Source organism: Melopsittacus undulatus, chromosome 2, assembly GCF_012275295.1.
Source record: "Melopsittacus undulatus isolate bMelUnd1 chromosome 2, bMelUnd1.mat.Z, whole genome shotgun sequence".
Lineage (NCBI taxonomy): Eukaryota > Metazoa > Chordata > Aves > Psittaciformes > Psittaculidae > Melopsittacus > Melopsittacus undulatus.
The window spans coordinates 118,663,222-118,803,783 of record NC_047528.1 but is presented as its reverse complement, the minus strand read 5'-3'; the positions used below and the strand labels follow the sequence as shown (position 1 = coordinate 118,803,783).

General features: G+C 43.6%; 2 protein-coding genes across 2 annotated transcripts; both read left to right on the top strand.

Annotated features, from left to right (window-relative positions):
* The first annotated feature begins 37,909 nt into the window (after positions 1-37,909).
* Positions 37,910-63,483, top strand: CD96 (CD96 molecule). The gene is made up of 15 exons (XM_034059930.1): positions 37,910-38,093; positions 40,589-41,014; positions 42,998-43,107; positions 44,543-44,765; positions 48,286-48,341; positions 50,331-50,421; positions 50,762-50,938; positions 52,111-52,164; positions 53,848-53,892; positions 54,748-54,822; positions 56,681-56,755; positions 58,992-59,072; positions 60,749-60,838; positions 61,659-61,782; positions 63,335-63,483. The coding sequence occupies exons 1-15, from the start codon at positions 37,910-37,912 to the stop codon at positions 63,441-63,443; spliced, it is 1,920 nt and encodes a 639-aa protein (XP_033915821.1). The 3' UTR covers positions 63,444-63,483.
* Positions 63,484-70,809: 7,326 nt separating this feature from the next.
* Positions 70,810-88,706, top strand: PLCXD2 (phosphatidylinositol specific phospholipase C X domain containing 2). The gene is made up of 4 exons (XM_034071305.1): positions 70,810-70,981; positions 82,899-83,359; positions 85,113-85,354; positions 88,013-88,706. The coding sequence occupies exons 1-4, from the start codon at positions 70,843-70,845 to the stop codon at positions 88,173-88,175; spliced, it is 1,005 nt and encodes a 334-aa protein (XP_033927196.1). The 5' UTR covers positions 70,810-70,842; the 3' UTR covers positions 88,176-88,706.
* Positions 88,707-140,562: the final 51,856 nt, after the last annotated feature.

Here is a 140,562-nt window from a genome sequence, read left to right as displayed (position 1 = left end):
CTTTCTCTAACTTACTGCCCCATTTGGCTGCTCTAGCAGTCGAAGCACGCTGCAGAACAGAGATGGGCCACTAGAGACAAACGTGCATTTCAATCTTAGAGGGAACTTTTGAGGTCAGGTTTGGGGTACAGAGGATAACAGCAGACCTGTGGGAGCTGTACTGTGCTTAAATCAAAACAAGGGAGGAGGGGGGGGAGATGTGATGCAACCATGATAAGGAAAACTCCGACAAAGTGGGAGCTGTCTGGTAGGAAGGAGACAAAGGCTCTGCTGCTGTGTTTCTTGGGGTGTGTAATTGCTAAATGATAGCTGTTAAAACTTGATGCTTTTAAATCTGTCCTGGTGATCATTAATAAGGTACTTCACCATTAAACAGCATTTTGAGCTGCATCTGCTTCCTGTTTTCTGATGTAGACTCACAGAAGAGGCCAGTGGTATGGAAATCACGGGTGTACCTTCCTCTGACCCGGAGATCCATGGTACCTGCCCTGGTGGCTGGTGACCTCTGGGGATGTGCTGTTGGTTGGGAAACAACACCCCATGTACATATTGTTTCCTCTGTTTGAACCTTCCTAAAAACTAGCACACAATATAACATGTGTAGAGAGGAAAAACCCAATTCCTCATTATTGCTCATATAATTAAGGGGAGAACTTTTCTCTGAGTGGAAGCTTTTTAATCCTCTTATTTGATTCCTGTGTTTGGCCTATTGCCTGGGCCATGCAAAGGGAAAGACACGCGGCCATCCTACCTCCCTTTGGCTCGTTTGCTCTCAGAAGCATGTGAACATCGGGTGGGTGCTCAGCCTGATCTCAACACCTACAGGTAAGCAGGGAATTCTTCCTGTGGGCAATTTGTTTCTCTCATTCCTCACTGTGTAATATATGTCATTTATTTTGTCAGGGAAATATCTGTACAATTTATATGATTAACACAAATTAGGATCAAATTGGTTTTATTTACAGTTTTGGAAAATGAAAAGTAATTATAGACCAATCAGTGCAATACATGATCAATATAAGCAATATAAACCACAATACTAGGCATTAAGAAAACATTAACAAACATCTATGACTTTCTGAATTTCAAACTGGGTTTCAACTACGACTCTGTTACCACTCTCCTATTCCAGCTCCTCTCTTCACAGTCACAATTTTTGTACCTTTTTATTTCTTTTCAAGGTGACTCCTGCTCCCCAAGTCTCTTGGTAGTCCCTTGCTTGCTGTGCAATCCAGCTCACGGTCAGCCTAAGGAAGCATCATCATTGGTTATTTCCTCCCAGTGTTACCATGTTTTGGATGGATGCCCTCTCAGACAGCTGCAGGTTTTACACTGACCCCTGGGTTACAGCAAGGTTGATCTCCTGCTGGCTGCTGTTGTCCAAGCAGCATCACTGGGGGCTGTGTTGCTCCCATACTGCCCTCAGAATGGTGCCTGCCCTGTTTTCATCACCATAATGGAAGTACAGTGCCCGCTGCCTGCAGCCCTGGCACCCACATTTATTACATTTCTGGGTCTTTATACAGCACTGAGCCTAAACATTTTGAAGTAAGGATTTAAAACATTCGAGCCTGCCCTTCTTCTCATTTGAGCCTCACTGATGAAAACAACAGCAGTAACTAAAGCATCCTGCGCTTGGCATGTTGTGATACCTGCTTTCCCAGTCTGCACAAGTATGACAGCAGCGTGAGTACCTGCCTTTGGGAACTGCCTCTTCACCTCTGCTGTGTTCCTAAGCTCTTCTCCAGAGAGCTTTCAATGGTATGAATATGGCAGTAATACAAATAATTAATGTTAAGTGGCTGTCAATAACTTCTAGGTCTAAAACCATAACACATCTAAACCCATATTAATTAATTGCATCCCACTCTGAAATTTGAAAAGCAAGCAAATTAGAAGGGATGGTATTGTGGTAATGAACAGTGTTTATTTGTTCCAGGGAATCATTGAGAAGTAGAACAGCTTTGGCACAAGTGAGTCCTTACTGGAGCTGTTCTCCCACCTCCTTCTGAAAATTGGCTTTTAAAATGTTGTCTAGTTAAGTGTATGACACTTTACAGATAATAGAGGTGTGCAGTTATGATATTAAAAAATCTTTTAGTGCATTCAATTTAAATATAACAAGAGGAATTATACAGAAAAGCTCTAAATGAGAAATTATCACCTCTTATGCCAACACACAAACAAGTTTTTCTTGTGACCTGATCCACATTCTTGCTGTTTATTCTTACTTAGTCCAATCCCATCTTCTGCCCTCTGAAGCATTTCAGCATCTTCTAACTGAGGTGAAGGGGCAGGGACCTCATCCTGGCACACACAGACCTTGAAGGGGGTTATAGTAAACAAGGGGAGTCAGACCAAGTGTCCAGCACCACAGTGTCAGAAAGAGCCCATGTGAAAGATCTCTTTCATGTAGATATATTGGCCAGGCTGGATATGGGTCTGGGCAACCCAATCTAGTGGAAGGTGTCCCTGTTCATTGTAGGGGGTTGGTCAAGGTGAGCTTTGATGGTCCCTTCCAACCCATATCCTGTAATTCTTCGATTTGTGGGGTGGGAGTTGTTGGGGATATTAGTAAGGCAAGTATCTGATAGTGTCAGTTTGGTTTCTTTATTTGGTTTATATTTTTGCAAACAGAAAGGTGCAGGAAAGAGCTAGAGGAAAAAAACCCAAAGCTTTAGAAACCAAAAGGTTGATTCTACATATGTAAAACCATCTCAGGTGCATGAACTGAAGCTCTCCCTTTATCTAACAGCAAATAACTCTTCTTCAGAGTGGGGAGAGCTGGTTTTTCACCACCAGGACTTTTCACAAGTGCCTCCCCAGCCAGAAGCTGTCTGGGTTCAGCTGTTAAGGAGAGAGGATTCAAAGAGGGGTTGGATCATGCCCAGCCATGAACGTGACAGGATGCATGAAACATCACGCTCAAGCACACGGGTCCCAGTATAAGGCTATGGGGCTTTGTGAGAGGAGTGGCTGGGATTCACCTCAGATTTTCCCATGCATCTTCCTCCTGTGCTTCTTTTGTACTCCCTGGTATCTACAGAACAGGGGGGACATGGAAGATATCCAGGAACCTTTTCTTGGCTGGTGTCAGTGTGAGAAGCTGATAGCTGAACACTTCTTATCTGAGAGAGGAAAAACGCAAAGGAAGAGCAGGAAGAGGAAATGAAACAACATATCTGTAAGTGCTTAAGGAGCCTGTTAGGTGCCACTGAACTGAAATTAGCTCTGTTGCTATGAAAATAGTCAAGTTCTTCAAAGCAAGCTTCTTCATTTGGTCCTGCTCTATATTCTTCCATCCACACAGCCCAATTTGTTTGGCATAACAGTTTCTCATAGGGTACTCTGAGGAGTCCTTTAGGATGCTGAGAAACTGAGCAGTTCTTCATTCTCTGGTGCAGTATCCAGTGTTATCACACCGTGGTGGGCTGCAGTGATTCCTGCAATTACTCAGGACTGATTTATCACTTGATTGTATGAATTCAGCTCAAACAGATTTGTTCCCCCCCATCTCCCTTGGTCCCTAATTGATTTTTCTTTTTAATGCTGAATCCTTGACTTCCTCTCATAAAATAGATTAGAGTCATTATAGCTGCATGCTTTTTAATCATTCTGCTGCATAATTACTGTTGCTGCTGTTGTCTTCTGGTGTACACTGTTTCTTTATTAGCAGCTCTTATTGCCAGAAGCTTTAAACATTTAATAATCTGCCAAGGTGGTAATTTGTTGTTTTTCACTTGAAGGCCTTTTAAATGATATCTTGGAGCACCTGGCTTGGTCAGATGCTTAAATATTCACTTATCTCTGTCTGTTTGGTGTCATGTTATTTTTAATTACCTTTCTTCTGGATAACCAAAGTTACCCATTTATCATAGAGAAAAATGTAAGCAGGTCACATGCAACTGCATCAGGCAGGAGCCAAACAGGCTTCCCAAAGATGGTTATGAGGTTAATGGCCAAAGATAATACACAGGCAAAGTTTCGTATGTTGGCACTAGCAAAAGAGCCCTACTGCAGCCTGATCCAGCGTTTGCAGTAGATACAGGCTGTAGTGGTTTCTATAACACAGAGGGGTTATACCACCATTTCTTTTTAATGCTTTTAGGGGTTTCCATTCAGGCTCCCTGCAGAAATACAGCCATCCTTCTCCATGAGCTTCTGTAGGTGTTTACGATGCAGCATGCCAGCTCTGGAGCAGCTTGCCTTCCTCCAGTGCCAGAAAAAGCCAGGCAGCTCATGAGAGGTATTTTATCTCTATAAAAGGCTTTTAGATCTCAAGTCTCACTGAACTGAGGGTAAGTCACAGGGCTGTGTCTCCTCAAGCAGTCCTGTGAGGCTGTTTGCATCAGTCTTTGGTCATCACTGATGGGCAGGACTGGATAATGTCATTCTAGAGCAGTGACAAACAGCAGCGTTCTCTGGGGTCAGAGCTGTGAGCTAGCATGGACTGCACAGCCAGGGCACCCTGTCTGCCATCAGGACAAGGTGTTAGTGGTCCTGCCTCAGTGGCTGCTGCTCACCCTAAGTGCTTGCTGGAACCAGCAGCCTGTCTTCTGCATGTGCGAAAACACAGAGTACAGGTTGGGTCGTGGTTTTGAGGTACACAGAAAAGAGTAAAATGCAAAGGAAGGCACAATCATTTATGGCTGAAAAGAATAAGAAGTCAAGAATTACTCATGGAAAAGAAGATACTTAGCTGTATTTCAAATAACACCTTACAGATTTATATCTTCTTTATAGCTGTTAGAGAATGAGTTATTTTTTTTTAGCATTCCTTCAGCCGTTTTGGGGTAAACTTGTCCACTGATGGAAATGACCGTCTTCATTTCTTCTAGCACCTCTTTTGTGCTTTATTTTGTCTTACCGGAGGAAACTGGTAGGTATTAATTCCTGGGCTTTTTCTTGTCTATATGATAATCCAGACAGCATTTTGACAATTTCAATACAATAGCCTCCTCTCAGGAAAGCTTTGATTGCACTAAAGCATACTCTGAAGTGCTAACCTCTTAACCTTCTGAAGTTCATTAGTTGGGCAGATAAAAATTGGGTTTTAAGTGACCCATAAGGTCTTCTTGCCAAGATATAATCTAGTTAAAATTTCCTCAAATTGAATTATGCAGACTTCATACCATGTATTGATTAAAAAAGTTCTTCTTAATGGAGTCACATAATAAGACTCCTGATACAATTTTGGCTTTTCTCCTTTGATGGAGTTGGCTTTTAACAGGAGCTTCAGCAGTATGCGTCATAAAGATGTCACCAGCTTGATGGCTTCTCAGTCAGATAATGCTTTGACCTCTGGGCCCCATCCTCATCTGAGTAAAGCATAACTGCCAAATTAACCAGTCCTGTGCCATTTATGAATGGATTTCTCATCTAGCATCAATATGAAGAAGCTGAAGACTGCTTTGAATTATCTCACGAATAATTGGTGCTGTGTCCTTGATTCAAGATGCATTCTTTGCCTTTCAGAATAGGAACTTTGGTAAGTGCTGCTTTCAGATGCTCTTTTTGCCAGGATTTCTAATTCTTAATTCATTTCATTTTCAGACAGGAACAAAACCAAACAAAGGAATGGTTAAATACATTGAAGAGACACCTTCAGCTAGGATTCATGTTTGCTGTAAGGTAGGCAAGGAGTCAGGAGAGTTGAAGTCAAGAGCGTCTCTGTAGTGCTGGATAAGGAGGAGAGTGACAGCTTTATCTCTGCCTTATCTGGTTCCATCTATGGCTTTACTCTGCAAAATGTTTGGTTAGTGGATTTGGGATCCCTACAGCTATAGCATCCCATAGGCATCTGTGTCCCTGGGATATTCAGTGACCACTATGGGAAGAGCAGGAAGAAGTCAGATGCTTCAGCATTGATTAATTGCCTAAATACGTGGCAAAAGAGAGGCAAAGGGGAAATAGAGTCTGGAGGTTTCTGCAGGGATGGTGTCTTAGGTCTTCCTGTGGACTTTATAGGGAAATCTGAATGTGTCCAGGAGTGATGATGAGTCTTTGAACTCTGTTTGACCTCCTCCGGTTGCTTTGCTTTTAGAGAAGGTTGTTTCAATAGTGATACCAGTTTTACAATGTTGTATGGGTCATGTGCATAAAGTGCTTAACTGAGTTGATTGAGGAGGAAGGGAATAGGTTGCTCTGTGTCAAAATAAAAGGAATAAATATATAAAAAAAAGAATGTTGGTTTTCCTTAAATCTATTTGGTTTTATTTGTTAAATGCTGAAAAAAACATCAAAAAAACTTCTCTTTTTCTGGTCATTTAATTGAGACCATAATTTGTCAGTAAAAATAAAGAATTAGAAATTCAGTTTTCCTTTTGTTGAGATATTTTGTGCCAGACCTGAAGCTGACAGGATTTGTTCGATTCATTGTAATTACTAGAAATGCTTCATCCATTCAGAAGCTTTCATGATACCCCTGGGGACTGTTAAGCTTTAATGTAAGCTGTTATTCTCTTTATCGTTGATTTTTCCCCTCAAATGATTTCCCCTTTTCTCTAGGTGTCTAGTTTTTTGTTCCTATAGCGTTATTTTTTCACTTGAAAAGGAAACAACAAAACTAAGGTGTTTTGAGTCTTTTTTCCTGCATTCTAGGGTGCAATTCTTACACAGAACTAAGCTATTTCTTGCTCAAATTATGCGGCAGGTTTGCTACTGAACAAGCTTAATCAATCAATAGTTCCTGTTTGATAGAGTAAATAAATGATGTTGTGGTATGTGATAATCTCTGAGCTTTCCCACCACCTAATAGAAGGCTCATAGCGAGGTGGGAGTGTGAAAGCGGAGGAATTGACAGGCCCGGACAAATGAACTATTAAGGTGGTGTACTGGGGTCTGTGGCAAGGCAATAGAATAAGGCAGAATGCGTGCTTGGCATATAAAACCCTTGCATGCTAGTTTTAAGTGTCCCAGGAGAGCTGTTGGACAGATACTGCATGGAAAGCAAGAGACTCTCATAACAGCAGATTAGCTTGCTTATCAGTGGCTTAGAACTTGGAAATATGGGCAAATGAGCTCAAGAACTGTTAGGGAACAGAAACATTGGTGTATATGTATTTCTAAAGCAAATTTCTGTTTGTTTCAGGAAATACATTTTGAAGCAACCCTGGTCAAAGAGGAAGAGGTCGGATATGTTGCAAGGTGCAAAGTGTGGGAGTTTTCAGCAGGATGCCCTTTGATCCCCAGTGGCAGCATGGGTGGTAGTGCCATAAGTCATACAGGTTGTACAAGTTCCAGATGTCAGATTTCACCATTATCCAGTCACATCTGCAGTGTTCTGAGCAGCAAAATGGCAATGAGAAGTGGATATGCTGACAGTATCTCTTGCTTATGTTTTACAGCCATACTGTAAAAGAGCCATGAGCAAACTGGTCTAGAGGAAGGTGTCCCTGCACATTGCAGAGGGGCTGGAACTAGATGATCTTAAGGTCTTTTCCAACCCAAGCTAGAATGTGATTCTAAGTAATTTCTCACCTCAGAAGAAGCAAACACATGTTGCCAGTGTAATAACACTGCCCTGTACCTCCAGTTTGGACAGAACTGTTGCAACAGCAGATGTTTGAGCAGATATAAAAGCATTGCTAAAGAAATGGACTGAGGATACGATTCCAATTTTGGGGTAAGTTAACATGGTTGATCTGGGATTACTTCTTTTGTTTCTTTTATGTTTGTTTCTTCCCTTAACACCAATAAGCTGCAAACAGGATGATAGGAAAGAAACTCAGTTGTGAATCGTAAATAGGGTTATTGACTAAATACCAGTTGTAGGATCTACACCACTGACATGTGAGCCGGAAAACACATCTCAACTCTATGGTTTTATTTCTATTTTCAAAGGAAAGCAGTTTAAAAAACCATTATCAGTTGCATCTGAGTTGATCGTGTTTGATTTGGAAGGCACTGGGATGCAATAAACAGGAAACCCCAGGATGCCATTTTACTAAGACAACTTTCAGAGACAAGCAGGGTTTCTGTGACAAAGCACTGTTGATTTACATGGATTTTCTTGTCACATGTTTTGGCAAAATGTATCAGCTTGTGCTTCTGAACACCAACAAATAATACTTGACTTGCAAACGAGCTACTTGGCAAGTACCCAGCCATAGGAGGCTTGGAGACTTGATTGAATAGAGACTTCCATTTTCAGTTCACTGGTTTATGACTGGCACTATCCCTGCTATGGTCATCTGCAGCCGCTCTCTGATCTTTGCTCTTGATTCTTTGACATTGAAGCTGTTCACCCCGTTAGCTTTCACCACATTCTGAGCGATGGAAATGAAACCTTCCTTTTTTCAATGTTCATGTAAATGCCTTAAAAGGTTCTCAAGCTCATTTGTGCTCTCGTATTTGAAATTCATCTTTTCTACCTTGTGACATTGGGATCGTTTCCCTCACTACGCAGGCTTTCAAAATGTTCACCTTTTAAAGGGAATAAAATAGGAGCTTACTTTGTGTTTTTTTTCTGTGCAGCCTTCTTGTTCATAATGAGCTTAAATAGAAGGAACATAAACCCCTCTGGAAATCAAATTATGCGCTAGGTTCACTAAAAAAAGTAATTACGTTATAATCAAACTGTCACTTTATGAGCTAGTGGGAGATGAAATACACCATAAGCTGACAAAAGGAGAGGATGGCTTGCTTGTTTAAATATCATTCATGGCACAAAGCAGTCAAGGAACTCTGAATTACATACGGCATAAGCAGGAAAGCTCTTGGAGCTGGGGACCACAGCGCTGGAGCTAGTGAGATAGATAAGCTTTCTCCTTTCTAACCTTCAGTTATATGCAGCTCAACGCGTGTTCAGGCTACTGATGTCAGCAGACTGACAGCCCGAGCATGTTTAGACACAGGGTGGGAAACACTTGTCTCATGGTTAGCAAATAAACTGAACACATGCCTCATGTTCTGCATGGATTTCCAGTCTCTGCAGCTGTGGCAGTCCTTGAGTTATTGTCCTTGTTTGTTTCGTTTGTGTCACCAAGTTGTCAGCCCCTTTCAGCTGAGGCTGACTCACATCTCAGGTTAAACATGCAAGTGAATTGGGCAAATCTGAATGTGTGAGGGGTTGGATTGGTTCATGTCTTGCCAATTCTTGTGGCCCTTTCCACCTGCATTGACTTAGTGGGAATGGAAATGCTTTAGTTTGAGGGGAAATGCACATTCCTGCTTAGGCACTGAGTAGATCAGCAGCATTTGGGCAGGAGGGGTTTTTATAGTCCTTCAGGCCCTTGTTGTATGAGCTTTTGTTGTGTAAAGTCCTTTCTTTTTTCACCCTGATCTGATTTCTTTGAGATTTGGGTCTGTTCCCTGCGTTCTGTTCTTTGCCAGCAATGGATCCTTTACACAGGCACTCCAGCAGTGAATTCTGATGCTTGAGAGCAGGCTGGTGGCAAGTGGTGGGCATGGGGAGAAGGAAGGGAGCTGGTGATGTGCTTTTGGATGCCAGCCTTGCCTTTCTAGCAGGGCCTACAGACAAGGCAAGCAGGCGGCTGTGAGTTTATTCTCATGGATGGACTAAAGCTGGTGGAAGTCTGGCACCAGAACAGCTCCTGCTGCCTGTAATGCATCAAATATGAGAGAAATTGGTTTTCTTTTGGGGCTTTTTCTTCTGGTCACTTAAAAAAGATGCAGGAATATGAATGGGTTGAACTTGGTGTCTCTGTACTCTGATTTTGTTTCTATTCTAGAGATACAAAGGGTGACATGCCAGGAGGTCCATCCTGTGCAAGTAGCACAGCTGATCCCTTTATTCAGTGTCTTGCTTTTCTCTTTTCATGCTATGAATACAGCGACAGAGCAGCACAGCATGCTGTGCTGGCCGTGCACGTGTTACTTTCTATAGACAGTGGATAAGACCCATTTTGTGTATTCGTGCCACATATCTATCTGACAGGGTACTGTGAGCCTCAGGAAAAGAGAAGCCAGGGGAGCCCACTGGAGGCTTCCCAATACTCCAGCTTGGTTTTGCAAGTTTAAACCTCTAATTTGGTCAAGTACAGTTAACTTTATTTACCCAAAGACAACTGGAAACGTTCCCATTACAGGAACATGAACACAAAATGAAGCTTTGTCAAAAGGAAGCAATAATAAAACCTTGTCCAAACGCCTGTGTAAGTGTAGTCTGTTTTGACAGAAGTATCTTTTGTCAGAAGCAGCTTTTGACAGCAGCTCTCTCCCCAGATAAAAGTAGCAGCTTGGAAGCCACTGTTTTTAACTTCTCATTGAATCTCATCACAAGCAACCCCGCCCATGGACTGGTGGACTACTGCTGAGCTCTACGTTGTGCATTGAAAGCCTCGTGAGCTTAAATTTAGCATCATCCCCATTGCGTGTTATGCTTCTGTTGCTGGCAACAGACTTGGTTAAAATGCTACAGTTTTCCTCTCATTAAAGCCATGTTTCTAAAACCACCTTTATAATGCAAGATGTGTAAAATGCCTTCAATTACAAAAGGAAAAAAACCCAAACAAACCCACAAACAAACCTCAGACTGAAACAGACAAACAAAAGGATTTTCACAACAGAAGACGTAAGTAAGGTTTTCTTGGCTTTGGTTGTGCAAACACTTTCATGAGGCCACTGTGCCCTGTTAGGCATAACAAGGCTATTTCATGGAATCATAGAATAGTCAGGGTTGGAAAGGACCTTCAGGTCATCTAGTTCCAGCCCCTCTGCCACTGCACCTATCCCAATGTCTTGGATAGTCTTACTGTCCACATTGCTGTTCTGCTGTAGGGATGAGGACAAGGATGCTGGCTCACCCCCATACCCATCTTGCTGCACACAGGAAGACTCACTGCTGAAGTCTCCAAGGTGCAGCAGAGCCGTGGGTGGAATTTGTGCTCCCTGGTGGATTTGAATCCTGAAGGAATGTGAAGGGATCAGCATGTGCAACTTGTATTCACTCTCTTGGGGACCAACTGCTTTTCTCACTGTCCTCAAACTGACCTCGAGTTGCAACAGGTGATGCCAAAAGGCTTCTGAAGAGAGCAGATGGTGGTCTCTTGGTAAAAGATATCTGTTTAAACAGCTGGGGCTTGAGCTGTGGGTCTGTGTGTGGTGTAGGTAAACTTCACTGGTTCCCTAGGGAAAGCTGAGATGGAGGAGGGGTATCATACCCTTCTTTCAGAAAAGAAACAAACCCCTTGCATCTAGTATTGCTTAACCTTAGCAGAGGAAGTCGTAAGGCTTTTATTTCTGCTCCTAACCAAAGTGTACCTAACACAGCTCTTTTTACAAAGCTAGCAAGCAGCTTTGGAGATAGTGTCAAGAACTGGCAATACACTGGCTTTTGACTTCCCCTAAACTAATCATTGGTAGGGTCCCATAAGCAACTAAATCTTTCTGCTATTGAATCCTCTTTGCCCTATGAAGATCATAGCAATGCCATAATTTAGCTCAGATAGATGTGACACTATCAGTCTAAACACTATATTTTACCTTCCTGCAGCAGCTGCTGCCTACTGACCTAAACACTGTGCATGACAAAGAGGAAAACACAAGTTGCACCTTAGAAGTGATGGGTTTGGGGTCTTCTTGTAAGTGGAGTCATGGAGGTGGGTAAAGACAAAATGACCCAGCTGGGTCTGGAGCAGTGTTCTTAGGATGTATCTCAGTTACGGATGACAGTAGGTGACAGAACTGACTCAGCCTGCAAATAAGGGTGGCATAAATGACCCTGGTTGGTTCATGACATTGTGTGTACCTAGGGAGTCTCCATACAACTTGCAAAATCTGACCTCTTTTAGTTTCTTTGTATTTGTCCATGTTCCCCTCTTCCCCCCCTGCCATGTTCCTTCTTTCAGCTACTGCACTGAGTGGGAAAGCAGATACTTATTTATGAGCTTATCTGTTAAAGTCTATTCCAGGCATGACAAGTTATTTCTGATCCTGAAAGGAAAAGGGATATTAAAGGTTTGTGTTGCTTCTCTGCAGGGGCCAGTGCACAAAGTCCCTGGCACGGCTTGACACTGAGGTATAAGGGCTGGACTTGCCCAAAATGTACTAACAGAGCAGGATCATTTTCTATTTGCTGGATGCATCTGCTCCATACTTTTGGAGGTGCTACAGGGCCCTCAGTTGTCACCAAAGTCCTCCTTTCTGAAATGGCTCAGCATCTGTTTCTTTGGATCGTGCTGCTCTCCCTTTCTCTCTCCACCCCAATGCCAAGATGCATCGTATGGGCAATATGACCCTGAAACTGTTCTACTGTCTATTCTCCTTACAAGAACCCATATGAAGAGTGGTGAAGCTGATAACTTATGTAGCTTCTTTCCTTTTATCTTCTTCAAGCATGCTGAGCCTGAGGAAAATTAATATCACACTTCCTATAAACCTGTCCTCGTTGCTGATGCAAACCCTCTTAAAAGCATGTCAAAACAGCATGCTTAAGTGTGGCAATTTACTAACAAATAATGGTGTCAGAAAACAGGACCAACTCACATGAAAACTTGCAGGAAAAGAGCCTTTGCTAGTTGCAGTCTTGAGATTTTAAATAGAATATCAGTTATGAGGTAAGTGATGAGTTTTTACTGTGGAGAAATCAGAGATGGAGGTGTTAGGAATCGATCTCTGATATATTAAGAAGAAAAACCCCAATCTGTGCCTGCAAGAAGCAAGCTTTCCATGTGATCCCTGCTCTTCAAGCTCAGGCAGCAAGGCTTGTTGTCCTGGATGAAGTAAATCACTGGTCTTAATACAGCTTTCATATGTGTAAGTGAGAAGCTGCTGATCTGCTTGCTTATTTTTCTGCTCTAATTATTCTTGTCTTTGTTAAAATGTATTATTCCATTTTTAACTACGCAGATTAAAGCTGGAATTGCTGATAATCAGGAGTTTTGCTGTCTCAAAATCTGAGCAATTACATTACAAGCAATGTGAGCTCCTTTTTACACTCCTGATCTGACTTAAATGGATGGGTAATACAAAACAAGCATAATGAGAAGGGACCTTCCCATTCTCGCTTCATGTGTTTGATGCAGAAGGAAAACTCCAACCCCCTCTATAATAATACTTAATTACAAGCTCAGCTAAATAATAGAGGCTTAAAGTGTTTTCTTCATGGCTCCAAACGTTCTTGGTTCTAATGGCTAGCATTGGCATTGAGCTCTCTGTAATGTAAATTCCACCACACAGCACTTGAGTTGTGGCCTTTGTGGAGATCAGACCACAACATTTAATCTATTTACTTATTTTGTTAGAACTAAATCTATTTTCCCCGTGGAGTCTTTGCAACCCATACAGGCACATCAATGCTGGACCCAAATTTCCTAGTAGAGACTGGCACTCCCTACAGCTGAGCATGTGTCTTCACCTCTATTCAGAAGCCTGTGCTTACCCTGTTGTTCCTGTTGTTCTGATGCAACCTTCAGTTGTCTCCACAGTCATATATGACCAAGCTGTGGGCATTTACCTTTAGCTATCTGTATCAATACAAAGGCAAGAAAGAATTCCAAACTGACTGTTTATCTCAGTGCATGGTACCTGCTTGTTGCAAGCATGATTTGCCCTTGCATACCCCAGCAGATCATTACAAGCACAACCATTCCAAAAGGGGAGATGTGATAAATAGAAAGCTAGAGAAAATTGAGGAATCGGAAATAAAACAGGGTTTACTCAGAGGCAGCTTGTTATTTGTTATTTGTTGTTATTTGAGCTTGTTATTTGTTAGTTACCTTATTTAACAGTTTCTAGAGGTACTGTCGTAATGTCTACAGCGAGGACTTATGCATTAGAGTCTATCTGACTTATGCAAATTAGGAGTGGGAAAACGGGCTTAGGTAATAGGGATGTCATCAATATCTCTGAGTTATGAAGTGGTGTGTTATCAGAAAGGTCAGGAGCAGAACGCAGCTATTGCTCACAACCTTGTGTTCATCATGAGTCCCTTTAATACCTTTGCATCGGTCTTTTTGTACCTTTGAAAAATACACTGATAAGCAGATAGCTGGAAATGCAATCTAGAGAGGATCATCTCATGAATTAAATTAATTCTACTAGAGATGGATAACTCTAGTGGTAATTCTTCCCTGAGTATTGGTGCTGAAGAGTCAGATATGGTGTATTCAGATGCATGTCTCCAAGGAGAAATGAGGCCAATGAGTGATTGTTGCATCATATAATCAAATAATTGCTTTTCAGCCTGCTGTAGATTGCTATTGATGGCAAGAATAGCCAAGGGGCATTCATACAGGGAAAGGTTCAGTGTGTGTGCATGAGAGCCACTGCAGAAAAGCAGAGATCTTACCTCAGAGAGGGTTATAAATAGAGCCAAGGCAAGGCTGTGTGAGCAGGCCAGCAATAACTCCAAGATGTCTTAATGTTGTAGCTTTCTTTGCTGGACTTATGGCTTAGTTTTCATGAGCTGCTGATCTGAGATCATGCTCTGCCCCTCATAAGAAAGCCTGCGGTGATGGTTGTGTTCCCTCCATTTACAGGCTGCGTGTTCAGATTTGCTATCATGAACTTGGTAAAGGTGATGGCTGTAAAGGACCATTTATTAAAGGAACAGCTCTTACTTAAGGTGTCCCCGTAAGAAAGGAGTTCAGATGAGGGAGGTAAAGGGCAATGAGTCTGGCTGCAATTCATAGAAAGAAGTCTGGATCAGTAGAGTGCATCAGTGCTGTGCATTTGTGTCTTGGGAATGCATCCCGTATGTAAGACTTGGATGCCCATTATGCCTAATACAGATATCCAGTGCTGAACGGTTATCGTACAAGTATCTTAGGATAAGTATGCATTCCTAATGTTTATTCCACAGGATAAGGTGCAAGACTGAGGGAAAAATACAATGATCACACACATTTAGGAATAGAAAAGGCATATGGTGATTGATGAGCAGTTGCATTGTATCTTTTGCTGCAGTGTGTGAATTGGTAAAATCTTTATGAGCCTCTGGAAGTCCTTAGATGTACCAATACCTGTTCATTTCATCTGAAGTTCTATTCTTTGGCTTTTCCCAATTATTTAACAGTGGGGAGTAGCCAGAATATCAAGTAAATCAAACAAGTTAAACCAGCATGTGGATGGGCATGCACACCAATAGTTCTTACTTGAGAAATAATCTTTCAGATGAAAGTGTGAACTAATTAACCATGATTGCTGAATAACTTTGTTGCATTTCTGTTGTACAGTTCATCTCACTCAGTTAAGCTTCATCATAATTGGTAAGTTGTCTCTCAGGTCTCGGTGAGGGGTATACCATTGGTAATTACTAACTTTGTCTCCATGGGAACAAAATCACTTCAGGAGCCTTGACGTGTATTTTAGGGTTAAGAAAGGTAACAGCATTCAGCTCTACAGGGATCTGCTCATTCTGTGCCAGTTATTAAACAATTAGGAAACTGTGGACTGTCTTTAAAAGGAACTCTTCAGTGGGCTTCTGGACAAGGAGCTGATTATGAAGATCTGTGCCTAACATTTAGCAGCCTATTCAGTGTCAGAGTGATTGATTTAGGCTATGGAGGTGTTATTTATAAGTTTAAAATAACAGGAAAGGATGACATTCCAGGAAAGCTTCTAGTTGTGCTTTTTGTCATTACCTTGTTGATGGTGGCTTGCTATTGAGTATGATTTATCATATGTAGATGTTGATGATATGGAGGATAAGAAATAGAGCACTCTTAGTGAAGTTCTGGTTCAACAAACCTGTCACTTCACATTTTTCAGCTCTGTTTTGTTACAAAACTGTAATGCTGTGTTCATGATCAGTCCAACCTGTCTGACTAACAGAATACTCTATTTAGCATAAGACTGGTAAAATATGCACAGTCTTTATTTGAACCACTGGAAGAACCATCCAGATGAGTGTAGTATGTAGGATCCTGTTGGATTCAGTTGTTTCAGACACAGGAAGAGTGCTTAAAAAAACTAAATCAAACCAAAAATAAGATGAAAATCCTCTTCTGGTATTGGAATTTTTGTGTAAGGGTAATGGTTGTGTTGGGACTCTATCTGCTTGAATAGGATGGTTGTTTGCAGACTGGAGGGCAACAGGACTCTCCATTGCAAGGGCCTTTGTATCAGCGTTGTGTATTGATTATCTTAAGCTATCAAAGCACCTAACTGTTCAAGAGGTGGTGACAATTATGCACTGGCAGGAGCCTTCTTACTATTTCCAAGTGTCCCACTTATGCAGAGCTTGGTCAGTTCTTCAGCAGGAACCGGATAGGGAGTCCCTGGGGCAGCCAGACCCCCATCTAGGATGCTAATCAGCACACTGAATCATAGACATTGTTCTACCCATAGCAGGGATCTACATGGGGGAATCTAATTGTCTTCTGCATAGCTCCTGAAGAAGTTATCCACATGTTTTGCTGTGACAGTGACTAAAAGTTTAGTCAACACTATGTCTCAAATCCATCTTTTGTCTTATCAGTCTGCTGATTCTTCTGTGCAGTGACTAACCAGGGATCTGCTAAAATCCTCAAACCTGAGGGATTAAGGACATAAATGCACTGGATGTACAAGAAGTCACAGGCTTGGTTACACTATAATTATAATTATAGGACAAACCTGAGCTGCTTCTTCATATCTCACAAACAAATCAAGTGCAATAGCTCTTGGACACAATAAGCATAACGGTAACTTACAAGGTGTGTTCCTGGTGCCCCAGGAAATAGCAGATGCTTGCTTCTGAGCTCACACACTAGGAACTCCCTCTTTTCTGTCATCTCTAGCTAAAATAAGTAATTTACATCACCAAACTGAATCTCTGTATATCGTCATACAACATATTGTTGCCTGCTCAAAGCACTGCTCCATATCCTCTGTAAACTGAAAAGACAGCTCCCTCTTCAGCTGTGGACTGATTTTCTATATGAACTAAATAAAAGCAGCAACATTTTTCAGGATATAAGCTTATAAACACAACACTAGCTACTTCACCTTTCATTTCTTGTTACCTGTGACACTTATGCTTCTGTAACATTAGCAGTGGTTTACACTGGTTAGGTTGGTGAATAAAACCAGAACTAATAGAGCTTTTTCTGATAAGGAAATATCCAAAGAAATGATTGGAAATGTCTCAACAGTTAAAACATTCAACTTAAGATCATTCATAAGATATTAGTAATCGTTCAGTGTTTCGATCTGTAACTTTGTGTGGCAAAGGAGTAAAAAGCCAAGCTATGTTAAGCAGCCTTTGGCAAACATAAATGAATATATAGAAGCCACACAATTCAAATTGACATTTTCTCCAAACAAAGGCAACTCTACACTGTTCAATAATTGAAGAATCCCTGTGGCATGAACATACATAATGATGGGCAGCAAAAATACTTCATCTTCCTTGCAGTGCTGTTGTGGGTTTCATGACTGGAGCTTGAATTATTCATTGGAAACAGCTCTTACTGTAGATGTGTCTCCTTTTTGCATTTGGAAGTCAAGAGATGCTGTGGTTCAGTCAGAAGCGGCTGTGATATGATACTTGCTGGTTCATCTCCAGTGCCCAGATATATAGATTTGGGATGAGAGACTCAAAATGTCCCTTTGTAGAACGAAAACTGTCACTTTTAGAAGTCAGTGTTCTCCCTAATTGTATTAAGCCAGTAGTTTATCATGCAATTAGATGACATACAACCTTCTTTTCATCCTATTTGCTTTTCAGCTTGCTACATCAGCTTGTTGCTCCCTAGTCATACACCACATCTGGACACATCTGAATCTCTGTTCATGGATCTCCATGCACATTTAGTTGTGTACAAAAAGGGAGTTTGTTGCTCCCTAGTCATACACCACATCTGGACACATCTGAACCTCTGTTCATGGATCATAACCGTAACCCTAACCCATTCACATTTAGTTGTGTACAAGAAGGACTGCATGCAAGCTGTGAAGCTTTGCATCATACTGTTTTCCCAGCTAGGCTCCTGACCAGCTCAAGGATAACCTGAAAGACAGGCAGATATTTCTGGCAAGGGTATGTGAAACTTGGCTTCAAGTAACCAGTCACTGCCATACCCATTCAAACTGGTCATTGAGAGGTTTTGGTTTAGCAGTTTTCCTAGGTCGCCAGCTTTGGAACACATGTTCTTTGTGGCAAGGAAAAGGTTGCAGAAACTTCTTTATATTGGCAATGTTTTACTGGGCATCAAGCAAGATGTCCCAGTTAGTTACTGCACAGCAAGTCTCCAAAGTGATGAATCATCCAGAACTTCAGTTCTTTGTGACTGTCATCATCTTTGATGAAGTACAGCTATATTGCAATCATCTCATATATGGATAGCATGTTTAGTCAGTCAGCATTGTTGCAGGGAATGGAAGTCTCTTACTATTGGGCATGATGCCAGTGAAGGGCTTAAGTGCGTTCATCTCTTCCATTTTAAGTTGTAAATAAATGGGCTGCAAATGCCAGATTCTTGCTTTGGGTGGAGTATTGTAAATCATAAGGAAACCACTGACTTGAGAGAGTGAAGACTACCCACTGGGTTTTAATAACGCTTGTGTGTAGTTATTTTATTTCCCCTAGAAAAACATTTCTAAAACAGTGTAAAAAAAAACCTTTAAAACATTAAAAAATCATGAAACTTCACCAATCATTTTCCTGCAGCATCTCTTTTTTAAGTTAAAAATGCTTATTTATTTTGGCACTTTGTTGAAAGCAGGATTTACTTACTCCTTTTCTTTAGTACATGCTAGCGTGTCTCTAGAGCCCTATGCTACATTGCATCCATTTGCAATGTACTTGAATTTCCAGATGAGTTTTTGTGTTACTCTCATGCAAGAGTCAATGAATGGTGGTGGTGGTGGGGGGGGTGTTAATTCTTTGGAGGGAGGGACCTCCATTTCTCCCAGTACTTCTTGTATAATCTGAAGAGCCTTTTGAGGATCGTTTTGTATTATAAGCAGCAAAGTTTGGGCTGCCCCAGCCTCAGTTACACACCTCATAGACCAAATCCAGCTGGAGCACGACTCCAGTGACAGTAGAACAACTAGCTCCTCATTTGTGCTGATGATACCTTGCCACTGTGAGATGAGCCACCAGGACACAGCTATATCCCTGAAAAACTGCTCTCTGATGTATGTTTGGTTTCCTCATTGTACCATCCCTGCATATCCTGCTGCAGGAGCGCTGTGACTATGGGATGTGGGGCAGCCCCTCACCAGGGCTGCTTTCAGGCCAGCTTATTCTTGATGTTTTCTTGTCTTGGGACTTTCTGCCCTTTGCATCCAGCTCTTGGGTGCCTGGGGGCTTTCCCTGTCCTCAGAGCATCACTGCTGGCATGGAGGGGAGGCTCTGGGGTCAGCTTCCTGAAGTCAAATACACCAAAAATATCCAAAGTGAAACCCCACAAGAGGGACCTGGTACCTGAAAGCAGTGGTGTGGTACTCTGCTGCATCTATCAGTCCCCCATATGCCTCCTAAATCTCATGTTCAACGGCAAGAATTTAAAGGTAAATGAGGAAGTAGCATAGTGCATGTACACTTGTGAGCGTAGCAGCTGAAACTGCCTCATAGGGAGCCATAAATCCAATAGCCAGCTACATTTAAAAGAGGAAAAACAGTAAGGTCCATTTGAAATAGCACTGTGTGCTCCCAAGGATTCCATATGTATCAGGAATGGCTCTTGAACACTATAAATCAATCCTGTAGATTGCTAGAAGGAGAGGAGGCTTGGTCAGAAGATGTCAAGAGACACCAAGCTGTAATAACTCATAAAGGCACCTGCCTCACATTCACAGGTGGAACATGTTGAGAGATAAACATCAGGATAACAGTCATTATCTTGCCTTTTTGTGTTGAAGAGGAAATCTTAAAGAACTGAGGGCTTTTCCCTTCTTTTTCATCCCCAACAAGCAGTAAAAGAGAGATGCTGCCTCTATTGCTGCAGCCTAATGTAAAGGCATGCGCCTTTGTTCAAGGCTTCAAACAATGCTTTTGAAAAGTGAGTTTAGTTGCTATGGAGAGGGAAGTCTCTCCCCTCACCACTGAATCTTTCCCCCAAGAAATGTGGATAGGCAGTGAACAACATGACTTTCTCCACCTTACTCTTGCAGCATGTTTCTGTACAGTTTCTAGGCACCAAAGGTGTATAGAAACACCCATTTTTGTCATTTATCAAGAAGCAGAATACATTGGAAGCTGTGGTTGCAGATTCCAAAGTGAGGACACAGCAGAGGAGATTGCCAAGTCTAAATACTGGCCTCAGACATCCCCAAAAAGAGCTACATTTGAAGCAATGGAACAACATGCATTAAACCAATTGGCTTTTCCACCATGGAGTGAAACCTACTGAAACCTTCATGTGATAAATGCAGGTTCTGGTGCAGTAAAATGCTATCTCTTTGAAAAGAGGATTTGAAACGCACTCTGTACAATCCAGGAATAAATTAAAGCAATGACCTTTCAGTGACTTAGATCTGGCCAGTGTAAAATAAGGGTTTTGGAGACAGGCGCATCCCTTATGGAATGGGACACGTTATTGAGTTCTCATTGTACAGGAAATGCTATTGATCCTTGTAAGGACTCCCAGAGAGGTGTCATGAACTGGAGCAGGCCCTCGAGACTGTATTTACTCTGCCCAGTCTTCAGGAGCAGCTCATTCAGGGTGGGGATGAAGGAATGTTACTGGTTTTCTCCTGCTTTCTGGCAGGTGAATGGAAGTTTCTTTACTCCGAAGCTGTCAATGTAATGACCCTCACCAGAATTAATGCAGCTTTTATGGAAAATATGACTTTGTTTAATAGGACCACGAAGAAAAGAGGAAAATAAAGGAGAAAACAGGACTGAAAAATCATGATTTCAGAGGTATAAATAGAGCACATAGCATTTCTTAAAAAGAGGGGAAACAAAAGCAAGGCTGTATGCAGTTTGTCCTGGCAGTGGGATTAAGACACCAGATTAAATTTGGACAAGATGCAGTTATGAATATTTTGAGGCTCTGTTTTCTTTAACCAAATGTTATTAAAAAAAAGAGAAATCTTCACAGGAGATGCCTCAGAAAATGACATTTTGATTTGTTTTCCCCTGATTAGGAGAAAATTGGACTTCAGCAAAGTGGTTGGAGCTGCAGCTTTCCTGCTGCGGGAGAACACAGGGTACCTGAGATGCGTTCGGGTCAGCTGCTGAGTCTGCTCATTACTCATGTTTTTACATATAGATGAGCGTTGCTTCAAGTCTTAAAACCCTGACTTTTTGCCACAGCCTGGTTTTTAACCAGTTGTGCTTTATGAGGAGCTATCAGTGTACTTTAAGGCTTTGAAGCAGAAGGTGGTAGGAATAAACAGGTTTTACATAGCTCTACAATTTAAATACATATAAAGCATACATGGAATAAGAAAATGAAGGTAACACTCTATTTTTTTCCAGCACTATTGCAAATAAAATGATTGTTTATCAATAAATACTTAATGCACTTCACAACCGTATTACAGACACTGGGAGTTGAATGAACTTCAATTATGCAGACCAACGATATTGTGCCATCCATTATATAAATCAAACCCAGGCATAGGCCTGTAAGCTTTTGCTGCTTCACTGACTTTTATTGCCATACCAAATGATAACTGGAAGCCATATAGAACAAGGCAAATTAAGAATCTATTGTGGGGAAAATGCAATTGGAAATGAACATTCTCCTGGAAGCTACATTCACAAGCCAAATGCCTTGTAAGATTTCATCTTCTGTGCACAATGTGATGATATTCCTGTGCATATATGGTTAAATTAATTTTCCCTTATCAGCATAAAAATGTAGCTGGCTAAAATAGATTAGAACTGCATAATATGTTGGATCTCATTTTATTTAGGTGGAGAAGAGGAAAATACTTCATTTCAGCCTGGAATGGTATTGAGCAGAATAAATGATTGAGTTCAAACAAAGAGATCACGCATCCTGGGGTTTTCTCTTTTGTTGTGCGAATGAAATGATCTGTAAATTCATGACAAGATGATGATTTTCTCAGTTGCAGAACAGTGAAAAGAAAACAAAATGATTTCTTTGTGCTCAAACAGAAACTTCTGATCCCACTGGAGCCCAGTCTCACTCTTTGAAGGATTATGCAGTTTCTCAGGGTTCAGTCAGTCAGTTTGTGCCGTTTGAGGCTAAGGAGGGATGAGGCAAGCTGTGTCCTGCAGGATTGTCCTGTAAATGAACTTATCTTCTAAGCAACTGAAAAAGGCTCATGCCTGTTAATAAAACCCAGCTTGGTCCATAGAGGATAAGCAGCTGACTTTGAACCAGCCCCATCAAGTTGTGCTATTAACCTGCCATTTACTTGTAAGATTAGATTTGCCTTTTTTTACCAGTGGCTTCAGTTCACCTGTAGCATAGGTGAGCAAGTGGTATCAGGGCCACTTGCTCTAAGGTACCAGGCTTGTCCCTCTGCTAAACACATGCAGCAGCTCCTGGGACACTGAGGATGCTGTCCTCTGTACACAGCCCCAGTGAAACTCATGAAATGGAAGATCATTTTATTGTGAGTTAGGAAAAGCAGTAGAAGGGCTGTCTCCTTGTTTGTTCACTTTCCAGTTCTGTGGGTTTCATTCCCCTTGTCATGTGTTTCTGGAGGTTGGTTGGTTTTTACTTTCTTTTCTTCTTTCAGCCACAATGCTATGGAGAATTATTCAGCCTTCAGCTGGCTTTTTAGGAATACTTTTGAAGAAGACATCCAGCCTGTGTCTTAGGTTCAGTGACAAAAAGAAACAACACAGGCAAATAGCTGCAGTAGAAGGAGATCTTATTTTGATGGCTATTTCTAGTTTCAGCCATGTAGGTAGCCAGAATCACAATGTGACTGAATTGAAATGGTGATCATTTTGCTTTAAGATAAGATGTAATTGCTTGTTTTCTTTAATTCCTCCTTTTGAATGTTAGGTATTTCACTCTACTTCATTTATTTCATACCTGTTTCTACTTGATCTTTAAGTAGACAGTATTTTGTGTGCTGAACTAAGCCTTTTGGCTAATGTGGCATTCCAGCGGCCAGGACTCACTTCTCTATATACCCTCTGTGGTGTAAACCTCCCAGTGTCTGGCTGCATTGCATAATTCCTTAAGAGGCTGATGGCACTGCTCTCTATGTCTGAGCTTCCCACGGACCTGGATGGATATCTCAGCTGTCTGGGAGCTTGGGAGCTAATTTCTGTATACAGCACCCCATTAGGACAGAAAATAGCTGCTTCAAACTGCATTTAATAAGGCAGATTTATCCTGAACATGCCTTGAATAGCTCCTATGTTACTATTCATTACACAGCAGTTCAAGGACTACTATGGGCTAGTGGAGCCTCCAGAAGAAATACACATCCCGCTATATGCATTTTCTCTAGATGTTGCAATGCCATCTTCATGCAAGACCATCAAAACAGTGGTAAGATGTCTTTGCTGACATGAAAGGGCTGCCCTTGTTGATATTTGGGGGGATGAGTATTAAATGGCTTATTGAAGGGAAGTGATTCTGTCAGAATGTGGGGTTTTGTTGAAACCATAGGGGGACTGAATACTACTGCCTTAGAAATGTGACTAGATGATGTTTATTAAACAGCAGAAGAATTTGTTTTAATAAAATCTATGAAATAAGGATTTTTAAGAAGTTTTACATATCCTAATTAAAACTGTTCATAGCTTTTTTACTCCATACCTGATGTCTCGTGTGCCCAACAATGCATCTTGCTCTTGGCTCCTTACAACTGGTTTTGTGAAACACATTCCCTTTCCTTGCAGGTCTCATGTAGATCTATAGACCATCATGTGTCTAAGAAATGATTGTTCCTTCCTAATTGCGGCACATCCTATTTGGGAACCAGACAAAATGAGAGATATTGAAATACACAGTAAATAACAACAATTTACTAGGTATCTATCACCTGATTTTACCAGTAATAGCAATGTCATTGGGTCCATTTAGTAAGCTAAATATGGTTGAAATAATTGTTATAGTAAATTATTCTGTTTGAGTTCTTTGTGATACAAATAGAATGTTTTAAACTGCCTACACTTATGTTAGCAGAATTTTAAATGTCAGTTTCAATGCTAAATCCCTTTATTATAGGAAGGAGAAATAGGGAAGACTCTTGAAGGCGCCAGAGATTTAGTACATAAAAGTAGAGTTAATTTTAAAAACTAATTCATGGAAAAAATAGGAAAAAATCCCCACTTTTATCCCTCCACCCTCCAGCCTACCCCCAAGTGGAGAGTGGAAGTGGCAGCTATTGTGGTAAAACATTCCTTGGTCTGTGTTGGAGGAAATGAAAAACCATTAAATGGGTAATCGAATGAAAGTGCAATGAGATGTTCAGAGTCCATCAATAAAAGGATGGCAAGCAATTGCTAAAGGCAGCCCTTTCTAAATGTAGGTTTATTGCCAGAGGATGGAAAATTGAGAGAGAATTTGCAAACAATTGAATTTATGGTAATAGCATATAAGTGTATTTTACCACCAGAGGAAAGCACAGAGCAAATATAAAAGACAAAATACACCAATGTCCCATGGAAACCCTTGTGTTTTGCCTATTATCTTTTGGTACTGGAAACTGTAATATTCTGATATTAAAATCAAGTACATTGCAGACTGCATCAGGAGGCAGTGACTGGGTGATATTCCTCTCTGTGTCAGCTTTAAGGTGAACTGTTGGACTAAAACCAATTCATGAGCAACAAGGAGCTTGAGCACAAGGAGCTTGCTCCTGCGTACTCAAGGTAGCTTTGTTTCTCTTAGCTCCAGTGATACCTGGAGAGTTTGATGCCCTTACCTTGGCAGTTTATGTGTAAATTGCCTAGGGATAAATGGAGTCAATCTGAATTTTAAACCTGTTTGTAAATGCATTGTCACTAGGTCTATTGAACCAGCAGAGGTAACTGTTTAAGGACAGGCAGGAAGAAAGCAATTACCTGATGGGCTTGGAGATGGAGCCTCCCAATAACCAAATAAACTGGGAAGGGGGGGAGAAAACTTCTGCCAGAGGTCAAAGATTCCTCTTCTGGACAAAGCCCCAAAGTCTGGCAGTGCTAAAACCCTGTGGCTGAAACACCACAGGCACCAGGGAGCCTAAGCTTTGAGACAGCCTGTGCCTGGTGGTCAAGCTAGCATTGAGGGGGGCATGGAAAAGGCTTTCCTGTAAGGAGTGCCTTGAGTTTTGCATGCAGAGACATTGCTGGCATGGTTTAAAGAGGTTATTTCTGTGTGGTTTGGGGTTTTGTCTGGTTTATTCCATGTCCCCACTTCATGATGCCAGCACCCTGCTTCTACAGCCATGCTTCCCCTGGTGACTATGGGGGCTCAAAGTGCCCCTGCTCCTACCTCATCACTGCTGCCCCATCCATATAACCAACCCCATTGCAGTACTGCTGGCTGGGCTGGGGAAATGCCCTGTCTTTAAAGGCAACCTGGGATTTTGTATTGCTTTGGATTCTAGTGTGTAGTCCTTCCTACTGCCAAGCAGAGTCAGTGAGAGGGTGCTGATGGGATTTAGTAGGATGGGAGCAAGTCTTTGGTTTAAGCTTTCTTTATTCCCTTTGACACACCTTACTGGCTAGGACAGTGGGCATTGATGGGGTTACCTGCTCTGCTGCTACCAGTGACTGCTGAGTTGTGTGTCTGGGGATAATTCTCTGCAAAGCACTGTGGGGGTGGAGGGTTTGTTAGATTCATCTTCTGTAGATTTTGAGTGGGGAATAATGATTGAAAACATAAAAAATGGGAATAAAGTAATCCATGTGAATTCATTTCATTCAGGAGCATCTGCTCTCCCTGAGACGGGCATAGAGCTGAGTCTAAGTTTAGCTAAGCTGATTCTTCTGTAAGTGTTCTGCAAAGGCTGAACCTGCAAACAAGCTTCCCATACTAAAAAGGTCTTAGCTTGGAGGAACAGAAGAGCAAAACCACCTTTGTAAAGAACATAATACAATTAAAAATCCAGTTTCTAGGAATTACTCCACAGAACTTAATAGCAAGCACCAAGGATGAAAGGTGGAGAGCTTTAAAAACAGTAGAAGGTTGCTCTAAGGTAACCAGCAATGAGATACTTTCTGGCTTTCAAATCAGTATGGGACAAGGAGAGCCCCAAGCAATTAACTGGAGAAATGAAACTAAGCCCATCTCAGCCTGCCCCTGCTGAGAGTGAGCTCAGAGGATGTCACTGAGTATGAACAAAGACGTGAGAATGGCCAGCTGATGGCCCTGCAAGGTGCTGGCACAAGCTACTGTCAGGTGAAATATCTCTAAGCTAAGCCTATGTTTTAAAGGTAAAGCCTTGAAGGTTCATGGCTTGGGCTGCGGCATGAAAGCCTTTCCTAACGTTCTAATGATTGTGTATTGCAGTGTTGCTGTTATTAATGACTGTACCTTTCCTGAAGTAAAACACGTCTGATTTATGGGAGGTTTTTTGTTTTACATCATTTCACCCAGCACATATCAATTGCTATGTCTCTGGAAAGCCTGTAAATGACAGAAGCACAGATATGTGAGTTCTATTGAAAGCTTTAAGCCCGTTGTTCCAAGAAGTGTAGTTGTCTTGGCAGCAAACAAGGATTTAAGCACCTTTGAGACATTTGCCTTTAATTGTGGAGGAATGGCATCACCCGCTGCAAAACTGTTTAACCCTCAGAAATGCTTGTCTTGCTCATTAGCATCTCATTGAGGCCCTGATTACAAAGAGGAGGAATGGAGGGATACCTGTAGCATAACAATGGTCCCTTGTCTGCCATTTTTGGAACACAGCAGTAGAATTCACCATGGATAAAATCATGACTACTCTGTCTCTCTAATGATGAATACTTCAAACCCTGTTTGTCAGAAAGCTGTGTCAGGCTTTCTAAGCACTGATATGCAGCCATGGCTTTCTCTCCATGAGCTGCCTCTCCCACCAGTCACTACCAGCATGGTGGTGGGAAGCTGCTTGAAATCACCAGCTAGCCCTAACTAGTGCTCAGCAGGCTGTCCTCGTCCCTTCTGCCTCCTCCTATGCCCCAGCTAGGAGTCCTAATTTACTCAGCTCTTAAGTATGAGTCTGATTTGACATCTCCACCTTTCCTGATTCAATAGAATGGCTGAAAAGTAGCAAGCACAACACTGCACCTGGTGAGGTCCAACACCATAAAAATGCTTGTCCAAAGGCTGGATTTGGGCTCTTCTTTTATACAAATTAAATAAGCTCTTTACAGAGGGAACTGTGCATTTCATTGTCAATCACTTCCTTCTGCCAAGTGCTCAGCTTTCATTCTGGGTCTGCTCACCATCAGCTCTGTCTTCAATTTATTCCATACAAATTGAGACGCTGTAATTGGACTTCTCCAAGTCTGCACAGCCTTGTCTTAAAGTACCCCAAGTGTCTTATCCAGGCTTTGATTTCTCCTCTGATGGACTACAGGCATCCTGCTTGTTTGTTTATTAGGCAGCTTCTTATCTCAGTTGTAGTCTTTAAGAAACTCCATCATTTTAGTTGCACAGCTCCAGTAATTAGGCTTCCTGCTTTCCGGTCTGGCTGGTGCTTCCTTAGCCTGTAAGAAGAGAACAGAACTAAACAGTGTAAGAAGAATAATGTTACCACTGTTAGCAGCCAACAGTGTAAAGAGCCCTGGTCATACCCATCAAATGCTGACTCCTGTAAAGCTGGGGTGTTGAGCAGATCACAAGGGTGCTAACACAAAACCAGGGTGTAAAAGGTTAATGACATGGGATAGATTACCTTTTCACAAAAGATGTTATTGCCTTTTTCCACTGTGAACCTGTACCAGTTACTTATTCACTGGGAAGGTGAGCTTGACTGGAGGTTGCAGGTATACATCTGAATCTCCTTCGAATGGCAACAGGCACCTAAGAGGCTGCTGAAGTACAAATACCCTGATTTATACCTGTAGTCATACCTGAAGTTTGAGAAAGGCCAAGGCTTTATAAATGTCATTTATCCCCTGGAGAAGGGAGCCTGACTAGAATGCATTTGAAGCCGTTGCAAATTAGAGCTGTTTTTACCCTGTATTCCCCCTGGTGAGCACACATAACAGCAACAAATATTTACCCAGATGGATGAACACAAGAATCAGTTTTGGCCTGAAGCTGTCACCACTCCTACCCAGTCACATATGTCATGGGTGGGTCTTGCTGAGAGCATCTTCCTTGCTGAGAGCATTGGGGTGTCTCCAGCTGCTTGCCAGCCCTTCAGTGGGTTGCTCCCATCAGGCAGTGCCAAGTGGATCAGCAGTGGAGCCAGTCCATCCCTATTTGGGGCTTTTTCTGGAGGTCAGCAGCACTGTGACATGAGGCACTGCAGAAGCACAACCAAAGGTTAAATCAGACGCTTGCCTGGCACCATTGTAATTACTCAGTCGGATAGTGCAGGGTACTGCCTGCCAGTGCTGTTGCTCATTTAGCCACCTTTCCATGTTGTTCAGGCAGGAAGGAGCCTTAATGAATTATTGCCGTCTGAGGAGCATGGGTACAGTGCTGTGTCATAGAACAGGACATTTTTAAACTGATTTCAGTTTTTCTGGGTCACAGTTTAACTTCTTTCCTTTGAACTGCTGAAGGGGAATTCAATCTGTGCTCAGTGTTAAGGGTTTTTCTTCCCTCCCTGCCTTTGGCAGAGACGTGAATGCCTTCATTTTTCAAGTAGAGAGGCTGATCCCATAACTCAGATGAAGAAGCTGCCTCACAGGCATGACACTGATCAGCAGGGAAAACTGATCCTTATGTGCAGGGTCTGAGACCTGAAAAGTGTGACTTGCATACTGAGATTCTGTCCTTTTGACAAGTAACTGGTTTCTGCAGTAAGATTAACTTTAGCTGATACCATTTTAAGGCTAAAACATGAAAAAGTCTGGAAAAAGGCAGATGAACCTCAGCTGTAAAAAGTGCAATGGCATATTACAGAAGGGTTTTCTGGGGATGATGGTAATACTGGCAGCAAAATCAGGGCTATTGCAGCACAACTTTTTGGTGCCTGCTTTCCACCTGTAATTAAGCATGTGGGCTAGGAAGCTTTTCCAGGCCCAGGAAACTGGCCGCTTAAAATTGAGGGTTACATAGCTATGTATTAAAGTATACACATATAAGATGTTTCCTTCAATGGATCCTTCATGCAAAGAGTAGGGACCATGGGTGGCTATTGAGCTTTCTCACTTGAGAATCACAGGAGACTTTGTGACAGGCAATACTGGGGTGCCCGACCCAGCCTGTTTCCCTGCTCCAAAGCAAGAGCACTAACCTGGGTGTCCAAACTAATAGCTTAAAAACACCCCAACAAAACACATCATCAGATGCATAATTCAGAGCCCTCTCCATTACTGACATCTCTGTGTGTCTCAGGAAGGACTGGCAGGGTCTTAAATGCCTAAAAGCCAAGGGTGCTGGGAACAGCCCTAGCAGGAGGTGATGCACATGGCAGCATCCAATCCTGCTCCATGCACCTTGTCCCCAGTAGCCTGGTAGGCAGGGCAGCAGCTTTGCTCCTTAGCCTTACTCTGGGTTTACTGCTTTGCACATGAAATTAATACGATTTGTCATAAAAAATATGCACATTGACCATCTGTGTTAATAATTGACTTAACAAGGATCTATCTGCCTCTGGCTCATCCTAGAGAAGTTAATTGAGGGGATTGTGTTTATAATCTGCCTTGAGAGTCCTAATCTTCTGTTCTGGTGCTGCCAAGCCACAGATTGATTGATTGATTCTGGTCTCTTGGAGGAAAATAGCAACCTCCTGAGACAGACTTTGGCAGGTTCCCAAAGAGAAAGCACGCAGCATGGGGGACCAGGGGAAAAAATAACACAGGCTTCTGCATGGTGTTTAAATGTTAGTTGTTAAATCCTGCTTCCTAGGAAATGGGAACCAGTAAATGTCAAGCTTTTAGGGATGCTCCAGGCCCTATGAAGAAGCTGCTGTTGTTAACATGGGAACTTGTGTCATTCTGTATAGGGGATGGATGATGTTTGTTCTTTGAGGATGGGTGGGAGGGGTTTAAATAACAAAACAAACCAGGAAGCTTTTCAGGCTCTGTCTTTGGGAGGTGGCAGGTGAGGTCTTACTGAGGTAACTCTCTCCTCAGCCTTGGGACCTCCTGTCCAGAGGAACTTCCCACCTACTTGAGCTACTGCACGATGGGCAAGTCCAGGGTAGCACTACATGGTTCTGGTGGGAGAAGAAAAGGTCACCCATAGGGAAAGGCTGCTAAAAAATGCAGGAAAAGGTGTTGGAGAGCTCGTCAGGAGATCTAGTTCTTCATTCTATGCTAAAGCCAGGCTGGCTGCACCTGACTTCCTTCTTGGTTAGTGTTTTTTATAGGTAATTCTAAGCATAAGATAGGTAATACACTTGCTCTGTTCAATATCTTGTCCATTTCGAAACAGTAGATTACTTCCCTGAGAAAATCCTGGTTCTAGTGTATGGGCAGCTAGTGTATGATGTAGGTGTTTATCCCTTAAAGCTGAGCACATCCAGGAAAAGTAGTCAATCCTCCCAGTATTCCAAGGAATACGTTTACTGCACCCAATGTTTTCAGGTGGGCAAAATCCATGTTAGTAGAATAAAGCATTTCTTCTGTATGAATGAGCCACATCCATAGGCTGTTTCTTTCCCTTTTTGTTTCATATAAGGGTTGTTACACATTTCTACTGTTCAAACCATTGCACTATGTATGAATTCTCTTTAAACTTACATTTCTTTCATTATCCACCTTGTGCTCTTCAGCTTCCTGGGAAACAGAGCCAGTGCAAAGCAGGAAGCCTGCCAGGGAAGTCCAATATCTGAGGGTGATATGAGATTACAGCCCAAATCTAATAAGGATAGATTAGTTTTATTTCCCATTTAGCCACGAGCATTGCTGGTAGAACAAGATATTAAATCAGGCTTCTAAAATTGTACCTGCACTCCGAGCAGCTGGTCAGCTACACTCATCGCCAGGCCCAATACTTGCACTTGCATCCTGAAAGACCACGGCCAAGCCTTTGCACAAGCACCGCAAGCCAAATACATCTCTGGTGTATCCAGGTAAATCACTGCAATGAGCCTGAAATGATTCTGATCCAGCTTCTTGCAAACAGATCTATGGCACTTCTAAATTAGGGTTTTTTCATGCAACTCTGCTGGGTTTTCTTTTCCTTCTTGACAAGCTCTTTGCAGGGCTGTAGCATCTGTTAGAGGAACACACCACATGAGCCAGTGCAATTCAAAAGGGAGAAGGAAGGGTTGGTAATGGCTGTGGCTGCCTTAGTTTGCATGATGTTTGCTGCTTCGGCTGCTGAGCAGGGGGTAGGGGAGGGAAGTGTCCTCTGGAGAGTCTGATTCACAGCAAGCCAACATGGTTCAGTTCTGTAATGAGGATTTTTTCCTCGTTTGCAATTAAAATGTCAAATACCATTAGAAGTGTTTGATTTGTGCTCAGTCACGGTGCAATTCTCCAGTTTACTGACTTTAAGGGAAGTCTTGCAAGATGCTCCTTCATTTTTCTCCTTCAAATCCAATTATGGCAACAGACTGAAATGAATTTCCTGAATCATTGATTTTCCAAGGGGCAGAAGGTGGCTCCATCCTTTTGGGAAACAAGACCTGGGGAACACAGGTGGTTTTCCTTGTCTACACAGCAGTGCTCTTTTGGGGACACACAGTCTGGAAGAGCCCAGGTGCCACCCATTGACTTGGCCAGTGCTCTGGTTAGGCACTTAAACCCACTGAACCGCTGCATATTCATTTCAAAAATAGAGGCAATCATGTAAAATAGAAGTTAACTGCTCTAATAGAGGTTTCAAATGATTTCATTGCCATTAGCAGCATTGCTGAGCTTAATCAGCTGTGGAGGAGTTAAAGCAGAACCTCATTTCAGGCAGGAGGAGGAGCAGTGTTAAGCTAAGTGATGCCCATGTGTCAGTAGGTCACAAGTGGGCTCCTGAGAGTGGGTATGTCACACATCAGTGACCAGATGGAAGGAGTATTGAAGACAAGGGATCAAACTGGGAGGAGGGCTCAAGGAGGTGACTACCAGCTTACTCTTGGTTTGCAAACAGAGCTCCAGCCCAAGTGACACTGAAGGGTGATTTTCATGAGGTGATTGTCCATCCTTTGCTTTGGAAAATGAATGTGTGATCAGTGACTCTTTTAAATCCCCACTAGTACAGATACGATGCTTCACTGAAGCAAGAAGCAGTGCATGCCTTTCCTTGTATTGCTTCAACAGGCAACAGTCTCAGCTAGAAACAACGTTATTTTACATGGATGGTGACCCTTACAAACCAGCTAAAAGATAGAAATCTTAATTTTAGTGGCTGTTAAAAGTTTAGGAGCCCATATTGAATGCTGAAAGAGGTGTTATCTGTTGAAAACTATCTTAATTCCCCATCCTTTTCTTCAGCTGCTTGGCTAAGAGGGCTCTGGAAGGAGATGGATAGGTATTCAGCGCATATTGCTGCAGGAGCAAGGCCTTGCAGGCTCCTTAGGGCAGGTTCACATTATGCCTTTGAGCAGAAAGTGAACCAGAAGGAACCACATCTGAAGTAGTTAATATTACTCTCCTTATGGCCTGAAAAACCTTCATTATGCAAAAATACCCCAGAAGTTTCCTATTCTCTATTTTATATTCCAGCTACTCCTGTTCAATACTTATCCTATCTAACTGCAGGCTGTTAAAGTCTATTGAGATACCCAGGTTTAGGAAAGCACTCACCTAACGCAGCACTCACATAAAGTGCACTTAGCTCTGGGTTGCCTTCTGGAGGTGCACCTCACCTTTCCAAGACCTGGATGAGGTGTCCTGCTCTGAAAGACTCCAACCTAAACCACTTTGGGAGTCCAAACGTGAGCTCCAGTTTCTTCTCTGCAGAGCTGGGCTTAACATGAAAAACAATCTCTGCTTAGCTTTTCTTATTTGTACTTTATCACTTTTCTAAAGAGACATAGAATTAGGGCATAGATGATATAGTAATATATATATTATATAAAAATATATATAGAATATATACAATAATATAGATAGATAATAATGATAGATGATGGATGGATGAGATGGTGATGGGAGAAATGTCTCGCTTTCCTGTGGCTGCTTCTGACATGCTGATAGCATGAAAGGTATTTATAGGGCTACAAAGATACTGCTTACAAACAAACTCATTAACATCTGATGCTTTCAAAGCATCGTCCAAGAAAACAAAATCCAAGTTATGGCTCTCAAGTGTCACTGTAACTTGGCCTTTTATTGCTGTAAATTGTCTTATTATTTTATAATGAAAAGAGCTGCTGCTCTCAAATTGTCACTGCTACTGTATCTGAGGTTAACTTTCACACCCTTAATCTTTCCTATCTGATGTATTTCTTCAGTGGTGGATTCTAACCAGTCTGCTATGCTGAGCTCTCGCCAGGCGGCTGGGTGTCTGCAGGAAGGTATTTGCATACAGTAACAGGGAAGAATTTAAACTCATCAGGCAAAGATATCCATTAGAGCAAGTCTGCACAGTAAAACCCATCTAGGTTTACAGCACTCTGGAAGTGCACCTAAGCTTTCTGCTCCTGACAGAGTGGTCTGTTGCTTGTCTTGCATGCAGACCTCAAGATAAAGCTCCCCAAGCTGTGTTTATGACAAGCTCTTTCTCAAGCAGGCTGCTGTTCTCTCTTGCTGCCATGATTCATGGAAGCTGCTCCAAGCACTGTCTCTGAAGCTCCTGCTGAAGTGACCAGGGTATGACATGGCCCTTCTGGGAGGCTTCAGTGGAAACCTCAACCTGGTAGCCTAACATCAGCAGCCGATTCCCAGTGCTGGCAGTGGGTTACCCTTTCCTAACAAATGCCTCTTTTAAAACTATGGTGCCATTACATTCTGTTGCACAGATATTAACCTGCTCACAAACATCTTCTTAGCAGCAGAAGATGAGATGTACAAGTGAAAAACCTTTAGGTGATGCTGTGCAAAACAGCGCAGTGTGTGTGTTATAGCTGGAAAAGAGAAGGCAACCAAGAAAAGCGGTGCTGGTCTCACATGTGCCTTCCATTTCATCTTGAAAGCAGTAACTCTATGGAGTCTTTACTTATTTGTTTTATTTGTTTGGCTTTCATGCAGTGTTTTTTCACTGGTGCTGGTTGTTGGGTCAACATTCCTTGTATTTGTTTTGTTCATTGGTTGCTGTTTGTGTACTCTGCTTTTTTCAGTGACTTTGAGCTTTGCACAATGTGATGCTCAACAGCTTACCCTGATGGACCATCACCCATCAGAAATGGCCCTAAATGGGAGCTGAAGACCACAGGGGTGTGTGGCTGGAATGATAGAGAAGGTGAGGGAACTGATTCTCTTCCATTTATCCCCAAATGTACACTCTCTTTCTCTGATACATAAACTGGAAGTTAGGCCTTTTAATTAGAAAAAAACACTACCAGCTTTCTCAGCCCCTTTCTTGTATCACAGAAATGGGAAGACAGAGATGTGCACACATAGGAACTCAGCATTAGATCACTCCCTGTGATCCTCCTGCTTCCTGCTGCCTTATCTGAAAAGGTTTTTAAACATGAGGCAGACACAAAGAGACTTTTCCCACAGACAGCATGAAGAGAGGATTTAGAGCTGTAGTCCTTGCCTATCCATTCATTCTGACTTGCTGTCTTGGAGGGCTGTAAAGTCACTCAAAAGCAAGTTTCCTACTTACAAAGTGAAGAAAGCAATTATTTACCAGTGGGATGAGCTAAAGGCATAATTAAAGAGCCATTATCCAGTTGGATTTGCCCCCAGAATGTCTGTAGGATGTAATGGCAAATCAAACATGTGTGGAAAGGGTCATCTTGGAATTTTGCTAGTGTTGGCACTGGCAGCAGTGGCAGCAGAGGTGGGCAGGTGATGGAGCAGCCCAAGGGCCAGTGCAGGGAGGGCTGGAGCAGGAAAGCAACTGGGAGTGAGCTGTTCTGGGTTTTCTCCCTTACTCCAAGCTTACTCCAAGGAGGCATAAAAAGTCTGTTCAGATCTTTAAACATCTTTTAGGTTCAAAAAGTCCTGTTGAGAGGGAAGTATATACACTTTGCCATGCTGCTTAAATACCATGGCAGAAGACAGCGCTGCATTATGTCAGATGCAGGCTGTGGATGTGTGTGTACAACCACGAGGGAGGAGAATGAAGAAGCACACATAGAAGAGGCAATGCTGTGAGCAGGAGAGAGGCACAAGAGCTAAGGGAGGGAAGGGGTGACAGAGGAAGGAGGAGGTTACTGAAAAAGCCTAGTGGGGATCCCACTGCCCCTTGCCATGCTGACCCCCAGCCCCTGTCACCCCATCATCCACCATGGGTAAATTTGCCTGCCAGCTACTGTGTTATTAGGATGCTTTTCAAAGAAGGTCAAAACCAAACCACAGTGCCAAAGTGGGAGTTTCTGTGCCAAGCACTGAGCGAACCTGAAAGGTTAGCTTGCTCTTTAATGAAATTCCTGCTTCAAAGTCCCCATCTTTCTTTCACTGGGGAGCAGTGTTTTCTTTGAGCAGTGTTTAGAGGACAGCAGTCTGCAAGGGTAATCATCCTCGCCTCTGGCAGGAAGAGCTCACACACTAGCATTTCTGAACAGGCACTCTTTGTGAATAATTGAATTTCTCTCTGGAGATGAGGACTTCTCTCTCTGTGGGACTGAGTGCAGCTCTGCTTCTGAGGTGCAGCTCGCTGTGATTGAGGCAGAAGGATTGTATTGCAGTTGCAGTCGAGGGGTTTGTGAGCATGACATATAATAGGAGTGATTGCCACGGAAGGAGTCATTTGTAGAGTTCAAAAACCATCTCATGAGGCAGCACAGGCATCCTTGAGCAGTGGGCAGAGCTCACTCTGCACTGCAAGGGCCCCAACCTGTGTGATGCTCATAGCACATCAGGTCTGCCTGGGATGCAGGGCAGGACCAGTCAGGCCAACTGCTTGCCCAGCCTGAAAGAAAGCATTGTGGGTCTCGTATGCCCTGACACCATGTTGTTTGTCTGGAGGTAGCCTCATTTCCTTTAAAACCTCCTAGCTTTGCAATAGTTTCTGGGTGTCTCTGGACCATGATGGGAAAATCCCTGCATCCCACCTCTGAGACAAACATCCCTGCAGCTGCCCCGTCAAGGTGTCCTCCCTCCAGCTACCAGTGAGGTCCACTGTGCTTGGGCATGTGTCAGCACCATTTCTAATCCCTTCTGTGTTTAACATCCCACCTTGGCACCTACCAAGCTGCCTGTGAGTGACTTCTCAGGAGAGGGGGTGGTGAGGAGGAACCTCTTGTAATAGTTGGCACTGCTGTGAGCGGGACCTCATGTCTGCAGAGGAGAGACTGGTCCCTGCCCGTGCACTTAAGCGATGTGTCTCAAAAGTGTTTCTTGATGTGCTCAGAGGCAGGGCTTAGCTGTTCATTCACATTAATGTCAGCAGAGGGGTGAATGACTATTTCAGACTCTGGGATTAAGGTAGGAATTGAGGCAAAACACGTTTCTGAAGTGAATAAAAACCCATTGAGCTGGGAGGTTTCTCTCTTGTCTTTCATCTCTAAGCACAGCGACAGCACTGGATGGCTGCATTCAGCCATCACAAAGCAACACAGCAACAGTGTGTTTTTAGGGTGTTATTTGTGGGGGGGACACACAAATTCTAAGGGCACAACACAGCTATCTTCTAACTCAAACAAGCTGCTCGGGAATTTCTGTGGCTATTGAATATACCACATGGCACTTGGGCTGTCTTGTTGAGTGGTGATACATGTTTCTGTGGCTGTCAATTACAATGGCTTCAATATTTTGTTAGTCCTCAACTTCAGGACTTCTTGATCCTCTGAGGCAGATCTTTCTCTGTCAGGTTTCTGAGTGACAAGCAGAGATTTCATCCTTGGAGACAATTCCCTTAGCAGTAACCCCTGCATCCAGTACTACAACTGCTTTTAGCACCTTTCCTCAGGTAGGGGAGCAATGCAAACAGAAAAAGCACTGTGCAGCAGCATTTATCCCCTAAAGCCATGTCTGGAGGCCTGACCACAGCCTGACCAGCACTATAAGCTGTTCCAAGACCTTAGCCTGCTTAAACACACTAACAAGAGGTTGCATATGGACAGATTAGGGAAGTGGTACAGATGTTGTGGTAGTGCATAAAATAAAGAGATGACTTGTGAGGTTTTGCTTGTTTACCTTGAACTCTGTGCCTTGCTTGCTGGAGTTATAGAGAGCTCCATGGTCAGTGAAAGTAGACAAAGGGGAAGGAAACGGAAGATGGTTGGAAAGAAGTTTGCAGGTGGCAGCTGGCACTTTCCATAGGCCTTGTCTGAGGTGCAAGGAGGATTATCATTGAAGAAAGTGGCCAACAAAAGCACCAAGGTCTGCTGTAAGTTGTTTCAGAAACAACATGTCAATACCCAGATCATACAGCCATGGACCAGCCACTCAAGGGAGGGCACTGGTAATGGATACAGGTGCCTGTTTGAGGGACTGTGATGTTGCTTGGGGCTTTCAGCAGTCTGGTTTTGTGGAGGGTGTCCCTGCCCATGACAGGGGGTTGGAACTGGATGAGCTTTGAAGTCCTTTGTAAGCCAAACCATTCTATGATTCCATGATCCAGGACACACACTTTCTATGCCCTGATGGATGGGCTACAATTGGCTTTCTCCTGAAGTCCAAGGCGTGAGGTTTCCTCAGGCCTCTGGAGATGGAATTACTGAGGGTAACCATCCTCCTGCCCAGCTGTGCTTCCAAACACCCCTCCCACTGTGTGAAGAGCCAGCAGATAGTGTAGTGTGGACACCTTTTTTGCACACTACATACCCTATATTCAACCTTAGCCACCAGACGAGTGTTTGAGAGAGTGCAAACCAGTAAACTGCTCACTCTTCTATTTGAAAAGACAAAGGAAAGTACAAAAAATACAGGTCTTAGCATGGGCTTATAGAGTACAGGTAGTGCTTTCAACATAAGGTTTCACAAGATGTGCTAATTCTATCGCTCTAACAGGAAACTGAGGCTTTCACATCTAATGAAGCGTTTCTTTGAAGTCACACTAAAACGATGAGCGTGGCCATGTTGCACATCTGCCTGTCTGCACAGGGCAGATCATTTCAACTTCCTTTTCAGAGACGCTGCAAGCAGCAGGCCAAGAGAGCTATGTATTTACCAGAGCATCATCGGGTGAGGATGGGAAAAAGGGGCCTCTTCTCCCTCCTTGGTTTGCTGTTGGTGGTCAGCATTGCAGGTAAGCATGTCAATGGGCCCCCTTGACTCAGTTTATGACAGAGGGTGGCAAGGGGCAGGGTGGCACACACAGACTGGGTTCAGCATGTCTCAGTAGGGCAAGCTGTAGCTGCTGGCAATGATTTTCTGTGTCTAGTAACCCCAGTTATAACGTGCAGCCAGTAAGAACTAAATGGCTTGCACTGACTCACAGATTAGTTAATTCAGAATACCATGTTTTCACCAGAATTACCACTGAGATGAGCTCAGTTGTGTTTAGGGCAATTTGTACTCATAGAAAATAAAAGTTCTCAAATGCAAAAGGAAAGCACAAGAAGAAAGAACCAGGCTCCTCAAGACATGCACATGCAGGAAAGCAATCCTGTTTAGGGATGAATAGGACTGTTGGGTTTTTCCTCTGAGGATGAAATCCTCACTGAAACCACTCAAAGGTGAAAATGGACACCATTGTGCCCTTTATGGAGATCAGACGTATAAATGTATGGGAGTTACTCTATTAAACCTCAAATGGAGCACAAGTATGGGCAACTGCATCTGGAAAAATCCAGTTGGCATAAAATGAGACTCATTATATTGAGATGCTAACAAAAAGCAAAGAACACTTTAACATTAATGGGTTTCAGTTAAAATAATCTGAAGTGCAAGGCTACTAAAGACCAACACAAATGTTGTTTCTACATGTGTAATGTTTTCATCTTCATATAAATGACTTGAGTAACTCTTGGTAGGCATTCTTCACATCCTCCTTTAACTTGTTACAGCATCAGTATGAATATGAGAACCAATTTACTAGTGTCCCTTGCTGGTTAGTCTGGCTGCAAGATTGCTAATGGCTTTTTCCTTAACTTTTCCTGATGCAAAACTTGCAGTGAAATCCATGAGCATTTGCTATAATAACCTCTTTGGACTGACACAAATAGTTTTCAGTCATTTTTCTCACAGCACTTGTCACTCAGGCTTATTTTTATTTACCCTTTCACGTCATCCCATCTCTTGGGAGTCAATTAAAAGATGAACAGAGGATGCACAGCAGTAAAGAAAATGAGATTAAGGTTGGGCATGGCCATCCAGTATCTTTGCTCTCCATGAACCTAGTCTCTGTGTATTCATGTCACCCTTCAGTGCTTAGGTACCAAATCTCAGCCAGCTCTGCAGGGATGGTTGGATGAAGCCTTGGGTGACATGGTTTAGTGTGAAGTGTCCCTGACCATAGCAGGGGGGTTGGAACTGGATGATCTTAAGGTCCTTTCCAACCCTAACTGTTCTATGATTCTATGATGTGGGACTGTGCCCTTGTTCTTCTTTCCTGTCAAACCAGAGCTGTGGGAGCACCAGGTCCCTGTCTCACTTGTGGCTGTGCTGGCCAAGTATGGGGCACACCAGACCCCCTGCAGGCATCATCAAGGCTTCCTGGTCCATGGGAGGGCATCCCCTGGCTCAGGTGCCCCAGAGCCCTGTACCATGGTGTAAAGCAGATGTCAAAGCAATGGGTACCCACTTTTTGCAAGTAAGGAAGATGGGCAGCGTGTGCCTGCTGCCATGGGGAGTCAGCAGCATGGCTGGTGGGGCTGTGGGGCATGTTCCCAAAGCAAGTTTGCAGTGGTGTTTTGATACACAGGGAGGATAAAATCCAGTGGATACAGGGGGCAACAAGCCTGTACCTAAGAACATCTGCAGAAGCACATTTTTAATGGGGACTCAGATGCTCTTTTGTAAAAGGCTCTGTGGCTATGATTGATTCCTTGTCTGATTACCACAACACCCCATCCACAAGTTCTTCATCTCCTTGAGTTTGTCAGTGCCCTCCATACAGGGATTCGGGGACCATGAGCTTCTTGTTCATAGGAGGGGGAAACAGCAAGAAATCAATTTTACTACAGCAGCAGCAAAACTGAGTAGTATAGGCTCCTGTTGAAAACCCCTTCATTTCACCCATCCATTACTCCTTTATATGGCACACTAAGGACTGCCAACATGTTTTATGAAACTAAATGAGGAAGAAACCATACAGCTCTCTCTGACACTGAAACAGACACTTGTTCAGGTCATGCAGGAGCTGTTTAATAACACTGAGGTAGAAGGACAGGTTTCTCTGTCAAAGCACTGAAGACAATGGCAATGGGCAGGAGGAACAGCGTGGGGCAGAACCAGCCAGCAGGGATAACTGATTTGTTGGGGAATAACTGGGCCCAGCTTCTGCTTTATTTATATCACATGAAAGAGTTCCATTTTCACAGAGGGACTCAGAGTTCCCATTTCTCTCCTGTGAGTGTGATGGGAGCTCCCTGCCCTCTTCCAGTCAAGTGTGTGTTTGCTCTCCCTGTTCTAACTCTGAAGTCTCTACTGATGGAGATCTGTAAACCTCATCACTAGAAAGCTGTTTCTACAGCTGCAGGGTTGCCTGTGTCTAAGGGACCAAGTCATGTCAAAGACAGCTGAGGAAAAAGCTTTGTTTAAACATTACTTGCACTGAAAATTGTCCCATTTGCTTTTAAGGACAGCCCACAGATGTCATTACAGAAACAGAAGTGGTCCACGCTTTGCCAGGTACTGACGTGACCCTGCTATGCAGCTTCCCAAAGCCACACGGCACCTACATCATACAGACACAGTGGTCCAAGACTGATGGCACACAGCTTACCAGAATAGCCGTTTATCACCCTGTTTATGGCACCCATTACTTCACCTTTCCTGAGGCTTCTTACAACGTTTCGGTGTCCTTCAGCACGAGGAATTGCTGCAGCTGGGATGAGACGCAGGCTTTGTGTTCCCCTGATCCAGATGCCAAGGCTGAATGCACTCGGTGGGCTCTGCATCTGAAAAACGTTACCATTTCCCTTAGTGGGCAGTATGAGTGCAGTTTTGCTACCTACCCTTATGGGACAAAGGCTGCAAAAATCCAACTTCTTGTCAAGGCAGAAGGTAAGTGGTTATGAATGGGATGCTGGGGTTTTTGTAATAGGAAGTGGGCCTAAAGGGATGAGGGAATATCAGGATAGATTCATATTTCTTAGTCTTTGATGGTGACTTCTTTGGGGTTGGCATTGGTGCCACTGAACACCACTGCCTGCACAGTTTCCTGCTTACCAGGTGCTCTCTAGCTCATGATTAGGAAACCTTATTTATTTGCAGTAATACAAAGTTAGATAGGAAGGCATAAAAGGTGGTCAGATGGGCAGTTTCCCATTTTCATCATGGAGAAAAATGCTGCAGAGATGACTGGATGCTGGATCTCTGGATGCAGAGGTGATGGAGGATGCTGGATCTCCAAACCATGCTGTTCTGCTACTATGGGCATGCAGCACTGAGCACCAGAAAAACAGCCTTGTGTGGTTGAGGCTGAGAGCTGGCATCTGCTGGCCATGCTAGGTGTTAGCTCCATGGAGGGATGTGTCCCACCGTGAAAAACAAACTGGAGCAAAGCAGGGAATCGCTTGGAACAATCACAGGAAGAGAGATGTGGCTGCTTCTGTCAGCCAAAAGGAAGCTGGAAAGCAGCATGACTGCTCTTGGTAAGTAAGCCTCAGGGGAGAGTGTGAACTCCAGGAAGGATATTTAAATTATCCTGGCAAAGGAACAAATGGGTTTAAACAGGAAGTGAGTGGATTTGACTACGAATTAAACAAGAGTGGCAACCATTTAGTGCAGCGATTTGGGAACAGCTGTTTAATGCTAGCAGTGAGGGCAAAAGTCCAAACTGCTGTGAAGATGGAGCTGGGCAGGGATGTTGGGCAAGCTTGCTGTTGTGCACATGGGGGGCTGGATTTGATGGCCCCCAGAAAGCTCTTGCTGACCCAGGTTTCTGTTAACAAGCCAAGAAGGATTAAGCTCAATCCTGGCATGGTTTTAGTTAAGAGCTGCAAGGCCAACATGCTCACTCTGCTTGTGCCCAGGGCTGTACATACAGCACCCGTTCAAAGCGGGGCGGGTGCAGGTGATGCTGGGGTAGCAGAGGGCAGCAGTGCTCCCACCATCTCTTTGGACTGTATGAGGCCAGACTAGTGGCAGGAGGGACATTGGTCCCTATGCTGGGTTGCATTCATCCTGCAGCAGGAAGAGGCCCTGTGCAAGCCTCATTCACAGAGACATTCACCCCAAACCCTTGCTCCCTGGTGGCACCTGCATGGCAGTGCTTAAAGCACTTTGGTGCTGTTATCCCAGAGGCAAAGCTCAGGGGCAACCCAGCAGCACCTTTCTGCCCTGATAAGGTAACCAGATCTTTTGCAATATATCACTTCAACTCAGAAACAGGCAAATGATCTCAATCTAGCCTACAAGTGGGGTGAAGGAAAGTACTAATCATCAATGAAGTACAGTACCCAACTACATCAAAGTGAAGTGAATCCAGATGGATTCAACTTGTAGACACTGCAAAGCCCGCAGAGCAACATAGATAGGACTGACAGACAAGGAGGACCTTAGCCAACAGGCTGTTAATGGAGATTGAAATCAAAGACAGGGGAAACAGCACCTGGAAAATGTGACTGTGAGAACAGGCTGAAAGGAGGTTTGCAGAGAAAAGGAAACACAAGTGCACAAAATTGATGTGAAGGTTTATTGCCACAGAAAAAGAAAAAGGAGAAAAATTGAAGCTTCAAATTGTTCTCAGCTCCAAAATGAGACACCTTGATCCTGAATTTAAGCACAGGTTTTCATGATTGGCCCGAATATTCAGGTAAAGCCGTGAATTAGAGCCATGAAAATGCATCTAGAATCAGATGCAGAGATTTCACTTGACAAATGTGCCTGTGGGTAATGGTTGAAAATTACAGTAGTCTTCTAATCAAAGAAATGCCTGTTCCTTGAAGAGCAGACCAGTCAATATTGTATTTCAAAGCACAATGAATGTCACGTTTCATTTTCCTTCTCTGGCTGTTGTTTTTGCTGTTGTTGCAATGATGAAAGAGGAGCAGCACAACGTGAAGGAAGTGTGGTTAAACCAGACGTTAGAAATTCCATGCCTTGGGGACACGGCCTCAGAAGATTTGTCCCATTATCCTTTGAAATGGCTCGTGGTAAGTGTTCTTCCTTTCAGGCTTACATTCCAGAAGGAGCTAAAGGGATGGAGATAGAAATGTCAGACTTTATTGTGTCCTATAGAACCTACCAAACAAAAGATATTGGTCATATCCGACTGTGATAATAAAGGGGAAAAGTATAAACACGAGTTGGGAACATAGACACCACAAGCATCAGCTGCTCAAGAAACAGAGGCAAAACTCCATCTGAATTGCTTTTGATTTTTCAGTGATGCCCATAGAACAGGTCCATGGAAAGTGCCAAAGGCCTTAACAAATAGAACTAAACTATTCCTTATGTTGGATTTCATAGGGATTTTTGCTGTAATGAAGCTCTGGTATCTCTGAAAAATACAGGGTTACCGTGTAGGGTAGTGAGATATCAAGCAGCTTTGAAATAGAGAGGCAAAAGAGAAAAAGGAGGTGACTGTAATGTTTTGGTTAACCTCTGTATCACAGATACACACCGACACATGCAAACCCGGTTATCTCGCTAACCACATCAATGCTGTCTTACACACTTTGCTGTAAGCTATAAAGCTCGTTATATTTTGGTACTGCATCCCACTTTCTGGATAAATATTTGCATGTGCGTGTTTTAATGTAATGTTTAACATTAATCTCAATACATAGAGATAAGTGCAAGCCACCAGTGTCCTTGAGCTTGACCCTGTTCATTTCTGTTTATTGTCACTGAGGTGCTGTAACTGTCGAGGGGTTTCTTAAAGGTGATTTTCAAATGCTTTAGGCTTTTCAGCCTCTTGTCCTGGCTCATTTTCTATTCAGAGCTGCCTTTTGCAGTGCATTCTTCAGATGTTCTACCAGTTCTTTGAAGGGAACATCCTTGTCCTTACTGCTTTTTAGTGAAGGGGAAAGAACCTGAAGCTCAGCACGATGATACATGTGGGTCACCATGAGTCATTCAGAGTACAGCTTGCAAATATGTACTGAGGCACAGATGTTCAGGATGTGCAGGCTGCACCTATATCTAAGGGTGGTTGCTGTGTAGGCATCAAGAGATGACTTTTAGCTATCGTTATCAGGTTCACACTGTTTAAAGTCTAAAAACCCAAAGTTTTTTCTTGGAATTTCAGTCATATTTACTCTGTGTAGGATGTTCAGCATAACTTAGGTTGCTGCAGTGAGAAGGCAGCTCTGATGCCCTCTCTGCAGGCTGCACAGATCAGGACTTACAAGACACTGCTATTTACTCCATAGTTATTGTTAAGATGATGACCACTATTGACTTTGAACTTCTGAGAGAGAACATATTTGGAAAGAAATAGATGTTGCAAATGTCCCCTCACTGCTATGCAATGCTAGGGATGCAAGGGAAGATTTTCATAGTGGGAATAGAGCTGATCTATAAAAATACATAGGGGAATGGGGAGGTTCTGGTTTTCACCTCTTGTGTGGGTTGTTCTTTTTACAGGAGCAAGATGGCATGAAAGAGGAGCTTGTAACCAAGGAGCCCTCCTGTCCTGCAGTGTACAGGAACAGCAGCATGCTGTATGGGCAGAGAGTCCTCCTGGGTGTGAATAATGCCCTTAAGCTTTTCCCCACCAGAATCACAGACAATGGCAAGGTGTTTTCCTGCCATGTGGTGTCCCATCCGGAGAGAGTCCAGAAGAGCAGCACCACTGTGAGAGTGTTCGGTAAGGAGCTTACACCAGCTGCCCATTTACTTGCACTTGGAAAGGTAACACTCCTGCCTGGTTCTGAAAGCAGTAGCTTCTGAAATACACTGTTTGAGGGTTTTAACATATAAATACTGACATCACATTTTTTTCAGCTTCATTGAGTTAAAATGTTAATAAGTAATCCCATGATTCTTAAGAAAAATTTGAGGCCATTCCTCCAACTTCAGACGTAGAACCATTGCATATATATCACCACCACTGGCATGCTCATTACCATCTCACCCCGATGTGTAAGCTTATATTGGCACCTTGCAGGTCACAGGTAAACACCTTGGTCATCAAGACCTCTATGCCCTAGTACAAAAGGACCACACTGCCTGTGTTAGGAAATCATGGCCAAACTTTAACAAGCAGCTAAAGTGTTTTGGAACTGCTGTCATTGCAGTGCCACATCCCTGGAGGCATGTGGTGTTCAGCTGCTGCCAATGGCTCTGGTTCTCAAAGTGAAGTCCTGCCTGTGGGTCTCACACTACTTATGAATGGCAGGGCCCATGTAGCACAGAAGTGTGGGCTGGCATTTCATGATGGAAGACTGACCCATCTTTAGTTTCTTGCTCAAATCCCTTTCTAGTGTCCTAGGAACTACTCTACAATTGCTGAGGTACAACAACTGAATCAGAAAATGCTGCCCACTGAGAAAGTATTTTCTGCTTTTTGAGCAGTAGGTCTGGAAAACATCTTTCCAATGCCCCAAAACTGAATGGGTGTTGAACAGTGGGTCTGTCAACAGGGAGCAGCAAGGGAAAAAAGCCCAGTAAGACCTGTGCCTGGGAGCTGTTGGTCACTGGTGCAAGAGAAGTAAAAATAGAAGTTAATGATCTGAAATTTCCTCTTGTATTTGTATGATTCAGGGATGGGTTTTACTTTTGCAAATCAGCATTTGTCAAATAAGAGTGTTACCTGGGTAATTGTTCAAGTATACTAGCATACTTGAGCTCTCCTTCCTGTTCTTCCCTACTGATGCTTTTGCCTTGGTTTGCTGTTATGTTGCTCTCTGTTGCCCTAAGAGGTTGCTTTATTTGGCTTATTCTCTGAATTACTGTGTCACGTATGGTTGTCTGTGCATGCACTCAGATCAGTACAACAGCAGAGAGAGGCAAACAGGAGAAAGCAGCTGTGGCCCTTGGTGGTGAATAGCCTGTGATGCTCCCAGTAAGGGCTGGCTGGCTTTGGACTGGGGTGCTGTGCAGTCATCCTCTCTCACAGGCATCCCAAGAGCAGGGTTATATGAAGGCTCAAATAGCCAAGGCAGGATGCTAATCATAACAGTAAGCATATACAACGTCAACAGCATGTTATATTGGTTACATCTGTCATCCTGGCCATTAGTAATGATGTTGTTAGAGAACAAAGGCAAAATGAAACCTGGGGAGGTTCTCCCATCTTAGCAAGCCAGCAACCCCATCACCCAAACACTCATGCAATTGAACCACATGGGCTGGATGGCACAAAAGCAGGGCAGGGAGGGCAGGCAGCTAATGCACCATGGTGCTGCAATGGGCAGGAGGAGGAGAGGGAAGGTCTATTGCCTGGGGGGGGAAGCTCCTTGTGCAGGACCCCTCTGTTAAAAGCTGCAGGGCTAAACACAGCCCAAATCTGAGGAGTGGAAGAGATGCTTCCCTATAGATGCTTGAGATGGCCTGAGTATGTCTGAGAGCTGGGCAGTACAGGATGAGGAAGGCACGAACAAGTCTCTCAGTGAAGTTGAGAGGCTTTATAGGTAGAGTGAAAACAGACATTCCATCAGGAAAGCTTTTTTAAGAGGGCACTTCTGGGCTGGAATGCTTTAAAATACTTCTTTTCTATAACAGAGTTCTTTTAAATACAAGTTTCTGAGCAAATGTATGCTCTTTTCACGTCTAACTTTGCCAAATATTGATTTCTCCCTTTTGAAAGAGCTCAGCAGCAGAAACTGCTGCGCTGAATATTGAATTTCTGCTAGGCCCAAAATGTTGGTAAATATCCCAGCAAGACAAATGAATGTCAGACTATTAACAGGGGCTGAGATGTTAAATGGGAAAGATCTATTAAATCATTCAGAGCTGTGCTTGAGAGCTGCCTGTCAGAAATTACCCATCAAATGTCTTCAGTGAAAGCAGAGGGCAGCATCCTGTACAGATGTGGAGAAGCATTCTGCTCTATACCTGGAATACTGTGTTCAGTTTTGGTCCTGGCTATACAAAACCAATGTGGACAGGCTGGAGATGGTCCAGACAAGGGCACAAAGATGATCAGAGGACAGGAAAGCTTAATGTGTGAGAAAAAGGCTGAGAGAACTGTATTTGTTCAGCCTGGAGGAAACAGGGCTCAGGGGAAACCTTATCACCATATTCTGGTGTTTAAATGGTGAGTACCACAAAGTTCGGGACCCCCTTTTCACAAGGAGTCCCATGGAAAAGACAAGGGGCAATGGGCACAAGTTACTGCTCAGGAGATTCTGCCTCAACACAAAGGGGGGGAAGGTAACTTCAGGGTTAGTAAAAAAAGGGGGGAAAAGAATATCTGAATGGTAAAGATTATAGTGAGGTTTAGCCTGGATCTCCTGAGGGGCTGCACTTGTTTCCAGTCCGGTTTTAAGGCTCAGAAAGGGCCAGAAATGCAATTTAGAATCATAGAATAGTCAGGGTTGCAAAGGACCTTAAGATCATCCAGTTCCACCCCCTGCCATGAGCAGGGACACCTCACATTAAACCATGGTACCCAAGACTCTGTCCAACCTTTATCCAAGTCTTTATCCAAGACTTTTGAGATTTACTATATATTAGCACAGTTTCAACAGTCCTTACTTAACAAGTCAGTTAATAGCACTGCACACCAGCAATCCCAATGGCTAATTCAGAAGTGCCAGCTTAGAGAGGCTTACTGTACCTGGTGACTTTTATCTAGACAGGCAGCCCTGTCTAGAACCAAAATGCTGTGAAAACCAAAGGAAACACTTTTTCCATCTGTAGTGGATGTGGTGATCACCAGAAACCCACTGCTGTGATGTGAAGCTGAGCTCTGGGCTTCCTGGCAAGGCAGGAAGCATCTGTAGTCTGACGCTGCCATTGCTATAGGAATCAGTCTTTTTGGGGATGGCTAAAGCCTTCATAGGTGACTTTAGCAAACACCCAAAGCAACCAACAACTGGGAAGTGTTTTACTTCAGCAGGCCTATGAAGGGTGTCTCTGCAGCCAGAGCCACGGCTGCAGGATGGTTTCAGCTAATTTCTCCACCAAAGCCACCCAGAGTAGTTTAGGTAGGCAGTGCAATATGTGATAGATCTTGTGCTAGCAGCTACTGATACGTGCTTGTAAACCACTTCCTCAACCTCAAATCGGAGCTGTGCAGGCTTTTATCCTGCTAGATGTGTGTGTGGGTGGATGTAGGCTTTAATTTCCACTCCTTTCATGAAACAAGGCTGTTTAGCCTTATTAGAAGTTGTTACTGTGACCCATGTTATCCACTTAATGAATGCAATTTGTTTGCTTTCCAGCCTACCCCGAGATCTCTGTTGGCCTGCAGGAGGGTGCTGCTGGCACTGCAGAGAAGGTGAGTGATTCTGGAGTGAAGCATTACTGCTTGTGGCCACCACTGTGCCACCCCGGCAGGGCCAGCCAAGATAAGCTGAACCACCAAGCTCATGGGGTGATGAGCAAGTCAATGAGTTAATATCAGCCATCCATGCCCTTTCTTCTGCATGATTCCCATCCCCACAGCAGTGAGCTGCTTCAGTGAGGACAAACTGGAGCTAGCTGGGATGCAGCCCCCATCTGCCACACAGCCCCCCTGGGACAGGGAGGAGCAGGTGTTGTGGGAGTGATGCTTGTGTTTAAATCAAGGCGATGCTCATGTTGTGCTGCAAGCGGAACACAGCTGGAGCAGGCAGAACACAGCTGGAGCAGGCAGAACACAGCTGGAGCAAGCAGATGCCAATGGAATGACTGGATCTGAGAGCCCTATTTAGAGCTAAACAGTTACACGTGTGGTTTTGGGTCTGTGTTTTACCACATGGTTGGTAATGACAAATGCTGAAGGTCTGCTGCAGCACACTGGCCATACTTGGCATAAAACGTATTTGTGGCCCATATGATTGACTAGCAAAGCCACTCTGGCTACCTATGCACTTCTTTGTTTCCTGTCGCATCCATCCAGGTTAAAGGTTTTGATCTGTAGGCATCCAAGTTGATTTGGAAGGTTTCCCTTGGAAAATGCTTGTGGGTAGGCAGAACCTTTTATCAGCCATACCCACCTGCTTCAGACAAGCCATGAGGCAGTTGGCTATGCAAAAATTCCCTGGTAACCTATGTCCAGATGTAGTGTTGGATGTTGCAGGGTTTTGTCTGCACTGTCCTGTCAAGCATGCAAGAGGTGCTGTTATCATGGGACCAGGCAACAGAAACTCCCAAGAGCCTCTGTCTATTCTTCACCTTCAAACACACACCAACTCCTTTCCTTCCTTTTTCCACCCTTTCTTGAAGGGCTTAAGTCTCCTGCAGATGTCAAAGATGTATTTTTTCATAGGAAGCATTTCTAAAAATATTATTAATGCAAAGTGCCTGAAAACTAAGGGAATAATGAAAATAAGAGGGGAAAGCAATTGCATTACACATTCAGAGGTTATTTACCATGGCTAGGAAAGAGTTTCAGCCAGGTAGTTTCAATCTTCATACTGAATGATTGACTTCTGTTGGCTGTAATGCATCAAGTTTGCTTTGAACTAAAGGTGTTAGCCTTTCTTTGAAAATGGGAGCAAGAGGGCTTTGTGCTACATGGGTAGCACATGCTTTATTCTTTGCTTTTTAATTATAGTTTAAATGCACAAGGCAATTTCTCTTAGTGCCATAATGCTCTAAGTAAATGTGATCGGGAGCATCCAGGCAGCACAAGGATGAGACCTCCCATCCTGCTAGTACCCAGCCCTTCATCCAGCCTTGATTTTGTGGTCCTTCCCATCTATTCCTTGATGAGTAATTACACTGAGCCCAAACACAGACTTCTGGAGCAGTTAGCATACCGACAGGACTACTGCATGCAAAGCAAGCAATTCCTTGTGACTTCTGGAAACCTCTTACTCTTACCATGCTCTCTAAAAAGGTATCTAATTTCCTACCTTGAACACATCATTGTGCTAAGCAGTCTTTTCCATTGGATCTGTCTCTATCTAACACAGGAAGGATTTACATGCCAACCAGGAGGTGTTTCAGCCCACTGCTGATTCTTGTGTTTCTCCATGTGGGTGCTTGTCACTGAGATGCTGGGAGAGGAACAGGAAGGTTTGGGGTTACCCTACATCTCTCCAGCCATAGAACAGGGCTGGAAGGTGTTGGAAGCCCCATCCCCCTGCACCTGGGCCAGCATGATGGGGTGTCCCTGGTGTCTGCAACCAGGAAAATAGGGAGTATGAGGGAGAGAAGTAGAACAATAAAGAGGAAGTGAGTGGGATGGGGGGTAAATAAGCTCTGTCTGTATGGGAGGTTGGAAGCTGGCAACCAGGTGAGAAGTGGCTGAGATTAATGACTGGCTTTTACTGCCCCATAGCCTAACGTGACCTGCATCGTGAGGAAGGTATTTCCCAAGCCAAGCCTTGTGTGGTACGTGGACAGAGAGAGCTTGACGGAGCAGCCTGGAGGTAATGCAACCTGTCAATAAGATAATGGGGCAGCTGTAGAAGAGATCCCCAAGAAAAGCAATGGGTGCTCATTCACTCCTGCCATGGGGAACCTGTAGGTGTTCATCTGGGTTTAAGGAAACAGCTGTGGCCACATCCCCCTGGAATTGCCAGTCATAGGAATGATGGCTTGGCATAACCATATTGTTCTTGCCAAATCTCTGACAGTGCCTCAGCAAACAAACCTGCAGCCATACGAGCTCGCTTTTCAGTACCCATATTTTGCAGAGCTCTGAATTATTATTTGGAGTGTAATGAGAGGCTTTTGCAGCTTTTCCTTTTCTTTTTCTCTTTCCCCAAGGAATTTCTGTTGAACAAGAAGACTCGCAAGACAATGAAGGTTTCTATCAGCTGAGATCAACGCTGGTGTTTCAAGGGACCCACCAGACGTCTAAGACATTCTTGTGTGTGTGTCTGTTTTCCTTCGCTGGGAATGGAACATGGAATATTTCATCAAAAGAAATATTTGTTACCTTCGGTAGGTTTTTCATAGGTAGGACACATCTGAAATGTCAAATGATAACACCAAACATATGCATCCTCTGTGATGTAAAATACAGAGAAATGCCAAGACTCTGGAAGTTTCATTGTGCAAGTTCATCACACACCTTGAACTCTCCGACAGTGGTCTGTAGCTCAAGCCTTTGCTCAAGCCTTTTAATGAGCTAAGAAACTCCTGCACAAACATAAGGTGCTTGCTATTTGTATCCTACTGCACTTCCCATAGCCCAAAATACACTCTGTTAACCACATGGCACTAGTGAGATGTTACAATCATGTGCTTCTCACTGAGCACTCGTGGCAGCCAATCTGCCTGTGTGCAGTGTAGCTCTCTGGAGTGTCAAACCCTCAGTCAGGGCTATGTTGTACATCTCCAGTGACACCTGAAAACAGTTGAACCAGAACCAGTTGAGCCATTTTGGACAATGGAGAAACTCCCTTACAACATGTCCCATAAGAATTAGCTAAATGAATAGGGAAGTGTGGAAAACATGGCCGTGCAGAGGTTAATGCCTTATCTGAGGATGCAGGAAAGGGCAGACTGATTTCCTTCAGCAGCTTCTTGTGTATGCCTCCTCTTCAGGTGCAAATGCATAGTTGCACCTTTTTCTTTCTTACTATATATGCTCCTTGCTGCACAGATAACACAACTGAACTGCTAACCCCCTAGCAGCATCCACAGGTACATCACATAGCGTGGTGACTGCTCACAGCTCAGCTGTGTTCACTGTGGCTGTGGATACGCTCATTGCAATGTATTTCCACAAAGACTGCATCAAAAGCCAGAGCTTCCTCCTCTGGAAATACAGCTTTGGAGGAAAAGGAGATAAATGAACATTTTCCTCCAAAATGACTCATTTCACCCATTTTACAGTTTTGTAGAAAGATATTCGAATTGGAGAGCTGTCAATTATAACAGTCTACGTTCATCCCTGCATGCTATGCCAATGCTAAGATAGATGTGCTCTGTATAAAAATGTTAATGTACTTCAATGCAACAGAAAGAATTACTTTAATTCTCAGCTATGTTGTGGGAAGGTGCCACCCTAATGCACAGTATGACACAAACCCCAAACTAAACTTCCAGCCTTTATGACAAAGCCAAGCTACTTTAAAGGGCTGCTTTCATCTTTCTTTTGTCCTTCACAGACAATAAGCCTAATGAAGCCTCATCCAAAGCTTTCCCCACCACGGCTTCAGAAGGTAGGATAAATTAGAGTACAAAATAACCTGGGTTATGTTAGAGGTGTGTCTATGAATTCCTATAGCTGTTGGAGAAAAGGGTTTGCAAACTTGTTTCTGGATGGGTACTAATGTACTCCTCTCTGCAGCTATGATTCCAGAGCAAATACAATAAACAGGTATTTCAGTGATGTCATCTATCATAATTAAGCTCAAGCATAATGAAACTCCAGCCTTGAGGGGCACTTAGTGTTACTTCTGATGCGTCAGCTGGCATTTGAATATAGCTCTTTCAGCCCTGAACTGGTAATTAAAAATAACAGCCCTACTAATGGTTGTACCTTCTGCTTAAGTACACAGCCAAGATCCCAACATTTTGTCCTAATTAAAGAACCGATGGGATGTTCCTTAATTTGTGTAAATTTGGCAAATCCACCGTCTGCCCCTGCAAGTTTGTCTTATTATCAGCTTATTGCAGGGGGAGAAATCGGTCCCTCCACACCTCAGCTGAAGCCCTTTGGAGATGGAAAGAGGCATGGAAAGAGGTGTGGGTTTCTGTGTAAGCTTGCTTCTGTGAGCACAGGTTGTGGCAGGCCCTGAGGGTTTGACCAATACCACACTGGGTACCAGAAAGCCATCCCTGATACAGGGATCCTGTCCTTTGCTGGCTTCTCTGCAAGGTGATCTCTCAAAGCAGCCCTTGCAGCTTTGAATTGCACACTGCAGTAACATAGTGGGAGATGGACATACCTTGAGGTGCCCCACTACCCTGGTGTTTAGAGCTGCTGCATCTTTGGTAAGGAGTCTTTCTATGTCAGCCAGATACTACAAAAGTAGTATGAATTGAAAGATGAAATGCAAATTGAAGAGCAGCACTCAGAATGGTCACAGGAGGTACAAATGCTTGTGAAAGGAAGCAGCTGGAATGTGATGGTTAACTCCTTGTGCTGCTAAGGGTCACCCCTTGCCCAGTGCCCTCCCAGCATCCCTGACCAGACAGAGGTACCTTCTGGCTGCCTTTCCAGGTATGTTTTGCTAATGGGCTGTATGAGCTTTCATGGATCCCTTCCCTCATGGAGCCCTTTGGGGAGATTTAATCCTTATTCCTAACCCTCTCAAGGGGTGCTCTGCCCCCCTTCTGGGGAATAAACAGTGAGACTTCTCTCACTCAGGATGTAAATGCTGCTTGGGCTGAAGAGCATCTCTGCTGTACTGGGCTAGCCTATTGACAGTCCTTTAATTACAAGGATTAGCTCCCTCTCATTTTTTTTGAGGACTCAATGAGCACTTTCCAGTGCAAACTGTCCCTGAAATTTCCTGTCATGGTTACAGTCTCTGAAGTGCCTCATGGATGGAGCTATGCAGCTGCCACCACCAGTCACATATGTTGTTTCAGCATGCATGCTAATAGGGCACATCTGTTTGTATGGGATAAAGCCATGTAACTCACTTCCACTTTTTGAGTTGAGGTCCCAAAGGCTCCAAAACTTCTTCCCCCAAAGCCTTTGTTTCCCTAGGGATTTCAGACATAGTTTAGGTGCTTCCTCTTTCTCACTGGACCACTTGATTGAGTTGTACATTGAAAGATGATTTGGTAATGAAGTGTGATGCATTTTCACTCCTGAATCTTTGAATCACCCACTTTAGAGCAGAATAAACACCTTTGTCACCCTGAGTAAAAGTGTTTGCCTTGATCTGTTACAGACCTCAGTAACTCAGCACTTCCATCAGCTGTTATGACTACCTCAAGTAAGGGTTAAAAAAGAAGTCTTCTTTATTATTCAGCCAATATATGCAGGATCTCTGCTTGACCACTTCAAATGTCAGGTACACAGAGGCAGGGAAAGGTCAGTGTGCTCTGGTAGTGACAGTACCTATGTGCTGCTGGACAGGAACTTGTGAGCTATGAGGTTAACCAAGAAGAGATCTGACACAAATCCTGCTAACACTGTCATGTCAGGACAGCATGTAAGATGGCATGCTGAATATCCCATAATATTCTTATGCCTTTTTATGAAATGGAATAAAAGCCCCTATGCAACTATGAATAAATTTGTCCTATTATGACAGAGAGGTGCATGTGATAGAAAAGTCAAACCCACTGCTTTTCCTTCACCCAGTACTAGCCCATTATTCCCATTTATTAATGATGTAAGATAAATAGCATTTGTTTAGCAGAGCATGCATGTGGATAACTATAGAGATCTATCTTTAGCAGCTGAGAGACATACCCACAAGAGCAGGCAACCTCCTGCTGTGTGTTGTCAGGACCACTTTTGGCAAGGCAGGGGAGCATCACCACCAAGTGCTTAATCCACTCCACAGCAGTTAAACTGAACCCTGTGTATAAAAGCACCAATAAATAATGCACACAGCCAGCCTGCACAAAAGGGTCAGCATTAATAACATCAGCCATCTCCAAGTGCCCCTTGCATCTGTGGGATGTGTTTGGAGCATTTAACCTTAACTCCAACAGCAGGATTCCTGCTGCTGTCTGCGCTTACCCAACAGCTACTGCAAGCTCTTTGATCCTGGTTGGTTTATGCTTTATTAATAGCGTGGTTTAAACACCCTATTGACTCAATGTGATCTGTTTGTCATTAGAGCACCAGCTGACATCTTCGGCCTCTCTGGACTTCAGAAGTCAAGCAAGCTTGCCTCCTGCTTCCATGACACAAGGTAATCAATTCAGCCAAAGTGTTTCCTCTATTGCTTCAAGAATGCAGGAGAAAGGGACATAAACACAATAACCACCTTGCATTTTTTGTAGCAAACAATATAATGCCCACTAAAGTCCTTTTTTTTGGTACATTATACACTAGGAAGTCTACAGCATGTGTGAAATGGCAGCACAGGCAGAGCCTGGAAGATAGAACTTGGCAAGTCATTGTCAAACTCCATCTTCCCCTCCATAGCAGCATCAAAGCTTCAGCTCAGAGATGATTCACTGCTGAGGCAGCAGTTGGCAGGAGTAGATCTGCCCCTTGGTATTTACAGCAGCCTTGTTCTTCAAACAGACTAACTTTCACTAGCCCGTGGGCATCAGACATCCTCCTTAAGCTGCATAATGCAACCCTGCAACCTTCACTTAAAGTAACCTACGTTACATGACGCTATAGCAGTATTTACCCAGGGATGAGTGAACAATGCGAGGGGCAATGTGTGGGGTAATACTGGAGGAAGCTGCTGAACAAAAGGCTTCATCCTGCCCTGGCAGAGTGCTGCTTGGGAGCTGAATCACTCATTGTAAATCCCTGGGCCATGAAGAGGCTAGATCTAGATTGAGATATGCCAGGGTAGCAACACAGATTGCAGGGGGACTGAAATTAAGGCTTCTTGATTCTCATGCTGTCTTCCCCATCCCCAAAGTAGAGACACTTGCCCAGCCTGGCAACAAAGCACTTGTCCAAGTAGACTGAAATCCCTTCTGCAAACAGTTTCACGACAGAGGCTATACACATGCAATACGAACAGAGAGGATTCTCCTCACTTGATTATGTATCTTCACCAGTTCAGAAGGTACGAGGTCAACGCTGTAGTGTGAGCTGGTGCTGAGCTATGCATCATCTATAAATAGACCAGGAAACAACTGCCTTTTAACCAATGCCCCTGACGTGTGACAGGTGTGGTGTGCTGACTGTGGGTTAATGCTTCTCCTGTCTGGCGTACTGCTGGTTACCATGCTCATGCCACCATCAGCTTCTTCAACACACTGTTTGAGCTGCAGCTGAGTCAGGATGCTAAGTCTGAGTCTGCCATTGTCAAAAGGGGGTTGGTTCAGTTCTTCGTGTTTTGCAAGTCTTTAATGAACATCCAAGAGACAGCTGGAATTGATATAAGGGAAGAGTGCACAGGTATAGGCAGGAGAAGGAGGAATGGAGACAAAACCAAGGCTGTTAAAGCTGCAGTCTTCACTTAGCTTCCATCATATCTCCATCTCTGAGCCCAGAGATGCTCAGGCTTTAAGTGCTGGGTTACAGCTGCGTTTCACCTTCTCAGATTTGTTCAGATGGCTTAATGATACTTCTCCAAAAGTGAGACAGATGTTAGGAAAGGTGGATTCTTTCTAGTAAATGTGAAATAGGCCTCTTGGGAAAAATTGAGGTCTACTTGCTAACCACCATCTGTCTGTGTCTGAATATCAGACAAACAGGTAGTCGAGCCCTAGAATACTTAGCACTTCAAAATGATTCCTGGAATATGTCATAGAATTATAGAATCATAGAATAGTCAGGGTTGGAAAGGACCTTAAGATTCCAAAAATACATGCTTAAATACATGCTTAAATGCCCCATATGTGTTCTCAAAGTTTATTTATCCATCTCATCAAACTCCTCTTGAGTTTCTAGCTTGTGATTGAGTTTCAAAACACACACACAGTTGTATGATGCTTGTTTGAGGGAAAGCAATATAGCAAGTAGTAGGTTACAACCATCTGACCTCATTAGTCAGGGAACAGGGAAGAAAGAGGGAGAAACAAAAGACAAGTAATAAGTTCCTCTACAGCAATGTTTACAAGCTTGTGTGTTTTCAGCAGGAGCACTGATTTCTATAGCAGAAACAAAACCCCATACCAGCTCCACAGCATTTAATGAGAGATTGACAACAGCATGTGAGTAGATGATGCATTTCCTTTGCTTCATAGGGCTGTACCAAGGGAGTTAAGAAGCCAATTATGGGCACTGTACAGTTCAAAAGTGGCACCAACTTAGCAAGTGTTGGGTTGCAAACCTAAAGTCATCTGGAGTATCTTGCTCAAAGTACAGCAGCAGGTACTTGGCTCTGTGTGGTCCTGTTAGTGATGCCTTTGCCAAGAACATTCCCTCGGCAGTGCTTATTTTCAGCTGCTAGTTGATAGTTGTCACACTGCCATGCATAAGCTGTTCCTAAACACAGACGAGTGGTGTCTGAGCAGAGGTCAGATTGGGATGGGGGAATCTGTACCAGCTTTTCAGTATCTCACAGAAGCAATTCCCCTGTGGAGCTGCACTGAGCTGGAAGGTAAAGGTTTGACTCTTCCAAGCTGTCAAGGATTTGCAGCAGCAAAAGAGGAATGAAGAAGACATTTGTGAATCCTGGCTTTATTAGACATGTTTAATTTGATAATATTGAAATTGAGAGAGCTGCTAGGCACATGTAGTGAGGACTGAGGGCAGTTTATAGGTGAAATAAATCACAGGAGCAGCTAAATAAAATCACAGCGCAGCAATGGAATGATGAGATAATGTGGGGCAATAAAGGCTGGTGAATAGAACATCGAAAAGCAGCATTGTTAAAGATCAATAAATCAATAAAGGAAACCCCAGGGGCTGACACATTTCCACAGATCTTTCCCTTTAGAACACCTCTGCTCAGCAGCAGAAAGATGGAAGTTACTCTGTTCTTTAACACCTTTGGGTTTGTGCTTTCGGAACAGGCAGGGCTTGTCAATGCACTTCTGTTTTTGTCTGTCAGTCTTCTCTTGGCTGAAGTACAAGCACAGCAGCCACTTTCCATTCTCCGACTATATTTGTGGCAGCACTCCAGTGCTTATTTACCTGCATACGACCCACAACCACACATTGAGACCGAAACCTTGTGACAACTTCTAATGCTTCACGATCCGACGCTGGCACAGCTTGTTGGTTGCAATGTTTGCTGAAAGCATGCTGAATTACACTGCTCTTTACAGGAGGTACCGAGTCCTGTACCACTCATGGCTCCATCCCTGCCATTGCTTCCCCATAGCCTGATTACCAGCTGAGGCATGGCCTCAAAGGGTCCTCAGTCTGGCAGCTGTAATTGGGGGTAATTTCAGAGTACACTGGCACCAGTGTGTGTCCCTGTGCTTTCCCAGGGCCACCGGGCTCGTACAACAGGGATTGCTATTATCAGTTCAATCCTCAGAGGCTCTAACACAAGCCATTATGTAAATTATAATAAGTAGTGCTCATCAGCATGCTATAGAGAGCACTGTGCTGTGGGATCTCTAAGTCTATATCCTTTTTTATATATATATATAACTTTAAGATGCCAGATCTAGCATGCTTGTGGCCTTAAAAATAAACACCTAACAAACAAGGAGAAAAGATGAACTGAATTGAGGACCAAAACTCTCAGTGAATTTTTAGAATGCCCTAAAATTGGACTGATTTTGGTAGGGCTTTTTAACACATACATACATACATGCATAGAGTGATAGAATGGTTTGGGTTGGAAGACACTTCAAAGATCATCTATTTCTAAGCCCCCTGCCACAGGCAGGGACACCTTCCATTAGACCAGGTTGCTCAAAGCCCTATCCATCCTGGCCTTGAACACTTGCAGGGATGGAGCATCCACAACTCCTCTGAGCAGCCTGTGCCAGTGCCTCATCACCTTCATAGTGAAAAACTTCATCCTAGTATCTAATCACAATCTGCCTTCTTTCAGTTTAAAGCCATCCCCCTTGTCACTCCATATCCTTATGAAAAGTCCCTCTCCAGCTTTTCTGTAGCTCCTTTTAGGTACTGGAAGACTGTTATAAGGTCTCTATGGAGCCTTCTTTTCATCCATCCATCCATCCATCCATCCATCCATATACACATATATAAAAACTTGAGTGCTTACTGTCGATCAGAACCAGCATCTCATAAGAAAAAGATTTTCCTGGCTCTGATTACTCATTTCCATTGTTTAAATGGTGGATTTCTTTTCCTTGGATTTATAAATCAGCAATTATACTACAGGCTTTCAGGTATCTTTGTTGTTTCATTTGTTGTTTGCATCAGACAAAAGCGGAGGGTATAAAACAGCCACAGTTGAGACCACTGAAGCAATCACGTACAGGCTTGTAAGATAATTGAAGGGCATTATTTCTTTTTGCACAGATTTGAATGATTCCATCACTGAATCCCCTCAAAGCCTCAGGAATGCCATGCGCTTCTCCAAGAACACAACCCTGGTGTATCGTAAGTGCCATGGCAGCTCTGGAAATGCTGTGCCATTGTCTAATCACGTATTTGAGCCATTATGTTGGAAGATGCAAACACAGAGGTGGCTAGAAAAAACAGGAATGTGTCCTTAGGCAGCACTGATCTCAAACATAGGTAGCTTAGCTGTATTAAGGATAGCTAAGTATCTGTCTACAAACAGATGAGAGATTATTTTTGTGGTTCAGACATAGTACTTGACAGAGGAGACTGAGGTTTCACTCACTCATGGCAGAGGCATACTCTTTGTGTTGCTACTAAGCCACTTAATATCTTTAGCTCTTCATTACCATCAAAGAGGTAAAAAGCTTATCGTTCACCCAGACCGCTGTGCAGCTCCGTGCTGTGCTGCTGGAACATCTTAATGGGTGTTTTCTAATACTCTTCTTTCTTTCTTTTCTTTCTTTCTTTCTTTCTTTCTTTCTTTCTTTCTTTCTTTCTTTCTTTCTTTCTTTCTTTCTTTCTTTCTTTCTTTCTTTCTTTCTTCTTTCTTTCTTTCTTTCTTTCTTTCTTTCTTTCTTTCTTTCTTTCTTTCTTTCTTTCTTTCTTTCTTTCTTTCTTTCTTTCTTTCTTTCTTTCTTTCTTTTCTTTCTTTCTTTCTTTTCTTTCTTTCCTACCTTCCTCCCTCCCTCCCTTCCGCCCTCCCTTCCTTCCTTCCTTCCTTCCTTCCGCCCTCCCTTCCTCCCTTCCTCCCTTCCTTCCTTCCTTCCTTCCTTCCTTCCTTCCCTCCCTCCCTCCCTTCCTCTCTCTCCTTCTCTTCTCTTCTCTTCTCTTCTCTTCTCTTCTCTTCTCTTCTCTTCTCTTCTCTTCTCTTCTCTTCTCTTCTCTTCTCTTCTCTTCTCTTCTCTTCTCTTCTCTTCTCTTCTCTTCTCTTCTCTTCTCTTCTCTTCTCTTCTCTTCTCTTCTCTTCTCCTCTCCTCTCCTCTCCTCTCCTCTCCTCTCCTCTCCTCTCCTCTCCTCTCCTCTCCTCTCCTCTCCTCTCCTCTCCTCTCCTCTCCTCTCCTCTCCTCTCCTCTCCTCTCCTCTCCTCTCCTCTCCTCTCCTCTCCTCTCCTCTCCTCTCCTCTCCTCTCCTCTCCTCTCCTCTCCTCTCCTCTCCTCTCCTCTCCTCTCCTCTCCTCTCCTCTCCTCTCCTCTCCTCTCCTCTCCTCTCCTCTCCTCTCCTCTCCTCTCCTCTCCTCTCCTCTTCCCTTCCCTTCCCTTCCCTTCCCTTCCCTTCCCTTCCCTTCCCTTCCCTTCCCTTCCCTTCCCTTCCCTTCTCTTTCTCCTTCCCTTCTCTTTCTCCTTCCCTTCTCTTTCTCCTTCCCTTCCCTTCCCTTCCCTTCCCTTCCCTTCCCTTCCCTTCCCTTCCCTTCCCTTCTCTTTCTCCTTCCCTTCTCTTTCTCCTTCCCTTCTCTTTCTCCTTCCCTTCTCTTTCTCCTTCCCTTTCTTTTAATATTATTTAATCTGATACAAGCACATTTTTTGTCTAACACAGGGTTGTGGGCTGAAAATGCCAAGAGAATTCTGACACTCTGATTCTGGAGTTTCATTTCCAGCCCTTACCAGGGTGAACAACAGTGCCTTCAAAACACAACCTTCATTTAAACATAAAAAAGCAAACAAGAGAAAACTCCAAATAAGTTACTAAAAGTGTTCTGTGCCCATATCTTTTAGGTAACCTGTCCTTCAGCATCACCGACCAGCCAATTTCAGTTACCAGAAGGGATGGTTTCTTTACTGCCAGCAGTCTGCTCAATACTACTGGTGAGAGACATTATCCTACAAAGCCTCTTCTTTTGGCATGCCATTGCAGTCAGTCAGACAAGCAGAGGAGCACGGGATCTGAAGCATCATGTACAGTTGACCAGGGGAGCTCAAAGATGAAAAGAGGGGACACAGCTGCTGTGTCCCCACACTGCGGGTTCTTGTAGGCTTTTGGCATTCCTGCCTTCTCCCTGCATCCTCATTGATGCCTCAGTGCATGGTTCCTTCCAGCAGCAAAAATATGGCCAGTCACACTCCCTATGCCCCAGGGGCCACTAATGGCTTGTACAGTGTGGTGGACTTGGTGTCCAGCCACATTGCTGGCTACCACTGTGGCTAAGACCCAGGCTGAGTGACATCCCAGCAATGGCCAGCATTGCAAAGGGTTGTGATGCCAGCACAACAGGAGGTGACACTGAGGTGGCATCACCCAGTGACTCTTGTGTGTGGCTCTACCCAGATGTTTCAGCAGGGCTTGATATCAGTGTGTTTCCCCTTAAAGAAGCTCACATAGAAACAGACAAAAGCAGTGATTTTCAGATGAAACACTGTGCTTGAACAACCCCATCATGTGAATGGATGGTGGCTGAAATCAGCCTGCAAACCCAGGCAGAACAAAAGTGGGTTAATTCCATAAATGAGAGCTGCAATGCTCAGAGTTTGGGAATCCTCAGCCTGGAAGCCTCACAGTCTAGTGTTGATTTGGGGCTGTATCATCACTAGCACTGTGCCTGGGGGCAGTGAGCCATAGGCAGCAAGCCCAGATTTGCCTCCTCTCTGAGGACGTTCAGTTGAGCTCTGTCTCTTGTGTCCCTTCCAGGTGGTGTGCTGAACATGAAAGCCAGTCACTTCCCTTGGCCAACCGTGGTAGCTGTCCTGCTCCTCTCCTGCAGTTTTCTAATAGCCCTGGGCATCAGGAAATGGTGTCAGTACCAAAAAGAGATGTGAGTATGAGGAAGAGGAACTGCAGATGTGGGAGGGTGGCACAGAGGACAGCATAAACTCTGACCCAGCTGTTTGGATTGACACATTTTCCCTTGACATTACCCATCCTGTACAAGGCCTTTAAGTACATGGATGCTACTGCCATGTTTTGTCATACAGCAGTAGGAAAGGTGGAGTGTTAGAATCATAGAATCATAGAATAGTCAGGGTTGAAAAGGACCTTAAAATCATCCATTTCCAAGACCCCCTGCCACAGGCAGGGACACCTCACACTAAACCATGGCACCCAAGGCTCTGTCCAGCCTCGTCTTGAACACTGCCAGGGATGGAGCATTCACAACCTCCCTGGGCAACCCATTCCAGTGCCTCACCACCCTCACAGTAAAGAATTTCTTCCTTATATCCAATCTAAACCTCCCCTGTTTAAGTTTCAACCCATTACCCCTTGTCCTATCACTACAGTCCCTAATGAATAGTCCCTCCCCAGCATCCCTGTAGCCCCCTTCAGATACTGGAAGGCTGCTCTGAGGTCTCCACGCAGCCTTCTCTTCTCCAGGCTGAACAGCCCCAACTTTCTCAGCCTGTCTCCATACAGGAGGTGCTCCAGTCCCTGATCATCCTCGTGGCCTCCTCTGGACTTGTTCCAACAGTTCCATGTCCTTTTTGTGTTGAGTGTTCTCAGCCCTTTCATCTGTTCTGTGGGTTACCTATAAAACAAACTATAAAGAGCGAGCTGCGATGCAGCTTCAGGGCGTGAGGGAAGAATACAAGTCAGTTCCTTTATCCCAGAGCCCCCCACTTGTATTAGCCTGCCTGCCAGCTGCTTTTGCTCTCTCATTCTGCATGGTTACTTGAGGACATGTTTTAATGAAACTGTACTTCTAGGGTAACTCTATTTTGGTTGGGAATAATGTATGTGAAAGTAGGCTACCTAAAACTTAATCCCAGCCATAGAAGCATTGAGTTTGTAATTATTACCAAAGTTTAATTCCCTACTAAAGCACTCGGAGATCCACTGATGAAAGCAGTATCTGAGCGCCAATTATTTTTAATCTTACTAGCATTACTAAAATGTTTGAAAAATCACGGTGTTAATGAATCATTTGCAGTCCTGAAAAGCCCTTTTGAGACATGGCTGCAAATCCTCTATATCAAAGGGGAAAATGGGATTCGTTTTTGCACCGGTTTCGGATGGAGCCTTTCTTTAACTTGGCCTATAAATGGACCAAAGAAAAGTGGAGTCTTTAAATATGCCTTCAGAGAGCAGTGTGAGCAAAAAAGCTCTGTGAGGGTTTTCAATGCTTCACCAGGACCATAGTCTGTTCTGTTAAAGCATGGATAAAGTAAAATCAGGAGGCGGGAGCTGGGAATGCCGAATGAATACCGGGAGATGCACTGAGGCTATAGAACAGCAACAGGGAAGTCATGCTATGTAAAAGCAAATGTCAGGTGCTCTTATAATGACTCAGTGTCCATCTACCTCCTCCTGTGCATGTTTTGCAGCGGTCTTTTATACAGCTTTTGTGTGCTAGTGCTTGTTTTCTATTTCAGAATGGACAGACCCCCATCTTTCAAGCCACCGCCACCTCCAATAAAGTATACCTGCATGGTGGAATCTGATGGGACCCCCCCATCCTGCCACGAGCTGGAAAACCTGTAGCATGGACTACAATTAAAAGGCTTTGTCTTGAAAACAGCGATGACAGAAGTTTGGTGTTAATGACCCATATTAAAATGCAGAGCGCCTAAATGACATCAATGCTGGAAGCTGAGCACTCCTGAGGACACTTATTTCATCCCGTCTATCTGTGTATGCATTCCATTAACACCCTTGTGAGTGTCACCATGAGATTACATGTGCTTAATTTGAGCTGCGCGATCAAGTGGGAATTTGCTGTCTTGTTAATGGGAACAGATTAACACATCACTCCACCAGCCTTTTGTTTTGCTCAGTGGGGAGAGATGACAGCTCTGCCATATGGGCATCATGATTACAGGGAAACGTTGGTGTAACACAAGCTTTTTGATACCTACATGAGCCATTCTTACAATTATTGCATTTTTTGCTATAGAAATATTGACAAATATGAACCAACATGGGATGTTATATCGCTGTGAAACCAAACCAAAAGTAATCAGCACCTTACACTGAAAGAAGGAGCCCACATCTGTTGTCATGGGGTTGTAGCACTGGATGATGAGGAGGGGAAAGGCCATGGTGGGCTGTTTGCAAAGATGAACCAGTTGTTGTTGGTGATGTCTCAAGAAAGAGTCAACTTTGGACCCGTGGAGCAGAGACTTGAGGACTGAAATGGATAAGGACCCTAAAGATAATGGGAAATGCTGGTCCTTTGGAAGTGCTGTGCCTTTGAAACAATAATCACTCTTGAGTCTGCTTTTCTGCAATTGTACCTATGATACATGTGAAGAAAACAAAAGGACTATAATGATTTTATTCTCCTTTGGTCTCAATGAGCTTCTGTCATTTGTTATCTTCCCATTTTCCAAAACCTCAGGGGTAGTTTCCCAGGTGCCTTAAGGCCATGGAAGGGATGCTCCAGTCTTACCCAAAGCCACAGAATGCTGCTGGAGCACCTCTCCTATGGAGACAGGCTGAGAGAGGTGGGATTGTTCACCATGGAGAAGAGAAGGCTCTGGGGATGCCCTATTAGCAGCTTCCAGTGCCTACAAGAAAGCCAGAGAGGGACTTTTTACAACGGCATGTAGTTCTAGGGCAAGGGGTAATGGCTTTAAATTGAATGATGATAGTTTTAGATTAGATCTAAGGCAGAAGCTATTCCCTGTGAGGTTGCTGAGGCGCTGGCACAGGGTGCCCAGAGAAGCTGTGGCTGCCCCATCCCTGGCAGTGCTCAAGGCCAGGCTGGACACAGGGGCTTGGAGCAGCTGCTCCAGTGGAAGGGGTCCCTGCCTGTGGCAGGGGTTGGAACTGGAGGAGCTTTAAGGTCCCTTCCAACCCAAACCATTCCATGATCCCATCCTGCCAGGGCTGTGTGCTTCCTTGCATGATTAAGCATCCATGCTGAGGGTGGGATTCCCAGAGTTCCCAGTCAGATCAGCGGCTGTGTGATCACTAATGCAAGGCACAGGAGGTGCAGCAGGAGCACTGCTTTTGGCAGCAGTGTGGTCTTACGTTACCTTCAGTTAGCCAAGAACCTGTCCCTCCAAGCTTGTTGAGAACCATTAACACGATGGTATTTCTGTAATTAATGCAAATCAACTAAAACTCAATCAAGTCAAGCTTAAAATTGGTATCCTGGTTTAGGGATTTGCTTTATTTACTGCTAAACACGGGTCAATGAGTATCAGGGGTTGGAGCACTGTATTTCCTGGGACTTCAGATGAATGAATGGCTTACTGGAAAGAATGATCTGACAGACCTTTTTAGAAGTATTTGTTCTGTTATTTACCTTATGGCATAAGCAGTTCTAAATGCATCCCTAAGGGAATATCTGTGCTGGACAGAAAACACCTTCCTCCCTACAGAACTGTACAGACTTTGCATGCAGGGAAGGCTCAATATTAGACTACTTCTTGTCTGCATGGATTTGTAGAAGCAATGTAGTTAAACTTTTCATGCCCTCAGTCACTGCAAAAGAAGGCAGCTTTCTGCTTTTAAACAAAGAAGTCGGGATAAAAAAGGAAGCTGGATAGCCATATTCCAAAGGATGCAGCGAGCACAGCTTGCTTCCTTGTTATTAGCAGAGGATAGCAGACTCCATAGCACAGTGTCAAAGAGAGGTTGTTTTATCATCTCTGCTATTTTAATCCCCCCGGTTGCTTCAAGTCAGAGATGTTCCCTCTGGCACCGAGTTCCTGCCTTTGGGAACACACCACGACTTGCTAACAGAGCGAAGCTTCAGGGAGAGCCACCAGCAGCTCCGTGCGGCTTCCCACCCCACCCCACCGGCCCCAAAGGATGCTCCTTCCACATGGCTCAGCCACTCCAGCCTGGCTGAGGAGCACTTCCAGCCTCTCCAGGGGATCATTCCTTGGGGCTCCCCCCGAGCCGAGGAAACACCCGGGAGCGCCGCGGCTGCATTACCAAAGTTGACCAGCAGGCGGAGACATAGCACCGCGGCCGGCGGCGAGCGCGGCCCCTGTTCCCCTCTGCCGGGCCGGAGTATGAGATTGGGAAGAGGGGGGGATGTTGATGCTGCGGGATGGCACAGCGGGGCTGGAGGACGGGGATAAGGAGGCTGCATCCCTTCCCCTCCCTCCGTGTGCACAGGGCGAGCATATGGGACCGGGCTTATTTAAGAAGCACCCCTATAGTTTGCAGTGTGGGAGCAGGCGGTGGGAGAGCACAGGCTGCTTGGGCATCCCAGAGCCCAACTCATATGTTAAGAATTGCTGATATGTGTCTTTGCCACCTGGGATTTCCTGGGGAAAAAGACCATCTTAATATGGACCGACGGAGTTTTCTCTTTTAGAGAGATGCTTTCCTCGTTGCAGCTGTGTTGGAAGCCTTGTGAGGTGCTCTGGGTTCCTTGCTTTAGAAAGCTGTGTACAGAAATGATACCTGCCGACCACAACAGTGACCTTATGCAGTCTTTGCTAGATTTAAAGGCATCGCTTATCGGAGCAGACAAACATGGGACAGATCTGCGTATGCTTAAACTCCAGAAGAAGCAGTATAGGAAGGGGAAGATTTGTGTTATATATTGTTTATGTTAGTAGCTAATTCTTCCTGGCTCTGCAATTAACTTTGAGCAAGGAACCAATGGAAAGCTTCTAAAGAGATCTGCAGGGGGATAATGATTACTTAATCCTGTCTAAGGAGATTTTACTGGAAATAATATGAAATCATATCATATTTTACATGATTCCTTAAGGACAAGACAAAGCTTGGGGAAGTCTTGAGCAAAGCTTACTTGAATTAAGGGAGCATGGGATTATGTCTTTAAAACTCCTCTGCCATCTGTTTAAAACATCTTCTTTCAAGCATCCTCTTCCAGTCTCACGTGGGATGCTTCATCTTTTTCCTTTCAAAGTCACTTGTACAAAGCTGCCCCAGTAAGATTATTAATCAGTGGGACTATAATGTATCTTTTTGCCCTTTGGTTCCTTTCCAGACAGAAGGACTTCCAAATTAACTCTGGCATCCTGCACAGCTTGAAACACCCTCATGTGGTGTAAATGAAGTAGTGAATAGCTCGCTATTGTCAAACAGAGTAGCAGATGCCAAGGGCTTGCTTTAAAGAAGCGAGCAAACAAAGATGAGAGAGAGAAGTGGGTAATATATTGATATGAACTGATACTGAGGCTGTGAGTGATAGACAGAAAAAGGGTATATTATGGTATATTATGTAATAGACATCTAAGTATTTGCAATGTACTTAGGAAGGGCAAAAAGTGCTGTGATAGTCACAGTGGTTCTTGGACTTGCTGTAAGACAGGAAATGAACGCTGCTATTTGGTCTACTGCGTTTAAAGAAGTGATGTTTTAAATGCAACAGTGTCTGCAGAGGTTTGTGATTAAGTGTGTCTGATGGGTTTAAATGTTAAATAATTCCATTATAGTCAGGGTAAAAATGGTAATGAACAGCTTGGAGGAGTGTGAATATACTTACATGAAATGTTGAGCAATTAGCTCCTCTCTGTGAGAGTGAATCCTGCAGTTTTGCACTCATCAGTAGCAAAGTGACCTTTAAAACACACAGATGACACAGAAGCCATTTCAAAACCCCATTTGATCTATTGTCTGCTCATAAATATCAGGAAGGATTTGGAATTTACATGGCACAGTAGGTTTTGGACTCAGTTGGAAGACTTGGAAAACACTAACCGAAAGCTTTTTAACAGCAGCAATGCACCCTGTTGAATAATGGGACACATGTTATCAGGGTATTCAACACGGTCAGGAGAAGGAGGCTAAGCTCCTGTAGCACTTGGTGTTATCAATTTGTTTTCTGTTGCTTTGAAGCACTTTTAAAAGTTCATTGTTCTGGCTTCATCTTCTGTATATGAGCCATGTGTTAAAGTTCAAAGAGAGCACGTTTGTGTGTTTGGAATTGACTAACAGCAAAACCCATATGCCTCTTAGTGCTTAAACAGCATCAGCACGGTCTGCACAGCTGATCTTATGACTGTGTATTTGAAAGAGGAGGGTTAGGGCTGTGGGAATGGGATCTCAGCTGCTAGGTTGTCTGGGGCTGCCCATGACTTGGGCTTGTAAACTGGCACAAGGGAATTCACATGTGAATGCTCCACAGCAGCATGGAATAATACAACAACCTACTGACCTTGATGTAGACTTTACAGATGTTGATAGTATGGTATTTTCCCTCCCTGCTTAGGTATTCATTGTTGCAGGCACTTAAAAACATGCTTGAAGTGGAGCAGTTGAATGGTCTCAAGTGACAAGACCCCAGCTAATTTGTGGGTTTTGTCAGTGGAAAATAGAATTGTATTATTAATGCACATTAGTCCCCTCTGGCCATTGCAATTAATGTTCATTATGGCAGGGTTTGGTACTGACTAGAGAATAAAATCACAGAGTTTTATGGAAATGGAAAGAGGTTGAGGTTTTGGGGAAAAGAATGGGCAATTTAATGTTGTTCTTCTCTAGAAAAGCACAGGAAGGATTTTTGGACCTTAAGAGAGTTCTGATAGTGGTTACTGCAGGCAAATATCTGTGTGTCACATCTGATGCTCTCAGTTGAAGTCTCCTCTTTCCATCCTCATTCTGGTTTCGAGCTGTTGGTGCCCCACACAGTCCAAATGTCTTTTGCAGCTCGGAGGTTTAGAAACCATCTTAACCACAAGGGCCTGGGTGTACTCACGCTGTGTGTCATAGGCTGGGGATGCTGGATGTAACTGTGAAGGAATGAGACAGTCACTGTGGCAGCACTGAAGTACCCTGATGCTGTCACATTAAAGTGATGGCAAAGGGTCAGAGGCTTTTGAGAGGCTGTGAAGGGGGAAGGTTTGAGGCTCTTTTTCTCCCCAGTTTATCCCCCTCTTTTCTAGCCAATCTGATGGCAGAGGACCACCAAGACCTGCTTTTGTGGTAGAGTCGATTAGACTCCTTTTTCCATACCAGTGCACTCCCTGCCTGCTCCCCTTCAGACACTGTTATACACAATCCATCTTCCTCATGTCATTTAAAGACGGCAAATGCAGTATGAGGCCTGACAAGGACAGCAGGAGTACCATGCCAGTGGTCAGCTTTAGTTGTTTCGGGTCTAGAATACAGCTTCAGTGTTTACAGTTTCACTGACTACAGCAAAGTAGTGCCCCAAAGATGTCCTCAAGAACATATCAACCTCGGTGAAATGGATACCCCTGTACTGCAGAGCTTTCCCATCCTAAAAAGCTACACCATGAAACAGCCGTGGCTGCCAACTGTGTTTAAGGAGTTCACACACACTGGTTTGGGTGCTTGGTGGTCCAAGCTGTGATGGTGGGAATGTGAGAATGAGGGTAATGTACAGTAGTCATTTAAAGGAGATAAACTTGCAGGAACATGGACTGGAGCTCCCACACAACAATCTGCCTGTCAGTTGAAGATGCAAATATAACCACAAGAGAAATAGTGTATGATCCCATTATGTATGGCTTTGAGTACCATAGTCTGCTCTGTCCTGCATCAGAGGCCAGTGCACTACATGGTCCTAATGGGAAGGGGGAGCAGGGCTGCAGGACAGCCAAATGAATGCCAAACCCACCTTCTGTGATCCTCCTTGAATGCGAGGAGTCCTAGGTCAGGAATGCCTTGTAGAAACCTACCTAAACACCTGACAGAACATAAGAAACTGAAAGAAATTTGCACTGTTCTAAAGATTGGTCAGTATCAAAGCTTTAAACACAAAACATCTTTGTGTGCTTCCTTGAAAAGGATAATGCAGATGTATGGAAGAGAGATTATGGTTGTATTAGGTGAATATACACAGTCAACATATATGAATTTACAGATCCATTAAGTCTATGTATACTATATAGTTCAATTAGCAGGTTTTCTATATCTTAATGAAAGCATCCTGTGAATAACATGCAACCATTCACATGCCAAGTGAAAAATACCTGTTCCTTTAAAAAAATACTTCCTTACAGACAAAACAGAGGACTTTTGGAATATATAACCCTTGGAATTTCTTTTTCAGCCTTTATTTATTTGGCAGTGAAAATATTATCTTTCAGAGCAGTTTTTGCTGGGGTTTTTTCACTAGCATATGATGAAGTAGACCAGTTGTCTCCATGTACTGTTTGAAGAGTATGGTAATAGTATGCTTGTAGATACTTGTAAGAAGCAATTAGGAGAATTTGCTGACAAAGCATTATCCTTCAAATATGTCTAATAATGCAAGGGAGAAAGAGTGTCTTAGAGGATCCATTATGTGCATCATAGCAAATCCAGGAATCGTGTTGGACAAAATGCTTTACCCCACAGCTAAACGCAGTGTAAGGCAGAGCATGAGACTGACTGTGCAGGTGGAAAGGATTGAGGCTGCCCTGCCTTGCTCCTTAAATCTGTGATGGCTCTTGTCAGGTGCAGTGCTTAAATTGCTGCAGCTAATAGGGACCGCTCAACGTTGTAAAACCCATAGCACTGCCCCTCCGTATTGGGGGTAGGTTCTCTTGTGCAACGGCAGCATCAGATCCAAGCTCAGGGAATGCTCCTGGTACACACGGGGCAGCCACTCGTGTCCGCACACACACTAAAGAGGGGAGCGCACCCCAACAGCGTTATCACTGCCACCAACAGCAAAGGCAGCGCCGCTGGCTCGGCAGGAGCCGCATCTCAGGGGATGGGCTTGATGCTAGACGGGTCCATTGGGGTCGGGATGCACAAACCGGAGCCATGCGGTACCGGATCCCGGTACCCCCGACGGGCACAGCCACGGCTCCGGAGGCCAACGCACCTGCCCCAGGCCGCGCTACCGGCGGGGCGGGGCCAGCAGCCGCAGCCAATGGCTGCTCGCCGTGCCCGGTGACGACACCGCACCTGTTACATAAAGGGGGCGGGCTGCCGTTACCGGCTCCGACGCCGCCGGCCCTGCTGCTGACGGCCGGGTCCGGCCCGGCTGCTCGGGCCCGGGATGAGGTCACCGGCCGGGAAGCAGGGCGGCCGGCGGCGGAGGGGAGCGGCGGGGACCATGGCGGACGGTAACGCGGACTGGATGGGCTCGCTGCCGGCGGAGCTGCGCTCATACCCGCTCTCCAACCTGGCTATCCCCGGTACGGTGTGCGGCAGGGAGGGGAGGGGTTGGCTGGGTGCCGGAGGCGCTGGGGCTTAAGCCTGCGCCTGTGCTCGTCGGGTGACCCTGGGCTGGGAGGTGGTTCGTAGGAGCATCGTGAGCCGCCGGAGGGAAGGGTTCAACCGGAGCTGCGGGTGGGTTTAGGCTGTGTTTAAGAATCCCTGCTTAAGGACTAACGTGAATCCCGTAGGTTGCGGGAGGAAGGAGAGCTTGATCTTGTGTCAGTACTGCTGTGAGTCTAACCCCTTGGCCTGCTTGGTTTTACTGGCTTTAAAAGACGATAGCTGTGAGCGCTGCGGGTCCTGTTGGATGTTTTCCAGCTTGTTTAAGCAAGGCTAAAAAGCAAGTAAGGGAAAAAGGTTTCTTTATGTTGACCCGAACAACAGGAAGTTCACCAAATGGGAACTGCCTTTTCATAGCAGAACTTACGTGGGTATTAAATGGGAGAAGAGTGCCACGTGTTCTGGAATCATAAAATCATAATGTAGTTTAGTTTGGAAGGGACTTCTATAGGTGTTCTAGTTCTAACCCCCAGTGCAGTGAACAGGGATACATCCAACTGATCCTGTTGCTCAGAGCCCTGTCTGACCTGAGCTTGAATGTTTTAACGGATGGGGCATCTACTGCCTCCCTGGGGAACCTGTGTTAAGTGTTTCACCAGCCTTATTTTAAATATCTTCCTTATATTTAGCTTTAGTTGTCCTCTTTCAATTTAAGACATGGCTTCTTGTCATATTGCTACAGACCATACATAAAAAGTCCTTCCTATAAATCTGCTTTAGGTACTGGAAGGTTGCTGTACGGTTTCCCCAGAGTCTTCTTCAGGGTGAACAACCCCAATTATCTAAGCATGTCTTTATAAGATATCCTTAATTGGGATGTTATTGTCCAGTATAAGAACTTGACTAGGGTGTCATCACTGTTAGTTTATGAATAGGTAAACCGATAACTGAGGAAGACAACAGATGGCCCTAAACTTAGGAGTAGGCTGACTTTCATCTGGGAATGGCAAAAAAAGCCCTACAATATTGTTTGTAGATATCAATAGGGAAGACTTTAGGGGCAGCTATTGTAGCAGATCATTTTAATACTAAATCTTAGGCTGCTAGTGGTACAGGCTTGATTTGCATGGCAATGCCTTAGTTTGTTAAAGTCCTTTGGGTAAATGTTACATAGAGGACATGTTTTGGGTATATGTTATGTAGAGACAGTTCCCTAGAAATGAGTAAGCTCCTTTTTTGTGCCAGCAGAGATAGCCAAAAGGTATTTCAAGCATGTAGAGAAGGGGCTATGGGCCTCCCATGGGGTAGGTACTACAGCTCTCACTGCTGTTTCACCTGAAGTAGTAGCAGCTGTTCTCAGAAGAGAGATGAAAGGCTTCAACTCAAGTGAGAAGTGGTTTTGTCTGTGCTTAAGGGCTGTTTGTCCCTCTCTGGGTGCATTTACTTCCTGTGCTGGAGTGATGTACTCAACTGGTTTGATTTTGTTTGGGTGTTTGGTGGTTTGTGTCTTTTGTTTTCTCCTGCTGACTCCCAGTCACTCTTTGTAAACAGGAGCAGAGATTTAAGTTTAGCACTTGAAACCCTGAAACTTGTTTTAGCTTGAAATAAAGACAACATTCACACCCATAAAATTTAGTTAGTTTTTGCTTGTTTGGGTTTTTTTTTTGTACCTCACACTATGGAAAAATGCAGCATTTGAAAATAAACTTGTTTTTTAAAAAAGACAAAATGTTGGTGTAATTGGAGCTATTTAAAGTGAAAAATTGATAGCATGCACAGGAAAGAAACTGGTTACATTTTGTTGTATGGTATTGTAAGTGGGAAAGTCTTAACTCCTTTGTGTGATGCTAAGTATGTCTGGTTCTTCCTTGCCATCAGTTCTGCTTTTGGAGATGCTTCTTTTCACTGGCTTTAAAAAACATAGCTGTGACCTCTGGGGTCCTTTTTAACCTACATGGTTCTATGATTCCCCGAGCTATTTCCTGTGCTGTAAGTCATGCTGCCTGAGGGCAGAGAAAGGCATTATTTGCTCAGTCCTTAGAAGTAAGTGGTATCAAATGATGGTTAAGTCATAAAGGTATTTCCTAAAGTATGTCTATTTGATGTTTATGTGATGATTTAACTGTCTTCAAATGGAGAGGGACTCTGGAATATTCAGGGTCATCTTCCAAAGCTTGGGCTTTTCTGCTGTTTCTGTTGGAAAAGAAAGCCAAAACTGTTGGCAAAAGGCTAAACCAGTATGGTCTTCTCCAAGGAAAAGAGATGAGGTTTTCCATGTGGTCTTGTGAGAGAAGGCATCTTTCATGATGAGAGAAGGTCAAATATCAAGTAACTCTAATGTCATCAACTTAAACGCATGCAATATAGTCTACCCTACTAAAGCACCTTCAACTGATGACCTTGTGTGAAACTCCAGAGTGTTTTCTCTTAATTATACTTCAGGCTAATCCTCTTTGAATGTGGGTTTAAAAATGAACTCAACCGTTTTGATTACAAATGTGACTCTTGGCAGGGCTTTGTATAGTATTTGCTTAATCTCAAGCTGCTTTACTCCAAATGATTTTATGACATCACGTGCAGCTGTGTCACTTGTTACTTTCCTTGGCCATGTTGTGATCTGCATCCTGTTAGTTGTCTTATTTCTCTGTTGGGAAATGGAACACAAGAGAAAGCTGCAGTGCTCTTGCTGACCTGATTTTTAAGTAAATCAGCTGCTTAAAAGAATTTGCTATAGAAGTTTAGGTTGTTTCTTGCTTTGTACTTGCATGCTGTTAATTCATAGCACTGTGGTATGTCCAATTTGTGCTGTTTTACTCAAACCACTTGTCTTAGTAACTTCTGCAGTATTGTAAATAACTGGGTGCTAGGATTTGAGATATCTTCCTGCTTATGAAGATACAGCACCATTTCCCAGTTTCATTAAGCTTTTACCTGAATCCATGTATTAGGACAGGTGAAACACTTGTTCTTAAGATCCTTTTTCTCTGAGGTCATGAGCTTATGTTTGTTATTTTGAGACAGCAAAGCAATGTAGCAGATGTTCACTGCCAAATATCAGTGTTTGTTGATCGAGTGTTTTGTTACTCAAGGCTTCAAGCTCCTGGATGGATGTGATGAGTTGATGAGTAGTCCTCTTTTTCTTTACGTCTTGGTAGTAATGCATTTCCTTAATCCTTTCTGGTTTATTCCATCTTTGAAGGATTAAGAGCCATAATGAATCAGGTAGGTGTACTCTGCAGTTCTTGATGGAGCTGTATCCCTAGATTGGCTCCCCATTCTGGTGAGGATGGGGAGCTGTGAGGCTGTTTTACCCAATACTGATTTTACCCAATACTTCCAGACAAAAGTTAGGATCATTTAGGTAGTATCCAGTGCTGCTTGCAGCATCACTCAGAATAGTTGTGGGTGCCTGTTCATAATTAAATGCCTCTTCTGTCCGCTGCCTTCTCTGCTCCTACAAGTCTGAAAGCATGTGTTCAGCAAGCTAGTCTGCTTGATGAGCTTTTCTGTGTTGATGATGGTTTAGAGGGATGTTTGTTGGAGAAGGGTTCCTGTAAGAAAACCTGGAAACAACTGTTGATGGGGTTGGGCAAGCCCCAGGATGGATGCTGGAGCATGCAGGTGTCCTGTGGGAGCATGAAGGTTAATCTGATGTAGTGCTGCAGATGTAGGTAGGATGCAACAGGTTGAATAGCAGTTTTTAGATGTAGTTTTGGGGAAACACCTGCTATTGGTAGAAATTAAGTTCAGTTGGGGAACAATTAATTTGAATCTGAATTAAGGTCAGGTTGTTTGGAGTCACTGAAGAAAAGAGCTGATAAACAGAGAACTTGGGGGGTGGGGGAAGTAAAATGTTTAGCACTTTGAAGTGTGATAATAAGAAAACCAAAACCCAGCCTTGTACCAACATTTTTGCCCTAGAGTGTAAGATTTCTGTTTTAACCTTGGAAAGATTAATGTTTCTCTGTTAGTCAAATTTTGTATGTGTAAAAATGAGCTGAAGCACCACCAAAAGTCAGTTATTTAGGTGCTGTACATGTAGAGCTGAATGTCATTAGGCATGTTGCTGCATTGGTGTGGAATGTACAGGGCAGCATATCCATCTGGGAGAGGTAGGACAGCTCTTCAGTCACAGCTTCTGATGGTACACAGATGAAAGAGCCTTTTCTGTCATCTTCTAGTGATGCCAGCTGCTGTGTTCACTCTTCTTCCAAAAGTGTGTGGAAGGGTGGCTGGGATCTCATTTCTAAGTAATGCAGAGATGTTGTCTGCATCAGGCTGGATGGTTGGTGGTGAGTTTTGCAAGATGCTTGACTATGGGTAGTTGGAGCTGATGGAAAAGATGAGCTCTGCTGTTTCAAAAGCCATTTTATAACAGACAAAATCATATTGACTCAAGCATGTTTAAAATAAGACCATAGAAGAGAATTTAAGTAGCTGTTAAAGATGTCTTTAGCTTGACTGTTCACTGATCTCTGAGGATAGATGTGTCCTTGGCCTTCTAGAAGAGTAAATATTTGACTTCTGCTCCAAACAACAGCACTAGTCAAGCTGCCTTATTTTTCCACTGTGATGCATGCACTCTTGTCATTAACTTTCTGACCAACTTTAAATGAATAACTTTACAGAGTTTCTTCATATTAAGTGTCAGTATGACTGTGGCCAGAACTGTCAGTACTATAACGTGCCACTGCTCCTGCCCTTCTCTGAGAAGATCTCCCCAAAAGCCTGAGGCAGAAGCCTCATGTTTTTGATCTAAATGATCAAAGACATGTAGAATAATTAGCCCTAGAAAACAAAGCTGTACAAATACAGCTAGTGTTTGAAGTCTTAATGAGGAGCAGCCCTACAAGCCAAGCCCATAGCTAAGCCTAAAGGAGGTATGCAGAGTGTGGAGGCGTGTTTGCTGTGATGACAAGCTGCTTTGAATGACTGCATGGTGCCATGGTGTGACTGCTGTGTGCTTGATGTGCTCATGTCTTAGGCACGTGGGGAATACCTGGTGCTGGTGGGGCCCTAGGCATCTCCTGTGCATCTCCCTATGCACCAGCTCTGCTGTCCCAACAGTGTGACTGCTCACCAAAAGCAAATACTGATGTTTATTAGTATTCTACTAATCAAAGGTTTTTCACTCTTCCCAAGTATCGAAGTATTTCCTTTGTACATCTCTATGTGAGTGGTGTGGCAGACACTGGATCTGCTCAGAAGATCTCCTAGAAAGCCAGCCTTGGATCTTATGTTTTCCCTTTCTAAAGGGCTGCTGCCATCTCTTCTGTCAAAACCCAGTTGTTCTCAAAATGCCACAAAATCTTCTTGACAGTATATGAAGATCTTCATTATTGTTTTAATTAGGAAAAACTTGCTTTTTTTGTTAACATCTATGTCCTAGAGAGTTAAAGTTGTAGTTGAAACAGGGAAAAACTATGTTGGTGTAAGTGGTTGGTGCTTTTGTATGTGTGTGAAAGTTCCAGTTGGCCTGCTCTTCCAGGAAAGATATAAAATGGAGAAATATTGTATGATGAGAATAAGAAATAGTTCCTTAGAGCTTTCTTGGAATAGAAGAGAATGAGGTGTTGGTCCACACATTGCAGTAGTCACAGAAGAAGAATATAAGACCTCACACTGCTGTGTGTTTTCTCTCTTAAGAAAAGGTAGATCCATGCAGGCTTTGAAGTAATAGAACTGTATTGCTACTTTTTGCTTTCCCAGTGCAGATAGCTGAGATGGCTGGTAAGTGGGAAGTCACTGTTAAATCACAAAACCACCTTAATGGCACTACATCCATCCAGTGCTAAATGGATTTATTCTGGCTGGAAAGCAAAGCAAACTACCATTTGATACTGTCTGAGGATGTTTTAAACAGTCATTTTTCACCCTCTCCCTTTGTACCCCTTTTCTTGCCCCCATTCCACCTCCAATCCTACAAGGGGCAGTGGAGGAAATCAGGGTAATTCTTTGATAAGGAGAATAAGGTTTCCTAAGAGGATTTGGTCTGTAGTATGTTTTGTCTTCCCTACTGTGACTGCATTAAAAATACCTAAAGGATTATTTTAGGGTTCTAATAAAACACAAGCATGTGAATAGTTTGGGATAATTAATTATCAATAGGAATTGTGTTATTTCTGACTTGCCCCCTTTTGTTGGGCAAAATAATAGGAACTGTTGGATTTGCTTGTCATCAGTGAAGACCTTTTAAGATGTTAATCTTTTGATTAGGAAATCTGGATTGGTAGTGACGTGAATCTTGGGGACTTCTGGGCTTTGAGACACTTGGGTTTATCCTGGTTTTCCTCAGTTCTGGCATACACAGGACATTTGGTTTAGAAGAGCACTTGTGGGGTAGCTTTAACTTGCTAGCACTTGCATCCTGTGTTTCTGGAACTTGATTACTGTGCTTCTGAGATGTCTTGGCTATGTCATCTTTGCTATGCTATGTCATGTGTGGTGTTTCGTAATACATGGGGAATGTGCTTCATCCAGTGAGCAAAGCTTGCTCTAGGAATCTTGGCATAACTTCAGCAAGGGTGATTGTTTGTCTGTCAGTGCTTTTAGGCAGTTGGTACAGTATGTAACCCTTCTTTCTTATGAATGGTTAATGTAATGTGAGGTTTTTCTGTTTTTTCATTCCATTAATATTCCATTAATATAGAGATCAAATTATTCTGATCTAGTTCAAGTCACTGACAGTTCAGTGTCCTGGTCTGTTGTTTTTGTTTATTGCTTCTTCGTTAGCCAGACTTCTTGCAGGCTAAGCAGCATGTTAGTAGGCATATTTGTGTGTGTGTGTGTGAAATAAAGGCAGGTTTTGCCTTGTTTTCAGGTAATGGGGAGTGCATAAATTATCTATGTTAGAAGATATCTGTGTTTTGCATTCTATGTGGTCATACCTTTAACATCCCTTAAGGGTAAACTTAACAAGCTTGCCAGAGGGCATAAGAGTGGGTGAGGTGGTGTTGGTTCCCATCTCTCCACTGCAGCTGTACATGCAGAAACTACTGATATGCAAACAAAAGACAATATGAAGTGATAACAACCGGTAATTGTTGAAGTTCAAGGCTTACTAGCATTCTATTGATGAGTGTTATTTGTTTGAGCTACACCGTGGGTTAATTTGATTTATCTGGGATTAAGTAGAATGAGGAATAGATGCACTGGGAAGTTAGACTCTGCTGTAGATGTAATGATAAAAGGCTGCTTTCTAGTGATTAGCACTAAGACTTTGACAAAAAAGTCCTCTTGAACAGTGAAATACAATCTATTTAACATAAAATTCAATTAAAAGTGATCTGTTTAACACACAATTAATTTGAGAACTCAGTGTAAGGAGAATAAGAAGAGGCTTAAAGATATAAATAAAAATTAATCCACAGTTGCACTCACTGGGATAAAATTAAGAGGACTAGCCATAATCTTAACAATCTGGCATCTGGAAGATGCTTCTTTAATACTGCTCTAACAATATCATAGCCTTTGATAGTTAAATGTCTGGGCATTTGATGGCATATGACTGTTTTCCTTGAAGCCTTCCGGTCTTTGTCAGATGGAAGGAAAACCAAAATAGAGCAGTGATTGTTGCTTTCTAAGAGCTGCCAGCTGATTAGCAGCCCCTGAACTTTCTTTGTGTGGACTCTTTAATGCTTAAATGTAGTGGTTGTTGCCTTATGCTATGCATCTTCAGCCTGTTGGAAGCAATTGGCAATTCATCATTGCTTTATTTCCTGTGTTTAGCTTGCTTTTGTGGGAAGAGTTGAGTATCCAAGTGATGCCATGTCACTGGAGCAGTTCAATAAAGCTTGCAATCTAAATGCTATTCTGTTCTTATGTACAGTGACTTTCAGTGTGCTGCATGTGCAAGAATGTGCCCCTGAGGTTGTTCAGACTGGAGTTGTGGCCTTGGTTTGCCTAAAGGACAGCAAAGCCAAAGTTTCTTGGCTTTTCTTTGCCTTTTGATTTCCAGTCTCTATGATAGAAGTATAAATACCTATGTTCATTAGTTGCATTGTTCACAATTAACAGGTTTAAGGACCAGATTTAGTGACTCAAGATATGGCGTTATTTATATTAAAAAGGTCAGGTATCATCTGAAATGTCTCGCTGGCAAGACTCCTTGAGCTTGTGTTTTTGCTTCATTTGAGAAGTGGTCAGTGACATTCAGGGAGATGCATGCCATTTGGGTGGTGGGAATACGGCTGCAAATGATTTCTTACACATGGAGAAGTCTTCTGTTTAGGTTATGAGAGTTTTGTGCTGCTTGCTCTGTTCAGGAGCTGCCAGCCCTGTTGCTGTACAAGAATGCTACTGCAGCTGGTTATCTTCACACATCCTTGTGTTAAATGTGAATTGAGAACATGATTAGCAGCTCTTAACACTGAGCTGCAGACAGAATGGGGCTGGTCTGCTCTGTGCTTCTGGTGTAGGCTCTAGCCTCTGCATTTTACATTGTACAGTGTTAGGTTAGTTTAGAATATGCTTTTTCAAAAAGCAGTCGTGCTGTATTGGCAATAGTCTGGCTCTTGCCATAGCTATATTATGGTTGGACCTTTGGTGTTGTTTAGGGGGTAGAATGAAGGAGAGCAGGGATTTTGACATCATGATGCTATCAGCTTAGCATGTAGCTTAACATCACAGCTAAGCTATATTGAAAGCCAGTGACTGAGCTGGTAACATAGCACAGTGATCTTGAATTAAAGAAGGGTCTGGTGGATGATGTAGATCCTCACCTAACTCTTACCTCTCAGCCCAACAAGTATCAAGTGTTGTTGCTTTAGGTTTTCAGTTTGCCTTCTTTCCTCTTGCCAGAACAAAGATGTTGTGGGGCCAGGTTGGACCCAGATACTTCCCACAGTTTGTGGCTGTCCTTCTGTAACTGACCATTGATAATCTAATTGAGTTTCTGCTGTTCCTTCCAGCCTCAGTATTGGTGATGCTCCCCTGTCCTTCTTAGGAGGTGGCCTTCTACCAACCATGAAAAGGAGCACTTGTTTGTTTAGATGCTCCTGTTTGTGTTCTATGTTATTATATCTAGGCATGTGTATTGATTTGATTGTAAATAAGAAGTTCTATTTGAGGCTTTTGAGCAGAGTCACAGGGCAGGAGTTGTAAGCATCTTCTCTAATTCTGGAAGCATATCACATGCAGTTCAATTACACAGGTAACAGCTGCCCTGGCAAGGAGTGCAGTGAGTGGTGGAAAAGGTGCAATATACTTGTGTCTTGCTGCTTTTTAGAACTAGAAATAGAATTTGATTCGTGAGTGGAAGAAGCTGGTTCTTTGTATCCTTCAGTGTGCCTTCTATGTGGCTATTGGCAAAGGAAGGCTTTTGCAGCTGTAATGTATGAGATCAGGTTCAGGGGAAAAAAGCTGTTTCTTGGCTTGGGTTTGGTTAAACACCTCTGATAGATGCCAGAGAAAATTGTCAGTCATTAGTAAGCCATGCTCATCAGTGACACTAAGGGAGCATAATGGTGCAAGTGACTTGTGTAGGCAGCTCTCTAGAGGCTGCTGCTCAGAGTTAAAATATCAGTGTTTCTTATGGTCTTATTCTAGCATCTTAAACAGTTCTCTACAGTGACCTGAACAGAGGAAGACATTAAAATGAATACAACTTGGAGAGGAAAAAGGCAACACACATACACACACACACACTCAAACAAAATGCCTCGTGACTTCTTGATGCAGAGATCTATTCAGAGGCTGAGGATGAGCCCCTTGTGATTGAGGTCAACTTTGCAAACAGTGGAGGAGCTGGCAAGGCTCATTCTGCTGCATGAGGGAGTGTGTGAAACTTGGGTATCTGTGTTGCACCTTGCAGTATCAGGCTTTATATGGCTTCTTGTGGAATGTCTTGTAAGTGTTTGATCCTGTATTTTGTTTGGGATCACACATTTGGAAGTGGGGGGGGGAAAAATCTAGGTGTCACTCCAAAACTGACAGCTATTTTTTGATGTAGTTTTATGTGATAGGTACTGAAGAGCTTCTTCAGCTGACATCTTCTTAATATAGCTTTTTTGTTACTTGCCACTTGTTTTTAGAAGACTGAATGGAAAGGCCTGTAAGAGGCATGCTTTTCAAACACTGAAGAGTTCGTGAAGAATTCATTGAATTAGTTGGAATATTCACTTGTAAAGCCTAAAAACAAACTTTCATGCTTCCTTTTCAGTAGTTTTGAGCTAGTAGAAGTGGAGCAAGAGTGCATTTTAGGTTGTTGTGAACTGATGTTTGTGCAGACTGTTCTTCCATTGGGGCTCAAGAATCCTGACAAGATAATCCAGTTGAGATGGTAATCTTGTTTAAAGCTCTGACCTTGCATCACAGGAAATGCATCAGTCTTATAGTGAGCACAGGTACACAGAGAGAAGGTTTGAGTCAAGGTGGCTGTGGACACCTCAAATGTTATCTCAAAAGTGGAAATTACAGATGAGAGCTTTGGGCTTTTTAGCAGAGTTACAGACTGAGGTAGAGGAGGAAATTCTATGAGTACAGTCCCATAAGGAGGGACAAGCACCCTGGGGTATGAGGAGAGGAAATGCAGATCCTGGCAGCATGGGGCTTGCTCTCTGTACCCCCAGGGCAGCTGGAAAAGGAGCTGCTTGTGGTGTGTGGAGGTGAAGATGCTTTCCCTGCACTTGAAGTGGGTGTGCAGCTATCAGGTGAGGTTTGGCTCACTGGGGAAACCCTCACCTGCTGCCCTGAAGAACAAAGGGAGGCAGGGCTATTAAAGCTCCTTTAGGTGCTAGGGGTTGGCAGGGCAATCATGTAGCAAGTGGCTGCAGTTTCTTGGCTGGAATGCTGGTGCCTGATGTGAATGGTTAGAAATCCCTGGTAAGCCTCAGTCTGTGGTAGATGAGCTTCTGCCCATCTTTGCTTTATGCTGCTCTAGGACAGAGATAAACTGAGATAAATGGCCCTATTATTACTCTTTGTTCTGTTATTGACTTGGCTAACATAGGGATATGGGCTATTTCATTGACTCTGAAGCTGTTTTGAATGAGTTTTGTTTCCATTCACTACTGCTTTTTCAGTTGGAGGGTTTTTTAGGAAGCACGAATGTGTGCTTACTGTTGCAGAGAACTAAGATTGAGTTTCTCTGCCAAGGTTACAGGATGTGCTAGAGGAACTTGCTCAGACACTCATTATTTAGGCAGGGACTAGTGGTTTTGATGGTTGGTCATCTCTTCTGCTGAGATTTATATTCGCTGTACTTAGAGTTAGTCAAAGGCATTGCCAGGAAGAGACACATTCATGAACTTGCTCAATGTGAGCTTGGTATTTAACCACACAGTAAGAGTGTTCCACCTCTAAGTTAATCAAATTGTTGCTCTCTATTCAAACTATTAATCCTTTATTTACCATTATGGGGCTTTAATTAGATGTACTGGTAAGATGTGCATGTACAGATAGATCCTTCTGTTTGTCACATGAATAAAGATACCTGTGGCAAGAGCTTTGGTGTGTTAGGTTATGACTGGATTAAGCAGGTAGAATGCAAATAAAGCCTCAGATTCTGATAATAAAGCTGGAATTGTATCTCAAACTAGTGATACACCAGGCTCTGGGAATGCTTTGGAGATAGATTGGTAACTTGTAAATGATGGTAGGATATAAGGAAGTTTCCCTTTGACCCTGGTGTTTGTCTTATGATCATGATTTTCAGAGTGCACTGAAACTGGGAGCTCATGCAAGAAAACCATTCACACTGAGAAGTTAAACATAGCTTTTGTTGTGCAGTTAGGGACTATTAAGGTGTAAAGGACAATCTGAAAGACTCACACTTGAGCTTTACTCTATGATCCTGCCATGCAGGTGGGGCATATCACTTCACTGGGAACATGGATGTGTATGTGTTTGCTGAGTCAGTTTCCTATAATTCACTATTCTTGTCTTTTTTTTCCCTAGGATCACATGATTCCTTCAGCTACTGGGTTGATGAGAAGTCTCCTGTGGGACCAGACCAAGCCACAGCCATCAAACGTCTGGCCAGGCTTTCACTGGTTAAAAAGATCATGAAGAAATGGTCAGTGACTCAAAACCTGACTTTCAAAGAGCAGCTGGAAAGTGGGATCCGCTACTTTGATCTTCGGGTATCTTCCAAACCTGGGGAAACAGGACAAGAGATTTACTTCATACATGGCTTGTTTGGCATTAAAGTACGGGATGGGCTGAAGGAGATAAACACCTTTCTTGAGCAGCACCCCACGGAAGTCATCTTCTTAGATTTCAATCATTTCTATGCCATGGATGAGAACCATCACTTCTTCTTGATCAACAGGATCCGGTCAGCGTTTGGATCCAAACTTTGTTGTGTTGAATGTGTTGAATATGTGACTTTACAATACATGTGGGAGAATAAATACCAGGTAGGAAAAGGCTGTGTAATGTATTTTCAAACCCAAAAGGTTAAGGTTTAAATAGAGAAGCTGGGGGTCATTTTCACTCAGAGGTGCTGGAGCAAGGATGCTGCTGACACTCACATTTGAAGCCTGCTAATGCCTCCTTTATGTAGTGTGCATGCTTCCCTTCATTACGCATGGTTGTGTAGCCCCTCCATCCAGGGTCTGTCTTCCAGGCATGTTAATTAAATGATAGCATCCTTGAGTCTTGTGCTTCTTACATATGTCTTTTTCTTCTGGAAGAGCATCTTTGCTCATGTGTGTTAGTGAGGATTTGATAAACAGTCACCTTTTAGGCCAGTGTGAAGCATATAAGCTTTGATGTGGCTAAGGTATGATACAGAATTTCTTAGCTCTTTTGCATCTATCTGTATCAGTAGCAGCAAGGTTAAGCACTTATTCTCTGTGGTAACGGCTCCCATGCATACATACAGATTATGAACAGGGTTTCACCAATTGCAGGTATGTCTTAACCTGTAAAAATACATTAAGGTTTGAGTATTTTTTCTCAACTGAAGCTGTCAGTCTTAGCGTCCAAAATCATCATATAAGTTTGGGTGTATTGTGGTTTAGACCCAGCCAGTAACTTAGCGCCATACAGCTGTTTGCTCTACTATGTGTCCCCCATCATTCCCTTCTCCCCTGAGTGGGATGGGGAGCAGAATTGATAGAGTGTAGACCCCATCGGCCAAGATAAGAACAGTTTATTAATTCTAAGTAAAATACAGTGATAACGGAAAGAATACCAATAATAGCAATAATGATAGTTATAGGGAACAAGAACAGAAGAAATAAAAGCTCAGAAGAAACGAGTGATGCACAGTACAATTGCTCACCATCCACTGTGCCATACCTGGCCTGACTTGAGCAGTGATAGGTCCCTTCTGGGTAACTCGTCCCAGTTTATATACTGGGCATGATGTGCTGTGGCATGGAATACCCCTGTGGCTAGTTTGGGTCAGATGTCCTGTCTCTGCTCCTTCTTGACTTCTTGTGCCCCTCCTCATTGGCAGAGCATAAGAAACAGAAAAGTCCTCAATTAGGCCAAGTGCTGCAACTAAAACATCAATGTGTTACCAGCTTTGTTCTCAAACTGAAGCTAAAACATGGCAATGAACCAGCTATTGGGGGGAAAAAATAACTTGCAGCTGATATCAGGACAGGGTGTTAATAAAAGGTATTGGTTTCTGAAGTTATCTTAGTGGGCACCACCTTACAAAGCATTAAATACTGACTTTTGCTTTAGAGAAGCATTTGCTGGCAGTAAGACTGATGTTGGCATCTCATGCAGCAAGTGTGAGTGGAATGCTGTTAGGTCAGTCAGCATGGTACCCTTAAACCACTTGATAGTAGTTAGAAAATGGCAAGGCTGTTAAAAAGCCTTAACTTCCAGTATGGATGTAATAGTCTGTGACAGTGCTCCAAAATGCTCCTAAGCTGAATTCTTTGAATAACATTACAGTATATTCTTGGCAACTGTTTCATCTTAAACTGATGACCCATGAAGCCTGAAGCAATGTTGTCTTCACAGCTAAGCAAACTGATCTGTTTTCTTGTCAGTAGCACAACAAACCTACTGACACTTGTAATTCAGGAGCAGCTTTATACTTGGTCCTTTTTTCACTGTAGTACTTCATAAGCATAAACCAGTGCAACATGATGGTTTAATATAAATAATGTAGTTGTGACATTTTGTTCATTTCTGCTTTTCCTTTTCTAGGTTCTTATATTCTACCACTACCCTTTGTGTCAGGAATATCCCTTCCTGTGGCCAGGGAATAAAATGCCGGCACCGTGGGCTAATACAACCAATGTGCACAAACTGTTACAGTTCCTGGAGACCACTCTAGAGGAACGAAGTCGTTATGGGACTTTTCATGTTTCTCAAGCAATCCTTACACCTCGAGTGAGAACTATTGCACGGAACCTAATTCGTGGTCTGAAGAACACACTTGTTCATAGGTAAGGACTTGTCTTGCTTTTTCAGTTCTTTACTTGTGGATCCTGTTAAAAGAGACCCTGAATAGGACAGATACTATAAAATGTTTGTGTAGAAGTAAAACTTGATGAAAGCATGCAGTTTTGCTTCATTGTTGCTAGAGAGAGATGTTTCCAGTAATCAAAGGTAGTTAATTAAAATAATAAAGTAGCAGGATATATATATATATATAACTGTGCTTCCTGATAACTGGAGCTCAATCTGAATGTGATATGATTTCATAAGACATAGGCTGGACCTGTTGTTTCAAACCAGTAACTCCTTCCAAGTTCTATGAACTTGAATTTGGGGCAAGGGGGGGGAACCTTGTGCTTTAGAGGAAGAAAGCCTATCTGTGGGCTCAGTTTTGCATTTGTCTGTAGCAGTCTATGTCAGTGACTTCAGTAATGGCCAAAATGTGTGACCTGGGGGTATTTTATCTTGGCTTTTTTAAACCAAGAATTAGCTTAATAATCTGACTGTACCACTGACTGCTGTACAATTAATTTAACTGTGGGGAACATCATTAGAAGAGGGGTTGGTTCTGAGTAGCACAGAGTGCCAGTGATTTTTAATGGTGTTAATAACAGGACCAGTATATGTTCCATGTTGACCTTCTTTTATGTGTTATTAATGTGTAGCTTCTTGGCTAAAAATTCCCAGAACAGCGAAGTCCTGCTGGGATCTGTTCTTCTGGCTCAGTGTGTAATACTGCCTGGTTTGCTGTCACTACAAGTTTGTTGTGCCATTATGATATTAAGCTCTAAATTACACTTGTAAAGGTCTAATTTGATCAGTAACTGAGCTTAATACTAAGCAGTGAGATAAACAAGCATCCAGTTCATTTTCCATTTGGGAGAATCGTTGGACACTTCAGAAGTAATTAGAGTATTACTGTTCTGATGCTTAAGTCAATACAAGCTAGTTTCTTAAAAATCCTTCCTAAAAATAAGTACTGTGCTTTTGCAGTCACAAAAGTGACGTAAGTTCCAGGTGAAGTACATATATATATATGATGGAGTTTTCAGTTTCTTTCCTGTTTACAGACATTAATCTGGCAGAAGTTAATTAAATCCTAGTGATGCTTGGCCCAGTATATTGAAGTCTCCAAGCTGGCTTGCGCTTCAGCTCTGTGGTCAGCACTGGACGCTAGATGGTGCTCAGCTCCTTTGAGACTGGGTTTTGCTGTCACAAGTAGCATAGATGTAAATGTGCTCGATGGGGATACTGAACAGAAAGCAGATACATAACTCATAACTATGTACTGTACAGTAAATGTACCTGTTTCGTGGTTAGAGGAAAGATGGTACTCAATTTCTATCCTTAAACTAGTAAAGGATCATCCAATTTCATGGAATGGGTGAGCAGGTTTAAAGTGATTGCTAGCGTGGATCTGGTCTGCAAACCACTGATAAGCTGGAAAGCTGCCTTTGCTCCATCCTTTCCCCTCTGCTCCATCGTTACCACGTAGGGGAAAGTAAACTGTAAAGATTTAAAATAGATGTTGCTATTTAGCATGATGGCTTGTATCCATTTGCATATGCTAGTTGATTTGTAGGTGTAAATCTGTCTTTGCAGCTCTGTGTAAATGTCTGCCTTCTCATATGGAAATCTTGCCTGGAATATGAATATTTAGGTGTTCTTGAGCTCTTCCTAAAGGAGAAATGTGCAATGTTCACGCTTAAAAGGCTCAAGTCTGGTGTGTCCCTTGACAGGGACAGTAATTATGCCTTGACTGAAGTTCTCCCTTGTATTCCTGGAATAAGAACTGGGGTGGTTTTAGGGTTGTTCTGCCTCATCTTTTTAGCTAATTCACTTGCCCACTGCCTTATTATAAAGTTTATGTGTATTATGGCAGTTATTTAAGTCTAATATGTTTAGTCACTTGTCTCTATGCTGAAAACCCTGGTGTCTGCCTGTTTAAGTACGAAAAAGGAAAGCTTGTACAGACTCCTGACTTGCATTCTCTCCAAGAAATTACTTAGAAATTCTGCTGTGGGGAGGAATTTCAACTCCATTTAATCCAGTTTCAGATAAACCTCACCTTGCTCTGGTCAGTTGTGTATGGTGGAGTGTTCAACCCCTATAGAGCTGAAGGCTTGATTCCTGTTTGATTTCCTTGAATGTAGTTGCCTTATGTGAGTTTGGAGGTTGAAAGGGGTTTGGTAGAAATGAAACATGTTGCCCCTGCTAACTTCTTTCCTGCCCACCCTAAGGCAGCAATCCTGTCCTGCCCACATCTTGGGCAGCTGTAGCCTTGCTTTGTGCTACACTCCAGTCTGCTGTGAAATTAAGCTTTTGTTTCAACATATATGGGTATAAAGAAACTAGGATGGTGGGAATGATGGTGCAACATTAAATCCTGAAGCACAGTCTGCTCAGTGCCTGTGGAGTTCACAAATGCTATTTAATTTCATGATGGTTTGGATGGATGATTGACTAATACTTCTATTTGGTACCTAATGATTGCATGCTGTGTTAAGAACTCTTTTCCTCAGGTAGCTGCATTTTGGGTGGCAGTGCAGGACCTTATCACCAATGTAAGATGTTGATTTGTAAACAACATCTTGTATTGGAAAGTAGTGTGTGTATAGGGAAGAGCTGCTCTTAAAATGTTCTATTTTCTCTATTTCAATTTTTAGGAACCTGCCCATGATTTTGAATTGGGTGAAAGCCCAGAAGCCGGGTGTTAAGGGTGTTAACATAATTACATCAGACTTTGTGGAGCTGGTTGACTTTGCTGCTACAGTCATTGCATTAAACGACCTCCTTTTAGAAGAGGATGAATCTGCAACTAAATCCTGATTGCTACATCCCACTTGTGCTCCTCAGTGGACATCTTAAAACTACGCTAAAGTCATACCTATTAAATGGCACCTGTTGTAATATCTATGTGAAAGAAGCTTTCTAGAGGAAATACAGTTAAGTATCAAGTACAGCTGGCTCCTTTCTCCCACCCATGTGTGGGTCTGAGTGGAACAGGAATTGCTTTTGGAGTGCTGCCATGGTTCTATGTCTGTCTGTGGCTATGTGTTTGCCTAAGTTGTGCACACATCTGCTGCGGTATCTGCCTGCCAACAAGAGGCTGGCCTCTGAGGCAGATGTAATGGATGCTGGTGCATGTCTCCATGGTGACTGGACTCACCGTGCCCTGCTGTTTGCATCCTCCTTACTTCTCCAGAGCATGGCTCAACCAAGGATTGCTGCTGATCCCTTAGCAGTGGTGTGACCAGCCTGGCCAATACAATATTTTCCTGGGCTACTTCAGGCATAGCTGAGCTCAGCTGGAGGTTGCTGCTGTATTTATTACACTGGTTTAGATGCTACCTCTTGACTTGCTTGAAGGAACGGTGTTGCTGTTGTTCAGGGGGGAGTTCTTATACTGTGTTGAACATCCTAACTGTCCATTGGGCCTGAGGGACAAGGGTTTTGGTGTGCTCTGCCTCTACAGAACCTGAATTCTTCTGGACCTCTTTATTTTTCTTCAATACTTGAACATATTCATGGCAACTGTGTTGAATTGTGTTTATTTTGGCATTATTGTGGAGAATATTTCAGTCCTTACTTTATGAGGATGATAACTGTTAAGTCTGAATTCCTGTTGTTGAAACATTGGAGAAACCACAGCTCAACCTTTCTTGTTTGCTTGCTGGTCTTTTAATTTATATTTTGCCATCCATTGAGTTTTCATTGGGGAAGTCTGTTGCCCAGCCAGCCTTCCTGGAGAAGGAGGTGGGCTAAGTGGGACTTCACTTGGGGTGCAGAGAATTAGTGCTGACAGGGACTGGCCAAAGCTCCCAGTATTAATCTCTGTGACTTGCTATGTGACAGTGAATTGAGAAACAGACCCCAAAAGCTGTTCTTACAGTTAGAGCTATGTCTATGGGGGACCAGTCTCCCCAGCCTGCAGCCACTTGTGATGAAGTGATAGTCACACAAGCACAGGCAGGCATCAGTGCTGCTTCTTTCTGTACTCATATTCATTTTGTGATGAGTCACATCAAAACATAACTGTGTGCTTGAGCCAGTTCAGTCATGTGTTGTACTTATCAGCATTTAATTGACTAGCTAATAGCAGTCTGATTTATCTTGGGTTTAAAAAAACCCAACAAACATACAAGTGACTGATTAGCAGATGCTTCTCTGCTCTATCATCCTCCTAAGACAGTTGTTAGTGCACTAATGAGTGAGCAATTATGCATTTGTATTAATCTGTAATGGGGTGGATTGTCTTGATAGCTATTTTCTTCAAAGGAAGAGCATCTCCAGATGGATTTTGCTGTTGCATCCTGTATCTGCCATTGTGGTCTGACAACATAATAAACAATCCAGTACCTCTCTGCCTGTTGCAAACCCTGATCTCAGGGATAGGATTATCTACACGTTCTCAAACCTTCCTTGTGAACCATGAGTTCTGAGCAGACTGTAATGTGATTTATCTGTTTGTTTAATGGTTTTCATTAGAGTTCCTTGAACTCTTTAAACTGAATCCTTTTACTAAAGGAGTTGGGAGGGAGTGTCTGTCTCTCAAGCTGTCTTTATCCTTTCTTCTTCAGTGACAGGGGGCAAGTAATGAGTTTTTTTGGGAACTGAAGCTCAAACTTCCAGTTTAAAACTGCCTTTGAAAACCCCAGCTGAAGGTTTGGGTTTGTTGTTTTTTCTCATGGATGAAAGTGCTGGAACCTGTTTTGAACAGCACTGTTTTGTTTGCAAGATTATTTAAAACACCTGGATTTTCCTTAGATGGATTTAGTGTTAACCTATTTTTCTCATGGTCCCAACTGAAACTCCATGCCAGTGTTAAATGTATGGGTTTGGGTTTAGTGGTCTTTTAGCTGCAAGTTGTCTTAGTCCATAGAACTTGTTTGCAAGGTTTCCTGCAGAGCGGAGGACAAGGCAAGAAGGTGAAGTGAGTATGATGTTTGTATTCAACCTTTAACGTATTTTGTACTGTATATATCTACCTCAGAATAGATTTATCAGGCTTGACCCATATTTATATTGTGTGTGCACAGTGATGACTGTGGTGTTAGATCTCCTATTGTATTGATTTGAATAGAGATGTGATGGTTGTGACTCAGGGCTTTGGGTAGATATTTTGAAGTGGGAACTCAGAAGCTTATCTCATGTGTTTGCTGTTAGTTCTTGCCTCTTGAATTAGGACAAAGGCATGCTAGGTGTTAATGTTAGCAGAAGGAGAAGAAATGGAAAATAGCTTTAGTATTAAGTGAGGAGAAAAGAATTCCAAACCTAACACATTTCAGTAAGTTTGTCCTGTCTGAAGAAGCTTGTGTAGTTCCAGAGCAATGCATGGTGTTAGATCTGTGAGCAATCTGGCAGTCTCAATAGTGAGCTGAGCAATTGGCAAATACAATTGCCATCTGCACATCATATCCTGTTGCAACTTTGGGCAACGTTAATGCTCATGTTTATAATTGGTTTTAGGGTAGTCCTAAACTATCCTAAGCAATATGAATTACCTTTCTTCTCTTACGCTTTATAGCCTATAACAAAGCTAGCTGTATAATAAGCTTATCTGTAACATAGGGGATCTGGGTATTTGTGGTGCTCACACTTTGCAGAATGGAGCTCGTCTAGACCTGGACTTTGGGCTGTGGACTGTGTTTTCTGCTATTATAAAAAGAAAAGGTGAGCTGGGCAGGAAGGGAGGATCAAGGAAGCAGGGCATTAGTTTGCATCCAGTGCCCACGTTGAAGGTGTGGTAGTGTTTAGTTAGGTTTTGGGCAGCAGATTGGAGCAGGTCTGGCAGGTGAGTGGAAGTGGCTGCAGCTTGCACTGAGATACTGCCTTGGAGTCTGGCCTCAGAGTGGGCTGTAGCAGAGTGAAGTATGGAGCAGCTAACAACCTGCAGTGTCATGCATGTGTGAGCTGGAGGGAAATGAAGATTGGCATGAGTGCAGGAGAAGGTTGGAGGTTCCTTGTTGGTGTAGACCTCCATCTGTTCAATAAGGTGCTTTAGTCTTGCTTGTGTATTTTTAAAGCCATCCAGTTTACTTTTAAACACTCTAGGTGGAAAAGTTCCCCAGAAGAATTGTTCTGAGGACTTGATCAGTCCATAGGTGCTGAGAGAGGAAAAGCTAGGAAACTAGTAGCTGCTTGAGACTAAGTTCTTACTTGAATTGCCTGTTCTTGAATAATTACTTGTATGGTTTATTACAGATTCAGGTTACTTATATGTTGTTTTGTGGCTGTCTTTCTAATGTGCAATGGCTGAATATGGATTTATATTCAGCATCTGTTGGTGGTGTGGCTGTTCTGGCACTGATTTCTGCCATGTGCAATTCAAGGGCATACTTGAGGAGCAGTAGACCTCTCTATATATCCAGGATGGGAAGCAGTACAGAGAAGGTTGTTAGAAAGCATGTATTAGTTTTTAGTATCTTACTATGTGCTTGTAGGTGAAAACCAAGAGGAATTAGTACCAGTTTTTTGCAGATTCACCATCTCCTAACTCCTTACTTGGGAGCTACTGTCCTAACATATTTAACAACCGTGGAGCTGCTATTGTGAGAACAAAGGACAGTTGCCTGCTGTCAAGTTTAGTCTCAGGAACTGAAGGGAAGCCAACTTGTGTGTGCTTTGCTGTAGTAGTGAGGATCCCCCCTGGAGACAATGCTGGCAAGGCAAGTTTCCAAGTCAGTGAGAGGTGTCAACCTTGAAGTCTTCAGAGCAGCATTGCTGACTGCAAAAAGGCCCTTATTCTCCTAAGCAGACCTTAGGAGAGGTAAGGAATAATTGGAAAATGGTATCTTTGCTCCTAAGAAGTGCTGTTTTCAGTGTTGGTACTGAGTTACTGTGTTGGAGTTCAGAAAGCACCTGTGCTGGAAAGCTGAAGAAGCACTTTTGAGCAGGGAGTTTGGCTCATACAGATGTAGTGCATCTGCCAAGATCCTTATCCATTGTTCTCATCTGACTTAGCCTTTGGAGATGTTTTGTCTATCTGTCTCAGGTGTCAGAATTGATTGCTGTATCAGCTAGCAGAAAGGGTTTAGGGCTTCTATAGATAGAGGTTTGTTGCCATTGTGATTTCAAGTTGGGCTACCCTTAGAAGCCTGACAGAGCCTGTGAGACTTGAGATTGACTTGAATATGTAATACTGATTACGAAGTCCCCATGCAGTTTTAGTTAAACTTTCATGTAGAGTTGAGCATATTGTTACCATTTCCTAATATATAAATTCTTTGGTCAGAACCACCACTGTTTGGGGCAAAACTTAAAGTAGGCTTTCAGTGGTTTCTTAAGCACAGGGAACTTGTCTAATGTGAGGCACACAACTGACCCTAAACTTCATTCCAGATGAAATCAGTCAAGGTGTAGTCCTTTCAAGCAGTGAAAAGGAGGCTTTTTTTCCTCTTTGTCTGACCAATTATTATTCCAGGCTTGTTTTTTGACTCAACAAATGGTTAGAAGAGGCAGAGTGTATGCTGAAGAGCAAATAAGTTCTATGCTGAGGACATATATGTTGGGCTGGCTGGAGTGAGAGTGTAGTGATTTACTTAGGCACATCTTTCTATGAAAACCCCATTGCCCTTTGGTTTATGTTGCTAAATCAGTATTAAAAAGATCAGAATCAGTCCTGCTAATTCAGTATGTCTGCCTTGAAGTGCGTGTACTTCTGTAAGCATATTTATTTCTCTACAAGTCTTATCATGTAAACAAGCTTTAACTTTTAATTGTAGGGACTGGAATGTCAGCTTCAGACATGTTTGCTTGAATCTGATTATGTTTTATATTCCTGAATATGTATGTTTTGTTCACTGAAACGGTACTTCCCTTACCCCTTGTTAGAACTGTGATAACTTCTGTATCGCACTTAAATTGAACTGCAGCAATTCTTGATTGTGAAGTAAGTATTGATCAGTACATCCTATATAAATATAATTGATGGGTCTTGGATTTCTTCCCTGTCATGTATTTTGCAGTTGGATTTTATTTCTGTTATTTATACTGTGTAAGGAGGCAGAGGGAGCCAGTTGGGAGAGAGCTACCAGTTCTCAATTTATATCTGGTGGTGGTTTTGTGCATAACCCATCTGTCCAATTCAGTTTTGAGCAATGAGGATACCGCATCTGAACTGCAGATAAACTTGGGATTGACATATCTTTCTTCCTGCTTTCTCTGCCTCATATCATTAGGGTTTTTAATCCTGAAAATAAAAGTACAGCTTGACTTAATCATCTTCACTGCTTGTTCTGTACTCCTCACTGTTCTGATATGTGATGATTACATTGTGAGTCAATTAACATCAGTTGAGCTCGCTTGCTTTCCTGATGGATAATGGTGTCAATGAAGGTTGTTACCTGAGGTTCCATGTCTTGCTGCACTTGTGGACAACTTGTCTGTTTTCAGGATGTGCTAAGAACTTCTCTGTGGCAATAGTGCAAAGTCAGGAAAGTGATGGCGTTCACATGCATGCTCGGTTGCATCTCTGCCTGAGCACAAGGGGTAAATGCATCCCAATGCAAGCATCTAGTTGTGTCTGGAAAGGTAAGTCCAGGTTTTGTGCAGCCTCTACCACTATAATGTAGGTGATGAAGCTCCATGGTAACACCTGATCAGGAAATAAGATATTGATCATGATTCCCAGCGTGTTGGCTAATGTAGGATGCTTGTAACCTGATCAGATAGTGGAGACATTCCTTTTTGGTTACTTTCAGCTTGCCTGTCTGGAGAATGTGGAAGTACTGCATGTCTGCAGACACTGATAACTGATAGATTTTGTTTTACTGTGGATCTTACTTTCCTTTTTGGAATCTCTAAGGATAGACCTGGCAGTTTAGAGCATAATCATTACTGTGCCTGCATGTTGTCTCAGACCTTGAGGTAAGTGTTTACAAGCCAGACTAGACTAACAGTGACTCACATACATAGCTAGCCAATGGTTACAGTAATGGGTCTGAAATGTGCTGTGGGCAGGGAGTCTGCCACTAACTTCTACAGAATACATATCTATGCAGCTTAAGTTAAATATGAACAGCATAAGGTGCCAGTGTGTATAAGTGTTCATGGTGAAATAGTTCGCAGTGGCAGTGCTACTTTCTCTCCCTGCCCCAGATAGTGTTTCCCCAGACCAGGAATCATATACCTTAGAGGGGACATGGGATTCCAGAGCGAGCATGATTTCATCATGCTGTTTCTCTAGGGGCTGTTTTAATAGGTGTTATTCTTTTCAGCCTCTGTACCCTTTAGCAATGCTGGACAAGGGCACACGTGTATAAATGTACATATATATGCAGAATGTAGGTAACTTCTATGAAGTGTGTGAGACTGCTGTAACTAGACACATGTACTGCAACAAATTTATGCATGCCCTTTATACAGAGTTTCGCTGTTGCCACAAACCTGTGATTAGCTGTTCAAACAGAATCATTCCTGAATTGCATGTGGCTTTATGTTCGCCTCTTAGGAGGTACTACTGAACCTGCGTGTGGGTTTTTAGTTGTGGAGAGTAACCTTTTCCCAGCTGTCTGAAGGAAAACCAGTTTGAAACCTGGTGTATACTGTCAACTGCTTTCGTTCTGTATCTGGAAGGTGAGCAAGAAGCTGGCAAGCTCTGGAGCTGAGTAGTGAGCAAGAAGCTGGCAAGCTCTGGAGCTGAGTAATGGTAATGTCACCAGTTCCTCTTATCTTATCGGTTAGGGGACACAGTAGTTGCTTGTGTTAGGACTAGAAAACTATTTGACCAAAAAGCCTGTCTCCAATGTAAAACCAGTAAACAGGGTCAGTTTGCAAGTTCTTGGGTGAGCAAATGCTGGAAGAAGAAACCAAGTGGATTTTAACTACTACTAGTTAGTGAGTCCAGCTGTTCTATGTGAGGATCCAGAGTTTGATGCTTGCTTCTGCTCTGCTCAGCTGATAGCAGTATCACTGCCTGAACTGGAGACCAAGTGGAATCTTCTGGACAAGACTCAGAGTGACCAGGATCATTGACAGGTATGCTGCATAGATAAGCTGTTCAAATAATTACACTTAAAATCAACTTTGCCTCAGTTTAGAGGTCTGCTTTAAGTTAGAAGCAAAGGTTGCTTAGAGTAGAAAACGGTTGGTTTTGCATCCTTTCTCATACATCTCTTATCTGCAGTAGTAATAAATATACTTTGGGGGAAGAACTGTGGGCTGATGCAGGGTCTGCTTGAGGAAGAAGCTTCTGCCTTATCTTAAAGGATTATGTCTGCAGGTCAACAAAAATGTGGTCTTTGAGTGGGTACTGTTCCTTTCAGGAACCAGTGAGCACCTGCTTCTGGCAGAGCTGTTTAAATGGCCAAACTTGTGAATGAAAAGGTTTTCAGCCTAGTTACCTATGGGCTGAACGTGCATCCAGTTCTGGATTAGGTAGTACTTCAATAGGTGAATGCTTTTGATTATCTTACTTTCAGTAGTAAAAATGCAACAATCTTGTTTGCAAGATACAGTTGCTTAAATTGGCTTCTAAGTGAGAAGCAGAATTGATACAGGGATGCTTTTGTGCTGCGGAAGTTGTGAGCATCTTCTTGGAGGAAGAAGGAGGTGGCTGGCAGCACCTTAGGCATTAGTGTGTTAAGGTAGCTAGCTAGTATACAGGTATTTTTATAACTCCAAACCCAATTCCTCTTAGGTTGAAAACCTGGGAACACAACGTACAGAAGGAATTGCGAGCTGAGTTGTGTTCTATCTTGTTGCTTCTTGCAAGTACACCATAAGAGAAGGGAAATAAGACTGCCTGAGGGGATGTTCATGCTTGCATCAAAGGCATCATCTGGCAGACTGGGTGGAGAAAAACATAGGTTGTTTGGGTGAGGTCTGCATAAAGGAGAATTAAAGGTGGTAAAAACATTGGTCTTCAGCTTTCTGTTACTGAGTGTTCTCTTCTTGCTCATGTCACCTGAGCAGAGGGTTGGGGTTTGGTATTCCTGGTTTTGTCCTAACTGGAAACAGCAAAACCTAAAATCACTAGTGCAAGAAAGAAACAAAAAGCATCTTCAAAGAGGGGCTGGAGCAGTGCAGAGGGAGGAGGGAAGGTATGCAGTAGGGATGGTGCTGCAACTTGCCCTTTGGAACAGAAAAGAAAGCTCTTTTGGTTTGGAGCTGTTTTTTTTAAGGCAGAACAAATTATTACACTAAGTTTGCTCTTTGAATCACGTCCAGTACAAAGTTTATCTGATCTGTTCAGTGCAGTGCCATGTTTACAGAAGGGCTGAATTTGACTTGATTGCCTCCTTTGTAAGATGACACTGGCAGCAAATAAAATGCAACATGCCAGGCATATCTTCTGGGGAAAGTAACAATCACTGGTGTTTCAGCCTGAGTAACTCAGATTATGACTTTTTTGTTCTGATTTTTGCCTTCTTTTGGAGGAATTATGATTGGAAGCATTAGAAGCAGCTAGTTCATCCCCTGTGATAAGCTGTTGTTGCTGGAAAAATGTGCTTCAGCCTTTGCCAAAAGTGTTATCCCAAAGATAATCCCCTCCTGGCCTCCATCAGTCTGTCTTGAAGACTAGCCTTAGTGACAGGATTGTCTGAGGATGCAGGACACAAGCTGTCTCACCAGGTTGTCTCCTTCACACATCACAAACATGTTTACAGAGGGATCAACTGGTATTTCTCAAGACTGTTTTACCCTTGTGTGCATTGCAGGGCCATGCACAATGCTGACAGTAATACTTGGAACCAGGTGTATCCTTGTAGGCTTGAAGATTGAGAAGGAATCCAAAACTCAGTTTTTCCTTCCTGAAATATGTCCCCAAAGGAAAAGCAAGGATAGTTTATACTAGCAAATGGGTAATCTGGGGAGCCCTATTAACTCCTACCAGGTAAGTGTTAGCTCTCATACTACTACAATTGGAAAGGTATTTGTCAGTACCATCTTGGTGCCACCTGGGTTTTGTGCACAAGGGGGGATTGCAGTTTCAGATGGCTGTTTGCTAGCTCCTGGAAATCATTACTGAAAGCTAGACTACTAAAAATTGGCTTGTTTATGGCAATAAACTCAATGATTACCATCTTTCCTTCATGCATTTATTGCCAAGAACAAGAGCATTTAAGTAGCTTAATTTCCTTTCTGCATTTAGTTCTTTCCTACTGTCTTGGGGCTAGGTTTGTTCCCTCTCCAAGGCTAAAGGATAATGCAGGTGCTGTTAATAACATGCACCAGGGACCTAGCTTCTTATGATTATACTTACAGTGAAACTCAGTTTACCCAAAAGTGAAGTAGTTGTCCAGTGGATTTGTTCTCTTTGTTACTGTGCTGTGACTCCTGGAGCAGAAGAGGCTGTGGAAGCTGTTAAAGCAGGGTTTTGAGTAGAGAATTGGGTAAATTAGATGAAAATGAAGCCTCTGGAGGATGCTGGATCTCCCACTAGATGCCTGTGCTTCTGTACCTGGCTAATGAGCAGTCAGCTTGAAATCCCTGTTTTCCTGCCCCACTGGCTGACAGTTGTTGGTTAGGGTGGCTTTGGGAAAACTGAGGAAAATCCTTTTAACTGTCCTTATGCCCACTGAAATGTAATGTTTAAGATGTGTAGGTACTGCTGTTCACCCTGCCTCTCAAGTGGCACAGGCTGGTAGATCCAGAGGCTCACCAGTGTGGTGACCCAGATGTCTACCATGTGTTGTGTTACTGTTGGAGATGTGCAGTTGCCTTCTCCAGGCATCTTGCTTTGCTTGGGCCTGTGTGGCTTCAGTGGTCTTAATGCATCCTTTGTGTCTGTGGAACCAAGAGGTGAGATTTTCTTTGTGGGTCTTTAGTTTTGCCAAAACTATGGAAAAGCTTAGCCAATATCAAGCTGGAAAACCCTGTGTTATGTGTGTGTAGAAGAACACTGTGACTGCCTTCTAATATGCTGACATTTACATGGGTGATAATGGTACCTGCCCAGATCACAGATGTGTTGCACTACATTCCTTAAAGCCTGAGGAATGCTCCAGCTACAGCACTGAGGACTCCAACTATGCAGGCTGACATGGGCTCTAGGCTAAGCAGACCGAAACCAAACTCCCACGTAGGGACTGAAGAATGCCTTCTGCCAAGTGCTGGGGTTCATCTCCAACCTGGCTCTTCCTGCAGGCAGGAATGTTATACACCTCCCCTGGGAATGTGGAACCTCAGGGTCAGAGTTAGGCTCGGCTGTATGCTTTGAGATCCCATCTCTAACATTGCAGGGCACCACACCTTCTGTTCTTGAGGATTCCAGTATGTGGTAGGACAGAGGAGGAAGGCAAGCAGGCTGTGTCATCTATGAGCAATCTCAAGCCCATGCTCAGACCTCCTTCATCTGTCTTGCTGGACTCCCATTGATCAGCACACATTTGCTTTGCCCAATGAGTTAATACTGATGGTGGCATTTCCCTAACTCACAGGTAGCTGGTATGTAGTTATGTACCCCAGGGGAGGTACAGTACATCAGGTATGGCTTTCTGGCTCCAGGCTGACACAGGGTTCAGACTGACTGTTTTCTCCAGAGCTAATTGCTCTAGGACCACTGTTGAAAGCTGCCTTTTAGTTTCAAAAGCACTTAACCACCCTCCTAAATGAGTAGCATTGGCAAGATGCCACCAGATGGGATGGAATCCAGTTCCAGTGAGGTGGTAGAGCTGCTCTTGGTGGTTTTTCTTGGATAACAACCACAAATGGCCACCTAACACTCATCAGAGCTTCCCCTCCTGGTTTGATGGGAGCAGGATACATTAGCATTGAGTCTGAGGGGAAAGTGGGCTCTTGTCTCCTGTGCTTTTCTCTTTTGTGTGCATCAAAAGAAGAGGAGAATTCAGAGAATGCAAGGAATCCTGTCAGTTTTCTCCCTGCTTGTTTTAAGTGCCTGAGAGGGAGAAGCTGGAACCTTAGCAGACTTCCCTGTGGATTTCTATTCGGAATATGCTTACTCTGTGACGCATTTCACCCTGGTTTTGATACTTAGGGAGAAGACATCTTTCCCTAGGGGTGTTTAGGACTCCTGTTATCCTGCTGGATTTGCTGGTGTTTGTCAAACTCCGTTTGCTGTACTGCCTGCTGGCTGTTCTGTTCCAACACACCTTTAGTTGACCTGTGCTCTAGAGCCCTGTTAAACATTGCAGGCATGCTAAAGGAAGGGAAATAATCTCTCTTTAACCCTAAGTGCAGCACTTAAGCTCACTGGTGTGGCAGGAGGAGCAGTCCATATGCTGTGGTTGGTGCTAAATGCATTTGAAGGGAATTGGGCACGGCATGAAGTGTGGAACTGCAGACTTCATACCACCCTGGGATGAATAAGTTAGCATCTATGTGCTGGCAGACATCTCTTTGTGGGGGTGTTGTAACCCACAGTGCTTGAAAGAGCTAAAAGGAGCACTTGGAAAGGGTTAGAGATGGTGCCCAAGTGTTGCCTTTGCCTTGCTCAAGGAGAAGATCACCAAGAGATGGTTAATAAAGCTTTAGCTGCAGAGCTCACTCAACATTCTTCCAGTTCAATGGCCTATGCAGAATGATGTGTTTAGTCAATGTTTAATTCCTAAGCAACAAATGGTGATAATCATACTAGAAGGCACTTGTGGTGTTGACTGAAGCAATGGAGGCCAAGGATTAAAAAGGTCATGTGGGGAGATCTCATCTGCAGCCTCAAAGCACTCTCCTCCAGGTCAGGTCTCTTCACAGCAGGAGAAAAGAGAGAGGTCCAGGCTGCATGAAGGCCAAAAAAAGCCTTCCAGTAAGGAAACAAACCAGCCCTTGTAAAGGGGAAAGACAAAAGGAGATGTTAACTGTGGGATGGTTGAGGTAAAGCAGGGGAAAGCAGAAAATACCCTTGTCCTGGTGATAGGAGAGCAGGAGTGGGGTGTGTAGCTGCTGCTGTGGCTAGCAGGAGAGGCAGGCTGTGATTGACAGCAGGAGGGGAAAGGTGCTGCAGCTGCTTGAGGATGCTGAGGGCTGCCTGTGTTGTTCAGCCTGGAATGGAGGTACAGAGGGAACTGCACACAGTGCCCTGCCTTACAATGCTGAGGCTGGAGTGGGATGTCAGCTAGAAAACTCAAGCAGCTTTCTTGTTGGATGAGTCAGAAAGGAGATGAGCCTCTAGCCCTGCCTCTCATCTCCACGATCTGCCTGCTCCTAAATGGATAGCCTACCTGCCCTTTAAGCAAATCCCATGTTCTTAAACAGCCACAGCCCTTGTGCCTGCAGAAAGTACAGGCTTTGATGCATGTGTGATGCTTCCTGCTGAAGGTAACTCAAGGTTGCTACCATATGAGCTAGAGCACTTAACTTGTGTTGGACAACTGAGTACTGCAGAAGGACCATCATGGCCAGGCTCATGGGCTCTGAGCAGCCACCAGTGATGTTCATCCTCAAGTCTTGCCTGGCTTTGGCTGAAGCTGCTTTTCCCAAGGGTTCTGTTAACTCAGGCTTAGCACAGAGGTGTGACTCCCACCTCCTATAAAATCAGCTTAAGGCATTTGATGTTTACAGGCCAGTTTAATCAGGTTTGCCCTAGGTCAGTGGGACTGGCTTGGCTATTTTGGCATATGTGCCAAGAGGATCTATAGGGGTTCACTTCTTTATTTTCCATACTTTGTACATCACCATGTAAAATAGCAATTATCTGGGGTTTTGTTACACAAAGTGCCGTTCAAACCACTGCACCTTCCAGACTGTGACCCAGTGTTTGGGATTGTTTTGTCTTAAAGGCAGAGCTATTACTAAGGTTGTGTTTGTGATTGCGATTGTTTCTTGTTTGGTTATGGTTTTGTTATCCTTTAGTAAGCTGTAGCTGAGCCTGGCCAAGTGCAACACAAACTAGAGTTCAGTTTGAGAAGATGAAGGCAAGAGTGAGTACATTACCCTTGGTGTACCCATATCTCCACTGCTGAACTACTGAGAGAGTGCAAGGCTGCAGACTCATGGCAGGGCTTACTTGTGCCCAGGACACGCTACTCCTTCCATCCTAGATGCCAATTCCAGCACTGATTTAGTGGGCACCAGGAATAAGTCTTCACCCATGCAATTTCCAGCTGAAATTTAAGTACCCAAATTACAGATCTTTGAGGGTTACAGTCATGGCAATGATTTAGTTTGCTGATGAGTTGATGCTTCTGTAACCATGAAGGGCAACTCTGCAAAAATCATCATTTAAGGTCTTTATTTAATGGTTTTTATTTCATGCTGTTTACCTTAAGAATGAAGAAAAAATGCTGTCTAAAAGTGACATGTTCTATGGGCCCATATAACTTCACTCAGGAGCAAGTTGTTCCAGCAACCATGGTGCACATTCCAGAGCTATTAGAACAGCTGCATAAGTAAATACTGCTCAGCAGCTGATAAAATGCCTTTCAGATGTCTTTGTAAAACAGGTTCAGGTGACCAGCAAAGAACCACATTCCTTAAGCTTTGCAGTCAAATGTGAAAATACTTACTTTGATTTTTAACATCTTTTCCATGTAAATATTGCTGTGAATTCCAAGTAGTTAATTTGTTGTGTTGGAATAGCCTGCAACTGAGTCGCAGGGAAAAGAAAAGGTGACCACCATGGATTCCCCACCCCTGCCTGCTTTCCTTTGGGAATGTAACCACACAATGTAATTTATGCTTGGATCACCTGGGAAGATGAAGACTTCTATGCAGTGGGATGATGGAAACCATGAAAGGAGGATTTCCTCTGCCTATAAACCTGCATGTATATAACTGCAGTTCATCTAGGAAGCTCCACAAACCAAAGCATGCTTGTGTGCTGCCCAGAAGGAGCATGGCTGCAGTACTGCTTCCCAAACTTCAGGGACCAGGAAACCTCTTCAGTCCTCAGCTTTTCTCTGTGTTGTTCCTTGTTACAGAGCTTCGAATTCCCAACCTCACAACAGTAAGGTAGTCTCCAGCCCACCAGCTCTTTATTCCCCAGCAGTGAGAACCCCTGAGCCAGAGTACCCTTTGGGTCCAAACAGAGAGACTTGGCCATTATGTACTCCAAGGCCCAAGCTGGAAATCTCTTTACCAGAAACATGCTTTCATAAACATAACAAAGTAGTCTTTTACATAGGGGTTGGGGTGTTTTCAGGGTTATTTTGTCCTGTTTCTCTGCTTTTCTTTCTTTGCTGTTGTTGATACCTCTTGGCTAGCGTTACTTTCTCTGGACTGATTCTCCACATTGCTGCTTTGTGAAGGGTGGATAGGAAACTATGGAGGGATAGGTATCTTTCAAATGCTTTGCTGCTGTGATGAGCTCCTTGGGAAGATGGGAAGTGGGGAAGATACCCAAGGCACTCACTTAAAACTCCCAGTGCATGAGCAAAAGAGGCTGATTGTGTGAAGGGAGAGGATCCCAAGCCCTGTGAGTGGGGCTGAGCCTGGAGAGCAGTAAGGAATGGAAGTGGGCTTTGAGCAAAGCCAGCTGAAGTTCAGCCTGGACAGTGCATGAAGCCAAACCCTAAGTCTGTTTATTTTGACTGGGTAACTTAAGACTTGCACTTGGATGCTGTGGTCCAGGCGCTGGCCAAGCACATAGAGCATGAGCCTGCCTGAGTATGGCAAGTACTGAAGTTGTTGGGTTTGTTAATCTACATCCCAAGCCTGTCATATAAGCACATCCTGAACTTCAAGTGTTTGCGGAGCTCTGATTCCAGTATAGCGCTTGAAAAATGTGTCCTCATTCCAGTTCTTCATCCTGATGAAGAGAACAGGATTTATAAGAGGTTTTAAGCACAAAGTTGCCTTTGGTTCTGCACCGTATTGAAGTACGCAGATAGAAAACGTGCACAAAGACCTATTTAATTCCATTGGCTCCAGCTAGCAGGACTAGCATTGTTTGGTTTTGTTGTTTTGGGGGGTTTTCTGTGTGTCAGTTCTGTTGTGTTTTCATGTGGTTTTTGCATGTGATTATGTAGCATGAGAAATGTAAGTCAAATAACTGGGCTTGGCTCTTTTCTCTGGACATCCTGTGGGGTGGTTGTTGGCACGTACCTGGTTAGGTTCCAGATGGGACCAGCTGGAGGGAGCTATTTTTGTTGCCCATTGCCCAAAAGCTTTACCCCTCTGTTGTGGTTTAAGCCCAGCTGTAACTCAGAACCATGCAGCTGCTTGTTAAGTCATTCCATCCCCCTTCCTCTTGGAGGGATGGGGAGGAGAATCAAAAGCAGGTAAATCCCACAGGTTGAGATAAGAACAGTCCAGTAACTCAGGTGTAACACAAACCACTGCTGCTACCACCAATAATAATAATTATAAGAGAAATAACAAGGGAAGAGAATACAACTGCTCACCATCCACCAACCCATACCCAGCCTGACCTGAGGAGTGATCTAGCCCTTCTGGGTAACTGCCCCAGTTCTACATCCTAGGCATGATGTGCTGTGGTATGGAATACCCCTTTGGCTAGTTTGGGTCAGGTGTCCTGTCTCTGCTTCCTCCTGGCTTCCCCTCTTCCCTGGCAGAGCATGAGACTCACAAAGTCCTTGGTCAGAGTAACCATTACTGAGCAGCAACTAAAACCATCAGTGTTATCAGCGCTGTTCCCAGGCTGAAAGTCAAAACCACAGCACTGCACCAGCTACTAAGAAGGAGAAAAATGACTGTTACTGCTGAACCCAGGGCACCCTCCCTGCTCCCCCTTCAAGCTTATTTCTAGAACAGCAGCTCACTGTTATGCTCGGTGTAAAGGCCTTTTCTACTGGAAACCTTGGTCCGCAGTGTCCTATACCTGGAGCCTGATGTGATAACCAGGTAAATCCAACCCACTTTCTCTCTCCCTGTCTCCCAAGTCTGTTTATAGAATCTATATTTCCACATGGCCTAATCTTTTATTTCCTTATTTCTGAGTTAGACTAAATAGGGAAACAATTACTGATTGTTGTGTGACCTCATTTATGGCATTGTTGTCTTCTTCAGCTTGACTCGGTTTACAAAAATAGATGAATCCAAAAAGCAAGCCCAAGCACAACAAACGCTTCCAGAATGCAAGATCCAGTGTGCCTAAAGCTTTCCAGCACCTCAGTTCACAAAACTTATCCTGGTTTTGGTTTGCTGTGAGTTGAAACATAAACAAAATCATGAGTTCAACCTTACTTGTGGCCATGAGCTCCATTCTGTTAGAGGCAAAGATACAGATTTTACCCCCAGCTGTGTTCTGAAGGGCTTTTCAGAACCTTGCTTGGGTTTAACACCCTGTGGAACAAGCAAGAGGAAGCTCCTATAGCTCTGCATTTAGTTTCAAGCCTCAGTCAGAGCCTTGCTTTGGCTTAGGGAGGGAGCTGCCTTGGCCATCATCCAGCTGGCAGAGGTGTAGCTTTCAGGCTTCCCTATGGAGCCCTACTCTTCGCAGGTCAGCCCAGCCATGGAGTCTGGCCATGGCAGGAGAGCTGGGTCCTGGCCAATTTGGCATGCTGTGATCCTGCTGGGTAAGAGAGCAGCAGGCCAAGACCCAAAGCTCTTACAATCAGGGTCTGAAAGGAGCCTACCTCTCCTGTCCTGGGGACATGGTGCTTCCTACCCAGCATCAGCTTGGAAGGAAGGAGGTATCTTGATCATGCAGGACTGGATGGGGGGCATTTCTGTGTCTGTTTCCTAATTCTACACTGAATGGAACAGGGCTGGAATCTGCTGCCAAGTCAGCTCTGAGCCCTCCAACTCTTCAGGCTTTATTGAAGTCATGATAGTAGCTTTCATCTTGAAAGCATTACAGTCTTCAAACTGGGAACTGTGTTTTGGCTGAGGAAGACCCCAAAATCAGGGAGTGTTCAGATCGAGGCCTTTCTCTATTGTCACTATTTTGACAATAAAATAAAGAAAAATGCTAAAAATGCATTTTTTGTTACCTACTCCAATGCTCTCATGGTGATGTGACTAACAGAACTTTTGCAAGTGAGCCCGCATTATTCACAATGTCATTTGCCCATAGTGGAAGAGCTTCCCAATTCCCTTTATGTTGATATATCCAGGTACATGCTTGTATGTCACATAGATGAATCTGGGTTAGAGTTTTCTCTGGAGTCTTTCAATTGATACCTGGATGCCTTTGCTGCATCAGGGTAGCTGTTTGGTTCCTTGCTGTAGGCTAAGGTGCAAACCAGTATGATGACATCTGCAGTTTGGGAGTCTGAACTCCAAGACGGAGGCTAAACCTGACCTATTGTCCCTGGTATCTTGTTTGCTTTGTAGCAAAGGGTATGTCTTTGTCACTTGTTGCTTTTCCACTTTGAATTTCCTTTTGAATCATTTCCTGGGAAAGAGAACTATTAAACCTGCTCTTTCACCTTTACTTGGGCAAGCAGGCTGAGTGCTGCTACTATAACAAGGGACTAGTTAGCACATGAACAGTTTCAAGTGCTAATCTCCTGTACAACGTGGGGTAATTGCACCTTCTCTTTCCTTGTTCTGCATGAATACAGGGTATTTCCCCAGTATCTGCATGAGAGTAGGAAGCAGGATGCTGAGTTAACTCCACTGGTGCAGTGCTTCCCAAAAATCAAAAGGCACCTGAGGTTTTGAATCAGCATCAAAATCACTTTATGGAAGACTACACTGATGATCAGGACAAGAAAACCCTTCATGGTATGGCAATACCTTCACATCTCAGTCCCACAGTGCCTAATCACTGCTCATAACTCCTCATTGATTTACAACAAATAGCAAAACCTTGATTTATTTTCTGAGGTTTTGCTTTTACTTACAGCTTCTTGAAATATCTGTGCTTTCCTCTCCCTGTTGAATGAAGATTTGGGCCATGTATTCATTGTCTTCATGGTGGTTTACTTGAGCTTGCTGCATGTAAAGCTAAATGACTCTAGTGTACACATACTGCAGCTGGAATGCTAGGAAGCTGCTTGCTTTTTCCATGTCCTAGATGCTTGCACATTCATTATGGGGATGCAGAATCTCCCAGTTCCCATGAATCAGCTTCTTGCTTCTCAGGTGTGGCAGGTTATGAAGCATATAGTGCTGGAGGACAAAAGGTGTAATGTATTTGTGGGCAAGGAAAATTGAGTCTGAGTTCTTCCTTAGGAAGCCTTTGCAAAGATGTTTCATATGTAGGCACATAGTATTCATCCCATCCTTTTTCCTTAAGTGCCTGATAGTTTGTCCTATTAGAGAGACACTTCTTAATCCTCTCTTGTGTTCCCAAATGTGTTTCTGGAAGTCCAGTATCCAGGGAAAAGTAATCAAAAGAAGGCCCTGCAGCACCTCTGATGTTTTAACACAAACTGAACAAGTCCCAAAATAGCTCCTCAAAGCTGTGGGCGATTTCAGGCCAGGTTTGCATGGTTCAGATTCTTGCTTTACCTTATTTGGCCAAGCAGAATGGGATCCAGCGGTCCTGGGGGAGTCGGCTGGGCAGAGATGAGGCTTTGTGAAGACCAAAGTATGTGCTTTTCGCTTCAGACACACATGGCTAAATATGGGCTGTGTTAATAACAAATGAAGCTGTGTTCTGGCATGGTTACAGCTTCCCGTAGTCTATCAAGTTAAAAAGGCAAGCACACTGCAGCCCTTCAGCATCAAGCTTTGCCTTTGCCAGTGACTGTATTGGAAGGTGGGGGGGAGCATAGGGATGCAGTAACGGTGGTAGTGATTGTTCTGATTTCACTGGGAAGTCATTTGGGTACAAGATAGCTGGAGTTATCTAAAACAGCAACTTGAAATGAACCCAAACAGGGCAGACAATGAGAATTGTCATTTTTGTGAGCACAGACTCTATGTCATTGTTTTTCTTTCCTTTTTTGCTATATTTTTCTATAAGTAGTCTTTTTTTCCTGTGAGCAACTATTCTCCATCTGAAAAATGCAAGTAGATTGAGCATAAGATGGCCAAATAGCATGCATAGTTTCAGGGAATAAATATTGACTTAGGATCTGATAGTAGTCAAGTGGTACAGTTGAGGTGTGCCTTTCACAGGTGGAAGACCTGTGTAGGAACCAATCTAGCTCATGCAAAGCATGCCACAGAAATGACACTGTTCCTGCAGCCCTCATGGGCTTCTTAGCAAGTTTAATCAGTGCAGTGATGAGATTTCTGTAATACTAATGTAATCGCTGCTGATGCTGCCTCTGTTTTGAATCCAAGCACTGCCCACGTTCCGGGAGCATGGAGATGGTTTGCGAGGCTTTCTCCATGCTGGATGGCTGTGCCCACGTAGTGAGGTACATTGGGACAAGGCTGGGATTCATGCCTGAGATGCTTGGTACATACCAACAAACCCACTCCCACTGCCTGTCTGTTTGGAGGAGGCACTGGCAGACCAAAGGGCCCTCATGGCCTCTGATAACTTAATTACTGGTAGCTTTAATGTTTATGGGATGGAATGTGCCTCCCATTCAGCATATGACCTGTGCTGAGAAGCTCACTTAAACATGTTGTTTTGTGGGTGAATGGTATGAAGTGTCCATGTGAAGTCGAAAGTTGTTGGAATCATGTGTTATCAGTGCTCCTTTGTAACACTGAGGCTTCCTTATCCTCTGTTTTAAGGTATTCCAAAGCACAGTGCATTGGAGCTGGGCACGTAAGCTCATCCAGCACAAAGGTCCCTGTGAAGCAGCTGTGTAGCCCCCTCACAACCAGTGTTTTGTATGTGTAATGGTGCTGCAGCTAATTACAAGGTAGTCATTGTTTATAACCTCATCTAACCTTCTGTCTTCCTCTTGGAAGGACTGGCATGGCTCCATCTCCCTGAGGGAATGTGATGCAGCTGATAATGGTTGGCTGCACCAGGCAAAGTGTGATGCTTGAGAGGGGAATATCTGAGTTGGTACTCCACACTTGCTCTTCAGATAGTTCTAATAGAGAGTAGGATAGGGGGAAACAAGCAGTCATGTGGAAGGATAGCAGGATGAACAGTAGCCTTACGGAAGGAGATGGAGATCTTCTCCAACATGCAAAAACCCTCTTGTTCTGTAGTGAAGCATAATTAGGACTCCAAACAGAATAGTTAACTTTGAAACAAATCCATGCTAAGTTTGGGAATCAGGGAATAGTTCAGGGTTTTTTCAGGAAATGAACCTCAGGAGAGCAATGCAAGCATCTGCTAGAGGTGCTGCAGGGAAAGAGCAGGAAGTGTGAGCAGGATTCTCCTTAGTAGGTTCCTGCAACATAAGGGAGCATACTTTAAAAGGGTCACATTTGTGGATACCTCTTTGTTCACTTGATAAGCTCATTGTCTTCAGAAACATAGAAAGGATAACAAGGGTGCTGGTCATCTGTTATGCTGCAGTGTTCTGGGAGGATACTATAGTTGGATGTAAAAAACAATGAGATTAAATGATTCCAAGTATGGTTTTGATAGGGGAAATCAAGTGTGAGACACAGAGCAGGAGTGGAAATGAGATGTCCCTGACCAACATACCTTGCTTTGGAAGGAGTCATTGGAGGCCTCCTCCCTGGCAGCAGCACCAGTGGCCTCCAGCCACTTGGAAACGTGATTATGGACTGAGCATGAAGCAAAACCCAGGGCCTGGGAAAGGGCATGTTCTGTGGTGGGGTTTGCAAGTTATTTCCCTCTGTCTATTCTTGTCTTGCACAAATATTCCTAACTGGCACCAGTCTGTAGCCAGTTGCAGCCAACATTGCATAGTTTTATACACCAGCTTTCTGTACGTGTGCCTTAGAACTGCTTAGATCTGATATCTAGGTTTAACTTGAAACTGGGATGGATGGTTTATAAGCTTTTGTGTAAAAGGACTTGTTTTGGTGCATGGGGTTGTTTTTAAACATGTTTTGGCTTTGCAAAGTGATGTGAATCGAGCACTGATTCTCACATTGCACTTAGAAATAGGAAAGGCTTATTGTAAGGGTCAAATAACACTGAAATTTGAAAGATTAAACTAGGAGCAACAGGGTTAACATAGATGATAACTTATTGCACATCTTCTGGGGAAGAGGATAGATTTAAAGGCCACTTTTGTCTTAAAAAATGCTGTAAATGGGTAAAAAGTGGAAAGACAGGAGAAAAGATATCTTACAAGGCTTCAATTCACAGATGCAAACAGGAACATGTTTCTGCACTCTTTCTAGTGCTGTTTTCCCATGGTGGGGTTGTTCACTGGGCCTGTTAAAGAGAGATGTAATAGAGAGGTCATGCACACCTTGACTCTAAAGCTTCTCCTTGCAGTGCTGTTTCAGAGCCCTCATTTCTTCTTGCCCCAGGGATTGGCTGTGGTGCCTTTCAGGTGATGTGGGACTGCAGCTTTCAATGGGAGAGGGCAACTCTTTAGGAGTGAGAATAACCACTGCAAGCTTGAGATGGTTTGCTTGGAGCATCAGTGTTGGATGATGAGTTGGGTGGTGGTGCTGAGGCTTCCTCATGTCATCTTTGTGATTACAGGAAAGAAGCCTGCTGCCAAGTGTCCTGTACCCTATGTGAGGGTGGCACAATGCTCAACAAGAGTGAACTTAGTATTCCACCTCTTGATGGTGGAGTTATGGAATGGCATAAAGCTTGTTCTTTAGCAAGCAGAGTTTGCATGTTCCTGATAATGACCTAAATAGGAATATTTTGCTGTGGCAGTCAATCCTGCCTAAGCAGCAGGATGATGTAAATGGCAGCTTTGCTGCTGACTGGTTTTGCAATGGAAAAGCTGTGTTCTCTTAGAAGGTTCTCATAAAGTCCAAGTTGCTACTTTATGGCTTGTTTCCTATACTGTGGAAGTGATGTGCTTGCTATTTATTTGATAGAGTAACATGTAATGTTGTTACTGTGTTTCTAAAGCTGAAGATTTGAGTTTTATGAGATGCTAGGGTTTATAATTGCAGGAAAAAAATCACACAGAATTGCAGCAGGTCATTTCTACATCTCATTGAAACCATAATGTGCTAAAAGTTTTCATTATGACAGTGTGCATCTCTTCATTTTTAGCTTGAAATGACTTTTGAAGGCTAAGATAATTGTTTTTCATGCTATTCAAATGGTTATGCTCACTTTGGTCTTAGACGTGAGAGATCCACTGGCCAGTGTTAATAAGATGGTGCTATAGTTAACAAGGAATAGTTTCTCTAACTCCGTGCGTGACTATAAAAGAGAATAGTGCAACTGTAAGCAATAAAACAGGATTTAGCAAAAAAGGTTTATTTTAGCAGTATTGGAAATCCAGATTTTGAGTATCTCGCACTTGGGTGATGGAAGATGTTTTGGTGTGTGTCAGTAAGTTGAGATCCAGGTCTTTTAGGTCTCTGGTTTGATCATGCTATTGTATGCCCTTTGGAAGTTAAGGGAAGTAAAATTAAGCATGTGCAGACGATGTTGGTCATTACTTCTATCAGCTGATGTTGTTCAAATTAAGCTGCACATTAACAGTATTTTGACACTGTTACTCCTCTGTTCTTGCTGTGCTCCTTTTAGATCCTGGCTTTGCTGAAACTGCTTGGACCCTGAGTCTTTACACTGATGGGTGCGATTCTTCTTTCACTCTGCTTTCTGCAGGGAGCAGCAAGCATAAATATGTTGTTTCCCAATCCAGCATAAACACCAGCCATAGCCTGGCTGTGCATGTGCAAAGCAGAGCAGGATCTGACATGCAAAGCAGCAGTGGCTGCTCATGAGGATGCCTTGATCCTGGTTAGCACTGTGGGCATGTCCTTGGTGTGCAGTTAGCGTGGGCCTTTCTGTCATTTAAAATCCATTTTGCTGGTGAGAAGAAAACCAAGGAGGTTTTGGTGCAGCAACAAATCCAACCTCTATGGTCCTTTTGAAGAATGATGATTATGGTGAGGGTGGTGAGATACAGGAACAGACTGCACCAGGAAGCTGTAGCTGCCCTATCCTTGGCAGTGTTGAAGGCCAGGTTGGACACAGGGGCTTGGAGCAACCTGCTCTTAGTGGAAGGTGTCCCTGCCTGTGGAAGGGGTTGGAGCTGGGTGAGCTTTAAGGTCCTTTTCAACCCAAACCATTTTGTGTTTCTATAGGAGCATCTTAGGTCCTGTTCAAGGGGGTGATGGAATAGCTGAGCAATGGCTAACCCAGTTTGCTTCAGAGGGCTCAGAGGCAGATACTGGGAGATGAGTTTTTGGAAGGCTGGGCCGAAGCTGGCTGCATTTTTGGAGTGGGAATATGGGACACTTATCATTCTCCCTTTTCAGCTTGGTAAATCCATGCTTGCTGCAGATGTTTTAACCTGCCTGTCTTCTGCCAGTCCTCTGCTGTGGGAAGCGTTGTGACCATCCCTTTTCAACACCAGTGTAGTTTACATCAGTTTGTGCAAGTTAATAAAGCACACATTCACACTGGATTTATCAATCAAACCTTCTAACTAAATGTTGGCTTTGTCTTGCTTAATAAGCCATGGTATAATGAAACAGTGGATCAGAAATGTGTTCCTCAAGTAGCTGCCAGGAGATCATCCAAATGAAGGAATGCATCAGTGAGGCTTTAAGTCAGTCTGTATTTCCCCGATGGCTTGGACAATAGAACAGTGATTCATGATTACATATATTTGATAATGGAAAGTTTGGGATGGGGGTGCGGTTCAGGAGCTTTAGGCAACAAGCTTCTAATTCTAAATAACCGAGAGAGTGGGAAGAAGTATTTGGAAATAGATTATAAGCCATGGAAGGTGAATGTAGATTTTTACACTGTAACAAATGACAATCAGTTACAGGGTGGGACACAAGTGAATGGGTTGAAGTTCTGAAGAAAGAGGTGTGAACATGAGAAGAGACTGAGATAATAGCCTGAACATTTCAGTTACTCCCCAAGGTTAGACAGAGGTGACAGGACATGCGAAGTGATCCTACAGCACTGGGGGATAACAGTGGTAACTCCTTCGCAAGCCCAGTTGGTGGGGCTTGAAAGGAATAGGAAACAAGACCAGGGCTCCTTGAAGACGTGGGGTTGTGTAACTTAGGGTGGGTAAGACTGGAAGTAAGGAAAGGAGGATCCTTGAAGGAGGTGATCCTGCCCCTGTGCTCTGCTCTTGTGGGACCTCAGTTGGAGCATTGTGTGCAGTTCTGGTGTCCTCAGCATAAAAAGGACATGGAACTGTTGGAACAAGTCCAGAGGAGGCCACGAGGATGATCAGGGACTGGAGCACCTCCTGTATGAAGATAGGCTGAGAAAGTTGGGGCTGTTCAGCCTGGAGAAGAGAAGGCTGCGTGGAGACCTCATAGCAGCTTCCAGTATCTGAAGGGGGCCTACAGGGATGCTGGGGAGGGACTCTTCATTAGGGACTGTAGTGATAGGACAAGGGGTAATGGGTTAGAACTTAATGAGGGGAAGTTTAGATTGGATCTAAGGAAGAAATTCTTCACTGTAAGGGTGCTGAGGCACTGGAATGGGTTGCCCAGGGAAGCTGTGAATGCTCCATCCCTGGTGGTGTTCCAGGCCAGGTTGCATGAAGCCTTGGGTGATATGGTTTAGTGTGAGGTGTCCCTGGCCATGGCAGGGGGATTGGAACTAGATGATTTTAAGGTCCTTTCCAACCCTGACTATTCTTTGAGATGGTTTCAGATGAGTTGTTTGCAAAGACAAAAGCAGTCACCTGTTCTCCTGTCCCACAGTGCTCACAGCAGCCATTAGGGTGATTGTTCTGCAATGAACAGTAGTTGAGGTATGCAGCTTGCAGAACCTCTCTTCAAACCATGCAGATCATGTCTGTCAGGAGTGGTGTGCATGCAGCTGACCCTGCCTGGGGGCATGGCTATGTCGTGTGAATTCATGAGATGCCACCTTCTCTGATGTACCTGTGATCAAATTGGGCTGGGAGGTGAGGTGCAGGGGGGAACCCTTCATCTGTGGGGATGCAACTTTCTGGCCAGTTCCATTCTGTGTCTGTCCAACCCCCTGTGTCCAGCTCCTGAAGTCAGACTCCTTTGTGCTGCCTGCTTGTTGACATAAGTGATGCAGCAAGTCCTTTCAGGCAGGGAATGTGTTTACCTGCCTATTTATCTGGCATCAGCGGGGCTCTGGTTTTGACAGGAGCTTCCAGCATAAACAATAACCATTGTCAGAGCACATTATTCAGAGCAGAGCAATCTGAAGTCATTTGCTTCTGAAAGGCTCCCCAGAGCATGAGTGCTTGCTGTGACCCAGAAATGCTGGCGTGACAATCGATTGCATGGTAGGATTTATGTCGTAGGCTTCAAGTCCTTCCCTGTGCAGACAGCTTGCAGTGCCATGGAGATGGGTGCCTATTGTGGGAAATGGATGTGCAGCCTTCCTAAAGGGAGCACAAACCTTAGCCATGGGAAAAAGGACTGAAGGTGCCTGTTTGTTGGGGAAAAGGAGTGACAAGGCTGGGGAGAGTCATTGGAATATCTGAAGTGAGATGACATGAACAGTAATTGCTGGGGAGGGGGATATGGGCGCTGAAGATGCAGGGTATGAAAGCAAGTGCCTCCCTTCAGATACCTCCGAAGGGATGGCGACTCTCTTGCTTGAGCACTCATTAGATGAAGCACTGAAGAATACACAGCTATTTGAAATGGGCCAGAAGCCCTTTTACCCTTCCACTTCTCTGCTCTGTGCATGTTCCTGCCAAATCCTGCTTTCCTTTTGGTTGGCAGGGAGGAACCAGGCGTAATTATTCATATTATCTGCCTTGTTCCAGACAGCTTTGCTGCTGTTACTGCTGCAGCCTGGCAGCAGCTGAGAGTACAGCATCTCTTGAATGGGGATTCAGGCCCTGGAAACGGCAGCTATGTTCCTCACCAAAACTATGGCAATTGCTGAGAAGGCCCCCAGCTGTTTTACCCAGTGGGTCTCTCCGAGCTGTTCAGGATGGACACACAATGGGGACACTATGCAAAACCCAAGTATTAACATGGAAGTTTGTAATTCTCCAGGAATACTCTCAAAAAACCAATATTGGTGCTAAAAAAGGGCAGCCAGAAGCCCCAGACTGCTTAAGGGTTCTAATGGAGGTTGTGTTGGGTCTTCATCTGAAACAATAAATCTGCCCCAAAGACTAAATGCAGAAGAAGAGCTCTGAAGATGATCAAAGACACTGTTCCAGTGCGTTTTAACTAGCCCAGCAAGGGAATTTCCTAGCAAGTCATTAGTATGTGAAAGTGCAATGTGTTACATGTCTACAAAGCATGCTCAGCTCAGAGCAAAGAAACTGTTGTCTTCAGTTCTGCTCTGGACAAATGGCAGAGATCCTGAGGGAGTGAAGTAAAGCAGCAAGGACAAGATGTGTGTGTGCAGCATCCGTGTCTCCAGTTGTGGCAAATACCCAGTTTTTGAGACTACAGCAAGGACACCACTAACAGAGCTGTGAACTTGTGGGATGGTTTCATATGCAGTGAGGCACAGTTCCTTTTCTAATCCATAGGGTGATCAGTTTAAACCATGAAGTGTGAAATGTGATTACCCTTGTCCAGCGTTTGAATTAGGGGGATGTTAGGAAAAGTGTATTGCTCTAGCTTGGCACAAAGAGCTGCTTCTGCATGTCTGAGACAGGGCAGAAACACAGTTGTGTTCCATTTAGTCACTGAGGCTTAAGGATGATGAAACAGAAGAGTTAACATACTCTCAGGAGGGAGTTAATTTGGGTCTTTGCTATGGACCACAGCTGTTATGGAGGACAAATGTAGAACATGTTAAGTCTTTCCCCCCAAATTGGAAATTGGTTTTTGGGGAAAGGCAAGGCACTTGGAAATGAAACTAGTGCCAGGCTTTGTGAAAAGCACAGCCGCTTTATGCCATAGGTGTAGTCAGTCTTAGCTTAGCTTTACCTGAACATCTGTTAGCTGGCACAGAAGTCAGAGTGCAGCTGCCTGTGAATTAACCTGCATTTGCAGATTGTTTTTCTCCCCTGGTAACCTCATTCATCTTGAGTGGGCCTGCTGGTTATATTAGGAGAGAAGTTAACAGGAACCTTGGTTTCATTTGTCAACAGTTGACAAGGCACTGTCTGCTTTGGCACAGTTGCGATGCTGCTGTGTCTCAGAGCAGTGATGTGGAAAGACTGCCACTTACTCTGTCTGCTGTACAACAGAAGTGGCGATGACTTATGCTAATGCTTTGAACTGATAAATAGGTGTCAGTTTTGTCCCAAGAGGTGTTTTATACCATGCCTAAATGAAACAGATATAGGTGTGCCTACAGACACTGTACTGTGGGCTTCAGTTTACAATGCACTGATTTGGAACCCCTTCCCTAACCTGCCCTGAAAGGTTTCTGGTGCTAACTAATGGGAAACCTGGTGTGCTTGGCTGTTAATCCAATGGAATCATAGAAAAGTCAGGGTTGGATAGGACCTTAAGATCATCCAGTGTGAGATTAACACTTCACACTAAACCATGTCACCCAAGGCTCTGTCCAACCTGGCCTTGAACACTGCCAGGGATGGAGCATTCACAACCTCCCTGGGCAACCCATTCCAGTGCCTCAGCACCCTCACAGTAAAGAACTTTTTCCTTATATCCAATCTGAACTTCCCCTGTTTAAGTTTGAACCCATTACCCCTTGTCCTGTCACATTATGAGGCTGGGCAATTTCCTTTGGGGGTGGATAACCTTTGAGTTTGTGCAGCCATTTGAGCTGTTAGCTTCACAGAGAATGCATGGTATGCAGTAAACTACATGTCAGGCTAGAAAGTGTAAATAAGAGCAGCTGTAACTTGGTGGTGTTTGTCATTGAAATACCAAGTGAAACTTATTGTTGCACCTTCCCTTGCTTCGCTTTTCAGACTGAGTTTCCACTTATCTAACCAGTTACAGTGGCTTTCTAGAGTCAGGATTGCTGCCCTGCTCTGGAAGCAGCCGTGGGAAATGGTTTGACTTCAGCAGTGTTGTTTCGTCTTAGTGCACTGGCATCCTGTGATTGCCTTTAAAGAGACATATCCCATAAATACCAACATTCATAGCACTGCTGGAGTTGACTGCTTGCAAGCACTTGACTCTGCTTGCAGTTGCTTGGGCTTGGATGTGTTATGATATTCATGAGCTGTTGATGGTCCTTATCAAAGGAAATAAAATGCTGTTTGCTAGCCAAGCCTGGAAGCTAAATTTGAGGAAATCCACTTAGTACAACAAAAACAGCCAACAAAACATCACTGCTTTAATTTGGTGGGCTGATAATATGTGGTTGGTCTGTCTGAAGGCACAATAGTGTTCTTCACCCACCTATAAAATCCTCCTCAGTAAATAAGAGTAAGAAAGACTAGCACTGCAATAAACTCAGACTCTTTACTCTTGTTCCTTCTCAGAGGCTTTCCACTCTCCTGTGAAAACTAACTCATTTTTATCTACTTAGAGATCCCATTTAGTTGCACATTGACCCCATTATTGACTATTACTATATTTTCAAGCCTAAATCCATGCACGAAGATGTTTCAGTTTGCCATGTCCTTGAAGACATGCTGGAGGGATGCAGGGAATACTGGAAGGATGCTGAAAACTTCTTGCCACCCTGGGTGAGTCTTATTGCTCAGTGCAGGGATTGTCCTGTGTAAACTGAAGCCTCTGAACTTCCTTGAGCCAATTCAGGGGCTTTGCTGCCCAAAAATAAAGGTAACGAAGGAAACGGTGTCTGGAAGCCAGGAGACATAGGATGATCCCTGTGTTTGGCCCACTGTGGGTTCAGTTGGGGTTCTAGGGTGCCTTTTGTGAACCCTCCTATTTAGCAGCAGCAGCTTTTTTAGTCATGGCCTGTTCTAGGCTTGTATTTCCAGTATGTACCTGCAAGGCTGTAGATCCCCTGCCAGTAAGGCAGTATTTCAAATGTCCCTTATTTATTATCAAATAAGCAAGAACAAATAGGACTGACATAGCTTGAGCTATGAATCACATCTGACTCACATTGAAGGTCGCGAGCCCAATTCGACTTTCATCTGTCTCAAATGCTGTTCTGCTGTTGGTGCTAATGCATGCAGAACCAGGTGTTAGTACAAGAAAGCTTTTAGTATGAAGTATTCATCCTACCTTGTTTCAGACTAGGTATTTCAAGTGTGTCATCACTTGTGTTTAGCAGTTGTCAAAACAGCTGAATACAGCTGAGGAGTTGTTTCTCATAAGGAAACTTTGCAGCCTGCCTGACTTCAGATAATAAATCCCTTCGTAGCATAAAATGCTTTCCTATAGAGAAACCAGTTATTAACTTCGCCTTTGTCGCAGTTTTAATAATACAGTGCATATAGGAGATACCTGTGGTTTGGATGGGAGAGGAATAAGAAGAACTGTAGCAGTTTCTATTTACATATTAGGCAATATGTCTGGATGATGTGGGATGTGATAGAATTATGTATGTAGAGCTGCAGTGACACCTGAAAACTGGAGCGTACAAGTATGGACATATCTTTTGGCTGTTGTTAGTGCTAGCCACCATAAATAAGAGCCATTATGAAGCTGGCCCTGCTTGGTTAGGTCATTATTTCAAATTAACTCTAATTTCCTCCAGATGTATGTGGCGTGAGTCATTTCTATACAGTACATATAACTTGCTTAATGTTTTGTGATTATTGGCTATTCTTACTCTGGGCTTGGTTAAGTAATCCTAATGATGCTATTTCTGTTTCCCCACTATATGAGTGAAATGCTGGAGCATTTAATGCAGTGAAATGCACTTGAGCTTTCTAAATTTCATAATCCTGTTAATATTGACCAATGTTTAGGAGCTACAAACACTTGGCAACCTCCAACTAATTGCAAGCAATTCATATTCTGTTCTGGAAGCCAACACAAACTAAGCTATAGGTTTAATTTTGTTGAAGTTATGCTGTATTTTTAGCTTCCTGTTCTGCTCCCATGCTTCCATATGTGATGAAATTGCTGCTAGCCACAGGGGTTTGTATTTGTCACAGGGTATCATTTTCCATGGGAAGTTAAAGGCCTTTGGGTTCATGGGGCAGGGAGCTCTCGTACTGCATTTCTCTATAGCTCTTTGCTCTAGTGGCCTCTGCCATAAGCAGGGCCATGGTCACAATTGCTTTGCTGTCCTTTATGTTGCTATTACATGAATTTGGCTGTATTTGGTTTGAATGCCAAGATTTCAGTAGTGGAGGCTTCTGGAGGCCGGAAGCTTCACCCATGTCTGACAGAGCTTGTGATAGCTGGACCCAAGGCTGAGCTCATCAGTGATGATGGTAGCACCTCTGGAATAACCTGTTTAAGAAGTGGGCAAAGGGAGAATCCTGATGCACAACAGCAGCTAGAGAGAAGAGTGGGAATACGTGTGAGAAACAGCTCTGCAGACCCAAGGTCAGTGCAGGAGGAGGGGAGGAGGAGGAGGTGCTCTAAGTGCTGGAGAGATTTCCTGAATCCTTGAAAAAGAAGAAACAAGTGACACTTGCCTTGCACATTCCTTCTTAGCATACAAGTCATGGATCTAATGACTACCAAGGGAGACTTGGAGTAGAACAGGTGACAAAGAGGTGAAGGCTCAAAACTGAGTATGAATTTTAACTGTGTAGCTCCTTGGGATGTTCCTTTTGTTTGTGGGCTTGTAAAATGGTGGGTTAAGGATTTGCAATGCAAGCTAAGCAGGATATGTGCAGGTCCCTTAGCCTCTGGAAATCAAAAGTATTTTGCTGTTAGGTACCACTAGCATGGGGAGGAAATTCCAGCTGTATGTGTGTGAGGAGGAAAACACAGCTTTGCAATACCAAGTTATAAAGCGAAACTGGACCCTAACTGATACCTCTTTGGATATTGGTGCAGCTACACATGATTTTTGTTGGATATGTCTGTTGTCCATGAGCATCACTCATCTCATGCTGTGCCTCAGCTGTAGGCAAAGGGCTCCATCTCAGAATGGTCTGTGCATATGGTTTGCTATGCTTGAAGGGCAAATTGTATGATTAGGGAATTAATAGTGGAAACTTCACTCTTACCCATTGGAATGCAGCAATATTCCACTGAATGCACGGCTCATTTACTCCTTGAAGTTCTTTTTTGCTCCTTAAACTGCCAGCACTGGTTGAGTAATCTTTCTTTTTCATATAAGAAAAACAGCTCTGATTGCAGAGTCACTGCTTTGTGTAGTCCCATCCTGAATACATCTTAGCCTCAATTTCCCTCTTGGGCCTATGTGTGGGGGAGTCATCAGTACAAGATACTGTGCAATTACCTCTGCTTGTTCAGAGGAGGCAATTAAGCATGTGATTCCTCATCTGTTGAAGTGATGCTCTGCCTTAATGGATCATTTTGCAAACAAATTCTGATGATGCATTGAGCACACGGGTTCAAGTGCTGCAGTCTCCTGCGGAATACTGCTGCAGCCACAGGTGGTAAATAAGGTCAAGGGATATCTAGGTGGTAGTGGTCTTTCCATCCGGGAAGATGATGTGGTTGCAGGAAGAAATATAAGTGCTGGGGAAATTAAGTAATCTTCTATCCCTCAGAGTCACTGGTACCCACAAGTAATGACAGCACTGCCCCAATCTTTCCAGTGTCATCAGTTCTGATAATACGTGAGAAGCAGTAGAACTTACCCAAAATGGAGTATGTCTTTTTGGCAAGGCATTACTTCTGTTTGGAAAGGATTATGGGTGTTTGCTGACTCATTTGGTGTAGGTATGTGATTATTCTACTTTGCTAGATAGTATTTGAAGATGGTTTTCTGGGGCCATTAGGTTAGCAAGCTTAAACAGCCCTGCAACTGGAGCAGGACACTTAATCTGCCATCATTCTTTGTTAATAAAGTATAATCTAAAGAGAAGAGTGAGGATGGACTCTGGTATGGCTGAATTCAGTCTGTGTGCTTCTCAGCATACAGGATAACATTTGAAATTCCCCTAAGCCATGTGGGATGCCAGCTCATGCACACTAAAGGTCCCCTGTGGATGTTAACGTATCTCTGGGGCCTGTTCTTCATGGCAGAATCCCTGCTTGGTTGATTGCTCCTCTGACTGTCAGCAGAGCTGTTTGGGTGGCATGTGTTGATGCTGCTTGTTCGAATGGTTCCTGCTAAATCAGAGAGGTTTGCTGCTGGAGAAACTAATATGGACATACTAATAGCAGCCTTTCAGTGTTTGAAGGGGGCCTATAAGGATGTTGGGGAAGGAGTCTTCATTAGGGACTGCAGTGATAGGACAAGGGGTGATGGGTTAAAACTTAAACAGGGGAAGTTTAGACTGGATCTAAGGAAGAAATTCCTTACTGTTAGGGTGGTGAGGCACTGGAATGGGTTGCCCAGGGAGGTTGTGAATGCTCCATCCCTGGCAGTGTTCAAGGCCAAGTTGGATGAAGCCTTGGGTGCTATAGTTTAGTGTGAGGTGTCCCTGCCCATGGCAGAGGGGTTGGAACTGGATGATTTTAAGGTCCTTTCCAACCCTGATTATTCTATGATTCTAAAAAAGGACACAAATTAGGTTTTTAAATATTAGTTGAAGATAATGTTAAAGAACCATTCTTAAAATGTGAGTTAATATTACTTATATTATATATGCTATATATATTTATACATAAGTATATATTTTTTATATATTTATATTATTAAAAGTTTATAAAAGAAGAAAAAAACCAGCCTATGTTTGTGAAATACCTTAAGGAGAGAGAGGAAGGTAACTGACAAATCAGTGGCTGGTGTAGCCTTATCTCTTACAACCTATGGCTCCTGGAGCCCCAAAACTCATCTTTGATAGCAATGAGTATAGCCTTTCAGTGAGGTTGTGCTGGTTTCCTTGGGTCCTACAGACTTGAGAGCTTCTGAAAAGGTTTTTTGTGTAGGTGCTGTTTGGGGCCTGTTACTCCTGATCAGGTTTCCAAATCTATTTGTCATCATTTGTGTTTTGAAGGAACCAGAAAATAAACCCCAAATATCTTTTATTTTTCCCTTGGAATGTTTTTATGGGAATGCTTTGCGTTTTTAGTTATGGAAGAAGCTGGACTTCTCTGAGAGACAAAATACAGATAGCATGAGAAATGTCACGTTTTAGTGTGTATGTGGTTTAATTTAGTAAAGGTGATGGGTACTGCTTGTTCTCAGAAGCCTCCTTTGGTTAGAGCCAGCCTTGTTTCAGTGTGGGCTATACCCTAACACCTCAACTTACTGTGTGAGGTTAATCCATTTTAAATCTACAGTTTGTGTTAAGGCTGCACAGGATTTACAGCTTGAGTAGATTTCCCTGTCTTAACAGCTTTGAATCTGAGTTTTCACAGAGCCTTTGACCTGGGCAGTCCATCTCCTTCTCCTCCTCTTTGTCTTCTATTCAGTATTCATTCCTTTCACATCACTCCCTCACACAGATACTAAAACATGTGCTATTCTTCTTCACCTTTGGCTGTGACTTCTGTTATCTCTGTGGGTTCTTCCCCCCTTCCAGCCAGGAAACAGAAACCAGGGTGTGCTTTTAAAGGCAGGAAAGTAGCTTTAGATACCCTGATAGAAGAGCAGTGAGGTTTCTTTTTCCTCTTAAGAAGCCCCAAAAGGCAGCATGGTTGTCTTGAAGACTCTCCAAGTTTGTGGCTTTGTGAAATGTTTATTATAGCATCCTTTTCCGAGTCCAGAGGGGAAGCAGCTTCTCACATCACAAGCGGCACTTCCTTTTCTCCTTCCATCCCCCTGCCTTACAAACAGCATTTTTCCTGTAGAATAAATAACTTCACTGAAATAGATCCATAACCTCCCCAGTAAAAGTCAGTCTGTTTATAGCTGAAATCCAACTGTTATTTTGCAGCTGCGCTCTGTAGTTTACACTGAACTTCACAAAGGTTGTTGGCTTCTGAGATCTTTGTTTTGCATGTTAGTTCCTTTTGAATGACAGATCAGCCTTGTTCCTGACATTTCTTAATGCCTGTTCCTACAGTAATAGGCACAGAAAGGCTCCATGCAAACAGGTGGGGCTTTGTGAAGGCTTGCAAACAGTTTACCACATACACTTTCTAAGTTGGAAGCTGCCCTGGAGGCTGGAGCTGGTGCCAGGGCTGGATGCAGCTATGGCAGCAATGGAGGGGAGCAGAGGAAGGTGATGACCAATGCATTTGGGTGGCAGGCTGCCCATGGAAAGGTGGTGTGTGTCCTGCCCGCATGCCCTTGCTGCTTCCTTGCCCTTGGACACCAAAGGAAGCAATTAAAATCAGGGTGAGCCAGAGGTTGGGGATCGTGTCAGACAAGAGACATGCATGTGTCACCTACCCATGGTATAACACTGAGGATGTGCTCATGTCCCCAGGCTGCATCTTGTGTGTGGAAGGTTATTAGTTGTGTGCTTAGAGGTGGAACCCATAGAGAGCATCATAAGCTCAGTACCAGACTTCCTTTGCTTAACTTGTTTGAGACAAGTAGGTTAAGCACATTCAATGGTACTTGTGTTGCATTGTCTCATTTTGCTGTGGACCATAAAGAAGGGTTCAGCCACACAGAGCTGGTCCCCTAGATGCTCCTTACCTTATGGTGTAGAGATAACACAAACCAAGCAAAAGCTCAGTGCAATTCCTGCTCTACTGAGCTATGTTGCTTTGGTTTTTGTTGGTTGGTTTGGTTCTTTTTAGAGGTGGGGGAAAAGAGACAGAGATGAGATTTAATGAAGTTATCCATGCAAGACCTTTTGTGTGTTCAGGACAGAGGTAACATCTTTCTTTCATAGCAAGCTGTGATTTCCAAGCTACAGGTCTTGGTCATAAAAGGTTCATGGTCCTGGAGGTTATGTTACGTGCCTGGAAGCATGAATAAGAGATGTATTTACAAAGCAAACATTTTGGGAAGCAGCCCTCTCTTTTTGACAGAGTTTGGTTTAGGTTCTGACCACAAGAAAGAAAAGCATGGAGACAACTGGAAAACCATGTTGCTGTTCCAGTTCAGGTGGTGTTGTCAGGATATGCAAGACCTAACAAGATTAGAGCAGTTTTGCCCTTTAATTTGAGCAGATGCAAGTTGGAGTCACTAGCAGATTTGCATCATAGCTATGCTTCAGCCCTGAGTCATGGGGTTATTTCATTCTGCTATATTCAGTTTTGATGAACCACTTTGCTCCTTTTTTTGTGTTGTATAAGGGTGGGTTAAGCAAATGCTAATTCCTCAATGAAGTACTTCTCCCTTGTTGGAACTTGAATGGGCTATTTTCCAGAGCGCAAGATCAGAAACCACCCTTTGCACTGTATTACTGTGCCAGAAATGGCTTACCAGGAAAGCAGATTCCCGAGGGTGGGTAATGGTAATGAAATGGGCAAGGGGGGGATTTTCAAGGAGTATTTATATTTCAGTATTTCTTGCCTTGTGTCATTAATCTGGGGTTTTCTTTCACCAAATCAAGCTGCGTGTCACGCATTTCTTTGATCCAAGCTGTGAAAATTCCCGACTCTTGCTCAAGCAGACTCACTCCTGCTTTTCATTAAGGGTTTTTTATGACTATTTTATATCATACAAAAAGTAGTTACTTGGATCGTAGCCTTCCTAGTTGTGAACAGCAGATGGGATTGTACCTATTGGACTCTTAAAGCAAGTCCAGGATCCAGGTAGTGCCTTAGTGGATCTTGACAGAAGCCACGTGTTCAGATGCCTACAAGGTGAAATGGGCAGGAGTGAGTGCAGCATCTACCTCACCCCAGCCGAGGAGGAAGCCCAGGGCATTTGCAAAGAATGAATCATCTGTGCAGTTCCAGATTGCAGCTGCTGCAGCATCATGAGAGAGCTCTAAACTGAGCTTAAAAATGAGGGGAAGGGACAAACTCAGTGCAGAAAGGAACTTCAGGCTAGCCTAAGGGTGCAGAAAGGATCTTAAGAGACCTGGAAGATTCTCTTGTAACTACAGCCCTTTAATGAAGATGAGCCTTTGTCCCAGGATGGAGAGCAAGATAGAGCTGCATGTATAGTCAAGCTAGGCTTGACGATGGTTGCTAACCTAAATGAAGAACGAAATGTATATGTTTTCGAGGCAGTGTATTTAAACCAGAGTTAGAATGCCTGAAGAAAAATGACCATTTCTGCCTAGCACTGATTCTCCTTTTACGTTTTACCTTCCTTTCTCCCCTAGAAATTTAATCCTGCCCGAAATAGACCATGTAGCTATAGGAGCAAGACTGCAGTGCACTGGGGAAAATCTGCATGCCTTTGTGCTTACATTTCCTTGCGTTTGCGTCTGAGCTGAGCCCCTGACAATTGAAAATATTTAAAGAAGGAAAAGTAAACCCTAATGAATGTCAAAGCATTTGCACAAAAACACGAGCCTTCTTCCCTCGGAATTAATTGAAACACCTTAAAAGGCTTGTGGAGGGTAAGCAAATGAATACAGCCGCTCATTCCCTCCATGCTCTTCCGTGCCAGTTTTGAAGGTGTTTGTTTCTATTCTTGTCTCCTTATTCTTTGCCCTCGTGAAGATCCATAAATAAAGTCTCTGTCTGTGTCCAAGCTCAGCAGTGATGTGGTCACATCTCCTCTGTATCGTTTTTCCTGTGAACTTTCAGTTCCTTCTCCTTTACTTGGAGTAAAACGCTGTTAATGGCCAGAAGCCTGCAGCAGGAGGGCCATGGCACAGCTCATCTGGGCCTGTGCATGCAACAGGTGAAATGCTATCAGACTGTTGGAATGATGATTAGTATCTTTAAAGTCACTTTCCTATAATAGAAACCTCCTTTAAGAGCAGAAGAAGTGCTGGTCTGCTTCATGCCTCCTCAAGACCTGGTTTTGCCATGGAAAGTCAATTGGCTGTAAGCTGCGGACCCCAGCTTGGCTCCAAAGTGTTCCTGGCTCTTCATTCACAAACTAAATGCTCCAGAGAGCTGCCAAATTGGGGAGATTATTCTGTCTCGTTTTCTGGCAAGCTGCGACTGTGTGTATCGGTTCATTTAGATGCTAATAGAGGCCAAGCCTCCAAATAGACTCCATACAATATCAGTGGGACTTGGCTCTGTCTGTATGGTTATTCTGCCTTCCAGCAGCTTTGGTGTGTGTGCTCTGAGCCAGACAGGGGTTACTATGTCTTCATCAATGAAGTCCTGCATCCTGACCCCAGCTTTCGGAAAGGGAGGATTCAACTCAAGGAGCGTGTCACTTGCACCAAGGATTGCCATGTCTCTCTGAAGGTAAGCTTGTGCCATTCCTTGGCTGGGACTCTCTACATTTCAGTTCTGGGGAGATAGGTGCTAATGGTCCTTAGGCCAACTGGCCTAACCAGAGGTTGCAAAGAGCATGGCTAATTATGGGAACAACATGCTGATGAGCCAGCTAGGTAGAACAGCCAGTTTTGCTACCTCTTCTCCTTTGCCAGCTAGTGAGTGATTGAATGGCAAAAACTCATTCTCTGGACTGGCCAGTTTTAAAGCATATTAAGTATCCATGTGTTGTCAACCATTCTTTGAGGAGCACTGTATTGTTATGGTGCAAACATATGCATCAAGGGCTATATTCAAATATGTAGATTAAGAACTCCATTTTATTAAGATGCTATGAATTTCAAACACCATACAATATATGGGAACACTAATTTTATGGGACGTTTCACTGAATGCTATTGAACTCAGGTTGGAAAATGTGTAGGTTTATGATAGAAATCCTTTAATCCTTTTCAGAGGGAAGGTTTAAAGTGTAGATGTGACACTGACTCATAAACCCGTTTTACCATTAACCCCAGGGGTTAGAGGTCTGTACCGAGCTCTGAGGTTTCTATGTGATATCATTTCCATGTGATATCATTTCCATGCCTTTTTAAAGATTTCTTTCCAAAACCTATCAAGGTAAAAGAGAATCAGAGCACTTAAGGCCAGAGAATTCCCAGCTGGCAGTCACCTGTGCCATCCTTTGTGGGGCTCTGTGGCACTGCACACAGTTACATACTACAGCAGCTCAGGCATGGGAGCAAAACCCAGCTCTTGTACTGCAGTTCCCAGTCCAAAAAGGGGCTTCATAGCCTACTGCAGAGAGCAAACAGCCAAGGAAAGGCTGTTGGGAGAACAAAACTGTGTCAACAATTCCTATGACCTCCCAGGCAGAGTGTGTACTCACAGCTTGGAAAGAAGGGATTATCTGAAATCAGGATTCATGCCTTGGGCTCAGGCCTCCATTGTCCCTTTATATATGGGGGGGTGCTGTTTACTGAGTTGTGGCTCTGCCCACCTCTTGCCTGGGAAGTGAAGGGGTATCAACTCAGCAGGAGCTTCCTCCTTGAGCTCAGATTTACACCTCACATGCAGGATAATTGCCTTATCCAACAAACAAATGGGGAGAGAGACACTCTCCACCTCACCTGTGGATGTCAGGTATGATTTGGCCAGGAAAGGAAGACTCATCAAGCCATAGAGAGGAAAAACAAGCAAGAGATAGCATGACTGGTTGCTTACTGATGAGGCAATTCCCTGTGATGGAACAATTCTGCGTTCTGGTACTTCCCAGAAGCATCTAAACATTGCAATCTTCTCATCATTCATCAGATAAAGCTTCCATGGGATTTCCAAAGCTTGCCCATGCATTCAGTTTTCTTTGTTCCTGTGCACGCCTTGTGCATGCCCTTAACACCAAATTGCCTTCGGGTTATGACCTGTTGGTTGACAAAAATAGGTGCCAGGTGAGGTTCCTGCCAGGGCATGACCGGCAGGCTGAAGGATACCGCAATGCTTTGCGCAAGGAAGTGGCTCATTTATATCCGTGACACTGTGCTCCTTTGTGTGCTCCATGGAGCAGGTCTTGGCAAGCAGCACTCATGCAGTTCTCTCTGTTTTAAGTGGAAGAGCTCCAAAGCTGATAAATTTCCTGTGTCAAATGGGTCAGAGAAAGGACATTCCTGTTCTAGCCCAGGATGGTGCCGTTAGGTAAACGGGAATTGTTCCTCGGCCTGGGAACTGGCCCAGTCTGGATGTGAGTGTTTGGAAGCTGTACTAACAGAGATGATTGTAAAGGGCAAGACTGTGGTGGGGGTTCAGCTGCACTACAGGACTCATGGTGTGGGGAAGGGGAGCTTGCTGCTGTGCTCACAGCACCACTTTGGAAGCTTGGCAAGGGGCAGCAGTCTTCATTCCACCACTCATCGGCCCCTACGCAGGAAGTAAAGGCAATGAAAAAACCTGAACAAGCTGAGGAATGCCAAGTTGGCACAAGTCAGTTCCTAGGAGGCTCATATCTGAAGCAGCATCTAAAAGGCTGGAAATACCATATGAGCAGTGGAAGCCTAAAGGTTTCTGCCTGCACTCCATAGCTACTAGGACTGTGGTTCTGTTACTACTGGAGGAGGATACTTGCTCCTTAACAGTGCTGCAGTGAAAGAACTGTTTGAAATGTTCTTTACACAGATATTTGTTTGTTAATTCAGTTGTTTAATGTCTGCTTTTGGATGCTAATGGGATGTTTTAATTTGGGAATGTTTGTTCTGTGGTATCTGATCTGACTCAAGGATGCATCCCACTTTAAAGTGGTTGTTCTGCCTAACTCAGAGCAGAGGTGTTTAACTCCAGACCTTCTCAAATGAACACAGCAGGAGCTTGTACATGGGTGTCCCATTATCAAGGGCTCTCCAGAGTACAAAAGCGGCTTCTACTCATTGCCAAAAGAGCAAACTATGAATGAAAGGTAAAAAACTTCCTCTCCCTTCCACACCCCACTATATTTTGGCTATTCTGTGTCCTACTGCATTGAGCCTAGCTGACAATACAGGTTTATACTGAAATGTGTAGAGCTGTATTTCACAGAGTTAGGAATCTGCAATAAGGGAAAATCCAGCTCTTGCAGCAAAGAGAACAGCCCATTGGCAGATTCAGCTGGAAAGGGGAATTAGCTGGGGAGAGGAGAGTGATTTAAAGGGCAGGAGGAAGAATGGAACAGGCTGTTTTCCTGGAGTACTCAGATTGTACCTTTGCCTATGGAAGGGGAGCTGCTGTGTTTAAATTTGGGGTAGCTTTGCTGAAGTAAGATAGGAAAAGGTGGTTGCAGCTCCAGAAGTTTTAGGGGAAGTAATTTCTGTGCCTGAGAGAACTTGTCAGTGGTCAGTATCCTGTTGGGTAGTTCTGAAGGGCACAAATGCAATGACTTGCTTGGGTACTAAAAATGCACATCTCGTGATGCATGAAGTCTTGCTGAGGGTAGTGGGTGTAACAACCACCCTTCATGTAAGTCAACTGCAAAGTGCAATTAAGCTTTATGGAATAGAGAGCTGAAACAATAGGAGCCACTACCCCAAAACTAAGGGTGTATACAAAGCTGTTTAAGAATGTGTTGTGTAGGTGGAGGGCTTGATAACAGGCTGAGTTAACATGCAGGTGGCTGAATACTGTTCATGTGGAAGAGAAAGACATCAGAGCAGCGTGCAGAGAAGGCATTTAGAAAGTCCCAGCAAAATAAATACTTGCTGCCTGAATAAAAGCTGAGTTTTCAGAAGTCAGGATTTCCAAGCAAGCAAGGCTTTACCTTCTCTGAAGTTCTCACTGCTTCTATATACAGAACTTGTATTGAAGGAGCTGCTCTGAATTCAGAAGGCTTTGTATCAGGAAAATGCAGTACCAGGTTCTAATATCTGTCTGTCTATCAAAGAGAAACTGTGCAGAAGTACTGACCAGCTCAGAAAGTGGTAATCCTGTGATGGATCTCCTCACTATTGCAGTGGCAATAAAGCGGTTATCTGCTTCTAGTTGTAGTTAAACAAGTGAATCTTTTCTAGGGAATGCAGCTTCAGATTTCAGTGTGGAAAATACAAAGGAACATAGGTTAGAAGGGAAAGGGCAGTTCAGAATAAAACACAAACCAGGCCCACCTGGCTTAAGTAGATTCCATTGGTGCTTTCCACATAGGAATATTTACTTGCTACAGAGCTGAATTTGACTAAGACTTGCACTTGGGTTTTAAGGTTTGCTTTTTCTCTTTATGGTACAGTCAACTTGATAACAGTTACCCTTTACTCATCTTTCTGATTACTGCACTGTCCCACACACCCTGTCTTGAATAAGCTTTACTTCACTAGTCACCTATTTAATTGCTTAGAAGAATCTAGCTTCTTTGCACAATGTTTGCTTTTCTTACTCGATTTAGCAGTCTATTTATAGGCATGACCTTAGAAGATTCTAACACTGTGAGTTTGGACTGTAACAGAGACAAAGACCATCTAAACAATGCCTTCCACAGATAGTTCCTCTGCTTTTAAAGTGTTTGCCGGCTTTGTTTAATGCCCCATACAACTGAGCCTGACTTTTATTAAAGCACTGTTTGAATCTGACATTCATTAGTCTCATGAATGATAACTAAGTGTAGAATTAGGTTCTTCTATGTGCTTACATAGCAGAAAATGTAAAGTGGATGAGCTTAAAGTGAAGCAAGGCTGTATGTAATTGTGCTGTGTTCTTCTGAACCCCAGATAGCTCACTGGTGATGCACTGGCCAGAGCATTGGCCTTTCTGAGCTTTCCTGAGTGCACTACCCAAAGTTCAACATTTAGACTTCTGTACACAAAAATCCTTTCTTATGTAATAACCAAGTTTTTAGTCAGCTTTCAAAGTGAGAATACAATGAACATAGTTATTTATTTCTCACAAAATAGTAAGCAGTGTGAGACACCGCACATGGAATAAGCCACCAGGGTCATCCAATCCAGTGCCTCACAAGCACAGGGGTAATAGCTGGTTAGACCCAAAAGGTCTACAAATCGCCCATTCTGCATGTACCACAAGCCACAAAATGCTCCCTAGTGCTCTGTAACAGATCCAGAGCCGTAGGCTGTTGTTTGCCACAGTTGGGCTGTTGCAGTCATGGCAATCTAGCATCTCTTACAATGTACCACAAGAGATCTAAGGCATTTTCAACATCCCAAGCACCCTGAAGACCTTTAAATGAAAATGCACTAAGTTGTGTATCCTACTGCATTCTTTAGCCAGGCTTTTGCACTATGCTGGTGTTAGCTATACTCCATATAGCATGCAGACCTTGTACTTGAGTGTGTATGCACATAAATGCATTCCTCAGTGACCTTCCAGAAGTGACTTTTCTGTCTTTAGGGCACAGTTGTATTGTATCTTCTGGCCTCTGCAGGGCCAGAAAAGAGAAGTGGCACTGCTGTCCTTCCCAAGCACTTCAGAGCCTGGCAATAAGTCAGCATCCTTGGCCATGATCCAGCTCAGAGACTGTAGGTTTCCCAGTCTCTTTGGTTGATGAGCAAAGATGAAAAGATCTGATCTGTATCTGAAGTGAAGCAAGTTTTGGGTCCCAGCTATACAAGCAGATGCATCTCCTGGCACTTTGAGCAGTCAGATGCAGAGCTTTCTTTCCTCCTATGTCCTGCTGGTGGCTTTCATTTCCACACATAATCAAGTGTGAATTGCCAGGAAAATTTCTCCCCTCATGAAAAACAACCATGGTAATTTCAGAAACAGCTGCCTGTGTTTAGCATTGCCGTATCTGTATTCTTTTGGGAGAATCACTGTGCCCTGCTCTCAGCCCATGTGCAGAAGAGATAAGAGTATTCTCACTTGCTTTTCTGCCCTTCTCAGACCAAAAAGCCAACTACAGTAACCAACAAGATGTGCTATGCAAGACCCTATGGAAAGCAGGTATGTCTTCAAGATGTTTGGTTTTGAGTTTCAATCCAGTTTAGGTCTTCATTTACCCAGAATGGTTGCTCCATCTTAATTTCCATGGATGTAACAGCTCTGCTAGGGACCAGAAAGTGAATTGTTTCAATCAAATCTGAGAGCAGTACTATTCTGATAGCAGGTAAATGAGAGCACAAGGAGGAAGGGCCCCGTCTATTGGCATCCAAACAGATCAGCAGCGTGACATTTGTTTCTCACAGGAAAATCCTTTCCCTAGGGTACAGACAGGAAATCCAATTTGAGAGGAGGTAAATACCAAAGGACTGCTGAGGAAAGGGGAGGAGAAGGAACAGAAAGAACAGTGCTTGCTTGTTGTGTTGGTTAAGGAAAGGTTCAGGAAAGAAAACTGCATGGGAAATGAGTGCTTATTTTGACATCAAGTGAAATGCTCTGATTGCAGGATGAACCACTTCCGTGCTGTGGAGCTGTAGTGCAGATTGCTGTGCCGCCTGGTGAACTCTTTATTTACTGTGTTCTTCCTTAAAAAGCACTGGGTTTCTTTGTGTGTGTGTGTTTGAAAACCCCACAACCTTGACATTCACCTCATCCAGCTTAATAGAACCTTCTGTTTCTTCACAGCATCTGTTTTCCCTGTTGCTGACTGCTGTGAAGCAGAAGGTTCTGTGAAGTCTTTGACTCTCTCATGTTAGAAATATGGGTGCAAACTCAGTCATCTGGTAGTGGGCTGGGATGTACAGCAGTACACATGTATTGAGCTCCAGGGACCTTTTGATGACCATACATTGTCTAGGCTAACCCAGCCCTCTCAAGCTACTTGTCTCATAGTATAGGATGGTGTGTTAAGTGCGTAACAACGGGAGCCTTGGATCCACTGCTTGAACCCACTGATGGGAGCTTCGTTTTGGAGTGATGCTCTCCCATCAGCCTTCCTCATAACACAGCATCCAAATGCTGGGTAGCAGTGGGTGGGTAATGAGAGTTAATTACTTAAGCACAAGGGCCAGAATAAGGGTGATTCACCTTGTAAGGAAAAGCCATGCAAGGCTTTTCTGTGTGGTGCCATTGAGATGGTCCGTGACAGGGAGACTGTGAAATGGGGGCTCTGAAAAGGGCATTTCTCCCATTGGATGTGCTGACTTGAGGTTTTTGTCAGCTGGATCTTTGGGCTTCTTGCCAGCTTAGTAAAAGCTAACAAAGGCCGTTTCTTTGGCTGCATATGATCAGGGAAGAAGGAGAGGAGTACGAAAAGAAATGAGGGACTGTAATAGCTCTAAAAGAGAAACATTCTTTTCCAGAGGAGCAAAGAAGTCTTATTTGTACAGATACTCCGCCTCGGGTTACTGTGAGCCCCAGCATAACTCTTGAACCTCGCAAAGTGGCACGGATCACAGCACTTTAACATAGTACAGATGCTGTTTGGCACGGCATTGAACGTTAGGACAGTCTTGAAACTGAACTTACAATCCTACTGTGCTCTAAACTGAAAAGATGCAACACTGAGAGGGAATTGTTTCAAGTGGATTTGTCCATCAAAGGCAGATTTATAGTTGATACCTGAAATTGTAAATCAAAGGCTTATTTCTACTTAACTCGGTTTCCTATGTTCTTAGGAGTGTTTGTGCTCTCAATATTTATCAGGGTTGGGTGATTTCTGTGCCTTCAAATGAAGAAGTAGGGTACTCGCCCCTGTTCCTCAAACCCTCCATTTCAGTTTCCCAGTCATTTCAAAGCTGTCCGAGTGAGCTCAGTGATTTCAGGGTGCTCGTAGCCCCTGGCTACAGCGTATTCGATGGAAGTTGAGCTGTTAGATAGCTTTTCCCAAATAAATCCCAGTACAGCTACATGTTCACATTCCCTTCCTGAGCTGCAGCCAGACAGAAGTGGCACCATTTTTAGCCTGGCCAAATTCTCCCCAACTTCTCTTAAAAAAAGAGGTGTAAACAACAGTTTTAATAGCCAAGTCTAACTAATGAGTGCTGTCCTTCCTCTGTACGAGCCCTTATCAAGTCTTTGAAGTCCTGCCAGCTTGTTTCCATTACAAGGCAAACCTGATACCAGCTGGAATTTCTGGAGTGCAGAGGGAGCGATGGCAATGGTCCTGTTGACTTAAAAACTGTGCATAATATGCTGGGGTTTATGAAAGAGTAAGATAATAAAGAAACCAGGAGCAGTTTTCTTTATGCACATCTCCGCCTTTCCTGCAGTATTGCGCCCCTAAGCAGCTCCATCTCTTTGAGCTGTTCTAATGTGATATCCACAGCAACATTTCTCACTGCCTTACTTGTTTTCAAGGCTTTTATTTTGCCCATCGGACCTTCAAGCTATCAAATGTTCCAGCCCTGTGTTTATCTGCCCCATGAGAAGTCTCCTGGCTCACATAGCATGAGCTTCTACTTTGTGTTTTGGGTATTAGCTTCTGGGGTTTCTCTGCCATCGCTACCCTTGAGACAGAGTCTTCCAGTTGGCTTAATGCAAGCTTGGGACCGATGAAAAGGGTTATTAACACTTTCAGTCTAACAGCTGGCTGCAGCTAGTGACATAAAAACCAGCTGCCATGTTCTGATGATGGCATGGATCAGTGGGCAGGTAAAGCATTCTAATCAAGATAATCTGCTGTGGGGATCCTTCCTAGTAAACACAGCACGCACAAACAAGCTATAGCCCTGCTTTATCTCCAAAACAGGGTTTGATTTCAGCATGTGTACGCTATTAAGCTTTTTGCATCAGTGTAAAAAAATCTGCTGCAATATGTCGTGATTTGAGCCATATGGCGTGTGAGAAACAGGTGGAGCAAAGGCTGAGCAAAAAGCATGGAAGGAGGGGAAAAAACCCATTTTCTTTTTAATAATTAAGATAAATTACTGTGTGTGTGGCCATCATCCTCCCAGCAATTAGTATTAACAATGATAATAGTCAAGCTCTTCCTAAGAGCTTATCCAGAGGATGAAGGCTGAGTATAAGAAGTTATCCACCGGAGTGCATCATGCTTGGGAGAGGTGCTGCTAACAGTTCTCCGGTGTAGGTTATATATGGCCATGAACTGCTGCAGGACTGTTGGATCTGGCTTAAATGTTGAGTGTTTGCAATCTGCTCTTCTTGCTATGATTTTCTTTCCCACCTCCATCAGGGAGCTTTATTTCAGTGTCCCAATTGCATGATTCTCAGATGCATTCAGACCCTTCTTAAAGTGGTTGCTGGAGCACTTCCCAAGTCAATGTTTGTTGAAGTGCTTATTAGCAAGACGATTTCTTTGTGTATTTTCTGTTTCCACCAACATTCTTATTAGAAACGTTGACAGAAATGAGAGGCAATTTGCTGACTGTGTTGATATTTCTAGCATAGCCGAATGGGAAGCTTTAATCAGGGTATTTACAATTGCAAGCCTTCTTTTTGCCTTTTGCTTGATGTATGTTTTCTTGTTATAACAACAAAAAGAGTATGCGGTCGCATGTTCCTATGGCGAGTAAAAGGCAAAGCAGTCGTCCAGCTGTTACAATTACTGTTAGGTCTGAATTTGCTATGGCTTTCCTGCTGCATGGCAGGAAATCAGCTTTCAAAGCTGCTTCCCCCTCCTCCCCATCTAGCCTCCTATTAGATTAATACCAGAAGCATGAAGTAACGTTTAACAGAAAGTTGTTGCTTTTAGCCCTGGGAAAACTTGGCAGCCTCTCCAGAAATGAAAGGGGGAGGGGGAACCTAAAGCCTCCGTTAACTGAAGAGGAGATCTGAGGCATAAAGGAATATTTTCCTCCTGTTAAACATCTGAGGTTTATAACAGCACGCTAATGACAAACTGGTTCCGAGTCTAATGGGAATCTGCTGTCAGCCCTCCCTCCTCTCTATGCATTAATCACCTGGTTCCTATGGGCTACTTTTGTGTCCCCATTGCCTATTGCTACCTTATTTATGTCCGGTCAGCAAAGTGTATCACCAAGTTAGTGCATTTCTCTTGCTGTTTAGTATGGGTTTCTGGTTTATAGGATGGTCTGAAGACCTTACAAACCAAATGAAGGTTGCTGCTTACAAACACTGGGCTGCTTTCCTGACTGCTTGAAGGATTCAGTAGTACAAAGAGCAAGGGAAAAACCCCAAAAGCAATGTGCAAACAAGGCATTATGACAAAGAAGAGAGACCACCCCCAGCTTCCTATCTCAGATTTCATGGTGGTCTTTAAACTGCAGTACAAACCTATAATTTATGAAAACAATGTGTTAAAGATTGTCATATATTAATTTCCTGTGATACCCTGGGATCAGCAAGCGTATTTTATTGCTTCCTGTGGGCCTAATCCTACATCAGTCAGTGGGAATTTCATGGGAAGCACGCGTTGTTGTGGCTGCAGCGGTGCAGGCCCAGACTGAAGAGCATAGACAGGGCTTTGCTGCAAACAGGCTGCCAGGAGCAATGCTGCGGGATGGGGATGGATGCTTGCAGGTGAGCAGACAAGGATACATACCTAAATCAGCAGGCTTTACAGTCTGGCTCCTGTAAAATAGCATCTCCAAACTACTCATGTTCCACATATGTCTGAGTTTGTTTGCTTTTCAGTTTACCATCATACCTTGTAAAGCTTCAGTTTCTGGTTCAAGTGCAGGCTGTGTAGGTGGAGAGATGCTGGGCTTTGAATCTGAAGTCCCCAAGTGCTTTATTTCCTTTAAACTAAGCTCATGGTCCCAAAAGTTCTTCCAGCTGTTCCCCCTACGTGTTCACTCCCTGCCCTGCCTTTAGGAACCCCATCGTGTTACTAGCATGAGGACAGACACTGTGAGGAAGGTGGCACATCCGACAGTGGGCACAAGGAACTAGCATTATCAATAGGATGGCTGGGCACAGCCCATGGTAACCCAAAATGAGCCTGACATAAGGAGAATGGGGAAGAACAGGATATGGATTTATCTGGCACGGGGCATATACAAGGGGTATGTGCTCTATCGTGCCTTGCACACCAACAGCCTGTCTGATACAAATGCTGTCCTGGCCTCAGGAGCCAGATTCCTGTAGCATCCATCAGTTAAAAGCCTGCAAGGAAATGCTGGTTCATGTTGCCCTGCACACTCTGACAGGGGCTGAATGTATTCAGTTTTGCAACCTTCTCCACCACAGTATCTTCTTAGGATTTAGTTGAAGGGGTTGAAATGCAGTGGGGAGGTCAGATGATGAATTGTCACTTGACTACTGCTTTGGTTTAGGCTGATTTGGCCCTATGCATTAGTGCATCTTCAGGATGTTTATGTTTTGGGTTTCTCTGTTTTGTCTAAATATGTAAGGTAGGTTAAAGCAAAGACTATGTAGGAAAAAACTTGTTAGACCTTCTATTTTTTTAGTTGTTTTTAATCTTATCTCTGAAGAAAAATCCCAGTAAGCAGAGGCTAACATGTACCTCTGCCTCTTATTCCGCTCCTATTAGTGCAGGAAAGCAGTAGCGATACTGTGTCATCCTTTGTGCTGCTAATAGGATTTAATTCCACATTTGGGAGCCATCTGCTGAGAAAAATCCTCTACAAACCTTTTCAATGCACATACGAAAATTCATCAGCAAAGGCAGCCTCAAGAATGACTTGTGAGGATGTATTTGATCTAAACTTTGCTAGGCAATGCTTTGTCCTTTATGATGGACAGGATGAAGATAGCCTTGTATCCAACTGGTAGTACAAAATCATGACCTGCCCTAATCCATGACTGTGACTATACCAGTGTAGCTACAGCATTTGCACCATGTCTTCTGCCATCAGTTTGCCTACTGCTTTAACACCCATGAGGAGCATGGACCAAGGTTTTGCCTGTAGACCTGGTGCTTGTGGTTTTCAACATGTTTGCCCACAGATCATGTGTAAAAATGTACTTGTGTACAGAAAAACTTCAGTAACACTGTAGTGAGTTTAGCTGCAGTATCACAGTAGGATAATTAAGCCCTAAGCCACCCCCATTCACAGAAGCATGCCTCTTCTAGACAAGGGAAGCAGTTTATCAGCTGCAAAGACAGCCATACACAAGCTACTAGGGTAGTGCTCTTGTGATTTGAAGCAGTGTCAGTAAAACCTGTGTCAGTAAAAATCCCTTTGATTACTAAAATGTTCTGTTTAAAGAAGAATTAGTATGCTCTTTTATTGCGCTATGTGGTATAGATGCTTTAATAAAAGTAGGTACCTTCCTAACAAACCTTGTCTTGTATATATCTTCAGGCCATTACAGCTACAACATTGCTGCTCCCTAAATGAGTCATTATGAGTTGTGCAATTATCAATAGAGACATTTTTAAGGTAACTTCTTATTAACAGGAAGCAAACCACTTAGGTGAGTTGAGTCCTTACTTTAATGGTAGCCATACTCTGAGCTAGGCAGTCAGCATCAAAGGAAGAACAGACCCCACAACTGCACTGCACATCTAGGTACAGCCTTACAGAAGTGCAACAAAACCACCTCCAAACCTGCCCCTTGAGCTGCCAATCCAGCTGCAAAAGCAGCAGCCCTTGGTGATTCAGAGGAATGTAAAACCTAAGGCTTTCTTGCCTTGCAATTACAACCTAGTTAATTGTGTACAACTGTGTGCAGGAAGAGGGTGAGGAAATGCCTTTCTTGACCCTTCCAGCAATTGACTTGTGCCCTGGAGCATGAGATTTGATTACTCATGGAACTTATTGTCCCTGGGTAGCTTCTTCTTCATAGCTCTTGTGAGACAATTTGAGGAAGATTGGGAGCAAGTCACAAGAGCCCTGCACCGGTTGAACCTGAGTTTACATTGGTTTATAGTGTCTGATCTACCTCTCTATGTGCTGCATTAATAGGCTTTTAGGTTGTTTAACTCAGATGACCAGTGTAACTATCCGACTTGATGTTTCCATTGGAGTGGTACTGGTGAATGCAGGCGTGTTCCAGATTGCCTTTTCATGCTGCAGATTCCCAATGAGCCCTTAAAATCAAGCTTCTTTAGCTATCTAGAATCCAGCCGGCTGCACTGCCTCAAAAGGTCTTTGAGGAAGCTACAATAAGAGAATCATTGTTTGCTTTGATGTTCCAACAGAAGTTCTGTTTGTGACTATTGTTATTATTTAGAGGCTATAAACCAATGTATGTTTTTACTCTGCAGTGGCAAGCAACAGCTGGGTTTCTGCACTGAGGCAGTGCTTACAAATGCTCTGGTTACAGGCTAAAAGCACTGAACCTTGGCAACTTAATTTGCTGACACATGTTTGTACAAAAAGGGTGCAGTTTTAACAGTGTATTGGTGATGCCAGGTCAAGAAAGAGAGGCTGGGTTTTGAGCATATCTGCTCAGATCTATGTGTTCCTCTTCTCAGCAAACACTCTGTTGGACCTGTTTCAGAAGGGGAAGAGGTAGAAGGAAGGAAGGAAGAGGTTTTACTTGGATGGTTTTCTTGGTCTGGTTTTCACACATAACTGCATCAGCCTGCCAGAGGTCACAGACTATAGACTGGCAATCCAAATGAATAGTTAGGGCAGGAAGGGGAAGAAACCAGACCAGTTTTGCCACCAAAGACTGTAACCATACCCACTCATCAGTGGGTAGCCTTATCATGACTGATTTTGTCAGGCTTGATATTGTCTCTCTTCCTGTAGCATAAAGCCTGAACCAACTCCCAGCTGTGGGCTCTGGCTCATTTGCCACAATGCAGTCATGTCCACACCTGATGTGGATAAAATCTGTGACTGTAAGGGACACAAGAATGCAGAGGTTGTGATTGCAGTGCCTGCTCAGGGCTGACTTCAGTTCTGAAGTGATCTCTCCTTCCCTCTTGCAGCAGCATGGCATTGAAGATATTTATTATCACTTTCAATGCTCCAGATTAAAGCATCTTTTTTCTTTGCAAACATTCCAACATTTCATTTCTACTTATACGGATTGCCATGGAAACTAAACTTTTATTGGGCATGCTTGCATACTCAGGGTGGAGAGCCTCTGTGTTATGCAGTATAGTTGATGTAGCCATGCAACTGCCATGAAAACAGTTCAAGCTGGCTGTGTGGACTGCTGAACCCACCTACAACTTGTAGCTCTCGTGCAAGTTTCCATACCCTTTTCCTGCCTTTAATAGCAGTATCGTTTCTTTCATTACAGCAACAGATCTCAGCTCTTTAGTTCTTGGGGATTCACTTGCATGCTGGTTTTAAAGTATTCCCTTCTCCTAAAGTGTCCAAGAGAGGATCTTTAGTTTTAAATTGCCAGACTCTTGCCTGTTAGACATTCCAACCTATCGAGTTATTTTAAGGCTGGTTTTGAGTACCTCTTGTTATGTTAGAAGTAAACCCTATTCCTTATTATTCTCTCCTTTGCTGCCAAGAAACAGATGACACTGACTCAGATAAGACTTTCCCAGCAGACATGGATGAGGGGCAATACGTGCTCTGCCTGACCCAGCGTTGCTGCCATCCCACCTGCTGTGTAGGAACCAACTAAAGGCACTTTTCAGCATATTGGAAGTCATTCAGAGTAACAGTTTAACCACAAGAGCAAAGTTTCTCCTTTCCACACTATTAGACATCCTTTTCCCTAGGGAGATTTTTTTGCACATGATTACTTAGAGTTTTCCCACTTAAAAGGAAAGGGAAAATCACATGAGACTAAGAGAAGGCTGGCTGCCTTTGGCTTTGGCTGTGCCAGAGTTAAAAGTCATTCTTGCCTCTTCCAGCTGTGAGCATGTCCTTAATTCTGCATTATATATATATATGTATATGTGCCTTTATTTGTTCTAACTGTGTGTTCTCCTTGCTTGTTCAATGAAAAGAAACGGAAGAGCCAGGTTCAACACTAGTAGTAAATGAAGCATTTGGACATTTGTGGAGGCAGCACTGAAAAGTGTATTTAGGTTCTGGCCTATAGTCTCAAAAGTTTGTCTTTTTCTACATAATCTACAGTAGAAGTCTTTTAATACTCTCTGGTACTGTGTTACTATGTAGATTCCAGATTTTAAGGAGTTATTACTACGTTTACATCGTGCTAAAGTAACAGTTGTAGCCAAGCCAAATATCCCCTGGAATACTCAAGGAAGAAACCAGACCACAATGAACACTGTTCCCTCACAGTGGATGGGAACACTGTGATCGTGGTAGCAGTTTTCATCTGCCTAGTGCTATGTAAGCTTCAACTCATCCCCCAGGGCCTGTGTGCAGCAGGTATGTGCTGCGATCCCCAAACTTCCTCTTTGGGAAACAAAGTGATGAGGTCACACAGCATGAAACAAGATTGCTATGCAGGTTACTCTGCCTCAGTGCCCTGTGTGCAGTCCTCCACATTGGTTAGCATCTCATTGCTCTGCTTCTCCTTACCAAGCAGATGCTTTATGTGTGCTCTCCAAGCAAAGGCTCCTTATACACCCTGGGCTCCCAGCATCCTATGGTCCTGGAGGTGGGACAACACCTCCCAAGTGGCTCTTCACCCTTTCAGTTTGCCTTGGTAACAGCTGCAGCCCAGTGGTTATCCCTGCTGCCTCTCCCAAGCAGGGACCTCTGGAGGGACCTGAATTGGTACCCCCAATTGGGCAATGTGCTTTGCTGAGCTGCTGTTGCTTTGCACGCTTGCTTTGGTTTGGAAACCCCACCAGCGAGGCTCAGCTGGGCTCATCTGCCTGCTCCCCCCTTTGGGATGCTGAAATGATGCTGGTGGCAGCTGCCACCTGCGTGCATCCTTCCCTGATGCTCAGCACCTGGGGTCGTTTAGGTGCCTCGGGTGTGTACACACACTATGTATATATATACAGACCTACATGCACACGAGTATACTCCGTGTTAGACTAGAGTATGGGAGGCTCTGGCCGCGTGTGACCCGGGGCTGGTGTGAGCAGCAGGGACATCACACCGGGGCAGTCACCTCTCCAGCACGTCTGACCGAGGACGAGGAGGGTGAGGAGGAAGGGCGCAGGTAAACGCATCCCCAGCCCCAGGCGTGGAAAACCGGGCCC

Coding starts and splice junctions, on each gene's coding strand:
- CD96 (XM_034059930.1), top strand. CDS start 37,910: ATGAGCGTGGCCATGTTGCACATCTGCCTGTCTGCACAGGGCAGATCA. Junction 48,342..50,330: donor CTGCTGGCACTGCAGAGAAG/GTGAGTGATTCT, acceptor ACTGCCCCATAG/CCTAACGTGACCTGCATCGT. Junction 60,839..61,658: donor CAGTCTGCTCAATACTACTG/GTGAGAGACATT, acceptor TGTCCCTTCCAG/GTGGTGTGCTGAACATGAAA.
- PLCXD2 (XM_034071305.1), top strand. CDS start 70,843: ATGAGGTCACCGGCCGGGAAGCAGGGCGGCCGGCGGCGGAGGGGAGCG. Junction 83,360..85,112: donor TGTGGGAGAATAAATACCAG/GTAGGAAAAGGC, acceptor TTCCTTTTCTAG/GTTCTTATATTCTACCACTA. Junction 85,355..88,012: donor AAGAACACACTTGTTCATAG/GTAAGGACTTGT, acceptor TTCAATTTTTAG/GAACCTGCCCATGATTTTGA.